General features: G+C 42.7%; 2 protein-coding genes, 1 long non-coding RNA gene and 2 pseudogenes across 8 annotated transcripts; 1 reads left to right on the top strand and 4 right to left on the bottom strand.

The window, feature by feature from the left end:
* Positions 1-355: 355 nt before the first annotated feature.
* On the bottom strand, positions 356-11,590 carry LOC125353678 (annotated as a pseudogene).
* A 7,996-nt stretch (positions 11,591-19,586) lies between these two features.
* Positions 19,587-20,489, bottom strand: LOC125353069 (annotated as a pseudogene).
* Positions 20,490-23,891: 3,402 nt separating this feature from the next.
* Positions 23,892-58,311, bottom strand: Ripk1 (receptor interacting serine/threonine kinase 1). 6 transcript variants are annotated; one of them, XM_048348527.1, is made up of 11 exons: positions 58,119-58,302; positions 47,140-47,356; positions 46,146-46,302; positions 42,961-43,098; positions 41,169-41,397; positions 38,382-38,531; positions 35,396-35,472; positions 33,119-33,209; positions 31,776-32,336; positions 25,653-25,805; positions 23,892-24,383 (listed from the first exon to the last, which is right to left on the bottom strand). In XM_048348527.1, the coding sequence occupies exons 2-11, from the start codon at positions 47,310-47,312 to the stop codon at positions 24,103-24,105; spliced, it is 2,010 nt and encodes a 669-aa protein (XP_048204484.1). In that variant the 5' UTR covers positions 47,313-47,356; positions 58,119-58,302; the 3' UTR covers positions 23,892-24,102. The 6 variants fall into 6 exon arrangements, with proteins under 6 accessions (XP_048204484.1, XP_048204481.1, XP_048204482.1 ...); XM_048348524.1 differs by having other exon boundaries at positions 31,776-32,339; positions 58,119-58,301; XM_048348525.1 differs by lacking the exon at positions 58,119-58,302 and adding an exon at positions 57,508-57,659 and having other exon boundaries at positions 31,776-32,339.
* Positions 58,312-77,209: 18,898 nt separating this feature from the next.
* Nqo2 (N-ribosyldihydronicotinamide:quinone reductase 2) lies at positions 77,210-94,995 on the bottom strand. Its single transcript, XM_048348523.1, has 7 exons — positions 94,969-94,995; positions 89,990-90,094; positions 87,145-87,309; positions 82,616-82,746; positions 81,374-81,487; positions 80,604-80,705; positions 77,210-77,533 (listed from the first exon to the last, which is right to left on the bottom strand). The coding sequence occupies exons 2-7, from the start codon at positions 89,994-89,996 to the stop codon at positions 77,357-77,359; spliced, it is 696 nt and encodes a 231-aa protein (XP_048204480.1). The 5' UTR covers positions 89,997-90,094; positions 94,969-94,995; the 3' UTR covers positions 77,210-77,356.
* Positions 85,094-86,848, top strand: LOC125353066. Its single transcript, XR_007211246.1, has 2 exons — positions 85,094-85,140; positions 85,963-86,848. It is a non-coding gene; the product is annotated as an uncharacterized LOC125353066 (long non-coding RNA).
* Positions 94,996-121,896: the final 26,901 nt, after the last annotated feature.

Raw genomic sequence — 121,896 nt, 5'->3', positions numbered from 1 at the left:
CTGATCTAGAGGCAATAAATACAGTGAGAACAGCTGATTAGAACCCAGGCTGGCCTAATATCCAGGCTCATCCACAGCAGGGTGAACTCAGCAGCTTCCTTGTCACTCCGTGCCTCAGTTTCCTCATAAAGTTGAGGAAAGAGAAATTGAGGAGGGAGCAAATAAGGAGCCTTACCATAGGACAGGCCTTGGGAAGGGTGGTGATACAAGTCTTCTCATTACTTGATAAAAGCTGAGATGAACTTTGGTCCCTTTATCCCAGCTGTCACGACAATGCAGTAAGCACACCCTGTGCTTGCACTGATGGAGAGAACAAGCGACAAACCAGTCACTGAGCATGCACCCAGCGGCCACAGGGACAGGCTGCTGCATACCAGAATGCAAGCAAATGCTGAGCTGAGGAACGTCATCAGGGCACATCCCCGCGCACACATAATGAAGAAATCAGAAAACAAGAGTGACTAAAATTTTAGGTTTAAAATTTTTGTATTGCTTAAGGAGGCAATTATCAAGTGTCCCAACAGCCATCTGAAGACAATAGTCCTGGTTATTAAAAATCACAAAGTTGTACATATGATCACCTCCTTTGTGAAAATCATGCTCATTCTGTCTCCAGGAAATAGGGCTGTCTGCATAGCCTTGAACTGACAGCCAGCTTGAACTGGAGCCAGCTCGGTTCATCAAAGTAATGACTGAAAAGAGATCATCCTTAACAAAAAGGGAGACTCAGGCATGCTCACATTTAAGTAAAAACTCTATTCAAGGTGTTCTAATGATCTTAGAGTTTAGAATTAACTTATCCAAACTAGCAGATGCAGAGTGAGTTCCTGAAGTTATATTGTAAGTTCCATAAAGATAACACACAACACACAAAGTCACAGTTCTCACCCTAATTCTGGAACATTAAAGAAGACTCAAAGAACCATGATAGGGTTTCAGTTCAGAGTAGAACACTTGTCTGGTGTGTACAAGAGTTAGATGCTCAGTGCCACAAAACAAACCAACAAAGACGAACCCAAATCACAAAACCCTACCCAGGGTAAAAGGGTGTTTTCCTCCAGTTAAGAGTAATGGTCTCAGTCTGGCTAGTGGAACGTCACAGGGTAATTCACCAAATTCATAAAAACCTGCCTTCTTATTGTAGAAATCCAAAGTACTAAACTAATAAATATAAAAATGGATATTGGGTTCAAAAAGGTAAAACTCTCCCAGGCACAAGTATCTCAAACTTGTAATACAGCTACTCCGGAGGCTGAGATCTGAAGGAATGAAGTTTGGAACCAGCTTGCGCAGAAAAGTTTTCAAGACTTCATTCCATTTAACCAGCCAAAATTGGGGTTGGAGGCATAGCACAAGTGGTAAACTGGCTGCTGAATAGGCAAGCTGAGTAACATGAGTTCAAACCACACTAATGACGAGTGACAGGGGAGTGGAGAACAATGAAGAATTTTAATAGTAAGACAGTTTAAAGACAGAAAACACTAAACAGGATAATTCTCTGTCCTCACAGTAGATCCCATGTACACATTTTATTTATACAGCAGCTCTTCAAATGACTAAAACAACAACAAAAACCTCAGCATTCTATTTAACACTTAGCATACGGTTAATGCTGAGTGACTCAAAGAATTTCAGTGCTGGAACAAGTCTTAGATATGTTTGGGCTGATCAACTCTCTTCTACCCTATTTCTGTCCACACCATGTCAGATTGAACATTTTGTACAACTCCAGTACTAAAAATTAACTGTAATTCATCCCACAGAATTCTGCTCTGTTTCTGAGTGATGTTCTAACTTTGCATTGAAATGGCTCAGGGTGGAGAAGCAGGAGAAAGAGTGGCTTCTCTGCTCTGAGTCTCTGCCTACCTTCTCATCAGAACAGGTGGCTCAACCTAGCACATTCCTCAGCAGAAATTACCAACCCATTTGAAATGTAACATTTCTATGCTTGATCCCAAGCCAAGAAGAGGGGCCTGCCTGGCTTGTGCTCAGCATGCCACCATGGCACTAAAAAACCATGAAAAAGGTGCTTACCACAGCCGTTCCAGCAGGACACAGATCCTCTCCGGAAGGATGAGGCCAGTGATGGTGCACAAGCAAGCTTTGGCTACCACTGCACTTGGCTGGGGACAGCAATAGTTGACACAAAATTATTAGGCTCGTTATTTCTATCACAGAGGAAAAAAAGAAACAATATTCAGAACTACGGCATAATCACATCCTAAGGGGTACATGTCTAAAAAAACAAAACAGCAGGCCGGAGCTCCACCCAATCCCCAAGTGTAAATACCTATAGGTCTGTATTACAGAAGACTGTTCCCAGCTGATCAAAGAGCTCTGGGGCAGCCCAGGACAACTCTGGCTCTCCCTTTAGCTTGCCGCTCTGTAGCACGGGGCACTGCAAATCACTCACTGTGCTCAGCTCTGCTTTAGGATGATGCTTCTGAATTTGGTATTTGGAAAAGTATGCCATCATTGTTGACTCTTCTGCACTTTCAAACACACAAACACAAGACTGTGTGAACATCACAACTCAAGTGAATCCCTGGAAGTAGTCCAGCTCCTTCAACACCATGGGAAAATGGTAGAACTAACATGGCAGCTGTGCAAAACTGTGTTCAACTAGATCATTAAATCTGCTATCTGCTGTGTGTGCCACACTTGTATAAACACTTACCCGCTTTCACATTTTTCTTGGAAACATAGTGCTTTCAGACCTGCTCCGTATCACTTTCACTTGCTCCGATAAGAATGTCTCAACTCTATACACAAAACCCATGTGTGTGTGAACATTAGTGAACTACAGTATGATCTGCACAGGGAACACAAGAGGCAATGAATGACAGCTTCCTCCTGTAAACCCAGGAAAACCTAGTGTTTCTTTTCCACAGTGACTGTGTAGGCAGCAACCTTGGGAGCTAGGAACAGGACCCTCCAAAGGCCAGCACAGGCCTGCTTACTCACCAGTGTCACAAGTTCTGTCTCCTCCTGCAAAGAGGCAGGCTCCTTGCCCAGCAGAAGGCTTCTTGAGTTTGGGGTTCCATTCCATGATGGAACCTTCTGCATGCGCCAGCATCATGGACCAATTTTATGTCACTGTGGGGACTGGGACTTGGTGCTGCTGCAAATGCCAACTCTTGTGTGATGGTTCATTTCAGGCATCACATTAAATGGAGAACAGGTAAAGCACTGCCTTTGGGAGTGTAGGAGGCCGTGTCCACAGACTGGCATGGCAGTGATGGCTCTTGATGGAGGTGGGCATCATCGGGCCGGCTGGGGGCTCAGGACAGGAAAAGGGGCAGAGGAAAGGGGAACTTGATCTTGTTGGGGTTCTTTCTCTGACCCGGCTCGGATGCTTATTTCTTTCTCTCTTATTACCCTCCATATCGTCCTCTCCCCTAACCCTCGATCTGCAGGTAAGTTAGAGTGAGACGTAGGGGTCACTCCGGCCTGGCGTGCGTGCGACCTACGTGGTAATGTGACCGCTATCCTTCCCGGGGAGCTAGCGTACATAGACCACGGAGTAGGCTTCTGAGAGCGAACTAACTTTATTGAGAGAAGGTCAAGGGGAGATGATTCCGAAGGAAGGGGGTTGGCCAGGATTCCGATAGGCCAAGAGCTGTCACTTGACCTCCAAGGGGCTGCCATCACTCTGAGCGCGCCGAACCAGGGCGGGGCTGGTAGGCGCCGGGCTGGCTGCCGGCTAAGTTGGGGGTCTATTTGCCCAACCGGTTTCTCCGGATTCCAATGTAGAGAGGGTAGAAGGGCCGCATTCCCCAGCTGGGGGAGGTGCATAAAGCCCCTTCCATCAAGGCGAGAAAGATGGACCCCAACATCTGCCTCTTTTATATTTTTTTTGAACAGCAGGAGGCGCCCTACTCGAGAGCGCGCCATGTCTTAGGTTGCCCCCCCCCATGGGGAGTCTTACCCGTCTTGGGCTAACGCCCTAGCTCTTCAGGCTGACCTTCCTGCCAGGCTGGCAGGCCCGATGAGAGGCCTTGGGGAGAGTGGGATTGGCACTCGAAAGAGAGCCTGATAATTTTTCCCATGCCAGCGGACCTCAGTGAGCAGCAGGTCCTAGGGGTCGAGTGACAAGCCTCTTGGGGTTCTTATATGGCTAAAAGGCCACTTGGTACCTAGACAGCTCTGGCCCATCGCTTACAACAAGAGACCCAATGTAAACATAAGGTAAATGGGAGCATAAAGCAGACATGAGCATAAGCAATCGTAATACAAGGCAAATGCAAACATGAGCAACTGTAACACATGAACAATTGTAACACATGAGTAATTACAACAAGGCACAAGGCAATGGAGGGTCTCTTATCGGGGTCAGTCCACGGAAAACAGGAATTCTGGTCCAGTCTGGTGTCGCTCAAGGTAGCACAGATGGCTCTTCCTTCCCTCGATGGTGAGGTAGAGGGGCAGGTTCAGGTCCTGGTGATGTGGCAGCCAGGATTCTGGTAACTTAACAATTGAGGTTAGTAAACACTTCACAGTAAACATTGCAGCAAGGTGCCAATACCTTACTTATTATAAACATTTATAATAAAACATTAAAGTGTCCAAGTCCTTTAGCTCCTATTTCCCCCCAATGGGGACCCCCGAGATAAGCAGCAAAGGGGGGAGCGAAAGGGAGGGACAACCGTGCAAAATTTCCCTTTGGTCCTTGTGCAAGGCTGTGGGCCATGCTGCCACAGCAAACGTTACTACAAAGGGCGTCAGGCAGGGTCCAGGGGAGAAACAGGGCCGACACTGGGTCCAGGTCCATCGCTGGTGCAGGCAGGTTTTCCCGTTTCTCCTTAGAAAATTCCACCTCGGTCTTTGCTTTCCTGAGAGGAAACAAGGGGAGACATCCCTCAAGGGCAGGTGCCCTTGGGTGGTCATTCTGTTGGACAATATTTTACATCTCTAGCTGGTATCCAGATTGGATTCGGTTCCCCAATAGGGAAAACGCAGGCGAATCCCCTTCCTGCACTGATAATTGGGTCTGGTCCACGCCACGCCCCTGTCAGAGAATCCTTCCACCGGGCCTCCACTTTTAAGTAGGGTGTTTGGCTTGACCAGTGTCTCTGGAAAGCCGACAGAGGTTGGTCCTTAGAGAAATTTAAAATAATCAATGTAAACATCGCTGTCCTCAGCTGGTCCTGGGGGCTTCCCCTCCCCCTTTTTGTTTTAATAATTGATCCTTCAGGGTCTTATTATGCCTCTCAATTATGGCTTGACCCTTTGGGTTATAAGGTATTCCAGTGGTATGTTTAATTTGGAAAAATGCCTGTAAAGGCTTACTGGTGAAACAAGGTCCATTATCTGTTTTAACCTGTAAAGGCAACCCTAGGATAGCAAAACATTGTAAGTGGCTTTCAGCATGCCGTGCTCTTTCCCCGGTATGCAGAGAGGCCCAACACGAGCCAGAGCATGTGTCAATAGACATAAATATATATTTTAGCCTTCCAAAGGGGGCGTAATGGGTCACATCAGTCTGCCAAATTAAGTTGGGTCTTAATCCTCTTGGATTCACACCTGGAGATTGCAGGGGAGGGACTTGCACGAAAGGCATACATGATTTGCAAGTCCTTATCATCTTTTTTAAGTCTTTTATAGGAATTGAAGGAAATCTCTGATGTAACCCTCTCCAACTTAAGTGAGTACGCTCATGAAGCCCTTTGGCCATTTGGAGGTTTTGAGGTTGTACAATGGCCAGAGCTATGATGGTTCCATTAGTGGCCAGCTGGTCAGCCATACGATTACCTTGTGCCAGGTCCCCAGGCAGTCCTTGGTGTCCACGAAGGTGCTGTAAAAAAATAGGCTCACTCCGCTCTTTTAACAGAGACCTGACTTGGATCATCAGAGGAGTGATTGGGTTTCCATCCAACTTGATATATGAACATACCAGGTTGGGTAGCAAATTAACCACATATAGACTATCAGAGAACAAGTTCATTGGCTGTTTAACATGGGTCAGCGCCAAGGCGACTGCGTACAGCTCTTTAAACTGTGCAGAGCCAGTGACGGCTTCAAAGTAATGGGTGTTATCTTTCCCACCGGCAGGGGGCGAGGCGGAGCGCACCACTACGGCAGAGCCGGCTCGCCCACCATCTGTAAAGACATTGGCAGCCTTGACAAGGGGCTTGGTAGAGAAAAGCACAGGGGGTGTCCATTGTAGCCTGGAAAATGAGGTCACCCATCTTGAAGTGCCATAGTGGCAATCTATCTTACCCATAAAGCCCTCCAGGGCACTAGACACACGTGAATTATTTCTCCTGACCCATTCAAAATCTGACAACCGGTAGGGAATAGTTAGCACGTCAGGATCTCTTCCATAATGTCTCAGGGAAGTGTCCCTGCCCTTAATTACCAAGTCAGCTAGCTGGTCTAACTGGGAATAAACCCTGGGAGCTCCTCTCACCGATGTGTGCACACATTGAAGGGGCTCACCTGATTGTGTAATTGCAGGTGAAAAAAGTTCAGATCCGGGGAGGATCCAAAGGCAAAGTGGGCACTTAGGCTTGTAGCGTGCCAGCTGTGCCTTATTTAAGGCCAATTGGATTGTCTGGAAGGCTGTTTGGAGTGATGGAGTTATTGTAATAACATCAGTGGGCGCCTTTGGGTGTGTAGGAGGCCGTGTCCACAGACTGGCATGGCAGTGATGGCTCTTGATGGAGGTGGGCATCATCGGGCCAGCTGGGGGCTCAGGACAGGAAAAGGGGCAGAGGAAAGGGGAACTTGATCTCTCTTCTGGAGATGAAACATTCTGGAGTACATACACACAGCCCTTCTACAATTAATTAAGAAAGGTGGACCAAGCATGAATACAATCTTGAACATCAGAACTCCAGCTCCTCTGGCCTTGGGACTTCAGGATTTATGCCCCTGGTCCCCTAGGTTCTCAGACCTGTGGCCTTGGATTGAGGAACACTAACAGCTTGCCTGGTTGTGAAGCTTCCAGAACTTCCAGATAAGCATTCCTGGTCTCTAGCTTACAGATGTCTGTGACAGACTTCTCAGCCTCCACACTGTATGAACGGTTTCTCCTAATGAGTTGGTCAGTGTTTGTCTCTCTCTCCTAGGGTGACTGCTCTACACATGGTGACAGGTCCCACTGTTAGGAATGAAGTCCTTTGTCTTGAACAAGAGTTGCAACTTTATTAGCTGGCAGAAAGAATCTCAGACTTCACATGGTTCCTGAAAAGCTCTGAAAATAGTCAACAGGCTTAGGAACAGAAAGCCACATAAACCTCACTGCACAGAAGGCATCAAGTGACTGAGACGTTTGTAAATCTCTCTGTCTTCCGCCTGCCACATGCTTCAAAAAGAAGAGAGACACAGAACTAGGACCCAGGGAAGCAACCTTGTTTGGCTGTGACCAGAAGTCTCCCGTGAGAAGAATGTGCGCATTTCCACAATTGACCTATGTGCTTCCCCAACCCCCAAAGAAGAGCACTACACAATCATACTTTCTCATGACTGGGCCAGTAGGATTTGTAATTAGCCAAAGATACAATGCCACATCAGTTTGTTGAGATGAGAATCTCACTAACTTTTATGCAGGCTGGACTCAAAGCTCAAACCTCTCAATCTCTATCTCCTGAGTAGATGAGATTATAGGTGTGCTCTAACATATCTGGTCCCTCAAATACTTCAAAATACTAAAAACTATACATTACAATCAGGGGATATGGCACATGTCTATTAGTCCAGCATTCCAGAAGCTAAGCCAGGAGATCAAGAGTTTATGCCACTGGAAATAAGTTCAGGCCTGCCTGGGCTACATGGTAAGATCCTGCCTCAAAAACAAATAAATAAAAAAATTGTGAGAACTATATGCACTGATATAGAAGGGCACCTGTGATATGTAACTCAGGGAGAAAGAACACTGAAAAACAATGTAGCATAATGTAATTTATGTGTAAAAAAACTTTTATACATATTGATAAAAGCACAGTAAATGCTGGAAGAATTAATATCAGTGTTCCTTAAAAATTTTTTTAATTCCTTTTTGCCAGTCCTGGGGCTTGAACTCAGTGCCTGAGCACTGTCCCTGGCTTCTTTTTGCTCTAGGCCAGCACTCCGCCACTTGAGCAATAGCGCTACTTCTGGCTTTTTTTTGTTTACGTGGTGCTGAGGAATTGAACCCAGGGCTTCATGTATGCTAGGCAAGCACTCTACCACCAGGCCACATTCCCAGCCCCAAAGTGTTCCTTCTAAGAATGGAAATAAATTAGGAGGAACTAGAGACTTTCACTTTACTCTGTATAGATCTGTCTGACCTTTTAAAAATTATTTTTTATTTTCTTTGGGTAATTCTACAAAGGAGTTATCATTAGTTTGAGCTTCAGGATCAGCACAAAAATAAGTGATTGAATGAATGAATACAATGTTAACATCACCCCAAACCTTGAAGAAATAACCAATGCAAAACCAGAGCCAACAGATTTTTGATGAAATTGAAATGCCTTTGATCATATACATATACATATACATATATATATATATATATATATACACACACACACACACATATATGTCTATACCCCCACCTCAGGGAGGTAACCAACCTGAGCCTCCCAACACTCTGTCTCTGCTACAGGCAAAGGAACAATCTCCTACCGGTATCTGCTTAAGCCCACAGTTGCAGGAGACAGAGTTCCTGGGAAATGGAGCAGAAGGCTATAAGTAGGAAGTACAGAGGTGGACCACTGCTTCCACCTCTGTGTGGTGTGGGACATTCTCCTGTCCTAACGATCTTTCTTTTTTTTTTGTTTTTGGCCAGTCCTGGCACTTGGACTTGGGGCCTGAACACTGTCCCTGGCTTCTTTTTGCTCAAGGATAGCATTCTGCCACTTGAGCCACAGAGCCACTTCTGGCCATTTTCTATATATGTGATGCTGGGGAATTGAACCCAGGACTTCATGTATATTAGGCAAGCACACTTGCCACTAGGCCATATTCCCAGCCCTTGTCCTGGAGATCTTGAAGACAGTAAAGCACAGTGGTAGGGGGTCGGGGGAGGACTTTGTGTTTTCAGATCTGTCTTATAGCCTTGACCTCTGGAGTTTAGATTTGGAGGCAATAAGTTAAAATCTAACTTCTTGGTTTGCAATTTGGAATTGGGGCCTCTGTTGGGGTCCATCTTCCCCCCTAGATGGAAGGGGCCTGAGGCACCTCCCCCAGCTGGGGAATGCGGCCTTTCCATCCTCTCTACATTGGAATCCGGAGAAACCGGTCGGGCAAAGAGACCCCCGACTTAGCTGGCAGCCAGCCTGGCGCCTACCAGCCCCGCCCTGGTTTGGCGCGCTCAGAGTGACGTAGCCCCTTGGAGGTCAAGTGACCAGCCCCTTGGAGGTCAAGTGACAGCCTTTTGGCCTATGGGAATCCTGGCCAACCCCCGTCCCCCGATCATCTACCCTTGTCCCTTTCTCAATAAAGTTAGTTCGCTCTCAGAAGCTGACTCCGTGGTCTATGTACGTAGGTAGGAAAACGGTCACATTGCCACGCGGGTCGCGCGCACGCCAGGACGGAGACGCCCCTACGTCTCACCCCGACAGACCTGCAGGCCGAGGGTTGGGGGAGAGGACGATACGAGGGTAATAAGAGAGAAAGGAATAAGCATTTGAGCCGGAGCAGAGAAAGCAGTCCCAACAGGCCTCTATTTCCTTTTGTAGTGTGGGTTATTGTATTAGTTAAAACATTAGTCACACACACACGTCTATATGTATTTCTGTGTTATTGGAAAGACTTGATGTTAAATAAGAATTAGTACCTGCAGGGAACTTAGAATTTGCTGGGTAACTTGCAACCAACATGTCATCCAATGCTGGGATCCGGTCTGAAATAAGTGCAGGAGTGTATGTATTAGGTAGCTATTGCTGCATAACAAGCTACCCTCAAATTTATTTAGCTCATAATTGGGCTGGTCAGCTACTGAGATGGAGCCAAGCTGAGCCATTCTGGTTTCTTTCCGATTTCCATATGTGTTGATACATAGCTATAGTCACTGTTTGCTCAGAGCAAACTGAGCCAGCCTAAATTCAACTTGGGACAGGCAGATGCTACCTGTTAAGAGAACAGCTATGACGCAGGACAGAAAATAATATAGAATGGCTGTTGTTTGTGCATTCTTTTTTTTTTTTTTTTTTTTGGCCAGTCCTGGGCCTTGGACTCAGGGCCTGAGCACTGTCCCTGGCTTCTTTTTTGCTCAAGGCTAGCACTCTGCCACTTGAGCCACAGCGCCGCTTCTGGCCGTTTTCTGTATATGTGGTGCTGGGGAATCGAACCTAGGGCCTCGTGTATCCGAGGCAGGCACTCTTGCCACTAGGCTATATCCCCAGCCCCTGTTTGTGCATTCTTGCAGACAAGGTTCATACAACGGTACCAAGTCTAGTCTGAAGCCCCACTGAGACTATGCAGCTGGGCTGGGAATCATGCAGGTAGGGTCTGCCTGACTTCAGAGCCTCTGCATCTGCACTAGACAACACTGTGCATGCCAGGTCCTACGAAGTTATGGAGAGGGAACTATTTCCAGGTGGATATTGGTTGATTAGAGATAAGAATCTCACAGATTTTTCCTTTCTGGGCTGCCTTCAACCACAATCTTCAGATCTTAGATGTTGAGAAGCTAGGATTCCAGGAGTGATCCATCAGTACTTTGCTCGTATTTTACGTCTCCTCCTCCTCCTCTACCAACACCACCACAACCTCCTCCTCCTCTTCCTCTTTCACCATCACCTCCTCTTCCTCCTTCTTATGTCCTAGTCCTAGATCTTGAACTCATTGCCAGACCCAGGTATGCAAACTTGCTCTCCCACACCTACTCTCTATGGCTCTAGCACTGAAGCTATTAGCACTTTGATCTACCCTAGGGCAAGGACAGAACATACCCTGCTTGAAGTCAAAGGTCTGCCTCTGGGGCAGTTCACTTTCTAATGAGTGAGAGCTGGTTGAGTGAAACTGCCCACCCCACCCTACCCCACCCCACCCCAAGCCTGGTAGAGTAAGGCTTAGGGAACTTACTCTCGTGCAGCGTGACCAGCAGAAAGGAGCTTGCACCTCACCCATTGTTACCTTTTCCTTAGGGCTTTCTAGAAGTTGCAAGGTTAGGAAAAGGTTCTGTTTCTGGAGAAAAGGGGGCTGTCGCAGGCCACTGGGTGTTTGTGGCTGTGGGAGGAAAGTCTGGCACAGACAACCTACCTGGAGCCTCACTGAGGGGAGAGAGAATGATTCTGGCAAAAAAAACCTGTGCCTGATTTAGCCTCCAGTGAAAACAGAGGTGCTAACCCTGCCCTCTTCCTGGTCGCTGTGTTAGTTCTAAGCACTGAGATTCCTGTCACTCTCATCTAAAGACACCCAACAGGCCAGATGGGCACGCCCCTTGTGTCCTTGCCCCCCTGTGGCCCTCAGCTTTGAACGCTGGAAAAGTGAGTGTGAGAACTGGTCACTTGGCCAGGCATGTCTCCCCTCCTCTTCCTGACTTGGAAGAACTAGGAAGCAGCCGTTGGTACACTGGGGGACTGGTCAGCTTCTCCCCCAAAGAGCAAGAGTCATCTCTGTCCTTAGGCTGCCATATGCCACAAGAAACTGTTATGTCCATGTCGCGAGGAGACCACCAAGAAGACCACCAAGAGCCAGATGCTCCAAAATGCAAAAGCAAGGCTTTATTCAGGCGAGCTGCAACTCGGGCCTCATCCTACCCACTGACACAGCGGAGGTTAGGAGGAAGGCCACGAGCAGAGTTTTACATGGGTATTTAAAGGAAAAAAATCACAAAGTTACATAAACCAGGTGCAGGCAGGATTGGGGTGTGAGGACAAATCTGATTGACTTGGGGCTAGGGGTTCTCTAAAAATTGGTCTGATGACATTCCAGGGTGGTCAAAAGTATCTGGAACTTTCCCGAACCGGTTGGGCCACCCGGGAAATGGGCTTTTATGGCCGGTTGGTTTATTCTTAGTGTTAGGTCCTCTCCCTGAGGGCTCCATGTAGATGCCCCCACCTCATTAAGTCTCCACCCAGTTACCTGGGGAACCTGCAGACCTGGAGGCAGTTACCTCCCCTTTCCCTGAGGTCACATCCTAATCCACCTGGCCACACCCCTTGCCCCTGCCCTAGATATAAGGCAGGGCTGGGTGGGGTCGCGCTCTCTCTCTCCCTTCTCTCTGCTTTCTTCTCTCTCTTCTCTCCCTTCTCTCCCATCTCTCTCTTCTCTATCTTCTCTCCGGCCATGGATCATCTCTGCCACAGGCCAGCAGTTCAGTAATAAACTTTCTCTCCTGCCTGAATACCGCGTAGTGTTCTCCTTTACCGGCTACCTACTTTAAAAAACCTAACACTTAGCTTAACACAAACAACAAGATGGTTGCAGTTTCAAGATGGAGTCGTCCTAGTCTTTCATTCCCCCCTGGACTTATGGACATGAAGCACAATCCTGTGTTTCAGGCTGTAATCTAAATTCCAATAGCTTTTACAGTGGGGCCCTGACCTCACAACTCCAGTAAGAGCAATAATAGTGGCTAGGGGAGCTACAGTAGCTCGGGCTGGAGGCTGGGGAAGATATATAAATTCTGTTGCCCACTATTCTATCATCCCCAAGCTGCCGGGCCACCCATAGGTAGGGTTTATGGGTGTCTAGGCTCTCTCCCTAGCTACCAAAGCACCAGCCATACATAGCAGGCCTAGCAAGGTAAAGTTAGCCAAGTCCATCTTTTGGTATGGCCTTTGTTGTGGCTAATCTGTCACGGGGGTGGAATGTCCTCTCTCGCTGCGAATGAGCCACCTGCTCCAGTCTCTTCGGGGGCATGGGTGAAGAGAATCCAGGTCGCAGCTCTGTCCACCCTGAGTGTGGTGGGAGTTGTCAGCAGCAGGATATAGGGTCCCTTCCATCGTGGTTCTTTTGGTGGACCTGCTATAGGGCTCTGAGAGGGGAATAAAAGCTCATAACATATGCGATTGCAAGTTAGGAATTATGGGAGGGGATCCCAAATCTGATCCTAAGGCTACAGATGAGCAAATCCAGGCTTTATCTACAAAACCATCTCAGTGAGGGAATCAAGCAGTTAAAGATATATGAGATCTTTCTGGTTAACATTTAGATGACATCACACAAGTCCCTTAGCCCTGCAGATGCAGGTACAGATAGTTTCACACCAAACCCCCAATTCTGAGACCCTATTTACCTATTTATATTATAGCCAATTTGATTATATACCAACTTTACTCATAAGCTCCAATTTTAAGACATACTGATATCATTTGCTACACACTCAAACTTTCTAGGGATTGTCATTCTTACTTTTAACATGCCAAAACCTTTTAATCTAAAGGAAACATTTTTGCTTCCCTAATTCTCTTTCTAAAGTCTTTCCTTATACAGTTTAAAATGTAACATATCCCCACTCACACCATCTTTTACTTCCTTATGCCAGCAGTGACTTACTGGAACATTCTGTGACACTTGACTTTTTAAATCCCTTTCTTATTCTCCAAGGCTTACTATACTAACTATCCTCTTTACAGTTTCTGGGGCTTCTTTGCTGCTAGAGTTTTAAACTGTCTACATTTTCTTTTCCTCTGGTTTGTAAAATCTGGTTTATCTCAACTACATCAAGGAAATTTACTGTGACTCTACCCACAGGCTGTTGGGGAAAACAAAGGTGGGGCAAGGGTCAGCCTGATGGGGACTGCTGCTCCTAAAAAGCCAGACCAGAGCCAACTATCATGAGTTACTATTTTAGAGTGGATTTCTCCAGATTCTAGTGCCTTTAAGTGCCTAAGGTTGGCCAGTGGCATCTGTAAGATCCACCCTCAGGAGGGCTCCATGAAGATGCCCCCAGCCATTTTAAATCTCTGTTCAGTTACCTTGGTACCTGGCACACCTGATGGTAGTTACCTCCCTTTCTTCTGAGGTTACACCCTAATCCATCTGGACACATTTTAATTCTCTTGGACACACCTCCCACCCCAGGCATTGCCTGGAAGTGACTCTCCAGCCTGTCATACATGCTTTGATTTTAGCAGCAGGCCAGTCTGCTTGAAAATTCCTTACAATATCCAATTTTCTTAATAGAGCTAGTTAACTCCAGTCAACTCAAGAATGTCCCCCCAAAATTTTAGTTTCAGCAGATCCAAAGTACTTTCCAGTAGAAATCAGCTGCTTGTGATAAGAGTCCCATTTGTTTTACCAAGATAGGGCTACACAGGGTGAAGATGTAGATTCTTTTAGATGACTGTCAGACTCCTTGATAGCTTAACCTAAGTTAACCTAAGGCCTAACTTTAGTCAAATTTCCTTGTATTTTCCTGATTCCTTCTTAAGCACACTAGCTTTTGTAGGCTGAATGTCAAGAAAGCTTTAGGCAATCAATGGCCCTTGGGTCATTTTTCCAGGGCAATAAGTTTAAATCAGATATTTAAAACCAACATAGAAGGCTTGGCCTGTAACCATTTCTCACAAGTGCAGTTTCTGTACACTGTTACCTCTGTTTTCCATGCCCCTAGTTTATCCTGTCTCATCTTCCCAAAAGCAACTCTGGTCCCTTGGTCCTAAAGGGGGGCTGATGGGTGAAGATCATCCATCTTCTGTAACTTCTTCAGGCTGACTCAGGGGCATTGGCCTTACCTAGCCAGGAACCTATAACCTTAGTCTACTTTACCAAGGGGTTGCCAGGATCAGATGTCCATTGGGAGTTTTAATCCAAACTGGAAATTACATTCAACATTTAACTTAACTATACAGACTTTTTGGGCTACCGCAGTGTAGCCTTTTAACATTCTAGTTTGTAAAAACTTTTTCCTGACTGGGGAACTGATCTCTGATGACCTAAAAAAAATACCTACATTACCTTTGCAGGCCTTTAACAGATCTCAGTAAGGACACAATCTCAGGTCTACAAGCTTTCTTTCCTGAACCGATGTACCAGCTCAAAATTCACTGCTAGTTAGGGCTTTGAGCAGATGCAGGGGGTTGGGATTTTTAAACTATCCCCTATTTAACAAACTTAGCTTTACTACCCACTACCACAGATGACTGGCAAGTTCCTGTCCAGTTACAAAGTAGATAGACATGGGCAATAAAAGGCATGCTTATGAACTATTCTTCTAGGACCTCCCGGCTCTGATTAACTTTTGAAAGGCCAAACAGGAGTGACTCTAGGATCTGACACCCTCTCTGCCATCCAAGCAGTGGCTTACTGACTCTGGATACACAATCACTCTGTCCCAGGAGTAACTTTTCCATGCTGGTATAAATGCACCTTTGGCATTTCTCTTGGTCCTTCACTGGACTTGGGCTCAGGGCCTGAGTGCTGTCCCTCAGCTCTCCAGCTCAAGACTAGCACCCTACCACTTTGAGCCTCAAAGCTACTCACGCCTCTGTTCCCAGCACTTCTGCTGGTCAGCTGGACACGAAGACTCCCACAGGGACCTTTCTCTGCCCAGGCTGGCTTCGAACCGCAGATTTCAGATCAATGAGTCTTACAGGAGGCCACTTTACTCCAATTAAAAGCAACAAGGTGGTCCACACAGAAGTAGTTTTTAAACATGCTGTTACCTGGAACTTATTAAGGGCCAATGTTACATCTTGACAAACTTGTAGGGGTCATCTGTCCTTCTCTGTGGGCCTGCTGGAAATTGTTACAAAAAACCTACAGAGAAACTGGAATGGCAATTAAACATTTTGGTAGCCATAAGTTTCCTTTTCTCACTTTGCAATAATCATTTAGGACAATTTTACCTCCAGATTTCTTATCTAGAAATGCATTCTTGATTTGCAAGGCCTTTTACTAACCTCTGTTTAACACTAACACTTCAGCTCTTATCTGCATTGGAAAAACTCTGAAGCTTACGGGCACTCTGAAACCGGTACCACCATTTGCCTTTGGGCTATCTGTTTTAAAAGAGCCTTTTTTCTTTTTTTTTTTTTTTTCTTCAGTCCCAGTTACCGCATGGCATGAAGACCTTTGGACACAATTGACAATTTTTCCTTAATGCAAGAATTACAATTACAAAATTAGAAATACTTATCAATTCTGCTTTCCAATAAATTAGTGAGAAATGTTAGCCCTTTTTGCCATTTCTTCCTGCATAGAGTTAATGAGAGTTTACTCCTATCCCCATTAGTTTAATATATGTCCTTTAAAATCCAAATTACAAAAATAGCACAGGAATCAAATCACATCAGATAAATAAACTTTTTAACCATTTAGAAAACTTTTCCAATTCTTAGTACCTAAGGGGCAGTTTTTATAAATTCCAGCCAAATCATTCATTTTTACCACTAGGTTTTCAAAGTTCACCTGAAACAAAAGAGACAAAAGAGAGGCCTCCATTGGCCTGTCCTACAGAACGGCCTATCTCCATCCTACTCCTCAGAGCTTGATGAACTGTCTTGGTGCCGGCTTGTCCTCTTCCACCATGAATGGACACCCCCTTTTGGCTGTCCCACCACGTGGATTCCCTCCAGGGCCTGTGCCACTACGTGGACTGGCTAAGCTGTACCTTTGCCAGATTACCCCTCACTCCTGAGGATAGGCACACAGGCACGTCCTAGGTTTTTCCTGTCTTTTCCTATTGGTCTCTGACTGAGAAACCCAAGCAGTTTTTTTCTTTCTTTTTTTTTAACAGTGATAAACCTTTACATCAAAATTTCTGACACTTAACCCTGATTTTTTAATTAAAGAAACAATTTTTTTTAACTCTAGTTCCTTTCTAAAACAATGTAATAATCCTTTAAAGCATTTGGTAACACCTGAACTTGATGACCATTTGGATTTTAAACTTAAACTCACTCAATTTTACATCATGCTAACAGTCTTGTACATGCTCACACTCACACATGCACACACACACACACACACACACACACATTCAAAAGATCTTAAAGTGAGCAAAATAAACATCGGCCGTACATTTTCCAGTGGCAGGAGGTATTTTTTGCCAATCTTACTCCTGCAACACCCAAATTTTAAGACAAAGCTTTTAACAAATGATTTTTAGCATTCTCCAGCCTCAATTTCCAGGGCTTGATAGTTTTAACAAAACATTTTAGCACACCAAATAATTTTCTGCTGAAGAAGGCTGGGTGGGGGTCACCCAGAGTTCTTTTTGTGGACACTCACACTCTGATTGTGAGCTGTCACCTGTACGTCTTTCCAATGGGCTAGACATAAATCCAAGGAGGTAGAGGGAGTCTTTCCCATTTCGTCTGTCATAGTCAGGAGATACACAAAACAGAGAAGAACAGTCCAGACCAGCCCTATAACAATACAAGCAATTTGTTTTTCCTTTTTCTGCAACACAATCTTTTCTAGTATCTGATTGGATTTACTATTTCTTTCTTTCCTAATTCACCACCGGTCCTAGTCTCCTCAGTACTCAATCTCGTCCTAAGCCCTTCTGCTTTCAATTTCACTTTCTCTTTTTCATCAAAGTCCAATTAATCACATCATTCAGACTAGTCCATAAAATAACAAGAGGTAAAACAATTCCAATAAAACAGAAAAGACAATACATACAGGAACTAAATATGCCATAAACAATCTACTAATTTATAAACTGACGGTGCCAACAAACACAGACAAGGTAACAAAACAAGCTATGCAGGTTTGACACAAAAGAGACTGTCAGACTCACAAATAACACAAAGACAGCACTGCACGGTGGGGTCACTCCCCACCACCTGCGGGTGGCTTGGGCTGACTGTTTAGGACTGGGGGGGGGATCCTTGCAGTAGGCTAGGGTCAAGTCTAGGGGGCTAGATGGTACATTACCAATGGCTCTGGTCAGGTGTTCAATCAAGACAGCTACAAAAAACACAACAATTACAACAACAGAAAAGATACCAAACACACAGGCCTGAGAAAAAGACAAGTTACAAGTTACTAGTACTAGTTGGAGATCTCCCAAGTCAGCCCCCAACCTCCTGAGAGGGTGCAGAAGGAGTGGACCCAAGTTCAAGTCGGCCCCCAACCTCCTGTGAGGGTGCAGAAGGAGTGGACCCAAGTTCAAGGTGGGCGGGTTGAGCCTCGGTGAGGAGACCCTCCCGGTCAGTGCCAGCTAGAAACCGGACCAATTTGTGCCCTATAAGTATCAAGGTGGGGTTCCAGGGGTCCCCCTTCAAGGGTGGAGGGTCTGGGACGTCTCCCAATTCCTCCAGGGTTGTCGTATGAGCATGTCTGCTCTGACAATCCCTAAAAAAAAAAAAAAAAAAAAAAAAAAAAAAGAACAAGCTAGAACGGCCATCTTCAAGAGACAAAGGACAGGACAAGACAAATTAACAGCGCTGTTTCTTCGGAGTCTGGGGTCTCAGGGGTCTCCAGGGCTATCCCGGACGAGCCCCCAAATGTTATGCCCATGTCGCGAGGAGACCGCCAAGAAGACCACCAAGAGCCAGATGCTCCGAAATGCAAAAGCAAGGCTTTATTCAGGCGAGCTGCAACTCGGGCCTCGTCCTACCCACCGACACAGTGGAGGTTAGGAGGAAGGCCAGGAGCAGAGTTTTACATGGGTATTTAAAGGAAAAAAATCACAGTTACATAAACCAGGTGCAGGCAGGATTGGGGTGTGAGGACAAATCTGATTGACTTGGGGCTAGGGGTTCTCTAAAAATTGGTCTGACGACATTCCAGGGTGGTCAAAGTATCTGGAACGTTCCCGAACCGGTTGGGCCATCCGGGAAATGGGTTTTTATGGCCAGTTGGTTTATTCTTAGCTTAACACAAACAACAAGATGGTTGCAGTTTCAAGATGGAGTCGTCCTAGTCTTTCAAAACCACCCCAGTCACTAAGATCTTGCACTCACCCTGTGTGCGCTGCTTCACTGCCAACTGAGCTACGCTTGAGGTCAGGGATCTGTTGATAGAGAACGGGACTAAAACCCCTCTGCACAGGGCATGCGATGGGAACCTTTGTTGTCTGAAGAAGTAGACCTGGGATGGCTGGCGTTCACACCAGCCTTTTGTGGTGCTGTTCCCAAAGAGGAATGCATACTGGGTTGCAGGTATAGCAAGTCCTGTGTCAGACGGAAGGAGGAAGATGAAGTTCCGCTATCTCTATGCCCAGGCAAGCCTTGAGCCTCAAATCTTCTTAGTACTCCAAACATGACAGTGATGCTAGAAACACTGCAACCCATGGATCTGCTTTGCTTTATCCTCAAATTGCCTTTTGCTACTAGCACACGGTTGAGAGACTGCTAACTTTAAAATTGGGCCAGAGAAAATAAAAAAGATTGACACTTTTCATCCTCCTCCTTTAACAGCAGGAATGCAATTACTTTAAAACTCCTCTTGAGCAGAAGTCCTATGTTGCTAAGTTTAAATACTGAAACTTTATACTTCAACATTTAAAGAATACAAATTATTCAAAGGGAGCATAAAGACTAAGGGTATAAAGTGTCTGCTTCTTTATTTATATAAATAGCATTTTAAAACAATCATCTTTAAGATTTTGATATTCCCTGTCAGTGAGTTCCTGACGGCAAAGCTGTCATGGTGACACACTGCAGGGCCTGCTGCAGGACAAGAGGCCGCAGGACAGCACCATTCACTTGAGATGAGTTGGCAGGCTCTGGAACTCCAGTTGTTCTGATTTTTAAGTCTTAAGCCTTTTCCCCAATCAAGTCCTTCTCCTCAAACTCCCCCTGTTCATCAGCAGTGGTGTCCTAGTACTGCTGGTACTCAAGACACCAGGTGATTCATGTTGCTCTCGGCCTCGGTGAACTCCATCTCGTCCATGCCCTCGCTGGTGTACCAGTGCAGGAAGGCCTTGCGCCGGAACATGGCAGTGAACTGCTCACAGATGCGTTTGAACAGCTCCTGGATGGCCGTGCTGTTGCCGATGAAGGTGGCCAACTTCTTGAGGCGCGCTGGGGGGATGTTGCACACGGCCGTCTTCATTGTTGGGATCCACTCCATGAAGTACTGCTGTTCTTGTTCTGCACATTTATCATCTGCTCGTCCACCTCCTTCATGGACATGAGGCCTCAGAAAATGGCAGCCACCATCAGGTAACGGCTGTGGAGGGGGGTCACACACAGACATCATGCTCTTGGAGTCGAACATCTGCTGGGTGAGCTCGGGCACCCGGTACTGCTGGCTGCCCCGGCTGGTCAGGGGGGTGAAGCCTGGCATGAAAACATACAGGCGCGGGAAGGGCACCATGTTCACGGCCAGCTTGCGCAGGTCTGCGTTTAGCTGGCCTGGGAAGCGCAGGCAGGTGGTGACCCCGCTCATGGTGGTTGACACCAGGTGGTTGAGGTCTCCATAGGTGGGGGTGGTCAGCTTCAGGGTGCAGAAGCAGATGTCCTACAGAGCCTCATTGTCAATGGAGTAGGTCTCATCTGTGTTTTCTACCAGCTGGTGGACAGTGTGGTATTGTAGGGCTCCACCACAGTGTCTGACATCTTGGGCGAGGGCATGATGCTGAAGGAGTTTATGATGTGGTCTGGGTACTCTTCTCTGATCTTGCTGATAAGCAGGGTGCCCATGCCTGACCCAGTGCCACCTCCCAGAGAGTGGGTTAGCTGGAAGCCCTGGAGACAAGGATGGAGTCCACCAGCTCGGCTCCCTCTGTGTAGTTGCCCTTGGCCCACTAAATGCCCACCCTGCTCTGGTCTGTCAGACACAAAGCCATTCTAAGACATAGACTCCAGGAATAATGACTGTGCCACTTACATTGTGCACCCAACAGGACTTCTGAGCAAACCTTTGCGATTATTTTAGATACACTTTGGTTAAATAAATGTTTTCAATGTATCCAGGACCATAAAAATCACTGAGGTTGTAAAGAAAGTAAAGAGAAAGTTGAGGATGATGCATTTAAAGCCAAAGCAAGCATCTCTAGAAATGAAGAAGAGAGCATTTGTTGATACTGAAATGATTGGGTTCCTTTGTTTTTGGAGACAACTCAAGGCCTGGATAATGCTATTTACCTCACCAGGATGATCTGTCCCTGGTAAGTGGCTCCTGGGGGCCAATCACCTCTCCCTGGGCCATGTGCTTCCTTCAGATCTAGGAGTCCAGCAATCCCTTAATTCAGAGAGCCTCTCTTAGTGGAGAAACCATGGTGCTGTGAGCTGGAGTCCTCTCCGCCAGTGCTGAAGGTTTGGTAGGTGCTAGAGGCATGGCTGTGAAATCAACTATGTAACTCAGAGAACTGGCCAGAGCAACACACAGCTGGCTGGCCTATCCTCTCTTTTCTTCCCTTCCCGACCCCTCTGCCCTTCTATTCTTCCCTTTTCATACGGGAGATCCCATTCTCCCCAGGATGAGCGTTGTGGTAGTCTGAGGAGTCAAGGGTTCCACTAAAGGACCCTGAAGCCCCAGAACAGACACCTGCAAACAGCAGCTGACAGGACACAGCTCCTATCAGTCAGGAGGGTAGAGCAGCTGACAGGACACAGCTCCTATCAGTCAGGAGGCTGGATGTCTGTCTGGATCCTCGAGTTCCCAGGACTTCCACAAGACCTGTGACACACCCCTATATGCCCATTTTCTTCCACTCACTCTGGTATCCCCTTCCCATGATTTCATGAGTGCCAAGGCTGATGGAGAAGAAGCAGTGACAGGCCCATGTGTGACTTAAGACCCATTAGTTCCCCAACCAGTGCCTTGGTCTTATTTCTAATTGTGGTTCAAGCTGCTGAGTGTTAACATTGAGAGCATCAGTCACTCCTTGGCAAAGGATTTAATCTCATTGAAAACCCAAGGTGCCTGTTTTCTTCCTCAATCTGGTGGCCAGAGAGCTTAGATTCCATCTTTAGGAAGTGCTCTGAGGTTCCTGGCAGGCTTGCTTTCCTTCCTAGGTTTCTCCTATTTCACTTCTGTCTCTGAATGTACCACTGGGTAAGAAAGAAACTCTGAATTTAACAGCACCTTATGCTAGTAGGAGTGTCTTGAACTTAGTTTTCACTCCAGCTCCCAAGATGGAAGGTAAGATGTGGTGAGGGCAGGAATGAGTGGAGCAAAAGGAGGAATGGTTTCCAGGCTGAGGAAAGAGAGACAGGAATTGAATAGATGGACAGCTATGGGTATCTCCATCTAGGCATGAGGCAGAGAGTAGGGTACCCAGTACTGGATGAAGGAAGGGGAGAGGTGGGCAGAGGAACTGAAGTCCTGGTGAGAAGACTTTCACAACTGACATCTATGAAGTGGTAAGCTCCTCCCTTGGGCTGCTTTCTCACAGGGCCAAGATTTCCACACTCCATACTGACCCAGGGGGATTGCAAGTGAAACAAGTGATAGGACCAAATGCAGTAGGGCAAGATTTTGATTGACATTGGGTCTCAGCTCACCAAAGATGGCAAGATGAATCCCTTCTTCTTCTTCCAGATCTTAGTCTTCCGTAACTCTGCTCAGGGGTCATTTCTTTATTTAACTCAGGCTCTGATTCACAGATTTAATCGTGTTTATTTAATGCCTCTGATGTTCCATTTCTCTTCTCAAGCTCATGAAAAAATTAATCAAAAATTTTTGGGGCTGGGGATATAGCCTAGCGGCAAGAGTGCCTGCCTCGGATACACGAGGCCCTAGGTTCAATTCCCCAGCACCACATATACAGAAAACGGCCAGAAGCGGCGCTGTGGCTCAAGTGGCGGAGTGCTAGCCTTGAGCGGGAAGAAGCCAGGGACAGTGCTCAGGCCCTGAGTCCAAGGCCCAGGACTGGCAAAAAAAAAAAAAAAATTATAGTTATCACAATGATTAGCAGCAGTTCTTTGCAACAACTGTTACTGGGAAACCAGAAGACTTTTCCTTGGTGTTTTCTCTTCTCCCTAATACTCCTTCAAAGTCTTCTCAGCTAATGTATGATTTGATATCATGGAGAAGAATTGCACATAATTCTTTTTTTTCCTTTTTTAAAAAATTTATTTATTGATTAAATTTTGTTGACAAGGTGTTGTGCAAAAGGGGTACAGTTACATAAAAGGGCAGTGTGTACATTTCTTGTGATATGCACATAATTCTTAAAACAGTGACTGACACAGCATTTGATATTGAAGTTAACTGATCTTATAATTTTGGGAAGAACTGCAGTTAACATACAAAATATTTGAGCAGATATGAGGATTTTATTGGGTAAAAGTAAGAAATTTATTTTACACTCTCTGAGATATTTTCCCCAACGAAACCCAAGAAATTGAGTGAATGGAGAATTGAAGTTTATGGATGGCATGAACTGAAAGAAAATAATCTTTCTCAAGTACAGTAAACCTGCCTAATTTGTGATTACACATTATTTTAATCAAGAGCAGTCAACAAAAATGGAAAAATGACAAAGTCAAATAGAAATGATAAAAAGGATTCTAAATTCCCTTACAGATCACAGGTTGTTTGCCTGCCCTTACTTTTATGAAAATCTTTCCGCCAAAAAAAAAAGAGACACCCAAAGAGCAAGATAAAAATTAATGCGCTTAATTGAAGTGACAGTGTGATATAATGAAAATTCCATGTATGTAGGAAGGTGGTGGTTTTTAGCAAAAGTTCAGCAGTATTATGGGGAAATGAATCAAGCATCTGTGGTATAGCACTAAACACTTAAGCATCATTAATAGTTTGTGGTGTTTTTCACCGTGAAGGTCTCTTCTTGGAGCCATATACTTGAGCTATCAAGGGTTTGCTAGACTTCTTCCCATTTCAAGATTCAAATTCGTTTCGCTCTTCTCCTTTTTTATTGTTTATTTATTTATTTTGCCAGTCCTGGACCTTGGACTCAGGGCCTGAGCACTGTCCCTGGCTTCTTTTTGCTGAAGGCTAGCACTCTACCTCTTGAGCCACAGCGCCACTTCTGGCCATTTTCTATATATGTGGTGCTGGAGAATCAAACCCGGGGCTTCATGTATACAAGGCACACACTCTTGCCACTAGGCCATATTCCCAGCGCCCTCTTCTTTTTTAATCGGTCTGCATCATGACAAGATCTTTCTTGTACTGTTCCTGAAAGTAGGTTGCTGGCTGTAGACTTCTCATTCTCCAGCTCCAAAATGCATGAGCTATGTCTGGAGACACAGATTGCTCAGCGGATGGAGTTCTGAACATTCTAGGTAGTATGATTCTCAGTGGGTTAGCTCCTAAGAGAGGAAGGTGCTTCGTGTTGGCAAGGCCCCTCCAGGGGTAGTTCTAGTTGACCTGTATCAAGCAGTTCAGAAGGTCTCTTCTAGAACAAAGATAGAGCGCCAATGCCAGCTTTCCCACTGTGGCCCCCTGGTTGCCTTCTCTCATCAGCCACTTCTGGAGCATCTGGTAGACTTTTTCTCTTAGGCCATCTCGCTCATAGTCATGGTCAATTTCGTCAATCTGAGACTCGGAGAAGCCCAGCTTCCGGGCACAGTTTTTCCACTGCTTTCCCAGGTGGGCCCTGACTGGGTTCAGGTGTTTATCGGTCAGAGTTGTAGTATCATCTGCCAAACAGAAAAGAGAAAGCAGCTATAAGCTACCCCAACATGCTACTTTCCTGGATTGTGGAAAAAGCAAAATAAAGGGAAGAACAATAGGAGGAATGAAACAGATAACACTTCAACTATGGAGTTCTTTATTCATGGCATGATACTTGATCTGCCTGCCAGCCTGTAAGAAGTTTGTGTGTGACATAAACTATGGCACCCTTTCCTCCTGGTAGGTACAAATGAACCTTGATGAGGGCTTTTTCATGATTAAAATCCCTCAGAAGCTACTATGTTGTGTTCTCTTCAACCCTAGCTAGCAGTACAGTTTGTTCTGCACGTGTGTGTGTGTGTGTGTGTGTGTGTGTGTGTGTGTGCGCAAATATTAAGGAACACTAGATCAAGACTACTGTTCTGCCTTTTGAGTCACAGTCCCACTTAGGGTTTTGTGGTGATTAAAGAGAGAGAAGAGATTCTCATAGACTTTCTTGCCTGGGCTGGCTTTAAACCAAGATTATCCTGTCTCAACCTTCTGAGGAGTCTGAACCTTCTAGGATTAAAGGTATGAGCCATGGGTGCCCAGCTACAGCAACCCCCACTTTTTTTTTTTTTGCCAGTCCTGGGGCTTGAACTCAGGGCCTGGGCACTGTCCCTGGCTGCTTCTTGCTCAAGGCTAGCACTCTATCACTTGAGCCACAGCGCCACTTCTGGCTTTTTCTGTTTATGTGGTATTGAGGAATTGAACCCAAGGCTTCATGCATGCTAGGCAAACACTCTACCGCTAAGCCACATTCCCAGCCTACAGTAACCCTTTGATGTGAACCTAGGGAGCTATTTCTCCCAAGTCTGAATAGTAACACTTATGCTGATGAGAGCTGAATGCCTTTACAGAACTTCCTATGTGCTAGGTAGTGTTCTAAGACTTAACACATAGTGATTTGCTTAATTTTTAGCAGTAAAGTCATAAGTTAAATTCATAGATTCTCCTCATATTAGATTTTCCCCACATTTGTAATAATAAATTACAAAGGGATTATAATAAGACACTGAGGAAACACAGAGTAGATTTTAGTGAGAAAGCTATCACAAGAAAACATTTAACATTCATTTATATTCCCCTGAACAAGAAAGTTTAATGCTGCCAGATATTGTGTGTTGGTTATTGACTTATTTTATTTATTTATTTGCAGTATTTTGGATTCAATCTGAGCACTGTGCATGCCAGGTAAGTACTCTAATTCTGATTTACCCCCAGCTCAAAATTGGGTCTTTAATAAAGCATCTTACCAAAGATCGCTTGGTACTTGGAATCTGACTCTTCTTTGTAGTCTGTACCTGTGCTGTCGGGATATTGTGAACTCATGGCACCGATCTCCATATAATTATAGCTTCCAATTTGAATGCCACTGCTGTTATAAACTGTACACTTTATGGAGTCATCTGAATAGAGATAAACACAGAGGTAAGTACAAGATCAAACCAAGAGAAAAACTGTAGGATGGTTAAGGAGGAGGGCTTTATTCCAAACATTACAGTGAAATGAGTGAATAAATTTCCTCCTTTAAAATGTGGCTACTTTACCTCACACTATTAAGATGACTATTAGAAGAAAAATAGTGTTGGCAAAACGTGGAGAAAACAGACCCTTGGTATGTAGCTGGTGGAGTGTGAGCTGGTACAGGCAGAGGGGAAAACAGCATGGAATTTCCCAAACAGTAAAAAATAGATTGTGTGATGCCATAATTCTGTTTCTCAGCATTTATCCTAAAAGACTTGAATGTGAATATATCTCTACACCTCTGCTCCTAGAAGCATTATTCAAATAGCCAAAATGGAGAAGCAACCAATGCCTGTCAACACGTGAGTGAAAAAACAGAATGTGCATTATGAACAGAATCATCATCATCTTCTTTTTTTTTTTTAAAGACAGAAGCACCAGCCCATTTCAAATTCTTTATCCTCAGGACTGGGATTACAGGTGTGTGCCACCTTGCTGCCATATGCCCGAATCTTAGTCTGAGAAAGTGAATCTTGATACCTCTTGAACCCAGAAGACATTGGCTAGGTGAACAATTCAAGGACAGACACTCTGATTCTGCTCACATTAAGGTACTTAGTCAAATCAGAGACAGAAAATAAAATGGTGGTTAACTGAGACTGGGGAAAAGAATGATTTAGGGCTTAATGGGGGAAAATTTCAATTTGGGAGGATGAAATGTTCTGGAGATAGTGGTGACCTCTGTCACCATATGAATGTTCTCTATGCCTCTGGACTACACAACTCAAAAAATTAACATGGCAAAAGTATTCTACTAGAATTAAGAAATTATGTGACCTGGGTACTGGTGGCTCACATCTGGAATCCTAGCTGCTCAGGAGGCTGAGATCTGACGGTCACGGTTTGAAGCCAGAAAAGGTAGAAGACGTTTGTGAAACTCTTGTCTCCAATTAACCACCAAAATACTAGAAGTGGAGGTGTGGCTCAAGTGGTAGTAGCCTTGAGGGGAAAAATCTAAGCAAGAGCACCAGGCCCTGGTACTGGCGCAACAAAAAATTTTTTTTTAAATGTGGCCTGGCATGGTTGCACATACTGCCACAGTGAAGACTGAAGCTAGAGGATCATGCGTTCAAGTTAAGCCTGGGTTATGTACTGATTAAGTCTCAAAAAATGAACAACAGCAAAAAATGCAGCTGCCCCTAAGTCAGGAAAGAAGCTATCCAAGGAAATAAGGCTTGGCCTGCTCAAGTAACTGCTAAGGGCTCTCGTCCTTTGTACAAGAAACTCAACCTCTCAGGTCCGTATTCAAAATGATCCACAGCTCCACATGAATCTCTTTTGATGCTCCTCCTTTTGCCCTCCCCTCCCTCTCTCCAGTTTAAAGGCTTGGGGCTACCATCTTTCCCAGATCCATCATGGGGGCAGGGGTCTTTCTTTGAGCCAACTGTTCCACTGCCTTATCTGCTAGTGTCCCAGCTATGAGTTCCCAACAGAGGACCAGGTGAAATCCCCTTCCTTCTACGAGCCTGCACTGAAGTCTAAATCCCAGGCCATTCCTGTGCTCTCAGCTGCTGTGCTCAGTAAGGTATATGCCTTCCCCACCCGTGTGTGAGTCCTGGGTAGGCAGACACCAAGCCCACTCATTTTCCTAGCCCTCACACGAGCTCAGGGCTCAGTGTAGTCTTTGCATGCAGTGCCACCATGCAGCAGTGAATGTGTCAAATGTGTGGCATTAAAGAACATTGAGCAGATTTCTGAGGGGTGCAGAGGGATGAAACAGTTCCCAGGGAAGTGGAGTTTGGTGAATCAGCTCAGGAAGCATCTCCAGCCCTGAAGTCCTACCCAGTGGGAGCAGATGCCACAATGGCTGTTGTTCATTTTCCTCAGTGAAGCAAAGAAAACCTGGGCTCTATTGACGTGTGCAAGGAGTGTATGATGCACACACCCAGAGGCTGAAGGCCATTTTGGGTGATTCATGGAGCCACCAAAACCAAGGTCCTGAAATCCTAAGGAAAAAATCCTGGCTGCAGTCTCTAAAGTGTTGTCTGCTCTAAAGGCTTCAACTTCTTTAAGTGTTCTTCCTTAACTTCTTTAAGTGTTCTTCCTTAATAACAACTACGATAAGATTGAGCTGCTTTACCCATTTAATCATCCCAGCTTGCTGTAATAGGCTTGTGCTGCTCGGTTAACTATTCAGCTGTGTCAACCACTGGCTCACAGGAGGTAAAGTCCAGACAGCACCTTGACAATTTACCCCACTATTTTACCCTGTACCTCTCCATCCTGAAGCCAGTGAACTTCTTTTATTAGTGTGTGTTATACAAAATAGTTGGTTTCATTATAATTTTACAATTACATTCATATTTACTTCATCCATTGCTTTGTCCTCCTCCCCAGCCCATGAATCTCTACCGCAATACTGCTAGTCATTTCCTACACTCATGTCCTTTTTAGAAAACAAAACAAACCCTCAAATCCACATGGGAGGGAATATGGCCTAGTGGCAAGAGTGCTTGCCTCATATACATGAAACCCTGGGTTCGATTCCCCAGCACCACGTATATAGAAAATGGCCAGAAGTGGTGCTGTAGCTCAAGTGGCAGAGTGGTAACCTTGAGCAAAAAGAAGCCAGGGACAGTGCTCAGGCCATGAGTCCAAAGCCCAGGACTGGCAAAAAAAAAAAATAATAATAATAAATAAAATAAGATAAAAATCCACATGGGACAAAATATGAAATATTTGTCTAATTTTATTTAACATAGTATTCTCCTATTCAATCCATTTCCTGCAAGTGGCTCAATTTTGTTCTTCCTTATGGCTGAATAATAATCCATTGTGTTTATAGAGCGCATTTTCTTCATTTACCCAGTCATCTGTGACATCTAGGCTAATTTTGTAACTTGATTATTGCAAGTAGTGCTGCTTTAAACAAATATCTCTATTGTCTGCTGACTGTGATTCCTTTAAACATATACCCAGCAGTGGTATAGGCAGGATCATAACGTTTTATTTTTTGCTGTACTCATTTCTATAGTGGATGGACTAAGTTACCTTTCCACCAACAATGTATAAGAGTTCTCTTGTCTCCTGCATCATTGCTAACCTTTGTTGTTTGTTTTCTTGATTGTTATTCTCATAGGGGTAAGAGACAATTTCAAGTACTATTTATTTATTTATTTATTTTTGCTAGTCCTGGATTTCCCACTTTTTGGTAATTAATTTGAGCGTCACTGATTGTCCTGCCCAGGCTGGCTTTCAATTGTGATCCTCATGTCATTCTCCTGAGTAGCTGGGATTACAGGTGTGAGTCACTGGCACCCTGCTCAATGTAGTTTTTATTTGCATTAAGGACACTATGAACACAGGAGGGTTTCTCTTGTTTTCCTCTTTCAGTTTGTTCAGTGTTATATACTCTTCATTGCAGGGGGCTTTTACTGCCTCTAGTTAGGTTTATTCCTCTGCATTTAATATTTTTAGCGGCCACTATGAATGTGATTTTTTTATTAATACATGATATTGAAATGTAGAAAACCTATTGAATTTTGTATGTTGATCTTTTACTTTATCAAAAGTGTTTATCAGGTACTGCTTTTTTAAGACTAAGAGCTTATGTATTCAAATAGGGGATGATTGGATTTGTTCATTTCCTATTTTTGTCCCTTTTTATTTCTCTCTGGCCTTGTAACTCTGGTATGTACTATATTAACTAAGACTGGAAACAGTGAAAACACTTGTCTCATTCCTGATTTTAGAGGAAATATTTATAGTTGTTCCCCACTGAGTATACAGTTGGTTATAGGTTTGTTGTAAGTAGTCTTAACTATTTTGAAGTATGAGCCTTCATTCCTAGTTTTTTCAAGACTATTCATTTATTGACATGATCATGTAATCTTTGTCCTCAATACTATTATGTGTTATGTGTATTAATTTGCAGTTTATTGAACCATTCTTGCTTCCCTGAAATGAAACCAGTTTGATATGGGGTATGATCATTTTTTAGTGCTCTGTTGAATTTGGTTTGTAGTTTATTGAGGACTTCTGTGCCTATGTTCATCTATTTTTGATATATCCTTATTTAGTTTTAGAACCAAGGTAACACTGGTGTTGTAAAGATGACTTTACATTTATTTCCTATCCATTTTAAGGAATAGTTTTAAGGGTGTTAGTGTCTGTTCTTCTTTAAAAGTCTGGTCAAATTCAGCAGTGAATTCATCCTGTCCTGGGCTTTTCTTTGTTGGGAGACACTTTAGCACTATTTCAATCTCATTGCTCATTATTTATTTATATCTTCTTGGTCCAGTTTTGGTTGGATACAAATAACTAGAAATGCACCCATTTCTTTTAGGTTTTCCGAAGTATGGAGTATGAGTTTTCAAAATGTTTCCTAATGACTCACTAGATGTTATTGTTATCTACTATAATGTGTCACTTTTATTTTTACCTTTCCAGTTCCTGGAATTGTGCCTTATACTCTTCCCAAAAGAGTAGCCTCCTTTGAATATCTCACTTTTATTCTTTTGCTTTCTTAATCTGGATCTTCTCTTTTTTTGATTAGTTGAATTCTGGGCTTGTCAATCTTATTTATCTTTCCAAAGAACCGACTCCATCTCGATTTTTTTTTTTTGGTTCCTATATCACTAATTTCCACTCTGATCTGTATTATTACTTTGCATTTATGAACTTGGGGCTTGACTTATTCTTATTTTTCTAAGATCTTTAAGTGCAAAGTGAGGTATTTATTTGACATTTGATTTTTTTTTCAAATGTAGGCAATCATGTAAGCTTTTCTCTTAGAACTAACTGCCTTTGCTGTATTCTTGAGTTGTAGTTTAGTTTTTAATGACTCTAGAAATTAAAAGATATCCTCCTTGATATCTCCAATGATCCACTGATCATTCAAAGCATAATATTTCATCTTCATCTGCTCATATACTTTCTATTGTTTCTCTTATAATTGATTTCTAATTTTATCCCATTATGATGTGATAATATAGGATAGATTATTTCTTTCTTTTTGGTATTTGTTAAGACTTGCTTATGGGCATGGAATGTGATCTATTTTGAGACAGTTCCAAAGGCTGCTAACAAGAATATACATTCTGTAGCTGTAGGATGTTCTGTAGATGTCTGTCAAGTCCATTTGATGTATGCTATAATTTTTAACTCTGAAATTAGTTGATTTTTTTGTCTGCTTCACATATTTATCTCTGAGAGTGGGATGTTAAAGTTACCTATTATTACTGAATCTAGACCTATCTTTTCTTTTATGTCCCAGTGTATGTCATATTAAGTTGGGTGCATCAGTGTTGAGAGGGAGTATATGTGAGTGTGTGTGTGTGTGTATGTGTGTGTGTGTGTGTGTGTAATTGAAGTCATTCAGAAATTAAGGTGGTGTTCTTAAGTGTCTTTTGGTAATAATGCTGGCTATTAAATTATTAGTAACTACTATCATGTAATTTCAACATTAACTGATAAAAATATGGAAATTGAAATAAAATTTATTTTTCTCATCACAAATGGTATTCTAGACCCTATGGAAATAAGAAATAAAATATATGACTTATTTTATTTAGAGAAATGCAAGCAAGATAATAGAGATAAGCATATATCTGACCATTTATCGGAGAAAGAAAGATGCCATTCAGGTAGAATGCAAGATGCCTGCCATTTACAAAAGTTCTGAACCCTAACAATTTGTGGCAGCTGGGATGTGTCATAAGCCAAAAGAACTCCATCCAAAAGTTGAAGACCAAACCGTATGGTCTGAGGCTAGCTTGCCACGCGGCCAGTTATACTTGGCAGCTGAAAACTTTAAACAACTTGTTACTTGTCACCACTGATAATGTACAGCCTACCATACTGCCAATGGGCTGCTTTACTTTCAGAAGAGAGAAAAAAGTAAGTTTATTTACCTGTTGGTGGCAAGGAGCAATACGGAATGGTGGGAGTGCTCCCCAAGGTATTGGTCTCAGGCACTGGAGTTTTATACAAATTAGGCATTTGGCTTGGATTTGGCCCATACCAAACTCCTGCAGATGCTGCTCCTGAATCAAAAAGTTGTGTTCCAATCCCAGGTAGATTATAGAACTCACTGTTGCAATACAGTTCCTGGGCTTGGCTGGTGAGCCCGGTCCGTTGGTGTATGGCATTAACATGACTTGTTGCACTGAGATGAGCAAGACCTTTTACTCCTGTGCTCTGAACATTCCCAGAAGGCCTCTGTTGTGCAAAAGGGTCATTGGAGACCCTTCGTTTCTTTTCCTCCTCCCTGTTGTAAGCCACATTCAGTCTGGGCTGTAGTTTTGTCTGCTTGTCCATACGGTTGCCAAAGACATGATAGCTGGCTTCCTCCTGAAGTTTTCGCTGCAGGTTGGGCTCAGTGTCTTCTTGTGGGTGCTCCAGAGAAGGAGAGAACCAGGACTCCTCCACAGGACCCATCTCCAGTCCCTGAGAACTATGCAGTGAACCAGGCTCTGCTGTGACAGAGAGGAAATCACCAGGATAAGTTTCATGAAACATTTTAAAAAGCAGCATCACAAATCAGCCCTTTACAGTGACATGCTAAGAAGGAAAAGAAAAGGAATGAGTGTTTTTAGTAACTGGTCTTCTTACAGTTAGTAAGAGAGTCTGACTGGTGGCAAGGGAGCATGGGGAAATGATAATGGGCCACAAAAGAGTGACTACCAGAGGGATGATTTGGGAGGAAAAGGACTTGAGTTTTTGTTCCAGTGCAACGAGGGTGGATCCAAGAATAAGCAGCTGTGCCCTCTGCACATGGCATCATTGATTTCATTATGTAATGCTGATGGGAGTCATTATCACCTGAACTTGATGGAGGAGGCTTAGATGAGGTGAAGTGACTTGCATCAGAGCACACAGGAGTGGCTTCAGTATTCTGCGCTCGGCATTCCACTTTCTTCTAATGAAAAGGGTCCCTAATGCACTGTGAGACCAATGTCTCGGCTTGCACAGACCCAGTCACCTACGACCTCTTCGAGGACTTCGCTCTCACACATGTACCTTCTTCCTGCTAAATCCATCACTATCTCCTTGTCAGACACATCAGGCTCCTTGGGTTCAAGACACTCAATGACTGTGGTCTGTGCGGCTACTTAATATTTCAAAGACATACAATGGGTGTCCAGAATATAACTTAAATTCCTTGCTAGCAGAAGCTCAGCTTTATAGTCCCTTCTGCTTCCACACGGGTCTGAATAGTACTTCAGAGATAAGATTTAACTGTATGGTTAGTTACCTGAATTTGATCTACTTGGTGGTAACGCAACAGAATCAACTTGGAGAGACTGCATTCTCTTCAAAAGTAAATTTTGGTCTGGATATTCCTTCTGTAATCAAGAATACAGATACATACTTTAGTAAAAAGCAGATAACACTGAGTCCTAGAAAATTATTTTAAGAACAGATCTATGGCTGGGCATGGTAACCCACAGACCTGCAATTTAGCTACTCAGGTGGTAAAAATCAGGAGGATCTAGTTCTTGATATTCTTCACACTAAGCTAGGTGTAGTGGTTTACCTGCAAGTAAGCTAGGTGTAGTGGCTTACGCTGGTAAATGCCAGCTATGTGGGAGACATGACTAGGAGAATGCAGTTTGAGGCCATTCCTAGGCAAAAAAGCAAGAGATTAGGCTTAATTAATCAATCAGGCTTAACAGATCCATTTTACCAGCCTTTGAAAGCAACCAACACTTGCCTTTTTGTGTCCTCAAGTAGGTGTTTTCACCCTCACTAATCTATCACTACTCACTGTCACTACTTCATTTTCATTAATTTTGCTATCTTCTTTAGATATGCTTGGCCAATTCATTTTTCACTACTTTTCACTTTTCAGCTCTTCTTTGAACTTTGCTTGCTCCCTTTTCCCCTTTTTTCTCCCCTTCCCCCTCCCTCCAGGTCCTCCTGCTCCTCCTCCTCATCATCCTTCTTTCTTTTTTCCTGAACTCAAAATCTGTGCTATCTCTGAGCTTTTTCTTTTTTTTTTGGCCAGTCCTGGGCCTTGGACTCAGGGCCTGAGCACTGTCCCTGGCTTCTTTTTGCTCAAGGCTAGCACTCTGCCACTTGAGTCACAGTGCCACTTCTGGCCGTTTTCTGTATATGTGGTGCTGGGGAATTGAACCCAGGGCCTCATGTATACAAGGCAAGCACTCTTGCCACTAGGCTATATCCCCAGCCCCTGAGGAAAAATCTTAACCCACCAAACCAATGAACAAGGCCTGGTGGCATGTTCTTGTCATCCCAGTGATATGGGGAACATAAATAGGAGGACTGTGGTTCAGGCCAATAGTGGTAAAGATGTGAGATGCTATTACGTGGAGGAGCTAACTTTTCTAGAGAGCACAAATGAGGTTCCCAAATGACTATTCTCATCTGTCTATTGTTCCTTTAGTACTTCTTACCCAAACTTAGTTTAACATTTGTTCTGTTTTATGTCAACAGATACAATTCTGTTTTCTTATTTTTCTGTTCAGTGCTAGGAATCAAACCTAAGGCTTCATATATTGCTACTACCCACAGCCTGTCACTTTTTGCTTAAGAATTTCTTAAAATGGCTGGACTCTGGTGGCTCATACCTGTACTACTACTTGGGAGACTATTTGAGTCATGGTTCAAAGCCAGCCCGGTTAGACAAATGCAACAGACTGTTATATCCGATTAACCAGCAAAAGACTAGAACTGGAGGTATGGCTCAGTACTATGGGTTCAAGCCCTAGCTGTTACACACACACACACACACACACACACACACACACACACACACACACACACACAGAATTCTTCAAAAGAGCAGATTCATTTATAGTATTTTCCATTTTTTTCCAGTAACATTGTGTTGTTGTGTTTTGTTTTTATATGGCCATATTTTTTCATTTCTTATATTTTAATGGTGAAATGAGTTGACTTTGCCAATATGATAGTATTTGCACAAAATTTCTGATTTGGTTTTATATGCTCACCAAGCTTTTATTTTTTTCAGGCAGAAGAGAAAGTTTATTACTGAACTGCTGGCCTGTGGCCAAGATGACCCATGGCCGGAGAGAAGGGAGAGAAAGGAGAGAAGGGAAAGAAGGGCAAGGAGAGAGACAAGGGCCGACCCCCACCCAGCCCTGCCTTATCTAGGGCAGGGGTAGGGGGTGTGGCCAGGTGGATTAGGATGTGACCTCAGGAAAAGGGGAGGTAACTGCCTGCAGGTCTGCTGGTTACCCAGGTAACTGGGTGGAGACTTAATGAGGTGGGGTCATCTACATGGAGCCTTCCAGGGATGGACCTTACATTCCAGCCTTTCAATAGTTATGAAAAAGGACAAAGACTCTCTCTGGCTGCTTCCTGCTGGCAAGCGGCCTCGGCATTATGGGTAAAAGGCAGAAATGTGGCCCCTCCTGGAGAAGGCAAGCAGCAGGGTCCCTTTCACCGAGCTTTTTAACTTCAAGTCTCAGTAACAATTTATACTGCTTTGTTTTTCCCAATTGATTACACATGCTTTGATATGTTGTTTATTGAGTACATTACCTACCTTTAAACTCTCCACATCTGCTTCTATGTTTTCTTTCACTTGACTTACATAAAAAGGTCTAAATTTTTCTTCAATACCTATATGAGAAAAGTCCTTTAAATTTCATATTTTAAAACAGATAAAAACATTAGCCATCTATTTTCTTTGAATTACTTACTTTAACCTGTGACAAAAGCATTAAAATAAAGTTTTAAGCTCCAAATTACTGTTATGAAAAGCCCAACAGGATGAAGCACTAGGAAGAAAGAACAAGGGCCAGAATATCACTAGAAGTTGAAACTCTGACCTAACGTTAGAGTGAACATAGGGGCCTGGGTTTAGCAAAGCTCTAGTGATGAAAGTTAATCTACAAGATAACAAGGATGAGAAAACTCTTAAGTTTCTGTCCATCTGGCATCAAGTTTATGAATGGATGGGATACTCAGAATAAGAACTGAGGTAAAGGTTACAGTTGCTACCTGTAAAAGGAAAATAAAACTTCAAAAAGATGGAGCAGATATACTTTGCTTCTTCTTGCTAAGAATAACTAACATCCCTAGATACTATATATGAAACAAACATACAGATGTTCTGTAAGGAGGAGAAAGGAAGGCAGATTAGTTGAGGCCTGAGGGTCTGAATAAACACAAGTAGTGAGTTCCTGTATTTCTTCTTTGCCTCCTGTATCCCAGAGCTGCAGCTGAAAAGCTAGAAACCCACAAACATCAAGAGACACAGACAACAACAAAGCCTCTTCTTTTGAGCCACAGGACTAAGTAGGGGGCAGCCTACTAACAGGAATCCTTTGAGGCATAGTGTCTCTATTCTAGCTCCACACCACAGAAGAAAACTGTGACTCCTCCCCAACACACACCAGCTCTGAGCAGTGAACATCTTGGATCTTTCCCTCAGGAAAGGCACTTCACTCCTACCAAGTGCATGTCAGAGACAGCCAAAAAGGAAGCCTGAACTTTTCAGCCTAATGGCTGGAAATGAGTCACTCCATTCCCATGGAGTCAGTAAGCCACAAGAGTAGCCTGCACTTGTTCCCATGGGCAATAGTAGGATACTCTTTTCCATTCCCAAAAGGGAAATGTCAGAGGAAGCTTCATGGAGAACAGGATATCCACTGCTGTCTGGTAGGCGCGAGGGACCTCCACCTTGGGTATCAATGAGGATAACCAGAAAACCTGGATTTCTACCCTGGCCTGGCATTTGTAAGGTGGTGACCACCATTCCACCTGCCAGGCCAGGGTAAAACAAGTTCAGCTAAAACAGAGGAACAAGGAAGAGTCAGACTCTTACCATGTAGTAAGGAAAAGTATAAGGTACAATGGAAAACCATTCCCAACAACCAGAAAGATGCTTAACAGCATGAATAAAGACAACAGATGCCAACATGGAGAATATAAAGATGTTGGTTTTATTGTCCCAAAATGTTAAACTAGAAACCATGAAAACTGTTTAAAAAGAAATTACCAACTTGCTTAAAATAAATGGAAGAATGGAAAGTCATAGCAAAGAAAGAGGATGGGGCTAAATACAGTGATAAAGTAAATGCTCACCATGTTCAAAGCCTGAGTCCATGGGCATCACAAACAAACCAACCAAAAAAATTCACCAGAAGATATAAATTTTAAGTATGAAGAATACAATACTGAAAACCAGAAGCTCAGCATATAGTGCATGAGCCTAAAAGCAAAACGGAGGAAGAGAGAACAATCAGTGAAATGTCATAGAGAATGCCAGACTGGCTGATCCAAATGAGATGGAGAAAGTAAACTGAGAAAAAAAATGTAGAGTCTCAGAAATCTATGAGATGTAACAAAAGATCTCATATTTATGCCAGCATAGCTCTAGAAGAATAGAAAAAAAGTATGACTAAAATATTAGATTTCAATGGCTAAAAGGTCTTGAAACATGACAAGAGACATAGATCTACACATTCAAGAAACAAAAAACTCAAGCCAAATAAACTTCAAAAAATATCTACACCAAGGCAAAGAATAAGCAAATCTCTACAAAACAAGAAAAAAATTCCCAAAACATTGAAAAGTAATTGCAAGGGAAAGTATTGTGTTTAGGAGAGAAGGCACACATGATTAGAATGACAGATAAGTTTTGAAACCACAATGGCTAAAATGAGGTGCCACAATACTTACCAAGTACTGAAAAAAACCCAAAACAAAATACACAGAACTGTCAATTCAGAATCCTACACTCAGCAAAACTATCCTTCTAAAATGTCTGGAAAATCAAGACATTCTCAGAGGAAGAGTATATTCCTAAAGATGAGAGAGAAACAAGACTATGGGGAGAAAAGAAGTTAGGAAATAGGCAAGCCAGCTGAGCACTTAAGTGTCTATCAACAAATGGACAAAGAAAATGGGGTCCATACTAAAATGGAGTATTAGTCAGCTATAAGTAGAAAATTCTGATACATGCTACAACATGGAGAAACCTTGAGCATACCATGGTACGTTAAGTGAAATAGTCAACACAAAGGACAAATGCTGTGTTATTCCATTTATACAAGGTGCCAGGCCACTTGGACAGGAAGTAGAATGTGGTTGCCAAGAGTTGCAAGGGGAACATGGTTATTGCTTTTGTGGGAGCTTCCATTGGGAATGAAAAAGTCCTGGAGATGGGCAGTGGTGAGGAAAGCACAAGAATGGAATGGACTTATTTCAGCATGACTACTGCTTAAATTCAGCTAAGATGTTCCATTTTATGTTATGTGTATTTCATTTTATTTTTTAAGTATAGGTTAACACAATAAGATATGTGAACTCTGAAACAGGGAAAAGAAAGACTTCATATATTTTTGTACTTTGAGGGGACTGATGCCTTGTCACTGAACAAAGTGTTTGAAATCTAGAAAGTCAATAAAGTAAAGTAGAACTTCTAAGTAAAGTAATCCTTGGTTTTCGAAAGCCTTATACTGGGCATCTTACCTAGGAAGAGCACCATGTGAATGTAGCCCACACAGTCACTAACATATTCTCACCAGGAAATGTTGGCCGCACTTCTGGGTCTGCCTTCCAGCAGAGCTCCATGAGGCCGATGATCTCCTTGGGGCAGTGCTCAATGATGTCATCCACATTTGGCCTGTTCCCAGACTTTATGCAAATTAATAGCTGCTCCGCACAGATGGCATCTAGAAAGCAAAGAGAAGCCCTGGCTGAGGCTTTCAGGTCACTTTTCTCTCAGGCAGGAATACAGAAGCTGGACAGTGATGCTCACTTGTCTCTGCCTAGGGCATGCCAGGAATGGCCTGTGCCAAGGGGCTGACCTAGTCCACTGGACAGAGGGTTAACCGCATCTTAACTTCTGCAGAAGGAAGGCAAAGTCCAGAACAAAACTGCTTCCTCCATAAAACAGCTGGATTTTCTGGATAAAGCCAATAGCATTCCCAGATCTTAGTCAATGGCAAATGCAGGAAGACTTTGCTTATATTAAACTCTGTTTAATGAGAGTGACTTAAAATACAGTACATGTGATAAACCAATCTCCTACAAATAAACACAAGGGGTTTTAATAGCATACTCTTGACTCACATAGAAGGTCTGAGAAGATTTTCTTTCTTTTAAGTAAACATAATTTAACACTGGCATTACAGAAAACATATAGAGGCAAAGAGCAAAGTATTACTACCACAAGCAGTTCAGTTGGACATGACTGTAGATCCTCCATGTACACACACCAATCCCATTGAGATAACTGAGATTATATGGTATGTGTCATGCTTTCCCAAATGTTATGAATACATCAACTCAAAATAAGAAGCTTTTTGGGCTGGGGATATGGCCTAGTGGCAAGAGTGCTTGCCTCCTATACATGAGGCCCTGGGTTCAATTCCCCAGCACCACATATACAGAAAATGGCCAGAAGTGGTGCTGTGGTTCAAGCGGCAGAGTGCTAGCCTTGAGCAAAAAGAAGCCAGGGACAGTGCTCAGGCCCTGAGTCCAAGGCCCAGGACTGGCCAAAAAAAAAAAAAAAAAAAAGAAGCTTTTCTTGAGACTCAAATAATAAGCAGGAGTTTTCTAGGGAAGAAATGAAGGAGCACTCAGGAGGATTCCACACAAAGAAAGCAGGAAAGCAACAGATCAGAAATGAAGCAGGAGAGACTTAATGGTCAGCTCAGAGAGGGCCTCAAACTTTGTACCAAGAAATCTGAACTGTATTGTAAAGGATGTGGGGACTCTTGGGAACGTTAAATAGTTGGGTTAAGTTGGGCACAGCGGCTCAAGCTTTTAATTCTAGCTACTTGGAAGGTGGAGAGGAGGGGTTCACAGTTCGGCCCACACAAAAGGTTCACCAGAATGCACCTCTGCCTATGGCTGTGTACGATGGCACGCCGCTGCTTTCCCAGCCTCGGGGGAAGCACAAGGCTGGCTGCAGTGATGACATCATCCTCCCCAGTGTGGGGAAGCACAAGTAAGATGTCAGGCCTGCTCAGACATAAAGCGAGATTCTTCATCAAAACAAACAATGCAACTTGTAGGTGGGATAAGAGGGAAAAAGTGGGAAACAGTGAGTATGAACAAATATAGTAGTGATATTCACTAAACACTTTGTTGAAAACGAACTAAACAATTTTCAGGGGGCCAGGAGGGAAAAACTGGTAGGTAATAGGGAAAAAGTGACACTGTTCAAAAAGAAATGTACCCATTACATTACTTATGTCACTGTAATCCCTCTGTACTTCATATTTACAATAAAAATAAAAAGAGAATAAACAATGCAACTTGTGGGTGTGGATGGGAGGGAAAACCCAGGAAAGAGTAAGGGAAGGGGCAACATTACCTGAATTATGTAACTATAATCCCTCCATATCACATTTATAATAACAATTAAAAATGAAAAAAAGAAAACACCAATGGGAAAAGTCTCTCTGTGTGTCTCTTTCACATACACACAGTCTGAGGCAGAAACAACAGGTCTGAACTCCATAAGCCTGTGGGGACAGAGAGAAGTAGGTAGAGTCTAGATTCCAGATCTAGTCACAGCTGAATTTGCAGTATTTGGGAACTTATTTCATGCGGGTGAAGAGAGCAACGTGGAAGATGAAAATGATGCGAAGCTTGCTGGTAGGAACACATGGAGGAAAGCAAAGCTGGAGGTTCTACAAGGTGAGCACCAAATGTTTAGAAGCTTGTTTGGGGGATATAAATTATGGATGTAAGTAATGGATCAAACATGATGTGTCTATCCAAGCTGAGGTAGAGATTTAACAGGTATCAACAGAAATGTCTTGATACCTCAGCACTTACAACACTGGATAATCACCCAGAAAGAAAGAGTATGAGAATATCTATTCATTCACACACTTCATAAACTGAAGGACTACTTTAGGTATCTATTCTCCTCACAAACCATACTGACTGAACTGCCACACTGTACTGGGAAAATTTAATTCTGGAATGGAGGAGTCAGTGAATGAATGAAAGTATGCACTCTGTGCTTCCAGTATAAAAGTCCTCATAAGCAGAATCAAGCAGTCCATATCCAGAAGAATCTTGGCACTTTCCAAACTTAGACACATGATGAAGGCTCCTATTCACCCAACCATGTCTCATTCCTAATCTAAGATCACTCATTCAAACTGAGCAACTCCTGTGTTTCAGGCAGCATGTATGTGGTTGCTAAGGAAATGACAGTGAATAAATCAGATGTGAGAGAAGCCCAGGGGAACCATAGACTGCCATGAAAGAAACAGACAATCCAAAATCTTCAAGAATTTCATGCAACAGTTTTGATGAATATAAAAATATATCCTGTACATGTGTCATACTTTCGTATGGCTCCTTATTTGCAAATATTGTCCAAAGAACGATGCCAAAGCTGTATACATCTGATTTCTCTGTGGGCTTTGTGTTGATGTCATTCAGGTGCTCAGGGGCCATGTAGTAGAGGGTGCCACCATTTTTCTTAGAGGTTCTGCTCGCTTCCCTCTGTTCATTGTGTTCCTCTTTAGTCAACCTGCTCCAGGTCTTAAAGGAAGCAACACCAAGATCAGCTATCTGTAAGAGAAGTTGTGCCATTATGGTTATTATGTGAAGGTGACCACTAAATTGGACTTGACTTTCCAGATGTGAGGTTTGAGGTAAGTGGATGCACAATGGTTACACTGCATTATAGATGTAAAACAGCTTCCTCTACACAGACTCATAGAAGTTAGTTATTTGTGCACACATCTGGAAAATCTCCCCCCCAAGAAATGTCCATTTGAAATTCTATTATCTCTATTCTTATGCAATGAGAAGCAAACAGGTAGGTCTGTTTATTCTATGTTTGTTTTCTGTTTCTTGGGCTACATATAAAGTGTAATTTTCTTCTCAGCATATGTGGGGAGCAGATGGAGATTGGGTAGCACACCTTCTATTCCCACATGAGGTCCAGAGGCCATGGATGTGAGTGTCCAAAAGATCCCAGAGCCACTGTGGAGGGTAATGACTATGCTCTGCTTGTTTGGAGGTGGCAGCCTGAACCTAAGAAGATGAGGTAAGGAAGAAGAAACTTAGACAGAAAAGCAGGAAAAAACATCAAGTTCAGACATAGAGAAAAAAAAGTACATATCGAACAAAATGCCAGAACAGGACAGTTAAAGGAGTGTTACACGTGGCAGATCCACTTCTATTTCTAAAAGTCCAAGCAGGAATTCGGAGACAAGTTATGATGTGAATATCTAACTAAAGTGCTGATTTTAACCCAGAATGAGAGATGTCATTAATTAGAAAGAACCTCCTTTCAAGGTTCTGAAATAAATATCTTTCCAAGACTCAGAAGTAGTCAGAAGTAGTCAGAAGTCAGAAGTAGAATCTTGAAGGCAGATACTGAGATTCGTGACCAGGCACTTCCTTTTTTAGGTTCTTTTTTGTTTTGGCGTGATTCTGGAGATGGAATTCAGGGCTTGAATAGTGATTTACACTTTTTCTTGAATTCACCTGCTGCTTGCTTCTCATAATCTAGGTCTTAAATGGACAAAGCAAGATCCCTTTCCTTCTTACTGTATATTACAATGGAAGCAATTTTCAAAAAGAAATGGATATTTTCCAGTGCACATGGAAGCAAACTAATAATTTAAGTTAGCTGTTCTGTATAGCACAGGTCTTCATTTTGCAGTGAAAGAGTGAATTCAGGACCTGCCATACACTGGGCAAGTGCTCTGGAGGGTTTTGATGCCCAAACAGTCAATTTACTTGACTTTCCTGGGCTGAGTTCTAAGGATTTTCACAACCACAATCCACATTCTCTCAAATTCCAGAGAAGAGCCTTAGTTTCACAAATCTGGGGAAAATGACAAGGCACATGGCTCACTCTAGGGTGAAAAATGGTAACCCTCAAATGTTTCCATTTCAAAGCCTGATGGAAATGGAAAAAAAATCTAGCATAGAGGTTTCCTGATTTACCTCATTTATTTCTAATCCTCCCTTAAGGTCAAACTGTTACCTCCTTGGTAATCTCCCATCCCTACAGGGCCTTGCTGCTAGATCTTCCTTTACCGCCTAGGAGAATGGATTCACAGTGGGAAGTTAGAACTGGAATTCTTCAGCCTTCTAGAAGCCTGTAGACCAATGCTTTACCTTAATGTGAAAGTCATTGTCAACCAGGATATTTTCAGGCTTCAGGTCTTTGTGTATCACACCTTCTCCATGTAAGTAGTTCATTCCTTCAATGGTCTCCATAATTATCCTTCCTTTTAGAGAGAGTGGAATATGGACCTGAAACAAGCGAGAGTAAGTGTATAAAGCAGACAAGGCATGTATTTCACGAAGGACTGGTGGATCTGAGTCTAAGGACAGCTTCCAGGTCTCCTCCTGGGAAAGGCCTGGCAACACTGCAGTCTTGATTCACCAACAGTTCCATTTCAGAAGCTGAAGGGCATTTAGTCTTATATTTTGTCCATTTAAAACCAAAGAGTCTATTCCAACTGTGTACCAAATAAAATACTATAAAATTAAGCTCCTTACAAACAAAGATATATCATTATCACTCTTACTACTATAATCTTGGATAGCACTTTTATTACTAGCACTTTTTTTTTGCCTAGAGTGTTTGAGTAAATGAACAAATGTACATTGTTATGACACATTCATTATGATAATGATATAGTTACTTGCATTATATGCATGAATGGTACATGTGAAAATGTACATGTGAAATAATGTTAAGAGAAAAAAATAAAAGCAAATCATACAGATTATAAATGTAAAATCCATGCTATATGCATAATTTGAAAGCTAAATGAAGTGAATTAAACATCTTTGGTGATGTGTTATCAAACATTTTGGGTCACCATTAATGGTAGTATAAACAATTACAATTTCTATCATAGTGTAGCTTTTCTTTACACTGAGAAACTAGTTTAAACACAAAAATTTTCCTAAAAAAATTGTGTATGTTGGTTAACAGGGAAAAATGATGAAAGTTAGATCCCCAAGCTCATCTCTGAAGTCATATCTAGCTCATTATGTAGATGAACTACAGAATCTATATCCCTGTTACTATATAAAAGTAGCAGAAGACTAAGTATGGGAGCAAATGCCTACAGTACTAGCTATTTGGAAGGCTGGGGCAGGAGGATCACTTGTGCTTTCATTTGAAACCACATGGGGAACCAGCAGAGCAAGTCCTCATTTTGATTTAAAAAAAAATAAGCAAAATAAAAAAAAAACAACAACCAAGGGCTGGGGATATGGCCTAGTGGCAAGAGCGCTTGCCTCGTATACTTGAAGCCCTGAGTTCGATTCCCCAGCACCACATATACAGAAAATGGCCAGAAGTGGCGCTGTGACTCAAGTGGCAGAGTGCTAGCCTTGAGCAAAAAGAAGCCAGGGACAGTGCTCAGGCCCTGAGTCCAAGGCCCAGGACTGGCAAAAGAAAAAAAAAAACACAAAAAAACAACAACCAAGTATCTTTCAAATGGCAGAAGAGTTTTTCCATTTTCCTTGGTATACTTTCAGAGTTGGGAAAAAAATTCGGGTAAGCCAAAGTATCCCTCTGCCATCTCTCTTCCTGCTTCTCTCTCGGGTCCTACTTACTTTTGTTTTTCTTTTTGGTGATAATAGGGTTTTTCACCTTAGGCTCTCCTACTTGCTATGCACTCTAAAATTGGAGTTGTGCCTCTAGCCCTTTTTGCATTTAACTGTTTCAAGAGAGGAATTCATGCTGTGGCCCAGGCTGGCGTCAGACCATGATTCTCTTACCCCTGCCACCTGTATTACTGGGATTATAAGTATGTGCTACTGCAATCTGGCTGAGTTTTTTTCATGAGCCCCAAACACTGTACTCTATCTGGCCTGTTTTTGAATGATTTATCTCTCAATCAGAATGCTCATTTCTTTCGTGCAGCTAATCTGCATCTGGTTTAGTAGAAAAGAGCAATCTGAAAATTATAATACAATGTGTATAAGTGATGCTTTTTTATCCTTTTCCATAGGTTTTGTATGATTTCCAGCGAGATCTGGGATCTAGCTAGTGTGAGTTAGAAGTAGCAGATGGAAAAAGGGAAATACTTGTCATAAATATGGCAGTCATATCCTTCATTCCTCACATGTAATCTATGCTCTGCCCAAACCCAACGATTTGTAGTTCTGCAAAGCATGGCACTGTCTCTGCCTGAAACATGTATTTGACAGTTGTCTGCTTCAAAGCTTCTACTTGCCTTTCAGACTGGAAGCCTTTCCTATCCATCTGTTAGGGTGTGCCTCTCCTCTCTATTCTACTGCAGACTATGGGTTTGTCTAACAAAACCCTTGACAGTATTTCTTTCTTTTTTTTTTGCCAATCCTGGGCCTTGAACTCAGGGCCAGAGTACTGTACCTGGCCTCCTTGTGCTCAAGACCAGCACTCTACCATTTAAGCCACAGTGCCACTTCCAGCCTTTTCTGTTCATGTGGTGCTGAGGAATTGAACATAGGGCCTCATGCATGCTAGGCAAGCACTCTACTGCAAAGCCACATTCACATCCCGCCACCCCCCCAACAGTATTTCTTCATGCACTACCCGTCTGCTTTGACTAGCATACATCACATTGGCTAAGGGCTTCTGACAAATAGTGCATTGCCTTGGTCATAAGAGATGCATAAACTTTGGTTCTGGTAAACAAATTTTGCTTCTCTGATTCACATATTGTCTATTCTTGTTGTGGTTTATATTCTCTATCTAACTTATGTTTCTTAAGTGTTACAGGCATGTATAGTATACATGCTTCCCATTAACCAAGGATTGTCATACCAGGTATAGGGCTCCTATCAATAGCTGTTACAATCACCTATACTTCACATTCTTCTGTCAATCAACAGCTGTCAGTCATGTATAGTGACCATGCTTCCATCAACCAACAGCTGTCATAGTCATGGATTTGCATGCTTCCATCAGTCAACCCCTACTTATTAGTCATACATATACTCCACAGCATTTTATATGTTTCAGAAGACAGGCCTACCTCTGAACTATGGATCATAAAGAGGCTGCAAGGTATGTTAAAAAGCCAACCTCAATACCAAGACACAGAAAGCAGCTTGAGAATGGTGGCATAACCAACTTTCAGGGGCACTGAGAGGATGGAGAGATAAGCCCTAGGGCAGGGAGAGGTAATGAAGATCTAAGGAAGGCTGACTTCAGAAAATCCATACTATGGTGTAATCCACAAAGGGATTATTTTATTCCAGCAAGTCACAAATGAACATCCCTTTGATTGATAGCCATAACAGGTAACCAGCACTAGTGCACTGTATGTGGGGAATAATGGTAAGGTATCTTCTACCTGGGCTTTCAGCACATGCATTAGGTTTCCCTTTTCCATGAACTCCATCACCAAAGAGTAGTTCCTTTCTTCTATGATGATGCCCAGCAGCTTTACCACCCGAATGTGATTCAGTCTGTGCATCATCTTCCCCTCCTCCAGGAGGGCCTGGTTGTACCTATGGGCAGAAAAGGTGTTCTGAAGTGGGCAGGGCAAATTCTCCCTGGGCAACTGTAACTCATCACATCACGCATGCTTCCATCACACATGCTTTCATCACACCTTGGTTTGTTCTAATCCCTTTTCAGCACAGACAGCAAGCCCGAGAAGACAGAAAGAGTTCTCCTTCATCTTTCTATCCATCCATTCAAGTAAATGGCAATGGTCACTCAAGACATGGAAATCAATGAATGAGGAGCACAAGGTCAGCAGCAACATTGCCTGTAAAAAAGATTGTGCTGAGCTGCAGTATATAAAGTCCCCCTCAAAACTAGTTCATGGGAAGAGATACAGGCAGAACCCTTTTACTGACAGTATTAGACAGAGTTCCTGGGGCCTTTCATGGAGGAATCTCCTATTCTTCCCCTCTGCTTCCTTTCCCTTCCCGTCCCCAACTCCTCTCTATCCTCTCCTTTCCTCCTCCTCTTCTCCCTTTCCCCTCCCTCCTCTTCTACCCCATTCAATTTAGACTTGGTCCCCACCAAGTCTATTTTCATGGATTGCTTTCATTTCTTCTCATTGCTTCCCTCATCACCCTTATCTCTTTCTTTCTTGATTTCCTTCTCTTACATTTCTCTTCTGTTATTGACCACCTCTTCACTAACTGCTCTCAGAATCCAAATCACAGATAATATTAACAAGCGCTATCATTATCCCCGACCTATAGCTGGTATACTGAGAGTCCCATGAAGTTCTGCCTCATCTCAAATCTAGGCTGTTCTCATCCATGCACCAACAGTAACAACACTCTCTGGGACAACAGTGTATGACCTCCCCACCCCTGCTTCCAACTCACTCATTGCGCTTGGGCCCTGTGTACACCTTCTTCAGGATCACGAATCCATGTGTACTATGGTAACATAAGGACACCTTCCCAAAGCCTCCACTGTCTAGATCTTCTTTCTGCAGAAGGTCACTGGATTTCATCTTAATATCATCCAAGGACATGTCTGGTTGCATTCTGAACATTCACAATCCTGAACACACCGCTTCTGATTTCTCAGTGCTGTGCTCTATGAAAAGACACAGGACACAAGATCATGATTCACAAAAACACATCCTTTTTTTTAAAAATCTTAAGATAAACATAATCTCTAAAATGAGCTGTTTGTCTAAAAAACACAGAATACCATAAGTCTTATTTCAGCAGACTTTACATTTCTGATAATATGAAGACCTAGAAAAAAAAGGAAAACCTACAAAGGACCTAAACATGCTGGATATTGTGATTTGACCATGCTCAGTGGAAAGGAAAAGAATTTTAGGAACATTAAATAAGAAAGAAACATAAGACAAGTACAGTAGACAATGTGGTAACTCCAGAAGCCACTGCCAATATCACCATCAAGATACAGGGCATTAAAGCCCCACCAGGGACAGGGCCTATTTCGAAGACATGCTGCTTATAACCTAGACCACCTCAGTGCAGGAACAGAGGAGAAATACAGCAGCCCCCTAGTGGATGAACACATGGGCTGCTGCATTCTTAACTGTAGGCCTTACTTCAAATAGGTCTTGGCTTGAACTTAAAAAGATCCTGGCTGTCCCCCTCAGACCTGAATTCCCCACAGGGAAGCTTACGTAGAAAATTGTCACCCTTCCAGAATTTGTTCACCCCCCTCTTAACCCCACCCACTTCTTCTGAGTACATGTTTCCTGGTGTTTATTTTGCTGAACTTTTATTTTGCCTTTCTAAGGAATTACTCTATTTGAGTTCTCCCTTGAATCTACCATATTTCAGTTTATTAACTGAAATTTGTATACACCTGCATACCACCCAAAATATTTATGTATAAATTCATAAGCTAAATCTAGCTTCCATATATAAGGGAAAACAAGCACCCTGTCTCTCTCAGCCTGGCTTGCTTCACTTAACATAATTTTTGCAGGTTTTTCCATTTCTTTACAAATGATACAATACCATTTTTTCTAATGGATGAGTAAAACTACATTGTGTATATATGCATATATATACATATATATTACATTGCATATATACACATACACACACATATAATATTTTCTTGATCCATTTGTCCATTAAGGGGCATCTGGGCTGATTCCATCCCTTGGCTATGGTGAATAGCGCTGCAAAAAACATGGTTGTGCTGGTGGCTTTACTGTATCCTGTTTTCAATCTTTAGATAAATGCCCAGGAATGCAATCATAGGGTACTTCTATGTTTAATTTTTTTGAGGAACCTCCATATTGCTTTTGAGTGGTTGAACAAGTTTATATTCCCACCAACAGTGTAGTTGAGTTCCCTTTTGGCCACATCCCCACCAGCATTTGTTATTGTTAGTTTTCTTGCTGTTGTTTTGATTTGCATTTCCTTTATGGTCACAGATGTTGAGCATTTCTTCATGTGTCTATTGGCCATTTTCATTTCTACTGAAAAGATTCTCTAGATCATTTGGTTTCTTGAGGGTTTAATTTTTAAATCCTCTGTATATTATGGATGTGAGGCCACTGTCTGATATGTATCTGGCAAAAATCTTCTCATATGCTATAGGCTGTCTTTTTAGCTTGTTGGCTATGTTGTTTGCTGTGCAGAATTCAGTGTGATGAAGTCCCATTTATCAAGTTTTTCTTTGACTTGTTGTGCTTCTGGATATTTACTGAGAAAGTTTCTACCTGTGCCCAGGAGACTTAATGTTTCCCTTACTCTTTCCTGTAATAGTTTCATAGTTTCAGGTCTTATATTTGAGGTCTTTGATCCATTTTTAATTGATGCTTGTAAAAGGTGATATATAAGGAGCTAGTTTCAGTTTTCTGCATGTGGATATCCAGTTTTTTCCAGCACCATTGTTTAAGAGGCTGTCTTCTAGTCTATGTTTTTGGCTCCCTTATCAAATATTAAATGACTATAGGTCTGTGAGTTTATTTCTGGGTTTTCTATTATGTTCTATTAGTTTTGGGGCCTGATTTTGTATCACTTCCAAGCTGTGTTCATTAACATGGCTCTGTAATGGAGTCTGAAATTTGGTATTGTTATTCCTCCAACACTTCTGCCTACTTACTAAAGGCTAAGTTTACTATTCAGGTTCTTTTGTTCCACATGAATTTTTGTATTGCTTAATCTCATTGAGCAATCATATGCTGGGATTTTTATGGGTATTGCATTGAATTTGTAGATTGTTGCTTTGGGCACTATTGCCAATTTAATGTTAATTCTTCCAATCCAGAATCATGAAAGTTCTTTCCATTTCTTTAAGTCTTCTTCAATTTCCTTCTTTAAATTTTTAAAGTTTTCACTACAGAGATCTTTCACATTTTTGGTAAATTTATATTTTATTTTATTCTTTGAGGTTATCACAAATGGATTTCAGTCTCACTCTTCTTGTAGTCAGCGTATAGAGAAGCTACTGAGTTTTGCGATGTCCACTGCTACTCTTTCAAAGTTTTGAATCAGCTTAAGTAGTTTTTAGGAGGAATCTAAAGGGTCATTTAAGTACAAGATCATATCATGTGCAAAAAGGGAAAGTTATTCTTCTTCTTTCCCTAATTATATTTCCTTTATGTCTTCCTCTTGCCTTGCCGCTCTGAAATTAGGTCACAAATGCTTCACACACACACACACACACACACACACACACACACACACACACTTAATTTAACATAAAGTGCCTTCCTAAAATTATAAATCAGAAAAGAAAAGAAAATGTAAGCTGCAGGGTGTTGATGGTTCACACCTTGTACTCCTAACTACTCAGGAATCTAAAATCTGAGGATCATGGATTGAAGCCAGCCTGGACAGGAAAGTCTGTGGAAGTCCTTTCTCAGATTAACGACCAAAAAGCTCAAAGTGGAGGTGTGGCTCAATTGGTGGAGAACAATCCTTGAGTGAACCAGCTAAGAGACAATGCATAGGCCCTGAGTTCAAGCTCCAGTACTGGGGCAAACACAAAAAAACTGCACCTCAGCCAGGTCCTCAGCAGTGTTGAGCATCAGATAAGGACTAACAGGAATTAAATCACATTTGAGAATAAATACATTTAGTGACGAAGAATGTTGAAGTCTGAATAGAATGATGTAAAACATACTGAAGATTTTACAGACTTTGTCCATCTGTGCAGTGTAGTGTACTGTGAGATCTCAAAACATAACTATTTGCTCCATTGTTCTTCCCTTTCTTTCATTCACTCATATTCATTGATTTCATACAAATGATAGGAAGAATAAAACCTCATGGCAAATCAGAGCAATACTAATGTACACCTGCCAGGACATCCAAAACTAAAATAACTACCAGTGCCAAGTACTGGCAAAAACATAAAGCAAATGTAATTCTCACATAGTTTTTGGGAGTATAAACTAGGCACGAGTGCTTTGAAGAATGGTCTGATCATTTCTTATAAAATTGAACCCATCCCTATATGCTCTACACTCAGCAGTTCTGATCCCCAGAGAAATGAAAATGGATGTCCAAAAAAGACTCTGTGTTCAGAGCAGCTTTATTCATAATTCAAAGGGAGAAACAGGTGTCCACTACAAGGAGCATGGTACACGTATTGCAGAGTTTTCACACAATGTAATATGACTCAATGGATTAAAAGGAGTTCAACTTCTTGTGCATGAAACAGCATGGATGAGATGCAAAACAGATCTCTGCATTAAAGAATGTAGAAGAACAGGTACTGTGTGAGCCTCTTCTTATGAAGTCATAGAACAGTCTAAACTAATGTAAAGTGGGAAAAGAATACTGGTTGCAAGAGGCCTAATGATGAGTGAATGAGATAGCACCTTCTGGGATGATGGTGATATTATAATCTAGCAGAGGGGCTGGGGAGGGCAAGCATATGCATCTGCCATGTCAGCAAAAATAAGTCAGCCCTAAATGAAGAGAGGAAGGTGGGGAAATGCAGGTATAATACATCTTATGAAACTAGGAAAATTCGTGGAATGAATGGGTTGAGAGGATTGGGAAGAATGATGAAAGAGATGATATCAACCAAGATGCATTGTACTTATAAACTGATTTGTTGAATGGCAATCCCTTTGTACAACTACTTAAAGATAAAAAATACATCTGTGAGTTTTTATTTTTTAATGCGCCAGTCCTGGGACTAAAATTCAGGGCCTTGGGTCTGTCCCCAAGATTCCTTTGCTCAGCCCACAGTTCTACTTCTGCCTTTTTTTTTTTTTCCAGTAACTTATTGGAGATAAAGAGTCTCATAGACTTTCTTGTCTGGATTTACAGACATGAGCCACTGATGTGTGTTATTAAAATTTTTTCTTTTAGCCAATACAAAATATTCTACTAAATTAAATCTGTAATAGCCACAAACATTTTTCATTGTCATTATTTACAGTACAATCAACAACTGTATATGTAGCATTAAGTAAATAAGTAAGCTAGACATAATTTAAAGAATATGGTTAGATCTATACAAATAATATGCCATTTTATATAATGGATTTGAGCATCTATGGATTTTTATATCAGGCATCCTAGAACCAAGCTCTTGAAGATTCCAAAGGTGAATAAACTCTTAAGAACTGCAGGTAGTTTTATATCAAAAGAAAAATGTGTAAATGTATTGAACTCTAATTCATGGTATGTATGCTGAAGCACTTAGGGGAATTTGTACAGATATCTGGAATTTACTTTGATATGTATCAAAAAGCCAGACCAACTGGTAGGCAGAGAAGATGGACACCCAGAGATAAAGGAAGTGAAGTTAAGCTATATATAAATATATACAAATACTCTGTAATATACTTTAACTTTTACTTTAATCGTTTTCAGAATAGAATAATTTGTTTTTCATAATAGAATGTTGAGGAACCTCCATACTGCTTTCCAGAGTGGTTGAACAAATTCATATTTCCACCAACAGTTTAGTAGTGTTCCCTTTTGGCAACATCCCCACCAGTATCTGTTATTGTTACTGTTCTTGATAATGTCCATTTTAACTGGAGTGAAGCAGAATCTCAATGTTGTTTTGATTCACATTTCTTTTATGGCCAGAGATGTTGAACATTTCTTCATGTGTCTATTGGTCATTCTTCTTCTTCTTTTGATAAGTCTTTAAGTCTTTAGCCCATATATTAATCGGGTTGTTGTTTCTTTGAAAGTTTTTTTGGGGGAGGGAGGGTTAATACTTTAAGCTCTAAGTATATGTTAGATATGGAGCCCTTGTCTGATGCATAGACAGTAAAAAATATTCTCTCATTCTGTGGGATTTCTATTTATCTTGCTATGTTCTTTGCCATGCAGAAACTCTTCAGTTTGATGCAATCCTATTTATCCAGTTTTTCTTTAATTTTCTGTGATTCTATATCTTTACGTAGGAAGTTATGACCTGTGCCTACAAGCCCAAGTGTTTCCCCTACCCCTTTCTTGTAATATTTTCATGGTATCTGGCTTTACATTGAGGTCTGATCCAGAAACTGCTGGGCATTTATCCAATAAAATACAAATAAGACCACACAAATATATTACCAGCACAACTGTGTTCAGTGCAGTATTGTTTATCATAGCCAAGCTATGGAAATAACCCAGATGCTCCTCAGGGGACGAATGGATCAAGAAAGTGTGGTATTCATACACAATTGAATTCTATGCTTCCATCAGAAAGAATGATGTTGTGCCATTCATAAGGAAAAACTGGAAAAATTATATTAAGCAAAGTAAACCAAACCCAAAGAAACAAAGGTTGCATGGTTTCCTTCATTTGTGGGAATTAGAATGCAACTATAACTCTACAGGTAAACACAATGGATGGTAAAAGACAAAGAATTACACTTGGACAGGACAAATTAAACAGGACTCTTAAACAGTCACACAGTGATACTAAAAATATATTCTAAGAAGAGGATCACAAGGCTCAATAGCTATATATATGCATATGATCATATAAAATGTTTACTGAAATGAACTCAAAGAAAGGGAAACAAGAGGGTTTTTGTTGTTGTTGTTAATTTGCTTTTTTATTTTTCCCCCTCCTTTGTCACTGTTTTTAAATTCTGTACCTTTTATCTTGTATATAAGTTTATCTGTTTGGGAATGGTAAGGAGGAGCTCAGAAATGGTAGAACAAAGAGTGAACAAATGCAGCAGTGATACTTACTAGATAGTATGTTGAAAATGAACTATACAACTTGTTGGTGAAGAGGGTCAGGAGAGAGAAAATAAGAGGAAGTGACACTGTTCAAAAAGAAATGTACTCATTACCTGACTTATGTAACTGTAACCCCTCTGTATATCACCTTTTCAATAAAAGTAAATACATAAGTGAAAAGAAAAATTACTATAACCAAAATATAATGATGGAATGTTGAAACATCAAATTTTGTTTTGTTTATGGTAGATAAATATCCATTAGCAAAACTGAAAAAAAAAAGCCAAGCAAAGGTATGAGGTCTTAAGTTCAAGCCCCAGTATCAGAGAAAATAAAGTACCTTGGGGAGAAAGTATTTTAAAACAACCTAGATGCCTACAATCTTGTCAACTAGCCTATTCTAGGTAGTTTTAGGAAGAGACCTTCTATACCTTATATTGTACACAGACGATATTCATATATCAGCATATCCTGGTATCTGAGGGGAAAGGGTGTGGCTGAAGTTGCAGGTGACATAGGAGGAGGCATATATGACAGAACAGAGTCCTTGCTTTCTCTTTTGAGTAAGATCTCTAGCTCTGTGGCATATCAGTCCTGTGGCTTTGGGGAACATATTTAAGCCATTTCCTTGTCTACAAAAAGAGATCAGAAGGACCTGTTTTTCACTTGCTTTATTGCTCTGGCAATGCCTTGGCTGCTCATACTTATCTTGCTTTGAGGATGCCAGGATGCCATTGGGGTCCTTCTGCCTAGCAGGTCTCTGCTGACAATCCTTATGAGAACAAGATTGGGGATGGACAGGTGTATAAAAGATACGTTTGTTCTAAGAGGACTTATTTTTCCTTTACTATAGGGGCATACAGGACTCTATAGTCTTCCATACCTCATAATTTGTCCCCCTTTCTCCCACCACACCCTCTGGGCTCATTTTGGTCCTAATCTCTTCTTTACTATAGTGTATCATCTGCTGGGTGCCTCAGAGAAACCTCACTGTAAGTCTTCCTGTTAGTCTGTGTTATAGTCTTCATTCTTACCCTCTCAAACATATAAGATAGCTGTTATTTAATAATTATTTCTAATGAAGCTCAGAGAGGGGAAAAATAGTCTGGCCCTGCTTCCAGTGCATAGCACAACCTAACATAAAGGAACTGATCATTAAATAGACAACTATGAGCATTCTGTTTGTTTGCATGTTGGTACAAGGGCTTAAACTCACAGACCTATACTCAAAGCTAGCATTTTACCATTTGAGTCACACCTCCAGTCTAGCTTTTTTGCAGGCTCATTGGAGATGGAACTTTTTCTGTCCAAGATGGCTTATGGTCATTTGGGTGTAAGACTTCAGCTTTATAAATTTTGTTGGGTTCAGTTTCCTTCAATCCAGAACACAACTTTCCAAATCTGCCCCTGTTGATTTGTCCCACAGAGCCTCCAGCACGCGAAGCTGGTGGAAGTAGGCCTCCAGGTGGGCCCACCATGCATTGAGAGCTTGGGACAGCTGTCAGTTCTCCCCTACAACCTTGTGCTTTGAAGGTTAGACTGCTTTTTTTTTTCCATGAACAATTCAACTTCATGTTGTTGTTTTCTTACAGTGCTAGAGATTGTTTTCACACATGCTCTATGCATGCGCCACACCTCCAATACCATTCAACTTTCTAAGTACCCAATATCTTGGAAAAGCCTTGGGAATAGGTTAATGAGAGATGACCAAGGGCTGCAAAAATACCGACCTTCAGGTAGAAAGCCATATTACAAAGTCACATTACATAGTAGTCAATAAAGGCATACTGTCCTGTTCTACTACACTATTTCAACTAATGTAATTGCAATTCAATTAATGTAATTGCAATTCAATTAATGCAATTTTTAATGGGATGTATTCCTGTTTAAAGAAATGTGTATTAAGTTAGAAACTAAAAGAAGTGAATTTTTTTCTTCTGAGACATTTCACAATTTACCTTCTATGATAGGATAAGTCTATATATTAAAGTATGCATATGTACCCTTCAATAGACTACCTTTTAATACAGTGCCTTTCCTTTCTTCTTTCCTCTCTTTCCTTCCTTCCCCTTCCCTTCCACTTCCAAACTCAGAGCCTTGTACTGACTAGGCAGAGCTCTGCCACTTGATCCACACCCCAATCTCTTTTTTTTTTTTTTTTTTGGCCAGTCCTGGGCCTTGGACTCAGGGCCTGAGCACTGTCCCTGGCTTCTTCCCGCTCAAGGCTAGCACTCTGCCTCTTGAGCCACAGCACTGCTTCTGGCCGTTTTCTGTATATGTGGTGCTGGGGAATCGAACCTAGGGCCTCGTGTATCCGAGGCAGGCACTCTTGCCACTAGGCTATATCCCCAGCCCCACCCCAATCTCTTTTTGACTTCCATTCTTTTTCAGATAGAGTCTTACACTTGTTGCCTAGACCAGTCTCAGACCATGATCCTCTTGATATTTTCCTCTCACATAGCCAAGAGTACAGGCATGAAGTGGATGGACTTGCCCTACATTTTTCAATGATGACTGTATGAGTGTGATAAAAATGTTGCCTGTCAAGTACCTTGCTTCTTCCTTGCTAATAGAATTCTGATTTAATCAGGTTTCCAACCTGACCAGGCGACTTCTCCAAGGTTCTCTGATCTGATGCTTTGCCCATAAAGACTCCTGAACAAGGGAGAAGCAAATGACCAACAAAAGACAAGGCTGTACTATAGTTTAAATAAGCAGATTAAATTCATTAGCAATATTATGACTGTGAATTAAATATCATTCTTATTACTTAAATTTACAAATGAGCAAACAACAATTTTAGGTCAGATGAGTTACATCAACTGCAGATGCTGGAATCCAACCTGTCCCTTCTTCAAAACCTCCACCTATCACTTCTGTAATACGTGCCATTTCTCTAATAGGCAAAACCCAGATGCAGAGATAGTCTTACAGCTTTGGCCAAGCATGGTGACTCATGCTTGACTCACTTAGGTACTTGGAGGGGAGAGACAGAAGGTTGCAGTTTGAAGCCAGTGTGGTAACAAAAACATGAGACCCTATCTGAAAAATAGCTAAAGCAAAAAGGGCTAGACATGTGGCTCAAGTGGTAGAACAGGCAAGTGAAAGGCCCTGAGTTCAAATCCCAGTACACTGAAAAACTTTCTTACAGCCTTGCCGGTCTATATTAAATGAGTCTGGTACAATTAGTAATGAGGGATTATAAAGACTAAAATTCAAACATATACAAAATATGGTCCCAAAGTCAATACTTTGTACATTAAGAGTCAGCTATTTCAACCAGGATATAATACCCAATAAAAGCACAAGTAGCTATAATTTTTGTTTCAAATAACCAGATCAAATTGGCAGTATTAGTGTATTATAGATTAGTAAGTAACAAATAGTACCTTGCAGAGTTTGGAAGTTGATATTTTAGTCATTTTTCTTAATACTAACATTCACAAATCTGAATGCACAACATTTCTCTGGGCTCAATATAGCAGAAAGGGGAAAATGAACATTAGTTAATTGCCACTATTGCTTTATCAGTAATAAAAATAACGAGGCACTCCAAATTCCATTTTAAACAAGCTTAGACTTCACTTGTGCATTGAAGAGTTGAAGTAGGCCACAATTCTAATGGATATCACTTTTTCCTAACTCAGGACCTTCTTGGTGGCTAAAAATCATTACACTGACAGTTCAACCTGTGCCTACGTTTGTTCACAAGTAAATAAGGGAAGAGGTAGTAGCCATCATGGTTGTTTTCTGTGAAGACAACACAACGCCAGGCTTTGCTCAATATAAATAGGAGCTCTGCGCAAGTTTGAACCAAGTTGAGCAAAAAGACCAGAAATGACCCATCACCATCACCACCATCCCCCAACCACCACGACGACCACCACACCACCACCACCCATAACACACTCGTCCTTGCAAGGCCTCTCCAAACCCTGAAGCAGTCAGCAGCACTTCATAAAAGCAAATGCATGCCTGTCCAAAGAAACCTCTTAGACGTCTGACCTCGGGAGGAATCCCTGTCTAGGACTATTCAGGTAACCATGCTGTGGTAAGAGGACGCATATTTCTTAATGCTACTGCAACAACCGTAGTGCTCACCAACGTAATGGAAACAACGACGAAGCCCAAGGTCCTCGGCTCCCCTGGCCGCCCTCTGCTTTCTCCATCGCGACCAGCGATTAGACGGGGGTAGAGAACTGGCAAAGGATCTCCTGCCCGCCCGCGCCCACTTCCGGGATGGCTGGCGGCCCCACCCACCGCCTGACGTCAGGAGACGCCAAGGTCCAGCCCACCTCCACGTGCGGCCTAGCAACTCTCGGCAGTGGACATCCAGCCCGCCCGCCCACTTCGGGGATCGCTGTAAGCCCCACCCACCGCCCGACGTCAGGAGACACCAGGTCCCGCCCACCTCCACTCGCGGGCAGCGAACCCCGCCCCTTTCGGGAAGCGGTCGGGGAAGACTGCGGCCCGCTGGGGCCTAGGCACGGGCGCGGCTGGGATGGATTTGCTTTCGCTTCCCCGGCAAAACCTCCGGCGGCCCTGGTGCGGGGAGAAGTGGAGATGGCTGGTCGGAAGTCGCTCCGGCCTGCTCGCCAGGGCGGGCAGAGGGACGACGGCGTGGGTGCCACCGGGCACCGAGCACGGCGGGTTCGGGGCGCCGTCCAGCCGCACAGTCCGGCCGCGCAGCCCGGCTCCGTGCCCAGGCTCACCGCGTCCCGCCGAGTCCACCTGCGCTCCCTGGCGCGTCCGGCACCGCCGTGCTCCGGTCCCCAGGAGGGGTAAGGGACCCCCGATGGCGCCTCGCCGGTTTCTCCGAGGCCGCTACCGAGCCCGCGCTCCCCGCTCTCCTGGTCCCGAGTGAGCCCGGCGGCGCGAGGGTGTGGACTGCCGTCTGCCTCCGCCCCCTGCTCGGCCCCCTGCTCTCGCGGGGACCGGGGCGCTACCCGTACTACTCACCTCTGGCGGGGCCGTGGTTCTGGATGTCAATCCTGTGGACTGCCGCCTGCCTCCGCCCCCTGCCTGCGCTGCTCACCCTGTCAATCCTGTAGACTGCCGTCTGTCTCCGCCCCCTGCCTGCGCTGTTCATCCTTGGCTGGGCCGGGGTTCTGGGTGTCAATCCGGTGGACTGCCATCTGCCGTCTGCCGTCTGCCTCTGCTCCCTGCTTGCTCGGGGACCGGGGCGCTGCCCACTCTACTCACTCCTGGCGGGGCCGCGGTCCTGGGTGTCAGTCCTGGGAGACTTAAAGAAAATCTCAGCTCCGACCCCGGGGTGGGGGGGCGGTGTAGGGGGAGACAGACTGGCAGGTTGGGAAAGCATGGGGTAGGTTTGGCGGGATTGGGGGATTTCAAATTCTGGGGTTGCTGGACTAGAACCACAGGGAAATTACCATGCATCTGTAAAATCGAGCTTTTGAGGAAGAAATGTAATCATTATTCTGTGGTCCTTTAGTATAACTGTAAGATATCAAGCAAAATAGGAAATGTTTAATTAGAAAGTAAAGTATACAGTTATGTGCACAACCTTTGCTTAGTTAAGAGAATGTGACTAGCTATAAACAAAAGGAAACATTTATAAAAAAAAAAAAACATCTGACAGTAGACTCTTACCAAAGCTACACAAAGAGAAGATATTAAATGCACCAGAAAATGAACAGCCTGTTTAAGTGGGCACAGGTATCAACAGACTTTTGACCGTGTAGATGAACCTGTAAAAATGGTCACTAGGAAAATACAATTTAAAACAAGGAGACAATAATACACATTTTTGCAATGGCTAAAATCTGAAATACAACAACAAATACATACCAATGAGGTTGTGGATACCACAGATCTTCTGTTAGTATAGATTTTCTCCCCATGGTGTCCTATAACTGGAATACATACATATATGATATATCAACCTTTGTATTTGGCTTCTTTGACTTAGCACAATGCTTCTGATAATTCATTGATGTTATATCTATTAGTGGAATTGACAGGTTTGAATTTTTTTAAATATAAAATATGGTTGCAGGAAGGACACAGTAGCACACAATTGTGGCCATTTTGTCATGTTTGTGTTACCTTTCTGCTATTATTCATGCACCTGCACAGATTTTGTTAAACCATTGCCTTCTTCAGCTCACTTCTATAACAACAATATTCTGGTAGTGCACTTTTATAATAGCTGTTGTGAAGTTATCATAAAGCTAGTCAATTCATCTCAAAGTCTGAGTTATTCAAGTATGCTCTCTTGTACAAGTGCAAATCCTAGTATATTCTCTGTACACATGTTGAATAAGAAGAACCAAAACCAAAACTATCACTATTTTGACGTGCATAAGTCTGCTTAATAATTGTACCAGCACTGCTGATTCTCTTAGGCAAGATGAGATTTATGTAATTTTGGTCTATTATAATGAATAGTTTTGATGTTGTATTATATATAATATATTATAATTGGGAATCTAGGAAGAATGTTATTTTTGTTGTAGCAGGATCTTAAGCTGGTTAAATTCAAATCAGAAGTTCCATTATGCATTCTGTAGACTATGGTTCTCAAAGTGCTGTTCTGATCTGTTGCATGTGTGTATCCAGTGGTCTTCATTTTAGTTTTCAATGTCTTCATCACACTGATTGGCTCTATACTCACAAGGCCCAGGTGAGCCCCACTATTCATACAGTTTCATGGTGTTGCTTTACTATGCTCATTTCTCTTCCTCTGTGTGATCTCTCCAGTACTTTCTGGCTCTATGAGACTTTTATTCCTAGTCTGCATACAGAAAACTGGGACTTCATTTGCCCACTCTGCTGCATGCTTCTTCACATGCACCTCTGTTTAGAGCCAAAAGATGGGAGGACAGAGAGAAGAAGAAACAAGAAGACTGGCTTCAAACTTATGGGACTACAGTGTCCCTGTTTGGATGAGGAGGTTTTACTTTGTCAGGGTTTTGGCTCCTGTAGGTTTTATTTGCTGTCATTATGGGATTTCCTACAGACTGAATTGTGACAGAAAAGAAGGAAATATGAGGGAGAATACAGAATTAAATTCTTTCCATTCAAGCCAGAACTGTAATGTGTCTCTGGAGTTCTTTCTGTTCTCAGTCATACCTTCGAATTTTGAGCTCAGGCATAGGGATACTAGAGTAAAAAGGAAAACTTGTTGATAGGATGGTTGTACCTTGAATTCTGCTTTTTCTTGCCTACTTCCTGCTGAAATAGATGCTCTTAAGTATTCTGTCCTGACTTTATAGCTACATTCAGTGGGAGGGGCAGGATGAGTCATGCTTGTCCCAGAAGCAGAATGTGGACTTCATTTTTATTTCTATAAAATCAAACAAAACTGCATATTCAGATACTTTCACTTGGAAGTGGTTTCAATTATTGAAGCAACGAACTATTTGATTAATCATTAAGAGGATAGAGAGAAGTTTTGAGATTACATGTCATATTAAAATTTAATAAAGACAGGGTGAGAAAGATTAAAAGCTAATCTACTTCATTAACACAGTATACAGCATTTAATACAACCAATTAGAAAATAGAATTTATAAGCATAGAAAAAGTAATATAAGATGATCAAAGTAACTTTCATTGGCTTTGTTTAAAGTTTGTTTGAAATTAGTAAAGCAGTCAACTATAGTCAATTTATTGTATTAACTGATTAAAGTTAAAAACAAGCTGGGCACCAGTGGTTCTTGCCATAATTCCAACTACTTGGCAGTGTGAAATCGGGAAAGTCCATGAGACTCTTATCTCTAATTAACCACCAAAAAAGCTGAAAGTGGAGCTGTGTGTGGCTCAGTATAGAGCACTAGCCTTGAGCATAAAAGCTCAGGGACAGTGCCAAGGCCCTGAGTTCAAGCTCCAGCATAGCCTACCTAGTGAAATCCTGTCTCAACAAACAAGCAAATACAAAAAAACAAAAAAAAAACAACAAAACAATAAAACCTGTCTAGACTACGCTTTAAAATATTTGGTAGCATGCAGTAACAATTCATCACACCAGGAAGCTGTAAAATCTTCTCATATTAATGAGATCAGGTAACAAGATGAAGTTGCCCATCACTACAGGAAGACAACAGTGAGGTCAGAGGTTCACTGCTTTTACAGAAAGCTCTGCTTTGCTAGAGAAACTTCTTGACCCGCTCCCTTGATGTTGCCCCTTGCAAACATGTTCTAAGAAATAGTTCCAATAACATACAGTTACATACTGGATAGTCTTCTAAAAACACAAAATGGCAGAAAAATGTACGAGTTGAAAAAAATAAAATGATCATTATCTAAAAATAGATTTTGTTGAGTGGACATGCAAATTCCCAGAATTGGGAGATTCCAGGTCCTCTGGGAGAGGCCCAGGGCTGCAGTGACCACCCGGACATTCAGAGCTGACCTTTAGAAAAGATGACAATTCCCTTACTTAGATTTTGGAAAGCTGGTAGTGGACAGTGCTTAAACATAAGGATACACAATACATACACACATCGATAATGAGAAAAAAAAGCTGCTACAATTTGGATATGGTTTGATATGTGTCTCTCAGTAGTTCATTTGCTGTAAGCTTAGTCCTCAGTGTGGTGATGCTGAAGAGGTGGGTCCTTTAAGGGGTGGGGCCTCCTGGAAGGTGATTAGGTCATTGTAGAGGCTCACAGGTATTTTCTTATATCAGAGAACAGACTAAGGACAAAGGTTATAAAGTATTTTGCCACACCAGCAAAATTATTTTTCTTTTTCTTTTATAGTTCTATGCAGTTTTCATGCTTCTCCTCAAGTTTTTTACATTGTTGTTGGACAAAATTGTTCACCATGGTACCGGACCTTTCCGAAAGTCTTTGTTAGGTATGGGAAGAATTCTTGATGGACTTTTCCTCACCTGTTAGGACATGTTTACAAGTAGCAACCTCAACAGATGAGTCAACAGTTCTTTGAAGTGAAAAGCAGCTGGCTTCTGCTTTCTATGAAAACAGTGACTCCCAAGCTTGGTGTTCTCTTCCTGAAGTGCAGCTGCCCTCGTGTGCAGGCATCTGTGGCAAGCCTTTTGCATTTTCTGCCTAGGCCTTAGGAGGCAGGGGAGACAATACAAAAGAGTATGGCCAGTGTTGGTTATAATAAACTGTCTTGTCTCTGACCCAGAAAGCTATATCTGCTGCTAGAATCCATGAAATTGGACTCTAGCCTCTACATAGCATCAAATCCTAGAACTACACAGATCTCCACTGGGTAGTGCTGATTCTTATGTACATTTCTCATGGGCAGCACTTTCTGTGTCAGCAATTTGTATGCTTTACATGATACTACATTATTTTTCTATTAAGTTTATAGTGTTAAAAAGGTAGTTTGCTTAATGAAACTCACATATTGGTTTTTTCCTTTATTAAAAATTCTTTTATTGGCAATTTTTGTATTATATGTGTACACCAGTCTTGGGTCTTGAACTCAGCCTGGCCTCTACCATTGAGTCACACACAGTTTCACTTTCGGCTTTTTGGGGTTAGCTGGAGATAAGAGTCTCACAGAGTTTCCTGCCTGGGCTAACTTTGAACTACCATCCTCAGATCTCAGCCTCTTGATTACAGGTGTAAGCCGCCACCCAGTGCCTTGCCTTACTTTGTGATTTTAAACAATATACTTAGGATGAATTATCAACAGTAAGAAGGATAAATTATCAACAGTAAGATTAAAGTAGTAAATATAGGTGTGATGAAATTTATAAATTGTCTCATCACTTCTGAAAAAAAATCTAATTGTTTACAAATAGTAGTAAGTGGAGAATTTGCTTAGTGGGAGCACTGATTATGCCATGTGTGTCTAGGTATCTTTAGTATAGCTTTTAAAGGCTTAGATTTGATTTTGCTGTGGAAAGTATTAAAAACCAAGATATGAAAGTTATCATTTGGCTGTTGATCACAGTCTTTATGCGTATCATTAAATCTAACAATCTGGAACTGTCAGGAGATAGAAATCAAGATGGTTAAACAAAAAATTAGCATAAAGGAAGTAATTATGAGCTAAATGCCATTAGCTCATGCCTATAATCCTAGCTACTCAGGAGGCTGAGAACTGGAGGGTGAGGTTCAAAACCAGCCTGGGCAGATAGATCCCAGAGACAACAAAAAGCAAGAAATCGTGTGGTTCAAGTGGCAGAGCACCAGGCTTGAGTGAAAAATCCAAACCAGAAATAAGGTCCTGAATTCAAGCTCCATTACCAGCACGTGTTGCACACATAAAAGAAAGAATCAGAAGGAGGAGGAGGAGGAGGAGGAAAGGAAGAGGAGGAAAGAGGGAGAGGAGGAGGAAGAGGAGATTGTGATAAGTGACCATAGACATAAAGTCTAAATGAGCCAGGCACTGGTGGCTCATGCCTGTAGTCCTAGCTACTCAGAAGGCTGACATCTGAGAATCACATGTCTAGCCCAGGCAGGAAAATCTATGAGACTATTATTTCCAATTAACCACCAAGAATCTGGAAGTAAAGCTGTGGCTCATGTGGTAGAGTCCTATCCTTGAGTAAAATAAAACTCAGGGATGGCGCCTAGACCCTGAGTTCAAGCCTCAGGACCACCCCCCTAAGTCTAGACAGTACCCTAGGGCACCCCCAGGAAAGAATAGATATGGGAGTTTCTTATCTGTTGGAGAAGATGCAGCTCAGCCCCTGGTGGGCATGCTGAGGCTGATCTGGAGTAGCAGACAGCAATGGGTCACTATGGGGCGTGCAGGCGTGAGTATCCTACTGCAGAGGGCACATTTGCTCTGCCAGGCTCTCCAGACCAGGTGATGGAGCACAGTCAACATTAAGGCTTCCCAGGAGGGAGAGTGACTAAGGTCAGGTTCACCCCAACCAGGCTGCAAGGTAGCAGGTTGTACCACTGTTGGGCAGGCTTCCTGGAGCTCCTCATTTGAACCCACTCAGTGGGCCTCTGTTCCTTGCTACACCTCCTGACAATATCACCCCACTGGGGAGAATGCCCAATTTCTGCTGCTTTCGAGGTGTGCTTGAAGGAATTTCATTGTTCATCACAGAAAGTATTAGAGGTAGATGGAGCTAAGAAGGAATACACTGGTAGTTGACACCTGAAATATCCCAGCCAGCTTTTCTGTATATGCAGTTAGCTGTAGCTCTGACCACTCTGCTAGGCTCCATGTGTTGAATGTTACTGGTTCCAAACTGCAGCCAAATGTACCAGGCCACATTGCTGACCGTTCTTACAATGCAGCCTCAGGGGCTAGACATCTCTTGACACCCACAGAAGTACAGCTTCAGCTGGCCTCTTTCCACACTGAGCCTTCTGCTCCCTTGGGAAGTCACAAAGGTAGATGAGAACTGGTTAGAAATCCCCCCTACATATAAGCATGCCAAATGTCTTTTAGAGAGAGTTAAATACCAGCCAACTAAAGACCCCCTCCTCAGTGTCAGAAAGTCAGACCTTTCATGTAATTTCTGATTGATGAAGAAATTCTCATTAAGGTGAAAAATTAGTAAAGAGAAAGAAGTATCCTGTGATGTGGAAGACTGGAGCTCCTCATGTCTTGAGCACGTCAGTTCTTAGAACCACTCACCAACCTCCTTTTCTAAATGGATGCATGTTCCTCTTGAAATCAACGCCCACCTTCCTCTCATGCTTCTTACCCTTCCTGAAGCAGTTCTAGAGGTACTTTGCTTTGGATTCTGAGACACTGGACTCTTTTTTAGTATTTGCACAAAAACCTAGGCATAGGTGGCAAAAGGTTACCTTCACCCGAAAGGATGCCGTTTGTCAACTCATAAAGGCCCCCTGCAAAGACACTGTGAGCTGGCATCAAACTTTTCACATGAGAGAGAGAGAAAGAGACAGAGGGCTTGTGAAATTAGGGTTATGTTATTTGGAATCCTGGTTTTAGATTAGAAGTCTAATTTAGTAAGATAAAAGCAAAAGGAAGCGTAAAGTTTTTCCTTGATAAATGAAACAAACCTATCCCCAGCACAATTCTGAAGGAAATGAGGTTCATAGGATTTTGGTACCTTATAAGCAAAATTGGCTGGGGACTAGCGGCTCATGCCTATAATCCTAGCTACTCAGGAGGCTGAGGTCTGAGGATCATGGTTGGAAGCTAGTCTGGACAAGAAAATCATGAGACTCTTATCTCCAAATCACCACCAAAAAGCTGGAAATAGAGCTGCCGCTCAAGTGGTAGTGGACTAGCCTTGAGCAAAAAAGCTCAGGAACATGCCCATGCCCTGAATTCAAGCTCCAGGATCGGCACACACACATATATACAGGCACACATGCCAGTGCACATACACACACACAAACTTGCTTATAATCATAACAATGCCTATAATCATAACAATGGAGAAAGGTGAGATCAGAGAAAGTTCAAAGCCAGCCTGGAAGAAAAGTCATTGAGATTCTATCTGCAATTAACCAGCACAAAGCCAGGCTGAGGTGTGACTCAAGTGGTAAAATACCAGCCAAGCAATGTGCAAGGGCCTACCTGGAAGCCTTGGCCCTGTTGGAGCTGTTTCCTCTTGATTTGTGGGCTAATTCTAGGACTTAGTCAAAGAAGAATCCATGACAAAGAGTGAAAAATAGTGGCCTTTTTATACCTGGGAGAATCTGCTGCTGGCCATTTTGGACTAGATCCTTCCTAGGCTTGGTCAACAACTCCATCAGTTCTCATTTATATCTCCCAAGATGCCTCTACCCAACTTCATTTTCCATATTCGTGGTACATTCCACACTCTACATTCCACACTCTACTCTGTCTTTAAAGGTGGGGCTCTGAGTGTAGAAGACAGCAACACTGAGGATAAAAGATTGGGTTCTAGGGGCTGGGAAAGTGGCTTAGTGCTTGCCTAGCATGCATGAAGCCCTGGGTTCAATTCCTCTGCACCATAAATATTAAAAAGCCAGAAGTGGCACTGTGGCTCAAGTGGTAGAGTGCTAACCTTGAGCAAAAAGATGCCAGGGACAATGCTCAAGCCCTGAGTCCAAGCCCCAGGACTGGCAAAAAAAAAAAAAAAAAAAGATTAGGTTCTGTAGCTTTATCATAGCTCCATAGTTCTTTACCAGCACATTATTTTTATTTCCATCATGCTTTCCTGGTGAAGAAGAAACTGGAATAGCACTACAGGTTGAGTATCCCTTAGCCAAAATGTTTGAGACCAGAAGTGTGGATTTTTTTTTCTTCAGATTTTATATTTGCATATACATCAGGTATCCTCTAACATCTACCATCAGGGGGCAGCAAATATACAGCTGGCTCCCAGTTTCAGCACCCTTGCACTTTGAAGACTCAGAATTTAAAAACTTGTCCTGACTTCAGTAGTGGCACTTCTGAACAGAAATAGGTTGTGAGGGCCATTTCTTTTAGGTGTTTGTTTATTTATTTTATTGTCAAGGTGATATACATAGGGATTACAGTTACATACGTTATATAGTAAGTACATTTCTTGTCCAAATTGTTACCCCTTCCATCATTTTTCTCCCACCTTCCCTGCTCCCCAACCCCCCACTCCCAACCACGAGTCGAACAGTTTTCACCATATTATCTTGTGAGTATTCCTGTTGCATTGGTTTGCCTTTTACCTTTTGTCTCCCCTTCCCTAATTCAGATGAACATATATAAAATACCCAGGGTACCAGAATCAAATACAGTGACAACAGGTGCTAAATAATAGGAAAAATGAACAGAAGAAAAAGAAATATTTCACCCAGTACATTAAAATAACAACATCAGTGATAAACCACTTGTTTCCATATTTTGGAGGTCATTTCACTTAGCATCATCTTATGTGATCATATTCACATAGCTACTGAGCTATTGTGGTCATCTGCTAGGACTATCCTAGACATATACTAATTATGACCAATGAGGGAGACCATAGAGTTTATGTTTCTTTGGATCAAATGACCTCCATTTCTTGATGTACTTTACTGAATGTTATGGTTTCTACATGAAATGTCCTCCATAGACTCGTCTCTTGAACATCATGTAGCAGTGTTCAGAGGTAGATGCTTGAGATGTGATTGGAACATAAATGTTCTGAAAATTTTGTTGATAGGTTCATAATAGAGTAGTGGAAATTAGTAGTGGAAACTGTAGGAGATGTGTTTAGTTAGAGAAAGTCACTGGAGGCATGTCCTGAAAGGCTACATCTGTCTCTTGCTCCTCCCTGCTCTTGCCTCCGTGGTCTCTGCTTCCTGGCTGCTGGGAGGTGAGCAGCCTGGCTCTTCAAATGTTCCTTGCCATGATATTCTGATCACTGTAGACCCAGAAACTGCAGAGCCAAGGGACTTTTATGGACTATAGAGGTCTCTAAAAGTATGAGCCAAAATAAAACTTTCCTCATTTAAATTATTTTTTGGTCAAGTATCTTGATACAGTGATGGAAAACTGACACACTTAAGTATATGCATGGTACAATAGAGTACACTGCATTTCGAATATAGCTGGCTTATATTTAGAAACATTAACTATAGCCAGTTGCTGGTGGCTTACTGCTGTAATCATAGCTACTCAGGAGGTTAAAAGTCAGCTTGGGAAGAAAAGTATGAGACTGTCTACAACTAACTAGCAAAATGTAAGGCTGGAATCATGGCTCAAGTGGTGACAGTGCTAGCCATGAGCAAGAAAACCTAACAAGAGCATAAAGCCCCAGTATCAGCACACATAAAAAAGAAAGAACTGGGAAATTTAATGTGACGGGCAGAGCAAAGGGCAGGAAGAAGTGATATACTGAATAAATAAGTGGACATGTTAAATTGAAGTCCCCTTGTACATAAAAGTAGATAAAAGAATAAAATATTAAAAAGAAATATTTAATGTATTTTATAGGAAGAATCAAAGGAATTGGAAAATTACTAGCCCAACTTTTCTTGAACCTTCTCATGTTCCTCAGTTATGTCTATGGCCAGACTTCATGTATTTAAACTCAGTTGAAGAATATGGGGTTGAAGAGAGTGGCTGGGAGAATAAGCCATGAGTGGGGACTGCCATCCTGAAGACTAGTGGGCAACTCAAGCAAGTCAGAGGTGATGCCTGTCAGAGAGGCCTAGGATAATATGGTCATTGGTATAGGTATTCCTACATTTGATGTCTTTAAATGTAATAGGGGCTTAGAGATTCCAGTCTTGTTTCCTATTTGCATGGTATATATAGTATGCTTGGGGGAGCAGGGTCGGAAGAGGGGCTACCAACTCAACCAGCAACACCTGTCCAGGTAACCTTGGAATGCAGGTTTCAGCCCATAACACTCATAAGCAGTAGCCAAAATATAGTGATGCAGGTATGAATGGACATAAGTGGCACCAACAAGGGAGTACAGACTGCTCTCTTGGGGAGGGGGTAGGACTTCTCAGACAAGACTTTTTTTGTTGGCAGTAATGAGGATTGAACTCAGGGCCTCATGTTTACTAGGCAAGTGCTCTACCACCTGATCCACCCTCTCAGAGGCTCCCTTTGCCTTAGTTTGTTTTGTTTTTAAGAGTTTTATGCTTTTGCCCAGGTTGGCCTCTGCTGGTTATTTTTGCCTATTTGCACCCATATTGTTTCCTTACAAAGGTGATGTACAGAGGGATTACAATTACATGAGTCAGGTAATGAGCACTTTTCCTTTCATACAATGTCTTCTGTGCCCTCACTCTCTCCCAGTCCCTCCCTCCCATCTCCACCTTCAGGTTGTGCACTCTCATCAGTGTCCAGTGAGCTCCATTGCTGCATATTTTCACTTTTTTTCCCTCCAGTTCTATGCCCTTTCCCCCACCATCCCAAAGATATACATGTGAATACACCATACATAAAGAAAGGAAAACATAATCATAAAAAATTACAAACATTTTAAAAAAGAGGGAGAGTTCTTGTTTCCTTCTGTGATTATGAGCCATTTATATTAATATCTTATTCAGGGAAATCCATACATTAGATGATCTTTACTCCCAGAAAGAATTTCTCCTCTTATTTTCCTATACCAAGAGTTGCTGTCACTTAGGGCCTCAATTGTTTAGTTTTCCTTGACTTTGTAGATACAAGTGATATAAAGTCAGCCCAGTATTTATATAGTACAGGGCAGTTTCCCCGCACTTTCCTGATCCAAGTGGCTAGCTTACTTACCTGTCTCCTTTTACTTCTATTTAAAAAAAAATCTTTAAGTAGTTGTATAAAGGAGTGTCAATGAAAAAATATCAGTTTTTGAGTACAAAACCTATCTCCTTTTAAAGGCAAGTGTATTTTTCTACCTATTTCTTTTGCCTGCACACACATGTTATATGGTCTCCCTGTTTCACCAGGTTGTTGGTCAGTATGAGACTGAGGTTCACACTGATGGTTCACACTTATTTGGCACTCTGCTGTCAGCAACTAATTTTGTTCTGGAAAAATATCTGAGAGATATGTTGGGTATTTTCCTTATTTTCCCTTGATCTTAGCAACTCATTTAAAAGTCTACTCCTTGTGATCTATCTGACAGCTAGAAGTTTTGCTGCTGTAGGAGGGCTTTCTGGAATATTGTCTGCTACTGAACAGTAAATGAAAGTCCCAGTGGGGTTTAAACATGAAGCAGGCACCTGGTAGAATGACCTCAAATATACAAAATTCTAGGCCAGGGGAGAAGACAGATCAGATTTCTCTTGTTCTCACTGTGCATCTCCCTGTGAATTCCTTGAACTATCTTCTAAAATGGCTTTCTGTAGTTTTGTTCCAATTCTCCCTGACATGGTTCCTTAGCCCAAGTGGTCCAGAGCACAAGCCCTGGAAAAGGCCACTTTGGTTTGACCCAGTGTTACCAAGGGATGAGGGATGTTACTTCACCCCTGTGAGTCTCAGTTTTCCTATCTCTAAAGCAGAAACAATAGCAAATCTTTCTTACAGACAGTCATTCTAGTAGAAACCAGCCCTAAGGTCAGACCTTCTATCACTGATTTATGATCTCTTTCTTGACAAGCTTCCTCCCTGGTGTGATTTCCTGAGCCAAATAATCAAGTGCATCACCTTGATTTTTTTTTTTGAGAAAGGAAGGATGGAAAGGTGGATGAGAGGGAAGGAAGGAGGGGGGAGGGAGGGGAAGAGGGAGGGAGAGAGAGAGAGAGAGAGAGAGAGAGAGAGAGAGAGAGAGAGAGAGAGAGAGAGCGCAACATGAGCCAGGGGTAGCACTGGGACTTTGGAGGTTCCAGCCAGGATTTCCTGCTGGACCTCAGGAAAGAGAACATGTATGACAGGACTGAGGAAAGACACACAGGCATCCTGCAATATCATATGGGGCAGCAGTAGAGAGCCAGACTTCTTTTATATCATAGATGGGGAAACTAAAGCCTACAGAGGCTGCTGAACTTGTTTAGGACACAAAGACAAAACTGTCAGTTATACAGAACCAGTTCCTGGGACCCGATGTTTTATGCAACCACGTGTCTATCCCTAAACCACAATGGCAGTTATTTCTTCTTCCTCTTTCCCCCTCCTCCTCACTGTATATGCAGTGAGAAAACAATTTGGAAAAACTATACTACTTAAGTTTTGCTCTATTTTTAACCATTTTTGTTGATTTGGTTATAATTTGTTATAATCCCAACCCAAACCTCTTAAAACAAGAAAGGCAGTATACTGCCTCACATAACTGAGCTGATGACTCACTTTCAGGCAAAGATGGATGCATGTGTCCAAAGGGCAGCATTAGGCAATCATCTCTCTAGAGAGTTGGGTAAGATTTCCACACTGAACTTCAGTGGCAGCTGACCATCATGGCTCCTGAATGACTTCATTGCCACAGCTTCAAGTTCCAAAGCAAGCACAGCTTCTCTTTCCCAGTAGAGCCAATGGCTCCCTTATAATCATTTTGTCTGGCATGGATTGGGCCACAGAGCACTGTTATTGGTAAAGCCTGTCAGATGCCACTCCTGAGTAGAGAGGACTGGCCATCTCTATGAAAAACACATGGCTGAGCAAGCTGCCATCAGAAGGCACAGGTGACTGTCCATAATATCTACTATTTAACACCACTGTGGATGGCCATGTTCTGGGTTCAAATCCCACACCTGCTCCTCTCTGGCTACAATCTGGGGCAAGAGTCTTAAGCTAACTTCACCTGTTTATCTGTAAAGTGGATAATATGTTTACAGAACTACCATGAAGATCAAATAAGCTACTAAGCCACATAAGTTTATATCACTGGCTGGCACATATGAGGAATTTTGCTATAATTACCATGACTCAAAAAGAAAGAAAACATTTCATGTGAACGAATACTTTCATTTTCTCTGTATTGTTCTAGAATCCATTTCTGAGAATGGAATCTCCTGGTCACAGGACCACTTAGGGTCCTCAGTCTTGTCATTTGCTCCGAGCAGTACCAGGCAAATTAACAGTGTCTCAGCCAACATGCCCTATGCTGGTAAAATCCAAGTAGAGTAATATTTTCCTTCAAGAACAATCAATACTAATTAACTGGGCACACATGGGTCAGTGAGAGGTCTTCCTGAAACAGGACAGATTTCCCTAAAGCTTCTATACCACCCACCCTCTGAGCTGCTTACAAGCCATCTCATTTCTCATGCTCGCCTTGGTGCCATTTTCTGGGGCTCATTTTCCATCTTGAGTGCTGTGCCAGCTTCTCTCTCCTCTGAGGACAAGGCATCAACCAATCTGTCGGAATTCCCCTTAAACTCCTGCTACTTTCTTATATTGAGCAATATACTTCCTTCCTCTTTGCTACTAACTTCTGTCCAAAGAGGCCTCTGTGCTGAGAAAAATGGGTTTTAGAAGAGCTACATAGGGATGCAGCCATTTCCTTTCTGCCCCCCTTTCCCCCGATTCTGCCTCAAGTTTATTGGTAGAAACAGCAGAGAACACCAACACCGTTGAAGATGGCAGCTAGGGAGTCACACCAGTCCACCTGTCCTCACTCTGGCAGACAAAAGGCCCTTCACAGGCACCTTTGGGAGTTGGAGGTAGAGTGTGGGCTGGAGTCATAGCTGGAGCTGCAGTCTTGGTTTGCACCTTGGCTTGAGGCTGGGCCTTGGCTTTTGGCTAGGTGAACCTGACACCCTTGGCAACGTAGGAATGAACACACTTCCAAGCTTGGGGTGGGTGATCAGGGCAAGTGGCTGGAGCTTGCGGGTGATGTGCCCTGGGATCTTGCATTTGTTGTTAACTGCTTTGGGCTTCACAAGGGACTTGATGACTGTGGGCTGTGCGCACTCCAGACCTGGGCATTTTTTGCCTGCATCTTCTTAAAGCTCTTCTTGTGCTTCTTAGCAAAATGTGCGTTCCTCAAGAACTTGGGGTCTGCCTACAGGAGATTCGTGTCTTTGTGATCAAGGTTTCTTGATGCCATTTCTGTGCTATTTGGGGGACTGTTTGTTGGATTTGGAATAGTTCTTGGATTTGGCCATGTCTGAACCACCACCCACAGAACCCAAGGCCCCTGGAACTGGCTCCTTTTCTTAACTGAACAGATATTTCCATTGCCCTTCTTATGCTAGATTGTAAAATGTTACAGCAGTAAGATAAAAAAAAATCGCTGCTTTGTGTAGGAGGGTGCTGGGCATCTGGTTAGATCAAAGCAAGCTTCAGATATCCAGCTGCTAGCAGTTTTGTTTCAGAAGCAGAATTAATACCCTGGACACATGCTAGGATGAGCTGACCATAAGATCTCTCAAGGCAGCAATAAGTACTTCAGTTATCTGGGTGGAAGTCTTGTCATCAAAATTCCCATCCTCTCACTTGACAATTTACAGTTGGCAAGGAAGGATGGAGGATTTCCTACCTGTGTGTTCTGGGGCCCACCAAGTCACAGGGACCTCAGGATGCTGCTCTAAAGGGCAGTGTTGCTGTCTACTAGCAGACATTATAGCAAAAGAGGTGGGGTGGGTGGGAGGAAGGTATGCTGCTGAATACAGCCTTGAATTTGGGGGAGGAGACATCTGCCCAGGACATTTCTTCTGGGGCTGTATGCCTTTGCCAGACCTCCTGAATCTATAATTCTGTACAATTTCTGTCAAGTATGGCAGAAGAGAAACCAGGAAGCTAGTAAGAAATTAAAATCATCTGATGGATGAGAAATCTGTTTTCTTTAATCTGGTGCTTGGGGAAACATTTGCACAGATGCAGGCACCCAACTGACAGTCACACTTAACTGATTATGATCCAGGGCTAGGTGCACAAGCAGGGTGTCACCTTTGCTCTCCACCCAATGATTCCCCAATCATCCCCACACCTTTTGGGATGGGGGCTGTGTAAAGTCTGGGCCAATCAGAAGGCTGTTTCTTTTCTTTTCTTTATGATGATGTACAGAGGGATTACAGCTACATGCTTAAGGTAGTGATTACATATACATTTCTTGTCATACCTGTTATCTCCTTCCTCATTTTTCCTTCCCTCACCCACCCCCTTGCTTTCTTATTTTTTCAAAAACCAAAATATAAAATAAAATAAACAGAGATGTTATCCTTAATGTCAATTGTCACTCTATCTAAAATGCTTATGTCCTCTATGATTAGTGAATGTAAAACAATTCCTTCCAGCTCAGGTGATATATGCATATATATCTCTTTTCTGTTGCTACTTGTAATCTGTGCCTTCTTTTTCTCTAATTTCCCCCCTTCTTACTGCCCTTGAGTTGCTTAGTTTGTTTTCCTCAGTGCCTATTGCAGCTGTTGGGCCCTTTCTACTGTATTCCGTCCCCACTCCCCCATTTTCCATTCATTCTGTCCTCCTTCCAGCTTCTTTCAGATGTGCACCTGTGTACGTCTTGTGTGAGGAAAGGGTATAGGGTCCTTTAGTTTCTCTAAGATTGATTACAATAAAGAAGTCTTTTGCTTCTTTATCTTTGGTGTTCTTTACAGCCTGGATATTAAATTATGTACATCTGAATATATGTACATATAATTTAGAGTTTGTGTTTCACTTTTGGGTGCCTATCTTCCAGGGCAGCTCTGCCTTCTTTTTTTTTTTTTTTTTTTTTTTGGTCTCCCTGTGAATTGGTACCTTGGGACTTGCTTTCTTTGTCATGTCTCTTTTTTATTTCTAACAACCACATATCAGGGAGACCATGTGCCTTTGTTCTCTATGTTTTAGGCTTGTCTTGCTAAATATTATTTGGTCAAGACCTGTCCATTTTCCTGTTAATGCCATTATTTTATCATTTCTAATTGCTGTGTAGAATTCTATTATGTACAGGTACCACATTTTTTGGATCCATTCATCTGTATTGGGGCATCTGGCTTGTTTCCATATCTTGGCTATTGTGAACTGTGCAGCAATAAACATGGATGTGCAGGTGTCCTTGTGATATCCTGGGTCCTATTGCTCAGAATAGATGCCTAGAAGTGGTATGGCTGGGTCATAGGGTATGTCTATGCTGAGCTTTTTGAGGAAGCTCCATACTGTTCTCCAGAGTGGTTGTACTAGTTTACAATCCCTCCAGCAGTGTAGAAGGATTCCTCTTCCTCTGCATCCCCTCCAGCATTTGTTGTTGCCTGAGTTGAGAGTATAGGCCACTCTGACCGGGGTAAGTTGGTATGGCCACTCTGACTGGGGTGAGTTGGTATCTCAGGGTTGTTTTTTTTTTTTTTTTTTTTTTTGGCCAGTCCTGGGCCTTGGACTCAGGGCCTGAGCACTGTCCCTGGCTTCTTCCAGCTCAAGGCTAGCACTCTGCCACCTGAGCCACAGCGCCCCTTCTGGCTGTTTTCCATATATGTGGTGCTGGGGAATCGAACCGAGAGCTTCATGTGTAGGAGGCAAGCGCTCTTGCCACTAGGCCATGTTCCCAGCCCCTCAGGGTTTTTTTATTTGCATTTCCTTTACTGCCAGGGATGTTGAACATTTCCTCATATGTTTCTTTGCCATTTTTATTTCTTCTTCTGTGAAGTCTCTCTTTAGCTTCCTTGCCAATTTAATAATTGGTTTCCTAGGTTTGGAAGGGGTTAATTTTTTGAGTTCTTTGTAAATGATGGATATTAGTTAGGCCTTTGTCTGTTGCTTTGCTGGTGAAGATCTTTTCCTCATTGGTTGGCTGTCTTTCTAGTTTGGTGGCTCTTTAGCTGTGCAGAAACTTTTTATTTTGAACTAGTCCCATTTGTCGAGTCTCTCCCCAATCTGTTGTGCCCCGGGACTCTATTTGGGAAGTTCCTGCCTATGCCTATAAGTTCTACTGTCCCTCCTACTCTGTCCTTCAGTAGTTTCAGGGTTTTGGATCTGATGTTGAGGTCTTGAATCCATTTTGAGTTGATCTTGATGCATGGTGATAGGCTAGGGTCCACTTTGAGTTTTCTGCATCTGGCTGCCCAGTTTTCCCAGCACCAATAGTTGAAGAGGCTATGTTTTTTCCATTGTATGTCTTTGGCTCCTTTGTCAAATATCAGCTGACTGTAAGTATGCAGTTTTCTTTTGGGTCTTCCACCCTATTGCATTGATCTTTGCATCTGTTTTTGTACCAGCTCCAGTTGTTTTTGTTATGAAGACTCTGTAATAGAGTGTGAAGTCTGGCATTGTGATACCTCCTGTGTTGCTTCTTTTGCCTAGAATTGTTTTGGCTATTCTAGGTCTTTTGTTGCTCCATATGAATTTTTGGATTGCTTTCTCTACTTCAGTAAAGAATGTAGCTGGGACTTTGATGGGGATTGCATTGAATTTGTATAGCATCTTTGGCAATATGGTCATTTTTCACTATATTGATTCTGCCTATCGATGAGCATGGAAGGTCTTCCTGGTATTCTCTTTGATTTCTTTTTAGGTTTTTATAGTTTTCATTAAATAGATATTTTACATCTTTTGTTAGGTTAATCCCTAGGTATTTTATTCTTTTTTTAGCTATTGCAAATGGTATTATTCTCATAATTTCCTTTTCTGCTTGTATATTGTTGGTATACAGAAAAGCTGCTGATTTTTGTGGATTGACTTTGTATCCTGCTACTTTGCCAAAGTGGTTTATTAGTTCTAGAAGTTTGGGAGCAGAGTTTTTGGGTTCTTCAGATATAAGATCATGTCATCTGCGAATAGGGATAATTTGATTTCTTCTTTCCCTATGTGGATCCCTTTAATGTCATTTTCTTGCCTTATTGCTATGGCAAGGGATTCCAGAACTATATTGAATAGAAGCGGAGAGAGTGGGCATCCTTGTCTTGTTCCCGATGATAGGGGAGATAGTTTTAGTTTTTCCCCATTTAGTATGATATTAGCAGTTGGTCTGCTGTATATGGCTTTTATTATTTTAAAGAATGTTCAGAGGCTGGTTCTTTTTGATAGACACCATGCTAATTAATCTGTGTCCTAGAAAAATGCTAGTACAGCTGGTCATTGTATTTAAACTTTTGATGGAAAGTGGTTTGGTGTCTGGAAATCCCTTTCCAATCATGGTGGTCTACCAAGGATTCAGTAGCAGAGACTCACGGCTGAATGGGTAGGAGAGTTCTTTAATACCCCCGGGGCCAATAGATATTCAGTGCTCCAGTTTTATCCTGTCTTCACAAACAGCAGTCCTTTCTAAGGAACAGCATTGTTTGGACCATTCTAGCCCATCTGGGATGGGTACTCAAGAAGGCACAAATAAAACAATATCTAAAGAACCTGTATATGATAACGATGCTTGAAAAAGAAGATGGGGAGCTTTTGAAGAAAATGTTTCAGATGCTAAAGAAGGTGGCCCCAGGTAAAAAGGCCCAAGAAAGCCATTCCAAGAAGGGCCTTGAAATGAAAGCCCCTTGGAATGAAAATCTGAAGACTGCTTTGAAAAGCAGCTTCAAGATGGCTCCATTAGATAATCTGAGAAAACAAAAAGTGAGAAGAAAATAGCTCTGAAAAATTATATAACAACAACAAAAAAAATCATATAACAAGCTGTTTATTGAGATATCTGATCTGGCCGTATAAAACTCTTAAGACACTTATTCATGGGCATCATTAACTATTCAGTTTGCTCTTCTGGATACAATAACATGTTGTGCTGAAACGGCTCAGTCTCTTGGTGTGCCACTCACACGACTTGCACAGGTGCCAAGTGTTAGTCCCCAAAGTACCAAGGGGGAGTACAATGGATGGGCTCTTCCTTCCAGATGCCCTTCAGCCGCTGGGCCCAGGATGCCACCATTGATTTTCTTTCTTCTTCGGATGAAAACTCAGGAGCAAAACTGATCTGAGGAGCAAGTACTTTAAATCCACAGAAATGGAGGGTGCCATGCTAAAGAAAAGAAAGAACTGGTCAGAAACCATACCTTTGATGCGTTATGCACTTAAATGATCAGAAGGGGGCACTGGTGTGAAGCAAACCTTCAAAAAAATTATAAAGAAACTTTTCTGCTACAAAGTACTGAAAACTTCCCTGTAACTATAGGATCAGGGCTTCCTTATCCAGGGAAGGAACCTGGATATGTGGGAATGTACAGATGAGATTTATCTGTAGTTTTTACTACTGATTCCAACACTAAACGTTACAGTTTTAACTGACCAGAAAATAACAGCACATTCATATTGTAGGCCATTCCAGGATGAGGTTACCTTAGTGATATAATACTATGGAAGGGTGTTTATTTTCTAAATGAAAAAAAATTAGAAGCAAGCATTGTGATATACTATTTATAGAAAAGAATAAAGAGAACAGACATGTGTGTAATAGTGTATGGTCTATAAGAAAATAAATTATTTAGAAGTGATAATTTCAGCTGGGTGCTGGGGGTTCTCTGCCTATAACTTTAGCTACTCAGAAGGCTGAGATCTGAGGATTGCAGTTCAAAGACATCCAGGGAAGGAAACTTCGTGAGACTCTCATCTCCAATTAACTAGAAAAAAATGCTGAAAGTGGAGCTATGGCTAAAATTGCAGAGTGCCAGTCTTGAGAAAAATAAAGCCCAGGAACAATACCCAGGTCTGGAATTCAAGCCGCTTCCCCCAAAAAACACACACAAAGTGGTTATTTTTGGGGGAGGGATTAAGGCAATTAATTTTATCTTCAGTTTTCATATTCTCTCTCTTTTCCTTCATTCATATATATATATATATATATATTTCTTTTTTTTTTCTTTGCTGGCCAGTTCTATTGCTTAAACTCAGGGCCTAGGTGCTGTTGCTGACCTTTTTTTTTTTTTTTAATCAAATCTAGTACTCTACTGCTTGAATCACAGCTCCACTTCCAGCTTTTTAGTGACTAATTTGAGGTAAGAGTCTCACAGACTTTCCTTCCTGAACTTGCTTTAAGCCACATTCTCAGAGACCAGCCTCCTGAGTTGATAGGATTAGCGGCATGAGCCACCAACACCTGGCTTCTAATAAGTATTTTTGTGAACTAAAAGGTAATTTTCTTTTCTTTTTTGTATTGGTCCTTGAACTTAGGACCTGGGCACTGTCCTTGAGGCTTTTTGCTCAAGGTTAGCATTCTACCAACTGAGCTACAGCTCTACTTCTAGCTTTTTTGGTGGTTAATTGGAGATAATAGTTTTATAGACTTTCCTGCCTTGGGTGGGTTTGAACCATGATCCTCAGTCTCCTAAGTAGTTAGAATTACAGGCATGAGCCACCAGCACCTGGCTGAAAGGTTGAAAAAAAATTAAAGGCAAGCAGGAATGTGGCTTGACTAATGACACACACAAGAGAATTGGGCCTGTAGAGAAGAAAGCTCACAGTTTATAATCATTTCTGTCAATGAAGCATCAGTAATTGGAATCACAGTTCAAAAAGGAACCTTTTTCTCCGGACATACTACACTTGGTCTTCTGCATTACTGTCTTTAAAACCCTAACCCTGGTCAGGGCCTACTCCATTAGGCAGAAGGCCACATGCTATTTTTACATTACTTTTTCTCATATGACACGGTTCTACTACTGGAAATTTGCTTTACAAAGACAATTACAGTTGGTAGAAAAAAAATCAGTAAATGGTCTGTGTGAAAAGAAAAATTCAGAAACCAAGAGCCTTCAGAAATGAAAAAGAACTTTTAAAAGACAGATTGAAATAGGTAAGATTTCCTTGAAAACAACAAAGATAATGAATGAACTTAAAAATACATGTGTATTATCTGTATAAAGAAAATTATCACTAAGCACTAGTGGCTTATACCGGTTATTCTACTAACTCAAGAGGCTGAGATTTGAGGATTAGAGTTCAAATCCAGCTTGGGACACTTTTACCTCCAGTTAACCACCAAATAGCTGGAAGTGAAGTTGTGGCTCAAATGGTAGAGTGCCAGCCTTAAGTGAAAAAGCTAAGCAATGGCACTCAGGCCCCGAGTTCAAGTCCCAGTTCCAGCAAAAAGAAAAGAAGGAAGGGAGGAAGGGAGGGAGGAAAGGAGGGAAGGAGGGAAGGAGGGAGGGGAAAACAAAAAGAAAAGAAAGACCTTCAAGCTCTAAAGATAATAGAGTTAATTTCACTAACATAGAGAGCTAGTAAGTAAGTAAACTATTCCTCCCACAGAAACAGGGTCTGGGCATGTAACCTAGAATTCTAAGAAAGAGGTAATTCCTAATGTGGGTGATGGGATGGAATTCAGCATGAAACTTCCACTGAGGCACGTTGACCCCTACAATGTCTATGTTTTTTTGAAGCAAGCTATAAACTCTTAAATATGTGTTCTTGACCAGACATCCCTTATAACCTCCTGGAAGAGCATCTTCTGATGTCTCATTGAAGTTTCTGGGTCTCCCTGAAATCCATGCTTTGGACACTGCTTTCTACAACTCTGCCTCCAGTTCTGCCTGAGTCAGCCTGAACTCCCTCCACCCACTGCCCTCCCTGGGCAGATGGCCACTCCTCAGCCCCTTGGTGTTCTCACCAGCAACCAGGGAGATAAGCAGTGGGAGGGCCTATGGCAGACAGGGTAGAAAAGAAACTCAGGATCCTGGGCACGAGGCACAAAGCCATGCAGCATATATAGGGCCTAGGTTCCTGTTGCCCGGCTTCACGGAGCACTGCATGTAAGTGAACAGCTCTGCACTTTCACTACTACACCTCACTCTCACACACACCGTAGACTCACTGCTGGGCCATTTCCCTCCCCACAAGGCAGGCAGCAGGTTAGCCAGATTTGTCTTAGATCTGGGTCAAATACTACCAACAGCTACAATCATGTATTTCTCATTAGCCAGACTTCGTAGTACTACTGAGGAAAAAAATCAAGAGAAGAAGAAACATCAACATCCGATGCAGATGGAGTCAGAACGATGGTGGTGGTTGGGGGTGGGGGGTAGGTTTGCATCATGTCTCACTTTACATGGGAAGTGGGGGAGGGGAGGGGTTGCAGTAGCTCATGGGCTGTTTACCTGGAGTGGCCACAGGAAGTACCGAAAATCTCCACTGGCCCCAGCTTTCGTGTACATCTCAGCTGTACTTCCGGTGGTTAAGGAAAGGAGGGCTAGTTTATCCTGCAGAGGAAAGATCAAATATGTTTGTATGTAGTGCTGTTATGACACAAGCACAGAGCTTTCTTATGGCCAGGAGGAAATCTCAGGTCAGCTTCCCCTAGAGTGTGCACATGTAACCCTCCTACGCCCCACAGGTGACCACTTCATCCCACCAGGAGGCAGGCGTGGGCCAACCCTTTATCTTAGTGGGAAATTCTTTTAGAAAGTACACTACTAGGTCCCGTGCATTCCTCCCCAGCAACCTAGATGCTCTTTTGTCTTGTTGATTCACCAGGCAGGTGTGCAGAGCTCAGACAGGTAAACTCATGCAAGACAAAGCTGGACACAGTAGACACCTTCTGTGGGGTCAGGGCTGACACCATGTTGCCCACTTTAAGTTGGCCATTATATTACATTACATTAGCGCCATCCCTCCACCCACCCCCCAACGCTCAGCCCCATTTCTCCTTTGCTAAGTGTGTGGTTCAGATGGATATGTTTCAGTCCACTAGACAAAAAGTTGTTCAGGATCAATGCTTTTTCTCATTTATAGACAGCAGAGTACTGGAGACCCAGTAAGTGCTCAGTCAAGATTTACTGAAAAAGAAGCAAACTAGAAATATAACTTGGTGGCTGCACCCCGTTCCCTCCCACTCAGTCTCTAGCAATCTTATCCCCAGAGCACATACCTTGAGGAAACCGGACTCATAGAATCCTGGGATGTCGAAGGCAAACCCCTGGCACAGCACCCTGTCCATCCAACCCTTCAAGATCGCTGGCACACTGAACCAGTAAAGAGGGAACTGTACAGCGGGGACACGAAGCACAAGCAAATGTTGAGGCTTGTCTCGGGCTTTGTGTTCTAATTGTCTGAGATTCAGAATGAATCCCACTGTCCTCTAAAGTGGCTACAGGGTGGGTGGGGCACAGTGTGGGTGACATGGAGAGGAGGTGACACTGGTCCTGCTTCTGTTCCCCTCTGAGAACACCCAATGCTGTCCTCCAGACAAGCAGAGAGGAAGTGAAAGTGGACAGTGGTTTGGGGGCAGTAGTGCTCATGATGCAGCCAGTCAAGGGGACAAGAAGTGTGTGGAAGAGAACTGGCCCTGTACTTGCCTGGGTGAGCTGTTAGCAATCAGGAATAATTAGATCTCTTGCTTGGAAATTCTGACCTAGGGGAGCAGGGAGCAGCAAGAGAGCAGAGCCAAGGTCCAGGGAGAGGAGTGTCCGAGCCATGGTTCCCAAGAACTGGGATCTAGCCACAGCTCTGCCTTGGCCCAGGGACTCAAGGGACCGGAATCCATGTGGTAAACACCATTTCTTTCCACTTTGACTTGGATTTCTGTCAACTCAATGATTCCCAGACACACATGTTTACTTAATGCCCAGCTTCTAGACACTTCCACGTCTATACCCCAGCCAAGTGCTGCTATGAGGGGTGGTCTGTGGGGTCCGTACGTTCTGCAGTGGCCTCACTGTCTTGGGACAAATACCTAGAAGGTTGTGAGTGAGATGTGTGTGCATGTGCGTAGCAACCACCACAAACAAAAGCTTCTTCTGATTATGACATTTAAGGCTCAGCTTGGTTTAGCCTACATTATCTGACTAAACACTTGTCTAGAGAAATCTGGTTCATAAGTGGCTAGCATATCTGGGTGGGGACTGCAGAAGAATGAAAACAACAAGAGCTGCATAATTTGGGTGCTTCTTGGACATCTGGGCTCACTGGAAAATCCTTCATTCCTAGGGGTTCTGAGGAATAATGACTACAAGGATCTATTTACCTAATTAGGTAAGTGTCCTAACTAGTGTTATTGCAAACAAGTGTTCACATAGACTAAAAAGAAGAAAAAAAAACCTTGATACTACTTCTAGGAGTGCAAAGCACAATATATAGAAAGGTGAACCTGATTTAGTAGAGGGAAACGAACCTGAAATATCACTAGATCAGCTTCTTGCACCTTTTTCTGCTCCTCTATGATGTCGCTGCTCAGAGACCTCTTCTTGAAGGCTTCGTAAGCTTCTGCCCCATAATTGAAGAGCTCAGGATTAGAGAGGGCTCCTGGTGGGGGAAGAGGCCAGATGGTTCACTCACAGGTGAGCAGCCACAGCTCTTCCCAGCCATCCCCCCACCCCTAGCCACTGGCTAGGGTGCCAGGAATCTTCATAGTAAGTCAAAGACATCTGTTGCAACCTGACCAAGAGTCCAGTCCTGGGGCCAGGCTAGAAAGAGAAAAAAAAGGCCAGGGAGAGTAAATGCTGGAGTGATTCCTGCCTGCCTGGTGCTGTGTTCTACTCACCCCTCCTGTCTTTATGGTGACCTATGACATCACCATAATTCCTGCTCTATCAGAGAGGACATGGACCTATGAGAAGCTAGAGGACTCGCTCAGCGCTCTGTGGGTCTAAAGTGGCAGAGGTTGGCATGGAGGTGGGCTGGACTGAGGACCAGGTGTGGCCTGCTGCATAGTGCCCAATGGAGAAAGGCATGTGTAAACCCAAGGCCACTTTGAAAAGGGCCTCCGTGGGAAGGGGACTGGCAGTATCTTCAATACATTCACAAGAAAAAATCAAATTGTTTCCTTGCATCTTTTAAAATATGTGTATCTGATTATGCTTTACAGTTTCCCTAAGAGGGAAACTACTACTACAAGATGCCCTGGGTCTCCAGAAGGTGACTCAGTAGGGTTTGGGCTGCCATAGTGTATACAGCCAAACCCTACCTACTATTTTAAAATAATTTTGATCTCAATTTGTATTCATGAATTCACTTAAAACTTCTGTGTCTCCTTATCCCACTGTTTTGCTAGTCTTTGCACTATCGTTTATTAAGGGTAAGTAGTGAGTAGGTCTTGGAGCATACTGAGCAAGTACCTTACTATATAGGATGTAGTAAATTACATTCCCAACCCAGGCTGATTTATTGAAAAAGCAGAAGGCAGGGGTTGGAGACATGGCTCAGTGGGTGGAGCACCTGCCAATGAACAAAGCATCAGGTACCAAGTTTGTGTCCAGGTCTTCCAACAAAAGGAAAAGAAGGGGGAGGAGAAGGAGAAGAAGGAAAAGAAAGAGAAGGAAAAGGACAAGGAGGAGGAGGAGCAGGAGGAGGAGGAGGAAGAGGAAAAAGAAGAGGGAGAGGAAGAAGAGAAAGAGGAAGAAGAGGAAGAGAAAAAAGAGGAGGAAAAGGAAGAAGTGGAAGAGGAAAGAGAAAGAATGAAAAAAGAAGAGAAAGAAGAGGAAGAGGAACAAAAAGAGGAAGAGGAAGAAAAAGAGAAAGAGGAAGAAGAAGAGGAAGTAGAGGAGGAGGAAAAGGGGAGGAAAAAGAAAAGCAAAAAAGAAAATCAGAAAAGAATGAGCACTAAAGACTGTTGTGGAGATCTCCTTACCATCACTATAAGCAGAAAGAAAGTAGAGAGGTTAACTCTTAGAGAAAGGAAGGTAAAATTGTTATTTGCCAATAACTTGCCTGCGGGTTTGGAAAGCCCCAGAGAAGCAGCTGTGAAGTATTGAAAACAGTAATAAAACTAGTGGTGGCTAGACAGAGGGACCACACACACGCACACACGCACGCATGCGCACACACACAGTCACCCACAGTCACAGTCATAGAAGCAACTGACATTTATGAAAACAAAGGGAACACTTAAATAAACCCAGGGATTGTAGAAGACAAGAGCAAGTGAAATGCCACACCATTCTCTTGGAGAGAAAGCAGCAGCAAGATCAAGATAGTCTTCCAAAGTGCACCACAAATTCAATAGGGCCTCACCTGAAATAACATCAGGCTTGCTTCGGAAAGCTGATTCAAAGATTTTATGGAAAAGTAAAGTAAAAATATGGAAAAGCTAGAAAATAAGAGAAATGAGAGTGACCCAGGGTTATCTGATTGTTAATTGTATTGTCACTAAGATAATGTTTTAATTATCTTAAAACTAAGTCCTATATAAGGGAAGCAGCCAGACTTGGAAAAGGAAGAGTAGACTCAGACCAAGGAGACTTGGTAGTGATTGAGATCACTATGAAGGTGGCATCATGGATGGGGACAGACAGCTGGAGCATATAACTGTAGGTAATAGGACAACTAGGAAGGCATGTGGAAAAATCTGGACCCACTGCTTACATCATGCACAAAATGAATTCACAACAGATAAAACCTTTAAGTTTAAAATGTGGAACTTGTCAAATTATAGGAGAAACTACAAAACTTTCACAAATAATCTTAGAGTTCTTATGACATACAATTCAGACATCAAAGCAAGGAAAAGAATGATAAAACAAACAAGCAAAAAAACCCCAACTGGGGCCTGGGGATATGGCCTAGTGGCAAGAGTGTTTGCCTCATATACATGAAGCCCTGGGTTCAATTCCCCAGCACCACATATACAGAAAAAGCCAGAAGTGGGGCTGTGGCTCAAGTGGCAGAGTGCTAGCCTTGAGCAAAAAGAAGCAAGGGACAGTGCTCAGGCCCTGAGTCTAAGCCCCAGGACTGGCAAAACAAACAAACAAACAAACAAAAAACCCCCAACCAATTAAGTAAGTAACAAAAAGGAAATAAAATCCTGCAGGGGAAAAGAAACCATGATAAATGAAGTCAAAATAAATTTTAAACTTTGGTTAAAGCTATTTGCAATTGATATTCCAATATAATAGGCAAATAATTAAGATATAAAGAGCTCTTTAAAAATCAGTAGTAAAAAGACACCCCAAGAGAAAAATGTACGAGTGATGAACAGATAATTCACAGGGAAAAAGCTATTTAATATTGTATAATATATTAATAATGTAGAAAACATTTAATATAAATAAATGGAACATAAAATATTAAGATATTAGCCAAGTGCTGGTTGTTCACATAATCCTAGCTACTCAGGAGGCTGAGATCTGAGGACCACAGTTCAAAGGCAGCCCAAGCACAAAAGTCCATGAGTCTCTTATCTCCAAAGCTGGAAGTAGAGCTGTAATTAAAGTTGTAGAGGATCAGCTGTGAGTGAAAAAGATAAGGGACAGTGCAAAGCCCCAGTACTGAAACAAAAAATAATAAGATACAACGAAAGCAAGGCAAGGGCTGGGAATGTGGCTTAGTGGTACAGTGCTTGCCTAGCATGCATGAAGCTTTTAGACCCACAGAGCATTGAGCGAGTCCTCTAGCTTCTCAGTACCACATAAACAGAAAAAGCTGGGAGTGGCACTGTGGCTCAAGTGGTAGGGCACTCAGGATGGAGCCCAGGCCCTGAGTTCAAGCCCCAGGACTTAAAAAAAAGAAAAAGAAAAAAGCAAGGCACATTAGAACTATATTGGAAGACCATTTTTCACATGCTTGGCTCACAATTATCAAAAACTTGGTAACACTGTTGGTGATAGAGGAAATGAACACATGTACAAACACTGCTGGCCCGAATGCCAACTGGTTCACAATCTATTGGAATTAAAAATATGATTTCCAGCTGGGTGCTGGTGGTTCAGGCCTGTAATCCTAGCTACTCTAGAGGCTGAGATCTGAAGATGGTGATTCAAAGTTAGCACAGGCAGGGAAGCTGGTGAGACTCTTACCTCCAATAGCCACCAGAAAACCAGAAGTTGAGCTGTGGCTCAAATGGCAGAAGGTTAGCCTTGAGCAAAAGACTCAAGGACAGCACCCAGGCCCTGGTGATTCCCACTGAGTAGCAATTCCACTTTCAGATACTCTTGGGTACTTAGACAACAAATGTGGCCGACTATTCATTACAGCTTTGCTTATAATAGCATTGCTCATAGCAAAGGAACAAAACAACCTAAAATCCTCTTCAATAGAAGGCTACTTCATACAATAAAATGCTCTGAAAAAGGCAATGTGCAAGACTATCAATATAATATAGTGCCATTTTTGTAAAATGCAGAGGAAAAATGGAAACTGTCCTTGTCACGGCTAGATTTTGAAATGTCCCCCACAGACCTACTGTTGAAGGCTTGGTCCCCAGGTGGTGGTGCCATTTTGTGACATTCTGGCAACTTTAACAGATAAGGCTTAGATGGAGGAAGTAGGGCACTGTGGATGTGTCCGTGGGGGGCTGTGTCTGGTTGCACACTCAACCTTTCTTTTCTCTGTGTCCTTGCAACCATGATATGAATTGCTTTGCTACCCACTATAATGGACTGAAACCGTGGGCTCAAACTAATCCTTTCTTTTTAAAAGTTGTTTATACTGGGTATTTGGTCACAGTGCTAACTAAGAAAGCTAACACTATCCAAAATTACTTAAATAGCCCAGATATCACTGAAGGAAACAAAGAAAACTAAAACCTGGCTAAACTTTAGGAACAAAGAAACTTGGTGGCTTAAGGCAGAGATGGAAAGAAACTGGAACAATGATCTCTTGGCCTGAGATTCATATATCATAGGCAACCATTAGCATTCAAGACATTTTTAATTATAAACTATAAAGAAGAGAATTTTTTAACGCAGCTTGTACATCATGACTCACCAGTGATATCTTTCCTTGTGGTCCTTGGTTCAAAGTTCATGGCATACAAATCAGACACAGTGACCGTGCAGCCCTGCTTGCTCAGTTCTTCCATGGCTACTTTCTTCAGGGATCCATTGAAGGATTTGGGTTCTTGGTGTGCATAGATGATGAGCACCTTCTTACCTATGTCAGGGAAAGAAAAGGTTCCAGCTAAAGAGCCATTCTTTTTGGTCAAAAATCAGTTTAGGGCGGGTATGGTAGCATAGCCTCCCAGAAGGCAGAGATGGGAGGATTGTAGTCTGAGACCAGCACTAGGCAAAAGCATGAGATTCTACCTGAAAACGAAACTAATGCATAAAAGGAATTGAGGCATGACTCAAATGGTAGAGCCCTGAGTTAAATCTCAGTACCACCAAGAAGAACCCAAAACAAAACTACAGATTGAAAGAAAATTAAATCTTTAGATTCATCATTACAGCTGAAGCTAAGGAAATGCCAAATTTTTCAGTAGGGATAGTTGTTTCATCCAGTGATATCATAGCTCATACATAGGACAAGAAGAGTTTTAGGTTTAAGGCCTTATTTTTTTTCAGATTTTAGAATATTTGCATAGATTCACAGGCAAAGCATCCTTAATCTGAAAGTCTGAAATCAGAAATACTCCAGAATCCAAAACTTAGATTCCTTTTTTTTTTGCCAGTCCTGGGGCTTGAACTCAGGGCCTGAGCACTGTCCCTGGCTTCTTTTTGCTCAAGGCTAGCACTCCATCCACTTGAACCACAGCCCCACTTCTGGCTTTTTCTGTATATGTGGTGCTGAGAAATCGAACTCAAAACTTAGGTTCTTAATAGCTTTTTGGTGTCATGTGCTTAAATAATTTTTCATTGTTGGATTAATGATGCTCAACCTGTACACAGAAATACACTGGGCCAAATAATGTTTCCTCAAAAGGAAAGAACTTCACAATAATATCCTTCAAAAGCCTGTTCTGCTGGGTGCCAGTGGCTCACATCTGTAACTCTAGCTACTCAGGAGGCCAAGATATGAAGTCAGCATGGGCAGGAAAGTTCATGATTACCTTCAATTAGCCACCAAAATCCAGAAGTGGAGCTATCCTCAAGTGGTACAGCACTAGCCTTGAGCAAGAAAGTTAAGGTACAGTACCCAGGCCCTGAATTACAAGCCCCAGAACAGGCATACTCCCTCCCCACACAGCGTTTGATGTTTTAATTTGGATGGCCTCTATGAGAAGTTTTAGTCTTGCTCCCTAGCAGCAAAATCAGAGCTACTAGAATTAATCTTTTACACCAGCCTTCCCTGGGCAGTGCCAGCACATTCCATTTCCAATTGCTCCAAGTCCATGGAAACCTGGCCTTCCTAGAAAAAGAAGAATCTGACCCCCTAGTCCCCAAGAGATGCACCAGCTATATGGTGGGCACCAGTGTCCTCTGATGCAATGTCTGTGGAATCATGGACTGAATTCTATGAGAAGCATGGTGATCTGCCCTGGTAACATCTAAAACTGGAATGTTAAACTCTCAATTTAAAACTTTCAGTCTATAGGAGAAAATACACTTGTTAATGGGCAGCAAACAATTTCCGAGCAGTCAGCTGAAGGTAAAGGTTGACTTCTATGACTGATTATTAAATTGTATTTTACTTTCTCAGATCCAGTGATGGGGTGTGTGTGTGTGTGGAGAAGCTTTTCTCATGCCAAGGGCCATTTGAAATTTATAATCTCATTCATGGGCCACACAAATTGATCACTCCAGGAAGACATCCACGAGTAACTGACCAGAAGCACACAAGAAATGTGAGTATCTGCCCCATCATATAACAGATGATTTCCAGAGCCTTTCATGGTCCGTGGGCTAGATGTTGCCCATCCTTTAAGAGTTCTATCTTGGGGCTTTCCAGGAGAATGGGTACAAACAAGTATTTCTCAACTAAGGGCTATGTTAGAGCCAGGGGACATTTGTCAATAATGGATATTTCTAGATGTCACAACTGGCACGGGGTGGTGGTAGTGGTGGTGCTACTGGCATCAAGTGGGTAAAGTTCAGGGATACTGCTAACTGCTACAAACCCTACACGACCCAGGATGAACCCCTCCTCCCCTGCAACGAAAGATTATCTGGTGCCACAGTCACAAAACCCAACCCTACACTCTAATGTATAAAGTAAGGAGAATCTATATGTTCTAAAACTAAAGTATTAAGTAAAACAGAGAATAGGCTGCAAAACGATGTGTGTATATGCATGTGATAAACAGACGCAAAAGCAAAGCTGGAGCTGAGAGTGTTGCTCAGTGAAAGAGCATAAGTAGGTTCCATCCTAGCACCAAAAGAAAGAAAGGATGGGATTTCTGCTCAACAGCTTACTTGTTGTTCCCCCAGCACTAGGGACCAAACTCAGGCTTCATACATGTAAGGCCTCAAGCCACTCTCCCATTCCTTTTTATATTTTGTTTATGACATAGGTTCTTGCTAATTTTCCTGGGGGTTGGCCTCCAACTTTCACTCTTCCTATCTCTCCTTTAGAGTAGCTGGGCTTACATGCATGTACCACTAGTCCCAGCTCAACAGCTATTTTTGGAAGAGCCACTAGATCTCAAGGATGATTCAGAGACAGGCAGCAGGGTAAAGACAGTGTGGGAGTAGGCTCCACTAGTGAGGAGCTTAACAACACATTCTGGAAGAGGTCAAAATGGAAAACAAAAGAAAAAGCTAAAAATACAAAATAAGATAATTCCATATCACGATCTATGCCATTAAACCAAATATGTTTCATATTCTCTTTTTGGATTTTTATAATAACAAATGATTTTGATTCAAAGTCTAGTTCCCTCATGTGGAGTCCTCACCTGCCATGTTGGAAAAAGATGGAGCCCTTCTGTGATTCGTGTAGTGGCTGAGCTGTCCAGGTACACTCTCTTCTCTCACAGCAACCTACAGGAGAAACCTAGGGGACAGAGCAGAGGTCAGGATGTTGGATCTAGTACAGGCCTCCAATTTTGCTTCACAAAGAACATGCAAATATATCAAACAAAACAGTTACACAAGAGTGCAAGGTGTCCTCTGGAGATTTAGGCATTTGAGAACAAGCTTTTACCATGTTAAAAACCAATACTGCTTTAATTTTCTTTTTTTTCTAGGAGAACCTTCTGTGAAGCCAGCCACACAGAAGAGAAGTTGAGAAATGAGCCATGGACAAGAGCAGGAGATGTACCTCCTCAGCTTTCCTGCCCCCCAAGGGCTCCCCTTTAGCTAATAAATGAGACTGAAGAGATGAATGGCAGGGGTGCTAGCAGGCCACCAAACATGGCTGGGCACCTGAACTTTCCAGCTACTGCTGAAAAGTGGGGGATGCAGGGGGGTAGGTAGTGGTGGTATAGGGTATCACTAGGCCTTTTGCCTTACTTGCAAATGGGAGAGTTAGTTTAGACCTGGTGTCTGGCCACAGTCTGAAAAAGTGCCTGTATGGAAGGAGCTTAGGCCAATGGAGACTTCCATATCAGAAGGTCTTGGTCCAGATTCAAGATCTCTTTGTCACTGTTGGAACCCACAGCAAGTCCCTCCCCTTCTCTTTGCCTTGATTTTCCCATCTGCAAAGTCACTGGATAGCCCAGTAAACAAAGGAAGATGGTGTCTATCTATGGTAACTTTTTTTTTGTTTACTAATAGTTAATGAACAAGGTAAATGTTAAAGACTTTCTAAGTCTAAAGTAAATAATGATTCCGACTATGACGAATCTCTGTAAGAACTTTTCACAATGTACATGCCCAAACAAACTATAGACTTAATATAATTCACTTTGGAAAATCAACGTAAAACATTCTCTTAAAATGCAGGGTGTTTATGTTTACTTTAATATTACCATGACCAACAGTGATGCACTGCATATAAAGGACTCACCGGCACCATAAATCTATGGGTGCCCACAGCTCAGGATTATCAAAGGGAAACTCTTTATCATGAATTTTTATCAGATACTGCAGAAAGAAAAAATATCTTTCTTCTTTTCTGAAGGGTTCAGTACTATGTCCTATCAATCTATATTAAACAGAGGTGTCCACTCCCTAACATAAATTAGCAGAATCAAAAACTGAGATGGTAAAAGACAAAGATGTAAAACATTTGAGAGAATTCAGATTGGCTAAAATTTAGCATAGTTGTTTTAAACAACAGTAAGAAACAAAAGCTACAACATTTATCAGCCTTGCCTGCTACTTCTCCTAAATATATGTTATCCCAACTTTCCAAGTTACAGAGCTTCACTCTCAAATAATGACTGTATCTCAGACTTCACTATAGTTTAGTGTGTCATATGTCTAAGTTCTAGTCAATAGTTTCTCTTTTTCTTTTCTTTTTTTAAAATCTTTTTCCCCCCAAATTTTTATTATCAAACTGATGTACAGAGAGGTTACAGTTTCATACGTTAGGCATTGGATACATTTCTTGTACTGTTTGTTACCTCTTCCCTCATTCCCCCCTCTCCCCCCTTTCCCTTTCCCCCCATGAGTTGTTCAGTTCATTTACACCAAACAGTTTTGCAAGTATTGCTTTTGTAGTTGTTTGTCTTTTTTTTTTTACCCTATATACCACTGTTTACCAGTATACATGGTTTCCAATATACTCAGATAAGATACAGAGATAGTGTAGGTACAACCACAGGAAGGGGATACAAGAGGATCATCAATAATAGAAGCTATAGTTACACATAGCACGTTGACAGTAGTTACAACAGTGATATAACAATCGTTTCCATAACATGGAGTTCATTTCACTCAGAATCATCTTATGTGTTCATAAGGGTATAGCTATTGGGCTCTTGTGATCCTCTGCTGTGACTAGCCTAGACCTCTGCTAATTATTCCCTATAAGGGAGACCTCTATGGTAACTTTCATCATACATGTCTGGGGTGGAAGTGAGTGGTAGAGCATGTGCTTAGCATTACAATGTGGCCCTGAGTTCAGTCTTCAGCACTTCTCTCTAAAAAGGATTTTGGGAAAATATTAGTTCTCTCTAAAATAATTTAGTCAGCCATTAATGGAGTTCATTTTGGGAAACAAGGTACCCCCAACAAACTCATTCCTCGTGCTGGGGGTGGGGGGGGCAGGGATGGGGAAGGGAAGCACAGATAATGAAGCTCAGCAGTAATGAAAAACCAAGCTCAACACAAAATGGGCAAAAATCTGAACAGATCTTTCTTCAAAGAAGATATACAAATGACTAAGAATCATATGAAAAGATACTCAATAAAACCAGTCACCATGGGAATCCAAACCCAAGCCAAAATAAGCTATCACTTCAAAGCTACTCCAAGTGGTAGCTACTACCACTAAGCCAGGAAATTGGAAGTGCTGGTGGAAGAGGAGAGACTGGAACCTTATCCTTGTTCTGGGGTGGGGTGTGTAAAATGGTACCTCACTATAGAGACAGCACAGGGCAGAGGCTCCTCCAATAACTAAGCATAAAGAACTGGAGGTGTGGCTCAAAAGTGAGTACACTGAAGAGTATGCAGCAGGCTGAGACATTTAAAGAAAAGCACATGATCCTCACTAGGCTGCCCCTGGGCCTCACACTTTCGGAATATCGGGATGAGTGTTCTCTAAGTCCGCAGTAGGGCCAAGAGCCTTTCCAAATGTAAATAGGGCCATGCCACCCTACTGCTTAAGAGGCTAAGAGTTCAAACCCTGTCCCAGAAGTGTACCCATGTCCCTAGAAGAGCACCCATGTCCCCAGAAGTGCACTTGTGTCCCCAGAAGCACACTCATGTCCCCTGAAGCGCCCCATGTCCTTAGAAATGCACCCATGTTCCCAGAAGTGCCCCATGTCCCTACAAGTACACTTATGTCTCCAGAAGCACACCCATGTCCCCAGAAGTGCCCCATGTCCCTAGAAGTGCACCCACATCCCTAGAAGCGCATTCATGTCCCCAGAAGTGCACTCATGTCCCTAGAAGCATTATTGACAATAGCTGGGAAGTGGATGCCCCCTGTGGCTGCAAACTGTACCAGGTGCTCAGGCTTCAGAGATGAGAAAAGCCATCTTGAAGAGGGGCTTCTACTCTCTGGGCGAGAGAAAGAGTAAAAATGCAGCAAAGAAAATAGACAGTGATAAATACTAATGACAGTGGTGAGAGTGAACTGTGATGAACAAAAAGGATACATTAGCGGCTAAGCCAGCAGAGTCATGTTTGTCACTTTAGACAGGAGGCTCAAGAAGAGGTCCATGGAAAGTGAATAGAGATATGGATCCAGCCACGTGAAAACACGAGAACACAGCAGTGCAGGGAGATAAACAAGTAAGGCTGGACACCAGTGGCTCATATCTGTAATCCTAGCTACTCTGGTGGCTGAAATCTGAGGGTCGTGATTCAAAGCCAGCCTGAGTAGGAAAGTCCATGAGACTTTTCAATTAACTGGCCAAGGTAGAGGGCACAGCCCTGAGTTTAAACCCCTGGACTGACAAAAAAAATTATAAACACAAATAAAAGAAAAAGAAAAGTAAGGACTAAGCTGGGAAACAGCCAGGAAATCTACATGGCTAGACTGTGGCTGAAAAGTAAAGAGCTGGTTGGACCAAGCAGACTTCACAGTGCAGGAGTGAAGCTATTATGCTAAACCTGACAGAGCAATAGAAGCCTTAGTAACAGGAAAGTGGCGCAGCCCCATTTATCTTTAGCAAGGTTCTCATCCTCATGCAGACTTAGAGAACACTTGTTCTGAGATTCCCAAAATGAGGGCTCAGAGGTATGCTGGTGTGGATGAAATGCTTTCATGTTATGCTATACATTCTGCAGCATCCTCAGGCCTCTGTTCCCTATTGTCTCCCTTGGTCTTGTTTACACATTGACACTTGATGGCCACTGGAGGTATTTGCATTTGTGACTCTACATCTCATCCAATACTCCTAGAAGTACATAACAAGAAACAGGCCCAAGAAGTTGGGGACTTGTTCAAAATAACAAAGTATCTCCAAGATGGGTTCTTTGCCCTCAGGTGCATTCCATCCACAGCTTTTTTTTTTTAAATCCATGCATCAAACCAGGACTACAGGAAAAACTGAGCATGCATGGTTATTAAACAATATACTCCATCAGATGTGCTCTGAAGTTTAGACATAGGTGCAATTTCATCTTCATTGGCATCTGTATCTGCTTCATGACGCTGTCACTCTATGCCTCATTCCACAAGGTCAGGCCTCAGGCAAGACTTGCTAACATTTCTGTCTAGACTTTCCTTGTGCAGTTACACCATTATTTGCCTGCCCTCTTGTATCCATTTTCCTACTTCTGGACATTTAGGTCCCTCCCTCTCTTGCTTCCCCCGACCCCCAACTATACATAGCACCTCTAGAAGCCTGTGTAACTTAAACATGCTCATTTCCCTTTCATTTGTCTGAGATTTTCAGAGATAAAAGGTTACAAAATCTTGTATTTTCAGATAAATTCATCGTTAATAGATTAATAGTTAAACAAGCTACCCCCTCCCTCCGCCCCCAACTGCCCCAATGTTTTTGAAGAAAGAGCCAACCAGCAGTAAAGGTAACCTGGGGCTCCCTTTTACCTTTGTGAGTAAGCTGACAAATGTCAGCACCTTCTTCGCCGGGTGGGTGCAGATTAAAGGAGAGCTCCTGCTGTGCCTGGCTGGGCCTAGCCTGGGGTAGCGCCCAGGGAGCCCGTTTTAAACAGCCCAAAGTCGGGGCTGCCAGGAGCCACGGCAGGCACACGCGTCCCCTCTTGGGCTGGCAAGTTAAAAATCCTTCTCAATCTCTTCCATTTCACAATCCCTCCCACCCCCTAGGGCCCAGCCGGCAGGACACTCACCCTACCGTCCCGGCGAGAGGGCGGTGGAGGCGGCGGACCTGCGCGCACCAGCTCCCGGAGGAGGAGCTCGGTGCCCGACCCAGTGCGGCGGGCAGCAAGCTCCAAGACCTCCAGTGGGCGGAACTGCGGCTGCCCTCCCGCCCCAGCCACGCCCACAGCCCAAGCCCCGCCCTTGTCCAGCCCCGGGACCCGCCCCACCCCCAGCCGGGATTCCTCCTCTTTTCCCTCCTCACCAGGGTTCACTGAGGCGGGACCAGGGCTGGCTACAGACAAATGGACACTGGGAAGGAAAGTTGAGAAGTGGGAATGTCCTCCCACATTCGTGCCACGTATGAAAAGGAATGAGCTACGCATCCAGCTCTCCCCGTAGCCTGTTGCCCAATAGAGAGGCCCAATTCCCAGCCAGCACAATTACACTGTCCCCTGTGGTCATCGCCATGCCCCCTGACGAGTTCAGGGGAAAGGCAGAGAAATCACAGATGTGGCTTTTACTGACCAAGGAGCTAGAGGATTTGCCTTGGAGAAAGCTGCTGCTCCTAAGCCGGGTGCTAGTGGCTCATGTTTGTAATTCCAGCTACTCCAGGAGGCCAAAACCTAAGGGATCCCAGTTCAAAGACAACTCCTGGCAGAAAAGTCCGTGAGACTCCACCTACAAAGTAACTACCAAAAAGCAGGGCTGGAAACATGGCTCAAATGGTAAAGCATGAGCCATGAGCAAGAGTATAAGGCCCTGAGTTCAAGCCCAAAACCAGCACAAGAAGGGGGAAAAAGATAAAAGAAGAAGAGCTGCTACTCAACTGTCACCCAGGGCCTCTCACCTCAATTTTACTGACGTTCATACCATCAACCTCTTCCTCGAGTATCATGGTTGAGAGCTCATGACAAACTGAGAGGCTAGCTCAGATACAAGTCTAGGCGGCTCATGAAACTCTGCCAAAGTGAAGGAACTAGATGCCAACTAGGCAGAAATGTGGGAAATCCTCATGGATTTTGCACAGACTAGGCTTCACACGGTTCATGCAGCACAGAAAACTAAAGGATGTCAGTGGAGCTGGAGGATGAGGGCTGCCCTTGCCAGAACTCTCTTTATTGACGCTTCAGGCTGCTCCTTGGGGAGCCCACAAATCACTTGGGCCTAAATGCTTCTGTGTGATTGGAAGATGAACTAAAGACTGTGTGTGTGTGTGTGTGTGTGTGTGTGTGTGTGTGTGTCTGTGTGTACTGGGGCTTGAGGGTGGTCCTCTACTACTTGAGGCACAGCTCCAGTTTGGCTCTAGGCTGGTTAATTGGAGATAACTAGCATGAACTTTCCTGCTCAGGCTGGCTTCAAACATAACTGTAGGTCTCAGTTTCCCAACTAGTGAGGATTCAAGGTGTGAGCCACCAGTACCTGGCTACACTAAAGACTTTTAAACTCATCCTGATCCTTGGGTCCCTTTTACAGGGTTTCTTGTGTGGTATCTGACAAAAATCATCCAAATGCTCAACAAGAGCTGAGGTATTATACAGGTAATTGTGGTCTGGATGTGAAGACACAGCCAAACTGAGAAGAGACCCAGATGAAGAGATTTCTCTGGAGGCAAGATCAGCTTGTGTACATGGAGACTGTATTGCTAGATTTTGCCATGGCAGTCCTAATTGGCCTGACAGGTCCAGAGCAAGGAGATGATGCTTCAGAAAAATGGCATTGGGACTGACAGAGGGTTGTGAGTGACATGACACTGTTATTTTCTGCCCCCTTGCCAGATCCTTCTACCTGCCATTATGGTGCAGGTTGGCCTTGCATCTACAAGAATCTACAGTTCTGTTTTGACCTCAACACACAAGTGGCTCTAGCAGGGCCCTGTAGAGCAGGGAAGTTTACTCCTTTGAATCTGCTAACTAGAGAGCTGTTCCCCACAGATGGGATGGTCATAAATCATCTGTGTCAACACAGGGCATTATCAGGGCAGGCACCAGTGGCTCATACTTGTAATCCTAGTTACTCAGGAGTCTGAGATCTGGTTCAAAACCAACCTGGGGGGAAAAAGTCTGTGAGACTCTTATCTCCAATTAACCAGCAAAACCCTCAAGTGGTAGAGTGCCAGTCTTGAATGAAAAAGCCAAGGGAAAGCTCAAGACCCTAAGTCAAACCCCAGTGCCAGCAAAAGAAAAAAAATATTATCTGCGTTTGCAGAAAAAGGATGGACTTGGATCTCTCACCATTATAGTGCACGACGAAGTGCTATCCAGAGATCAAGGAGGAGGAGATAAAGGCAATTGGGAAACAAAAGGTGATCCAATCCAGAACCTGTCGAAATGTCCGGAATGTGTGTCCAGGCTAGTAAAACCTCTCCTTTGCTGTTCTTGGGCGAGCTCACCAATTACTTGGTCATGAAAAACCACTGGCACACTGGCAGATGGCATCAGTGAGTTTGAGGCTGGTATAATGCCAGTCAGCAATGACTTCACAATCACTCAACAAGTTGCACCAGCAATTGGTCTCTGTGGTAAGCTGACTATCCCCAAGTAGTCTGGAGACACCTTGGCCTACAAAGAACATCTTATGGCCAAGAAGGTAGATGCAGAGCCCAGGTTCACCAAGAGGAGCCACAACCAGAGAAACTGTGCCTATATCTCTCCCATCTCCTTCCAGTTCCATCTGCCCACATTTGGACTCAGCTGGATATTCCTCTACTCCCTAGCTGTTTATGTCATCCTGAGGGAGCTACAGCACAACTACCTGGGCTAGTTTCAGACCCTATACTTTGGATTTGGCCAATAAAAGAGTTTAGGAACCTTAATCTTCTTGGGTTTCATGATTGTAGAGGAATATTCCCTAGCCCACCACTCCTATTCCTTTAGGTTTGGAGCTCTGGTCCAGGGCTTTATTTCTGGTAAAGTGTGTGTGTGTGTGTGTGTGTGTGTGTGTGTGTGTGTGTGTGTGTGTCCAGTTTTGAACAAAAAAGCTAAGGGTCAGTGTCTCACCCTAAGTTCAATATGGGAACACACACAAAAAGGATGTTTAATTAACACAAAAGGTTTAAGCCCCTAGATAGCCCCTAGATGGTGGAGAGTCTTGGAAGTAGAGCCTGGGGTTGGGGGAGGTGGAAATGAAGGTGCTGGTAAGAAGTTTAGGCTAATTGCTTACTTCTTCAGTCCTTTCTGGTTTGTGCCACCTGTTTGGCAGCCAACCTGTCATTGACTCCTACAAATGTTCTTCTTCCCAGTCTTTGACTTTCTGCTGTCCTGGGATGACACTATTCAAACATAGAGCAGCAGGAAGTGTTCCCCTTTGGTCATTAGGTTCCTTGTGGAAAAAGCCACAGGTGTTTATGCACCATGCTAGTTGGAATTTCTCCCTTAGATTTATGATTGTGGTGTGTGTGTGGGGGGGGGGGTGGTTTTTAGTCAAAGTGGCACCTCATCATCTCAAGGTACAAGGTTAGGGGTGGTCTGCCGGCTGCTGATGTTCTTCCTGTGGACAGAAGTGGGAATATGAAAGCACCTTAAGAACCCTCACATTCCTGAACTCCCCACCAGGGAACAGGGGCACTTTCTATTATGAGCCTAGATCTTGAGTGAAGAACAGCAGCAGGCACACCGAGCTCCTTTGTCCCATGCACGATCATGCTCAACTGCAGTACAACACCCCCTCCTTGTGGCAGGAATGATGAATCGGGGGCATGAGTTGAGCAAGCAGACCAGTTCATAACAGGGTCTCTGTAATGGCCTAAGTTGGACAGTGATTATGACAGTTGATAGGAACATATATGTTCAGGTAGGAAATAACAATGTCCTCCTAATCTTAACCTGTTGCAATTACTTCAAATAAGACATGACCGTATTTGTATTCTGAATTTGAGGAGGTTATGCTATCGAAGGTTATGCTATTACCTGTGGGAACTTCTGGATTCCCCATTTTTATTTTCTTTTTAGCTTTGAAGAAATCCAAGAAGAGGATTATGTATGCTAGGCAAGAAGGCAGGTAAGCCAGGCAAATGCTCTTCTTCTCACTTTCTCACATTTTATTTCCAAACAAAAGAGAATATCATGGGGCTTCCTTGAGGCTAACCAGGCTAAATATTCTAAAAAGGCAGATGCTTTTGGTTTTCTTTAATGATATTTTACTACCTTATTTTCTCTTCCATCAATAGTAACTTCTTTCCTTTGGGAAGCTGATTCTTCCTAATAAGGGCTGTGTGTGTGTGTGTGTGTGTGTGTGTGTGTGTGTGTGTGTGTGTGTGAGTGACAGAGAGAGAGAGGTATGTCATTTTATCCATTTGAAATGGGCATGTTCAGTGGCATTAATTACATTCACAATGATAGACAATGGTTATTGTACAAAACTTTCTCATCACCCTAAACAAAATCTGTCATCTTTTGTTCTGCTTTGGATTGTGAATGTCTCCCCTCAGCTTATGTGTTGGAGGCCTTAGTCCCCTGACCCTCTGCTGGAGGTGCTAGAACCTGTAAGAGGTGTGGACTGGTACAAGGAAGTTAGAACACTGGGGGTGCGGCCCTTCTTTTCTCCATCTTTGCTTACTTTCTGCCATGAAGTCAACAGCCTCTGCTCTTGATTATGTGATGCCATGATGCGTTGCTTTATCACAGGCTCCCAAGCAACAAAGGCAATCATCCATGGACTGGCACCTCTGGAACCGTGAGCCAAACAAACCGTGAGCCTTCTTTATGTTCATGTATCTCAGGCATTTTATCACAGTGACAGAAAGCTAACGCAGCATTAGAAAGTAACTCCTGTGTCTTGAAAACCTGTTTTGCCAACCTTCATCTATGTTACCGTCCATATTAGGACTTCATTCCTTTTCATGGATAAGTAATATAGAAATGTGACTACCACGTTATGTGTTTTTCATTCATCTGGATTTTTATTCTTTCTGTTTTGGTGGTACTGGGCATCTGAACTCAGGGCCTCAAGCTTCCTAAGATGACTCAGTACTTCTGAGCCATGCCATCAGCCATGAGTATTTTTGCAATAGGGTCACCTTTCCCACTTGGACACACACTGAGCTGCAGTCTGTCTACTACAGGTTGTTTCCTGTCCTCACTGGAATTGTAGTTGTGTATTACCATGTCTGGTTTCCCTTCTATGGAGACAGAGCCTTGAAGACTTCGTTCCAAAGCCGCCCTGACCCTGCAAGCCTCCCAGTCTCAATTTCCTCTGTAGCTTGGGATGACAACGTATGTATAACACTGCACCTGGCTGGGAGTGGGGGCAGTCTTACAAACTTTTTTGCCTAGACTAGCTTCAAACCATGAACCTCAGATTCTCAGTCTCTCAAGTAGCTAGGGTACCACATGTGAGCCACTGGGGCCCAACATCTGTGTTTTGTTTTTGCTTCTTATGCCATTACTGGGACTTGAGCTCAGGGTTTGGGCACTCAAGGTTCGCACTCTACCACTTGAGCCACAGCTCCACTTCTGGCTTTTTGGTGCTTCAGTGGAGCTAAAAGTCCCACAAGCTTTCCTGCCTAGGCTGGTTTAGAACTGTAATCCTCAGATATCAGTCTTCTAGGTAGCTAGGATTACAGGCATGAGCTACCACCACACAGCTTTGTTTTGTTTAAGACAAGGTCTCACTATGTAGCTCAGACTAGCCTGAGTAGCTCAGACCTGCCTTCGTCTCCTTAGTGTTGGGATTGTAAAGTGTATACTACCTGCCTGGCTTTGTTGAGGGACACTTAGACTGTTGACTATGGTGCATAATGCTGCAATCATTATTTCTGTAAAATGTTTGAGTCCCTTTGTTCAATCTTATTAGGTATATGATTGGGAGAAGAGCTGTTGGGCTTGATAGTAATTCTGTTTATTATTATTAATTGTCATTGCAATACCAGGATTTTAACTTAGAGCCTGGTACTTGCAGGCACCATCTGATCAAGCTCCAGGCTTTTTTGGTTTTCATTACTTTATTGTCTTTTGTAATTATTATAAAGGTGAAATACAGAGGGGTTATAGTTACATAAGTCAGGTAATGAGTACATCCGTTTTTGGACAATGTCATTCCTTCCCTCACTCTTTCATGATTTTTGACGTCATGATCCTCCTATTGATACTTCTCAGAATATCTTGAAGAAAGGTATGAGGAACCATGCTCAGCTTTTATGGTTGAAATGGTGTCTTGTGAACTTTATGCCCAGGCTATCCTCGAACCATGATCCTTCCAATCTCCATTTCCTCAGTGAGCCTCCACACTCAAGCCTGAGTAACTTTTGGAGGACCACACCATTTTACATTTTGCACCAGCAATGAAAAGGATTCCAATGTCTTCATATCCTTACCAAAATTTGTTAGGCTGAGACTCCTATGCCATGGAAGCATGACTCAGTTGGTACAGCATCAGGTACCAAGTTCAAGTGCCAGTCTTGGACCAAAAAAAAGAAACGAGAGAGAGAGAGAGAGAGAGAGAGAGAGAGAGAGAGAGAGAGAGAGAGAGAGAGAGGGAGAGGGAGAGAGAGGAAAAGAAAATAAAAGAAAAGGAAAGAAAAGAAAAGAGACTCTTATGCCCAAAACTGGATGTGGAGATGTGGCTCAAGTGGTAGAGTGATTGATTTAAAAAGCTATCTAAGAATATGAGGCACCACCGAGTTCGAGCTCTAGTACCACATGTAAAATGAACCAAACAAGCATAATGTGAAAACAAAAGCATAAAGGAAACATAAACATTAATCTTGATATAAATACACACATGTACACACACGTACACACATGTACACACACGTACACACACACACACACACACACATCCCAAATAAAAGTCCAGGGGTAGAAGCTAGCCCATGGGTTGCCCTAGGGTATACCAGGTGTCACTCTACTTTCTCCCCTGCTTGCATTCCAGGAGACAATCCCGAGTGATCCTTCTCTCAGCACATCTTCATGGTCCATCTCAGCATCCCCAGCTTGGTACTCCTGGGCCGCAATCTTAGGAATCCCCAGAGCATTCTAGGGCCACTCCCCTCAGCCTGGTTTCCAGCCCAGCCCTCCACAGCACCCCGGTGGCCTCATCTTCCCAGGTCTCTCCTGGGGCTGAGGATCCTGCAGGAGGCGCTGCAGGGCCGGGTATGGGCATGCAGCTGATGCCAGAGGTACAATGGAAAGAAAGGATATCCTGGGGGTAGGCAGCACCTAGACACCCAGCAGTCCCCAGCCCCTGGCAGGGGAGGCCTAGGTAGTACCTTCTGGCTTGCAGGGTACTGGGCTGGTATTTACTAGCCTCACTGTCCTTTCCCCAAGCCAGATCATTGTTTGTTTTGTTTTGTTTTTTTTAAACAGGTACATTGTGAAGGACTGTGGAGAACCCCTTTAAAGCCAGGCCTCTTCCAGTCAGGGTTTTTTCCCAGGTTTTTGACTGTAAGAAGAATTTCTGGACAAATCAAAAGCAAAAAGCATCCTGTGTAAGCCTGGCACTCAGAGGAAGACTCGCTGAGCTGGCGTGATGTCAGTCAGGGGTATTTATGCAACAAGGCAGGGTAGGGGTTTTGTTCAACATTCCTTGAGAGTAGGACTTTTCTTTGTTATCCTTGTTGTTACAGTGTTTTGATATCATTAATTGGGACAGGGATACAAAAGCTTGTTAATTTAGTAAATTTGGATTGCTATGACCTTGGACATTGCTTAAACAAGGGGTAAATTTCATTGCATGTCCTTTTGTGTGTGTGTGTGTGTGTGTGTGTGTGTGTGTGTGTGTGTGTGTGCTGGTAGCAGGATGAACTCAAGGCCGTGTGTTCTTGCTCAGCTTTTTCACTTGAGACTGGCAGTCTACCACTTGAGCCCACATTTCTACTTTCAACATTTTGCTGGTTAATTGGAGAAAAGATCTTATGGATTTGTCCTCAGATTGCAGCCTCCTGAGTAACTAGGATTGCATTTGTGAGCCATGGATGCCTGGCCACTTTAACCTTCCAAACATGTGCTCAGTGTCCTTGAGCTGGCATGCTCCCAAATGGGTCTGCTGTCTTCTTTAATTATGATCTTAAACTGAGCATGCTCAGGAATGGGCTCCCCTAAAGAGTTTTCCTGCATGACTACACATGAGTTAAAAGAGCTTCTTTATTGAAGGAGGACTTTGCTTCAGATATAACCCTGTGCTCTCCTTCCCTGCTGTGAACAATACATATTTCTCTAACCCTTTATGTGTTGGCCATGCTTGTTTCAGATTTACACTCACTGAGCTGTGAGCTTACTGCACTCAATTACAAACATTCCCAGGTGTTTCGTCTAAACTGCCTCTTATTACATGTCAAAGTAGTGGTAAGCTACTCGGTTCCTCAAACGTAAGTATGGTTGCAGGTTTCCCAGGATCTTGTGTTGGAATACATTCTCCTTGTGTGTGACCTGGTCAGCTCACTGACATTCTTCAATTTTCACCTCGAGTGTTACGATCGCTGTAACACCTTTCTGTAAGCCCCCAACCTCAGACAGACTTATGCCATGACTTCCACTGTTTTTGCCCTTTGTACTCATCCCTGTTGCAGCAGGGGCCACATTATATCTCACTTGTTCACTTACTGGGTTGGTACCATGAGGCTGAGGACTGTGTCTTCTCTCTTCCTATCTATGGGCCCTAGTATAGCTCCTGCCCTATAGTTGAATGCTCAATAAAAGTCGATAGAATGAGTAAAACCATTAGTCATCCTCTACCCAGGGATTGGTTTTATTTCCCCAATGATAAGAGCTGATATAATAAAATCATTAAAGTCAATAAGCAAATATCAAGTTATCCAAATATCGAAAGAACTTTGCCCATTGGGTTATCTGAATAACTTACAAGATAAGGACTCTCCACATCCTTCAAGATCTCATGGTGTGTTGAAGTGCTCCAGTCCTGGGAAACAGAAAACTGGATGTGAGTATTGTGGGGGATGATTGTGGACAGGGCAACCAGAGAGGAAGGCTGTAGTGAATGGACTAGGTAGTTTTCACCCATATCCTAGTTACTTTCTGCTTTGGGCTCAGCAAACAGATATCTTCCTTGTAAGATGTTGGAGTTCTCTCCTGCAGGGTAGATTGGTACTATCCAACCCACACAATTCCCAGTGTGAGGTATTAAGAGACGTCATTAGAGCCAGTCACTGGTCGCTCACACCTGTAAACCTAGCTACTCAGGAGGTTGGGATCTGCGATTCTAAGTTCCTAGTCAGCCTGGGAAAGAAAAGTTCATGAAGCTCTTATCTCCAAATAGTCAGCAAAAAAGCCACCAGCTGAACTATTGCTCCAGTGCTAGAATGCTATCCTTGAGAAAGAGAAAAAGGAAAAAAAAAAAAAAAAAGATAGCACTGAGGCCCTATGTTCAAGCCCCAAGACCAGCACTGAAAAAAACAATAAGTAAAAGATGGGATCAGGTGAGATCTTTAAATACCGACTAGGTCATGCGGGCTCTGTCATAAATGGATCAATGGACTGATAGACAAATCAGTAGTGGGTTATCTATGAGTCTGATAGAAAAGTCAATTTGTCTCTGTCTCATATGTACCCCTCTCAACATGTGTTTCCTTGTCAGGCCTCTGCAGAGTGCCCACCAAGCAAGAAGACCTTCACCAAATGCAGTCCATTGGCCCCCAATGCCATGAGATATATAAGTATCTATATTTAAAAAGTACCTGGTGGGCCCAGTGCTGCAATTGCAGGCTCCTGCCTGCAATCCTAGCCACTCAGGAGTCTGAAATCTGAGGATTGTGGTTTTAAGCCAGCCCAGGCAGAAAAGTCCCTGTGAGATTGTTACCTCCAATTAACCACTTAAAGACCAGAAGTGGAGCTGTGGCTCAAAGTGGTAGAGTGTTAGCTAGTCTTGAGCAAAAGAGCTTAGGGACAGTACTCAGGTCCTGAATTCAAGCCCCACAACTGGAAAAAAAAACAACCAAAACCAAGAATCTTGGTGGCTGTGGTTATAGTAGTAGAAAAATCAACTAAGACAAGTATGGACCCAGAAAGTTTACTGGCTACCTTTGTTTAAAAGCAATGAAAACAAATCTAAATACCAGTGATTCATACTTGTTAAGCTATTCAGGAGGCTGAGATCTGAGGACTGAGGCTTGAAACCAGCCCAGGCAAAAAAGTTTGGGAGACTCTTAGCTACAATTAACCAGCAAAAAGCCAAAAGTACAAGTATGGCTCAAGTAATACAATGCCAGCCTTGAGCAACAAAAGCCAAATAGAGTTCAAAGTCGAGATCAAGCCCCACTACTGGCATGCATGCACATGTGTGCACGCGCGCACACACACATACACACAGAGCGAGCAAAGGAGAGCAAGAGAAGGGGGAGGGGGGAGAAAATATTCTATTTTGACTACCATTCACCAAAGAGGAATAATCACCACAAATATATTGTGTCCCTTTCTGCTTTTGCTCTATAATACCCAGGCTGGCATCTTGAAATTAAACATCTTACCCTTGGTGTGAAAGAAAAATAAGTTTAAGGGAATTCCTTCAAGGGCAAGGTTACGTTTGAACAAGAAGGCACCTTTCTGGAACTCTGGTGGGCACCTGGCTGTCAGGCAAGTTCCAAGTTCAGCTCCTGTCTCCCAGAGCACTCCCCCCACGCCCCCTCCACCCCTGCCTCTGCCCCACCCCATGCTACAATGGCAGGGTCTAGAGGAGCACTTGTCACCAGCTGGCTTAGCCTTCTAATCCTGGAGTCCTATTCTTAACAGATCTCTCACACACACTTAAAAAAATAGTTTCAGAGTTTCATCATTGTGGACAGGAGGCCTCTTCTGACCTGGTCTGTAACTTGGCATTTGAGGGTATCCTGGAGTGCCTAATGTAATTGCCCTAGCTTCCTTCCTCAGTGTGAGGCTGCTCGGTTCCAGTCTGGGGCCCAACACAATGGGCACCTGCTCACCTACCTGGCTCTACATTTACATTTTGAAATGGAACACCCATTGATTCCAGAGCAGATAAGAAAAGGAGCTTCTCTTGTTGTGGAAAAAGAGTCAGAAGCAGCTCCTGAACCAGGCCCATTTTCTGCCCATTGCATGATATGAGGGACACCTAGACAACTGTTTTTTCAGAGTTTATTAGCCATGTGGCTGAGTGTAGGTGGCTGGCCCAAGTCTTAAAGCTGACGGCCTGAGCATAGGATTTACTTGTATTTGTGAGCTAAATAAGCTGGGTGGCCGGATGCATGGAAGCATACTGAACACTTGAGAACAGGTGAAGCGATCATGCTGCACAGGTGAGATGGGTCTTCATGACTGCATGGGATGCATGTGCAGAATATGGCAGCCATTGGTATGACTTTAAGCAGCTGTGCAGCTCCAATGAAGTGTCAGTATTCCAACAAAAATGGCCTTCAAATCCTTGAAGGTCCCCACAATCACCTGCCCCAGGGGAGTTATGTCACCTACAGAAAAGCCAGTAGGAGACTGATAACATATTGCTCATTGTCTGGCCTCCAAAATTAGTCATTTATTAGTATATTATATAAGAGGAGTTTCATTATGATATTTCCTCTCCCCCTCCTATTCTGCCTCCTTCTTCTTCTTCCTCCTCTTCTTTCTCCTTTGCCTCCCCCTCCTTCTCCTTTTCTTCCTCCTGCTATCCTCCTCCTATTCCCCATCCTCCTCCTTATTGTCCCTTCCCTTTCTTCTCATCCTTCTTCAAGGTGCTGAGGCTAGAACTCTGGGCCCCAGTGCACTGGACTCATTGCACCACTGAGCTGCACACCTGGCCTGCTCTCCTAAGTTCTAACCTTGCTCTTCCTCTCTGCACCACTGCTGACCTGTTGATTGATATCTATTGTTCCATTTCTAATGTTTTTCTCCTATTCAATCCTCTTTTCCATGTTCCCTGTTCCCAGCAGGCTTCTGAAATGTTGGTTTCATTTGTCATCAGACAGAGAACCATCGGGATATATGAACTCTGCTGGGACATTATCCCCTTCCCCCAAACACATACAAAGCCCATCATTTAGTGCCTATATCCTGAACCTTGGTCTTCATTTTATTGTCCCTGGATGGGCTTCATATAGTTATTCTCAAACATGCAGAACACAGAAACAAACAAACAAAAATCCAATTTCCGGGTGTACAACTTTGCAAACTGATGACATTTTCAGTTTGATATAGTAAATTGATAGTATCCTTTATTTTATTGGACAGGCTTTTTGTTCCTGAGAAAAATATCTGAAACAGTTAAAATAGGGAAATATTTGATTCCTAGTTCCAGAGGTTTTCAGTTCCTGGTCAGCTGGCTCCATTGCTTCTAGGCCAGTGACAAGGAGATAACATCATTGAGGAAGGACAAGGCTGAGAAAAGCTGCTCACTTCATGGTAACCAGGAAGGAGAGAGAAGTAATAGGAATGGCCAGAGCAAAGATATACCCTTCAAGTCAGGTGCCAGTGGTTCACATCTGTAATCCTGGCTAGTCAGGAGGCTGAGATCTGAGGATTATAGTCCAAAGCAATCCCCAGGAAAGTCTGCATGACTCTTACCACCAATTAACTATCAAAAATCTGGAAGTGGAGCTGTGACTCAAGTGGTACAGTCCTAGCCTTCAGTACAAAAGCTCGGAGACTGCACCCAGGCCTGGAGTTCAAGCTCCAGGACAACAACACTCACAAAAATATATACCCTGTTGAGAACTCTGAAGCTGAGCTGTGAAACCTGAAAAAGCTTTGAGATTCGGAATGCCATGACTGTACATTGAATGCTGAGAACTGGCCCTGGAAGGGTTAAAACAGACAGCTCTGGATAGGGTCAAGAAGCTGAATGAGGGCTGGGGATATGGCCTAGTGGCAAGAGTGCTTGCCTCGTATACATGAGGCCCTGGGTTCAATTCCCAGCACCACATATACAGAAAATGGCCAGAAGTGGCGCTGTGGTTCAAGTGGCAGAGTGCTAGCCTTGAGCAAAGAGAAGCCAGGGACAGTGTTCAGGCCCTGAGTCCAAGCCCCAGGACTGGCCAAAAAAAAAAAAAGAAGCTGAATGATGCCCCCTTCCTTGGTGCTAGAAAGGCTGAGAGCTACACCTTGAAAGCTAAAGTGGAATAGTTTGAATTATGCCTAGGTTGTAGTCTTTGCTCTCAAAATGGTAAGGGAGCCAGTTATTCTTACATTTGTCTCTGCAATAACAATATAAATGTTTTGTTTTTTGCACATGCTTAAACCTTCCCTATACTAAACCTAATAAGTATACTTGCTCACAGGAACTTGGGGTTCAAGAGGCAGTGATCCCTGGGACCCTAGGCCCTGCTGTCATTCTATTCTCTTTCTATGTGTTTGTCTCATTTCTTCAGCTTCAGTATCCTGTGGTACTACTGCCTTGGGTTGCAGTTAGCAACAATACCCTTCAAAGGTGTGTCCTCCCACCCTACCCTTATGACTTCTCTCCAAACAGGCTTCATTTCCTACTGTCCATATCATACAATGTTGTCCATACAACAATGAATGATACACCATGAATCTATCAGAGCCCCCACAATATGATCACCTGTTCTTGAGTGAATTCACCAGCTTGAGTAAGTTCACCTTCCATGCACAAATCTTTCCGATTCATGTGTATATCCAAAACACAACATAGGTAAAGCAAATATGTGTGTCATCTCCTGCAGAATTCCTTATAGACATTGCTGGTCATACCTTATTATATTACCAGTATCTATCCAAATCTCCTGGGCATGGATAGTTTGGTTTTGTTTGTTGGACAGGAATTGCCTCATCTAAAAGTCTTGTGAGAGGAACTGAGCCAAGCCTACACTGCAAAGATGGAGCAAAGGGGTAGCCTGTCAATTCGAAGGAACATGTCAAGTTCTTTGCTTTGCCATTGAAATGAATTGGACGCTGAACTCTTTGTAGAAATGTTAGGAGTAGGAAAGGAGCAGTGAAGGCTGGCACTTAGGGTCCTTGCTGAGTGTCCTTTCAGAGGAAATACAGAGAAGCCTGGAAACCCATGGGTGCCTGGGAATGGCTGGCTGTTAAGAAGCAGAGGAGCTGATGAGCAGATCCTTAAATGTTGCTTGAAGGTTCCTCTGGGTAGAAAATTGAAAGCTGGGCCTTCCAAACACCTTACTGCTGGGAAAGGGGGCCACCACGCCCTCAGAGGAAGAGAAAACGTGTCCTTTACTTGCCCACTGCATACAGTCCCGTTAGATCCCTGCTGCCTTCATTGAAGCCATTCATCTTAATGAACTAAAAGATTGCTTTGCTTTTTCTTTCTACTTTTTTTTTTGGCCAGTCCTGGGGCTTGGACTCAGGGCCTGAGCACTGTCCCTGGCTTCTTTTTGCTCAAGGCTAGCACTCTGTCACTTGAGCCACAGCGCCACTTCTGGCCATTTTCTGTATATGTGGTGCTGGGGAATTGAACCCAGGGCCTCATGGATATGAGGCAAGCACTCTTGCCACTAGGCCATATCCCCAGCCCCTCTTTCTCTCTTCTTTTCAAGTTGCTTTTCCTCTGTGCCCTCTCCATATTTTAATGACTAACCATGAATCAGTTAAAGCATTAATCTTTTCCCTGTATATCCCTCTTCCTAGGTTAGAGGAAAAGTCTTAATTAATGATAGTTGTACTGTGATTGGCTGTGATGGAAATCAGACACTCAGACCTTCAAACATTAAACGTCTAACCAAACACATACAGGTGACTTGGGGACAGAGCTAAAACACAGCCCATGTTCCATGAATTGCCATTTCTCAAGACAAATGCTACCCTAGTGACCACATGCATGAGACTAACATAGCCATCCCACAATAGATGTTATATAAGGTGAGCTGTAGTGGCTCATGCCTGTATTCCTAACTGCTCAAGAAGCTGATATCTGAGGATTGCGGTTCAAAGCCAAGTCAGGCAGAAAAGTTTGTGAGACTCTGATCTTGAATTAACAAGTAAAAAAGCAATGGAAGAGTGGCTCAAGTGATAGAGTTACAAGCTTTGAGCTGAAAAAAAAAAAAGCTAAGGGAGAATGTAAGACACTGTGTTCAAGTCCCAGTACCAGCACACACACATTCACATACACACAAATGCTGTATAATCTTTGTCTCATATGCACCTAAGAGGATGATCCCAGGCACTAACTTCCATCTTCCAATGTATTGACTTATTAAATACAACATTTCTTCTCCTATCACTGTGCCTCAGGGCATTGGTTTTCTCCTGGCAGCAGAATCAAACCTCTTGCAGTTATCCACTTCAGGCATGTCTTGTTAAACCACTTTCCCACTTATCTTTCACTGACTGGCAGGAGGTAAAGCAGTAACACATTTTGTCCATATTTGTGAGCTTGTAACAGATTCTCTGCTGCCTGTAGGTTTGTGTTTTTTAGTAGTGACCCATAACACAAATAGGCTTAAATGAGTCACTGGAGTGGCTGCTACCATTTAAAAAAAGTTAGATTGCTTGATGCAAAGAACAGGAAATTAATGTGACTCATTATTAATGTGCCAACGGGTTATTATGTGTAGTTGGATAACTTTTCTGTTGTTTATAGGAAACACTACAATGTCTATTGTCTTTAAGGAAAATCACACAGGTACAGGTAATTTCTTGAGAACTTTTGTGCCCAGGAAGGGAAGGCAGGATTCTAGTTCTAGATCAATCTCATTTTTCTTTTCACTATAGATGTATCGTAAATATGCCTGGGGTCAAATTGTGTTAACCAAGTAATTGATCTAATCATAGATGATTTAATCTCTTGAAGTTTCTACTTCTCTTTAGCTTACTGTTGAGACATTTAGTCTGGCTTGGCTCTACTCATTGTTTTAAAAAATTATCTGTAAGTAGTTGTACAGAGGAGCTGCCATTCAACAAAGCAGTTTATGAATACAATGCGTCTTAATCAATGTCCCCTCTTCTTGATTTTAAGAAGTACGACTAAACCAATACAAATCCACCTCTATCATCATCATCAAAGTTGAAATGCTCTTCAAGTTTTACAAATCAGTCACCTCATAATGATAGTGTAGCTTATCACAGCATCATTCTTTTCTATGGTACCAGGACAAGGGACTCATGTAAAGTTACTTCTTAGTTGCTGTTCTTGAATTTAGCTATGGGTGAGTTGTAGTATTATGGTCTGATGTCAACTCTGTGGTCAATGAGATGGATATGGGAGACAACATTCTTTTTGAGTATGTTTTTATCAACCAACATTTGAAAGTGGGGTTATTATTTTTTTTGCAGGGTCTAGGTGTGTAGCTCAGTGTTAGAGTACATGCTTGGTGCATACAAGACCCTGGGTTTAATTCCCAGTACACCTCACTCCCCTAAAAAGACAACACAGTAAAGCAAAATATTTACTTGAAACAATTCCTAATATATAGGAAAGATGAAATATGTTCAGTATTCACGACCAGGAGTTTTGGTAAATCTGTATTCCTTCTATATAATGCAGGCTGCCCTCAAACTAGCAATCTTCATGCTCTGCCTCCCAAATTCTGAGACTGTATTCATGTGCTACCACACTAGCTCCTTGGAAAGAAATCTTTATTCCTAGTTTACTGATTGTAAATTCAGACTTCAGTGTAAACATCAAGAAGGCTTTGTTTACTTTTCATTTCATGGATCACTGAAGTACTTTCAAATCCAAGTAAAACCAATCTTCATTTTGGAAAGTTTGAATAAAGAAAATAACATGGTATGACTAAGTGAAATCTCTTTGCATTCATACTTAGCAGCAAGAACCCATTAAGCTGGGGTTAGAAAAGATCTTCTGTGGAATAAGGTGTTTCTGTTGTTATCATTATGTTTGTAGATGCTGATACATCACCAAGTGCCACGAGACAACAGCTTTGTGTGGTCCAGATGGAGTGGATCACCCTTGCTTTTTGCTCTGTACCATCTTCTGATAGTGGCATTTCTCTACTCCATGCATTCCTTGCAGCTGTGGTATGTTAGAGGCTTCCAAACAGTGTCTGAGTCCATGGCCTGGAGAGATGCTGTAGATGAAGTCCTAAACCCTGGAAGTGAGAGAAAAGATGAAGATGCAGAAAAAGCTCAGAAGAAATTGATTCATCCTCTTCTCCCTTCTTACTGCTTCTCACTCACATGGGGTCATGTCAGTCTAGCAACTATGAAACCTTAGATAATTCTTGGTGACTAATGTTGTAAGATAAATTATCAGAGAAGCCACATTTTTTTTTTTTTTGGCCAGTCCTGGGCCTTGGACTCAGGGCCTGAGCACTGTCCCTGGCTTCTTCCCGCTCAAGGCTAGCACTCTGCCACTTAAGCCACAGCGCCGCTTCTGGCCGTTTTCTGCATATGTGGTGCTGGGGAATCGAACCTAGGGCCTCGGATACATGAGGCAGGCACTCTTGCCACTAGGCTATATCCCCAGCCCAGAGAAGCCACATTTTAAAGGATTGAATCTTGGAGTCCTTATTAGAATGCTAGCAGTCTGTAGGCAGCTGGTTGTTACAAAGGCCCACAGCTCATTAGAATGCACTTAGTTCTGTTAGGAAACAGGCCATAGCGGAAAGAAAGAGTAAAAACAATACCAACAAACCAATTCAGCTCCAATGGAGAGCTGAAGTGGGACACCATGGTGACCGCAGGAGACAGGAGACAGGACGCAAACATGGAGACACGTGGCATGGCGTAATGGCACCTGAGCCGGTCTGCACCTAAATAGGGCCAGGTCAGGGGGCAGGGTCACAGGAAGCTCCCAGTCCCAGGGACTGGACTGACAGGTTCAGTAACCTGTAGACCAAGTGCCCACCGCTGTCCAGGGATTCAGGCACGCCCATCACCTGGGTGTGGGACTTTCCTTCCTCCACTTTATAGACAAGATGCCAGATTCTACAATTCACCATGTGGCCAAGATGGCACTGGCCAGACCTGGCTTGACCTCCTTACTTTAAGGTAAGGTACTTTAAGATGGGTGAAGTCTACCCACAACTCAGCTAATATTCAGGACTTCTTTTTGTCAGATAGGCTTTTTATTCTGTTTCTACCCATTTAGGAATAGTTCCCAATTTTTACCATTTCCAAGATGAATGTAGATGTAGATGGGATGTAGATAGGTCTTCTATGTCTCTTAATTTTATAATTTGACATTAATGAGGAAGTATGTGAGGGAGGAGCTTATCAGCTTTTTAGTTTTAGTTATCTGCCTTCTAGTTTAAATTTCCTAGTCTGGTTTTTGGGCTGTGGTAAAATAATAGAATTTCTTTGTCTTCTCATTTGTGTCTTGCTTCATCTGTGCGCTAAACTACTCTTTCATCTTAAAAGGGGCTCAGAGAGTTAGAAATCCTCCAGGGCTGCTTCATGCTGACAATGGACTATGTTCCCTACCAGGAAAAGAGGATCCCAAAAGTTACATCCCTACATAATTTAGGAGGTGACTCAGGAAATTCAGTTGACAGAAAATTCAGTTGACAAGTTGCCTTGATCAGAACCAGAAGACAGGATTAGAAGATTTGAAGTTATTCTTTGAACTGAAGAGAAATAAAAAAAGATATACCTTGTAACCTCTCTGTATGATAATAAATACTATATATATATGATATAAATGATATGATATAAATACTATATATATATATATATATATATATATATATATAAAAGATACACCTTTTAAGATTTAACTCATATCCTCTTGTTATGGGTGTAAGGTCCACCCACAGGAGTGCTCCATGCAGATGCTCCCACCGGTTTAAGTCTGCACCCAGTACCTGAGTTACCTTGGTAACTGGCACACATGAAGGCAGTTATCTCCTTCTCTGAGGTCACATCCAATCCATGTGGCCGTACCTCCCACCTTTTCCTATATAATCGGGCTCAATACAGTCCCTGCTCTCTTTCCTTTTCTCTCTTATTCTCTCTTGCTCTTTTTCCATTCTCCCTTCTCCTCTGTCTTCCCACGACTCCATCTTGCATGGGTTAGCAGTTTGCTTCCCCCACAATAACCCTCTTTCTGCCTGAATCATGTGTCTGGGACAGAGTCAGGAGTCGCTGGATCTCCTCCTCCCTCTTCTCTTCTGAGGGTTAATCCTCCTCCTTGACCACCCCTCCTTGGACCAAACTGCCCAAAGCCACTGGAAACTCACCTCGAACTTCCCATCTTTACCATTGCTGGCTATGCATCCACCACACCATCTCCTCTCTAAGTCTGGTGAGTGACTCCCATCTACAGGTCTTCTGTTTGTCTGACCACACTAGAGGGACCCCTTATGCCTTTTTGGCCAGTCTGTTCTCATTTCAGGGATACCTGAATTGAGAATTTGACTCTGTGTCCTTGCGGACCCCCTATCTATGTCCTTATGGGCCCCCCTCTATGTCCTTATGAACTCCTATGGCCTTGACTACTCCATAAAGTCAGAACACCTCATAGGCTAGAAAATCAGTCTCAATGGCCCAACCTTTTGGCTTGTGCCCTCGAGTGCATGACGCAGGGCTAGGTTGCAGGGGGGGCCCTCTAGGTTCACTCTCAAGGGCTACCCTGTTGGGAGCCGAACCAGCAGCTAAATTCTTCCTGACCTCTGGCTGTGTTTTCAAGGACGTGCAAGGACATGGCTTAATGGAAAATAGGAAATGCTTTACTATGTCTGCCATGAGTCCATTCTTATGTTAACCAACCTCATCCTGCCTTAGCTACCATCAGATATTGTTGCATTTGGATTGTGGAAACTCATCAGAATGGTACAAGCGCTGACCCACTGGGCTTACATGCCAGATCCACCGATTGTACACCCTGTGACTTGGGAAGGAGCTGAGGTGTTCGTCCATGTCAACAGATCCGCATACGGTACAGCTACAGATCCTTTTGTCCAACACATTAAAATGGGAGAGTTTTCAGCTTCTGGCATTGGAACCCCTTTATGTTTTACAACTGACTCCAACAGTTATATTCCAGGCTGTACTGTAATGCAATCCATAAATCATAGAATTTGGATTCCTGATAACAGTCAAGTATATAATATACAAATGACTTCATTGCCTACTGGGTTCCCTGTACATGCTAATTCTACATCATCCTTCATGATACCTCACTGCATCAATTCTTCTGAAATTGTAGAATCCACGAGAGAACTGCACCCCATAAAGTGTAGACATGAACATCCTTTCATAACCAATATTTCAGGAACTAATTCTCAACTGATGGTCTGATCCGGAGCCAATCTCACCAACAAGTACAACCCAGGTCTGTGGTGGATGAATGGACACCCTCAATGTCATGTCTGGATGTTAGTGGCTGCCCTCAATAATATCTCCTGGCCCACTTCTTTAAAAAATATGAGTTGTGCAACACCTCCTTATGCCATTATGTATGGACCTTTTAATATTTCTATAGGAGCCATGTATTTCAATGTTACTTGTGCTAACTGTTCTTTTACAAATTGCTTGTATAGTAGTCTTACTGATTCTGTAATTGTTATTAAGCAGCCTCCATTTGTCATGCTTCCTGTGAACATATCTGAAGCTTGGTATGAAGAAACAGGTATTCAAGTGTTAAAACATTTAAAAGAGCTCATGCACCCTAGACGATTTATAGGGCTATTGATAGCAGGCATTGTAGCCTTTATTTCCTTAGCTGCCTCTGCTGCAGCAGCTACTGTGGCTTTGACACAAAGTGTGCAAACAGCTCACTATGTTAATCAGCTTGCTCATAATACCATGCAAGCCCTGCACTTTCAAGGCAGGATTGATGATAAGGTAGAACAAAAATTAGAAGCATTGTATGAATCTGTGCTGTCTCTGGGAGAACAAATTCGTGCTTTACAAACACTGCAATGGGTGCACTGTCATGCTGGGTTTGACTTTGTGTGACCCTCCATAAATATAATGGGTTGAGCTATCCTTGGGAACAAGTTGTAGCACATCTTAATGGTATTTGGCAGTATAATAATTTGTCCTTATATCTCTTTCAACTCCATAGGCAAATAGCTGGACTAGAACAAGTTCTGCCTCTGGACTCTGAAGTGGAAAAAACAGCAAAAGAACTGTTTGAACAACTTCAACAGTATATCCCTTCCTTGACTAATGTTAAGGGGCTGCTAATGACATTGCTCGGCCCAGGGATACTTTTGCTGATGGCTTTCCTATGCCTTCCTTGCATTGTACGCATATTGCAAAACTCTTTCATGAGTTTAGCCAGCCAGCTGCATAAGGTCAAGCTCCAAGTAAATGAATTTCCCCTGAGAGGAACTGCAGCCAGAGACGGGTAAGAGGGGGTCCCCAGTTTGACCAACCGAAGACAGGGCCTTCAGCTTTGCTCTGAAGAAGTTCCCGATGATGGGTAAGGCAGGCTAGGCGACCCACTCAACCTAAGACAGGCGGGTTCACTTCTTTGAACAAAGATGGGGGAGATGTTGGGAGCCTAACCAGCAGCTAGATTCTTCCTGACCTCTGGCTGTGTTTTCAAGGATGTGCAAGGACATGGCTTAATGGAAAATCAGAAATGCTTTACTATGTCTGCCATAAGTCTTCTTATGTTAACCAACCTCATCCTGTCTTAGCTATCATCGGGTATTGCTAACTCCAAGCCTTTTTGTGTTCTGGAATTTTAAGCCTATGCTATTTCCTGGTTTTCAAACTGCATATAAGCTGGAAGTTAAGAATAAACATGGCTGTGGTCTTGAGTTTCAATCTCGAGTTGCAGACCTCCCATACCCCATCTTTGCCTCTCGTCTCTTTTCTCTTGTCTTGTATTTTTCCTTTTCTTTAATCCTTGCCCCCCTCATTCAGGATTCCCTTTCACTGCCAGCTGGCTCCAGCACTACCCCAAAGGAAAAAGTGAGTGGTTTTAGAGAAATAACTCTGACAAGTAGTTGTGGTCATTTACTAATAAGTTACAGCCCTTGCTTCATGAGACGTCTTCCAAGCTTCATGCAAAGACTGGCGTCTACTACCAAGGGACGGCTGCTGCTTGCCTTCTCACAGAGGGGCCACATCTCTGTCTTTTACCCCTAATGTCGATGCCCCTGGCCAGCAGGAAGTAGTCAGAGAGAGTTGGCACCCTTTTTCATAATTTTTAAAAGGCCGGAATGTAAGGCCCACCTCAGGAGGGCTCCATGCAGATGCTCCCCACCTGTTTAAGTCTTCACCCAGTACCTGAGTTACCTAGGTAACTGGCATACCTGGAAGCAGTTACCTCCTCCTTCTCTGGCCATATCTCCTATCTTTTCCTATATAATCTGGCTCAACACAGTCCCCAGTCTCTTTCCTTTTCTCTCTTACCCTCTCTTGCTCTTTTCTCTCTTTTTCCCTTCTTCCTTCTCCTCTGTCTCCCCATGCCTCCATCTTGTATGGGCTGGCAGTTTGCTTTACCCCCAATAAACTCATGTGACCATGTGACAGGTTTCCTTTCTGACGAACCTTACAATGGGGTCCAGAAATCAACAATCATTGAGACCACTCAGATGACAATCGGGGATGGAAAGAATTTTATTGAGCCAGAAAGTACTGAAGCTCCAGGACTGAACTTGAAGTCAGGCTCTCAAGATGCAGCCCCCAGCTGTCTTATCAGGCTGCTTATAAACCGTCAAACCACAGGAATTTCCCCTCTAGCCTAACTATAGTGGCTCATTACTTTTCAGGAACCAGTCACAAACAGGTCAGGACGTCTTGACCTTTACTGGAAATCATCTGACCATCAAGTGATAAAACAGGATAAACTCTCCTGGGGGGACTTAGAAGTGTGGGCAATATAGGGCAAAACAAGTTCAAAACAAGTTTGGTAAGTAAAGCTCAGGCCAGGTGACATTAAACAATACCAATCACAGTTATTCAAAGCTAGTGTCAGTAGATGGTCAAATTTCTGCATTTACATCATTTCATTCTACAGTTTTCTTTGAGCCTTCTGTTTTGTCCTTGCTTTTTCCTTTTTGGAACACTCTAAGACAAAGCTTACCTTTTCAAGATCTTTTTTCAACCAAAGCACTTTGTTTCCTTTATTTTGTACCCAAAACATATCTTTATAATTCTATTTGTAATTTCTATTTCTTTTCTACTTGAGAAAGACCTCTTCTATGAGATCATTTTTCCCCTGTTCTACTGTTTACTCTGAACTAATCTTACAAAAATTTTGAATTTGAATAAAACTTTTCACAATAAAATAGAATTCTCTTAGCATGATTTTAATGAGGATCAAGGAAAAAACCTCAGGACTGGGAATATGGCCTAGTGGCAAGAATGCTTGATTCATATACATGAAGCCCTGGGTTTGATTCCCCAGCACCACATATATAGAAAACAGCCAGAAGTGGTGTTGTGGCTCAAGTGGCAGAGTGCTAGCCTTGAGCAAAGAGAAGCCAGGGACAGTGCTCAGGCCCTGAGTCCAAGGCCCAGGACTGGCAAAAACAAAACCAAACAAAACAACAACAACAAAAAATCTCAAACAATTTTCTGGCATAACAATTTACAAATGTACATTTGTTTCTAAAGTAATCACAGTACCTTTTTTATTTTTATTGTCTTTAAGTAGTTATACAAAGGAGTTGTCATTCAACAAAGCAGTTTATGAATATAGCCAGCTTGCCTTGATCAATATCACTGCTTTCCGCATTCTCACCCCTTTCCTTGACTTTTAGGATATGTATTACATCCTTCCTTCCTTCTTTTCTTCCTTCTTTTTGACATTTAACAAAGTCAAAGTATCTTTGTCTAACAGAGTTAGGCATTTAGGTAAAAAAAAAAAAAACCTTTAAGAAGCCAGGCACTAGTGGCTCATGCCTGTAATCCTAGCTACTCAGGTTGCAGAAATCTGAGGATCTCAAGTTAAAGCCATCCCAGGCAGGAAAGCCTGTGAGACTCTTATCTCCAATTAATCACAGAAAAAAAAATGCCAGGAGTGATGCTATGGCTGAGTGGTAGTGCTAGCTTTGAGCAGAAAGGAGCACAGGGACAGCTCCTGGCCTAGAATTTGAGTCCTAGGACTGGCCAAAAAACTCCAAAAGATATCTTTAAAAGAAAATAAAATATTCATGCCTTTAGAGTTAGGAAATATTCATACCTTTAGAGTTAGAGTAGTATTAAAAAACTATATATGTATCTATTGTGTGTGTGTGTGTGTGTGTGTGTGTGTGTGTGTACACGTGCCCCCACATGTGCTAGTCTTGGGGCTTGAACTCTGAGCAGGGGCACTATCCCTGAGTTTTTTAGCCCAAGGCTAGTACTTCATCACTTGTACCACACACAGCTCTGCTTCAGGTTTTTTTTTGTTTTTTTTTGTTTTTTTTTTTTTTTTAGTGGTTATTTGGAGATAAGAGTCTCATATCTCATGAATTTGTCTGCCAGGCTAGCTTTGAACCACATCCTCAGATCTCTGCTTCTGAGTTACTAGGATTGTAGGTATGAATTATCAGCACCTAGCAGGAAAGTATTAATTTTTTGATCCCCATGGTTTCACCAACACTAGTTACAGTGCAGCTCTAATTTGAAAGAGATCCGGGGAAGTCAGTTAAGGCAGAAAATTGGGCCCTGTGACCTATTAAAATGTGAATAATCTTAACATTTCTTTTGGAAGAGTATGAATATGGTCAAAATAAATTGCTTCCAACTATGAAAATAGAATAAGGAAACTTGCTGAGATTATCTTGAGAAGAGGTAAGTGAGCATGATGGGGGAGGTGAGATTAATTGGAATATACAATAAACATGCAGTGATGTACAAATGAAATCCTTTTCTCTATAACTATAATGTCAGCTAATAAAAGGCTAAACATTTTCATCTTTGGCCACGTCAAGAGACAACTCAGATTCCTTGTAGGATGTTGGAAGTTGACTGCTTGGGGCACAAATAGTGGAAAAACCTTGGGCATCAGTCTTCAGGGACGGCCATTTTGGAAAGTTCTAGCCATAATCATAGCCAATATTCAACTTTTTTTTTTTTTTTTTTGCAAATGTTTGGGCTTGCCTTTCTGCCTATAACTGAATTCTCTCAATCTTTTCTTGTTCTTTCATTAACTCCCAGTTGTTGAAACACCAAAAGCCAAATTTACTAATTCTTTAAGTGATGACTGGGAACCTATCTTTTGTTTTCATAGCTTATAATGGCTATGTGGTGCTAACTGGCTAATAAAAGATATACTTCAGTGAAGGGGTGACATTTTCCAAAAAGAAATGCACTGTTTACCTGACTGATGTAACTTTAACCCCTCTGTATATCACTTTACAATAAATTTTAAAACTTAAGAAAATTTTAAAAACTTTTAAAAATACTTCTACTAAATCTGGGCTGATTTTAGTATATTTTTCAGGGTCTTTGTTAACCATTCTAGAAACAAGCTAACGTTCTTCTCTGGTTAGAACTGGCCTGAAGGGTTTTTTTTTCTGTCTCTACAGCAAAGTTTTACCAGAGACTGACTACAGATTAATCAGCCTCCATGCCTACGCCCTAAGACAGAGCAGCTTGGCCAGGGACTACTGTCTACACCTGCCTGAACATGACTCATTTCCTCTCCTGATTTTGAGAAGTCCACGATTGGAAAAACAGCCTATATTCAAAGCAAGATTTAGTGGGAAAAATTGTTAGTAAAGAGAGTTAAGGTGAAATGAAGAGATTGGCATTAAGTTGGATAAATCTAGGAAGTCTGGACAGAGAATAAGTTAACAGCCAACCACATAACTCCTCCGTTTTCAATCTTGGGACCATATTTGAATCACTTAGAAGGCTGAGGAAATCAACTGGTGCCATGGAATCTCTGGACTACAGATTCTCTTCTCTGTTCTCCTCTGTCATTGTCCTCAGATGGCCAGTCTGGAAGAGGGAAAGAACATTTCTGTCACAGCTAACAGATTTAGTGGAATAAAGATTTAGTAACAGAAAATCACAAAGCTAAATGCTCTTTTTTTTTCTTCAATTTTTTATTATCAAACTGATATACAGAGAGGTTACAGTTTCATACGTTAGGCATTGGATACATTTCTTGTACTGTTTGTTACCCTGTCCCTCATACCCCCCACCCTCCTCCCCCTTTCCCTTTCCCCCCCTGAGGTGTTCAGTTCACTTTCACCAAACAGTTTTGCAATTATTGCTTTTGTAGTTGTTTGTCTTCTTTTACCCTGTGTGTCTCAATTTTGGTATTCCCTTTCAATTTCCTACTTCTAATACCAGTATATACGGTTTCCAAAATACTCAGATAAGATTACAGAGATAGTGTAGGTACAACCACTGGAAGGTGATACAAGAACATCATCAATAATAGAAGCTACAGATACAGATGGGACGTTGAAAGTAGTTACAACTATGATATAACAATCGTTTCCATAACATGGAGTTTATTTCACTTAGCATCATCTTATGTGTTCATAAGGGTATAGCTATTGGGCTCTTGTGATCCTCTGCTATGACTTGCCTAAACCTCTACTAATTATTCCCAATAAGGGAGACCATAGAGTCCATGTTTCTTTGGGTCTGGCTTACTTCACTTACTATAATTTTTTCCAAGTCCTTCCATTTCCTTACAAATGGGACAATGTCATTCTTTCTGATAGAGGCATAAAATTCATTGTGTATATGTACCACATTTTCCTGATCCATTCGTCTACTGAGGGGCATCTGGGTTGGTTCCAGATTCTAGCTATGACAAATTGTGCTGTGATGAACATTGTTGTGCTGTGGCATTACTGTGATTTTGTTTGTGGTCTTTTGGATAAATACCCAAAAGTGGGGCTGCTGGGTCATAGGGGAGTTCTATATTTAGCCTTCTGAGGAATCTCCATACTGCTTGCCAGAGTGGCTGAACCAGTTTACATTCCCACCAACAATGAAGTAGGGTTCTCTTTTGGCCACATTCCCTCCAACAATTGTTATTGTTAGTTTACTTGATATATGACATTGTTACTGGGGTGAGATGTAATCTCAATGTTGTTTTGATTTGCATTTCTTTTATGGCCAGTGATGTAGAGCACTTTTTCATATGTCTCTTGGTCATTCTCATTTCCTCATCAGAGAAGTCTCTTTGCAAGTCTTTAGCCCACTTGATGAGGGGGCTATTGGTTCTTTGTGGTTTTGTTTTGGAAGAAGGTAATTTTTTTAGTTCTGCATATATTTTAGAGATGAGGCC

The sequence above is a fragment of the Perognathus longimembris genome, chromosome 6 (genome assembly GCF_023159225.1).
Source record: "Perognathus longimembris pacificus isolate PPM17 chromosome 6, ASM2315922v1, whole genome shotgun sequence".
NCBI classification, from domain to species: domain Eukaryota; kingdom Metazoa; phylum Chordata; class Mammalia; order Rodentia; family Heteromyidae; genus Perognathus; species Perognathus longimembris.
Note: the sequence above shows the minus strand (reverse complement) of the source record. Positions and strands in the feature narration are given on the sequence as shown.

What these genes read in the sequence shown, in the direction of transcription:
- Nqo2 (XM_048348523.1), bottom strand. An exon ending in CTGATCTAGTGATATTTCAG is followed by an intron (nt 81,488 to 82,615) that starts GTTCGTTTCCCT and finishes CCCGCTGTACAG; the next exon opens with TTCCCTCTTTACTGGTTCAG. An exon ending in ATGAGTCCGGTTTCCTCAAG is followed by an intron (nt 80,706 to 81,373) that starts GTATGTGCTCTG and finishes TTTCCTCTGCAG; the next exon opens with GATAAACTAGCCCTCCTTTC.
- Ripk1 (XM_048348524.1), bottom strand. Translation starts at nt 47,312, where the DNA reads ATGTTCAGAATGCAACCAGACATGTCCTTGGATGATATTAAGATGAAA. An exon ending in ACAGGGCCCAAGCGCAATGA is followed by an intron (nt 46,303 to 47,139) that starts GTGAGTTGGAAG and finishes TTCTGCCCATAG; the next exon opens with GTACAACCAGGCCCTCCTGG. An exon ending in CAAGTACCAAGCGATCTTTG is followed by an intron (nt 24,384 to 25,652) that starts GTAAGATGCTTT and finishes TCTGTTTGGCAG; the next exon opens with ATGATACTACAACTCTGACC.